The sequence below is a fragment of the Oculina patagonica genome, chromosome 5, assembly GCF_052425735.1.
Source record: "Oculina patagonica isolate OP01 chromosome 5, crgOcupat, whole genome shotgun sequence".
Taxonomy (NCBI): Eukaryota; Metazoa; Cnidaria; class Anthozoa; order Scleractinia; family Oculinidae; genus Oculina; species Oculina patagonica.
This window is the reverse complement of record NC_135762.1, coordinates 21,342,717-21,485,423: the sequence shown is the minus strand read 5'-3', so window position 1 is coordinate 21,485,423 and position 142,707 is coordinate 21,342,717. Positions and strand designations below refer to the sequence as shown.

The following is a 142,707-nucleotide window of genomic DNA, read 5'->3' as shown; positions in this document are numbered from 1 at the left end:
TAAGCACCGTGAAGACACCGTCCTTTCGCAGTTCTAGCAATTCTTCTCGCAGTGTTTATTCAAGTCTTCATTTAATTTCTTCCTAGACCCTTGAGCATGAAAAACGCTTTGGCTATTTGTTTTCTCTCTCTGGCTATAGTTTGTTGGTCCGTCTGGGGTGAAAATGACGAAGATTGCAAGGAGGCTCACGAGCAGCGAGGATTCTGCCTCTTGAACCACAAGTACAAGGAAATTCAGGCCGTCAGTTTGAGCCATTGCTACATGAATTGTGCCAGAGAGAGTTCTTGCCACAGCGTCAATTTTTTTTCTGGTGCGGCAAAGAGGTGTAAAATGAATACGGCTACACAAGCGACTCAACCTGAAGATTTCACAAGCTGCGAGGATTCGACCTACATGGAGAATGTTATGAGGGGTAAGCGATTACAAACATAAAATTGATCCGCTTGAAAGCATGATTTCTTCTTATATGTAAAATACCAATAGATCGTTAAGCGACCAGGGTTGACGAAAATAAAGAGATTAGTTAACTAGGGATATTGTCTTGATGTCACACCAATTTTTTTTTAACTAACATTGCATGAAGTGTATGGGAATTTCTAGGCAGAATTAATACAGTACTTCGAAATATTGGGATGAGGAGGTTTCAAATGATACACTTAACAGAGATGTTAAGTGCGACTTTCTCCAAAAATCAACTAATATCGCCTTTCGTCGGCACAAATTGGAAAAATCGATTTCGCTCATATTTTGCCCATAGATAGGTCCTAGTGAGAAACCAAACGGTCTGCAGTTAGTTTTTCCTAATACAGCTTCCTTTCGAAGAAATATGCAAAAAAAGATTTTGCCCCAATTGGGCTCAAAATCCACTTCCGGTTTGACTGATTTTATTGAAAGTTTGATCGCCTCGCGCGTTATACTGCAGCTGTTTATTGATATTTCAATAATATTTAAAAGGTAATTAGGTCTTTATTGTATGACTGAGCGAAAAATAAAACAAATCGAGATTATTTTTTAGCCTGAAACGGGGATAAATCCAAAGGCAAAATTGGCAAATGAGTAGTTAGCGAAATTATGCAGTAAAACTCTGCCATATTTTTCTATGTGCGATAACTTAAAATATCGTAAAAACAATTTTTATGGATTAACTAGACACTTATCTAATAGGATATCCAAAAAAATCTATGGGGAAAAGGTTTTTAGTTGCCCGCTTTGGCCTTTTTTTATCACTAATTTTGCCGTAAATCAGCTAAAATGTAGACAATTGCGTTACACGGCTTGTCACAATACCCGTAAACAGTTTCACAATTTCTGTATTTTAAATAATCTAATCATTTAAAATACACGAGAAGGAGTATACGTCACATGCCGATTGTAAATGGGTACTTAAAGGAAAACCTTTACTTGCTATATTACCCTATAATGAATATATGTTTAACCTATCATTGAGGTGTTGCTTTTCCTGCGAGCTGGCTGTGCTGTTTACTACTCTTTAGCTGAAATTAAAAACAAGGCAAATGTACCATGTTTTGTCTGCTCTTAAACACTTGAAAGTGTATCTACCTTTAACAAGAAAATTCAGAAGAATTAAAATGGGCTCAGTTATAAGATCTTCATGTACCCATCATGACGGAGAGTGTCACTGGGCGCTCTGCTACACGGGAAATAATTGTCGTTTCTTCTATAATTTATAAGATAATCCTCAAAACAACGAATAGGCATATTAGGTTCACATTGAAAAATGCCCCTACTTTCAGAACGTTCGTTTATCCATGATCATTGTAAGGTATTAGTTTTTAGATCTAGTGTTAGTTTTGTTCTATTACACTGAGTTCGCTGAAAGTTAGTATTTTCAAATATATTTACGTTAAATCGGTAGACGTGTAATTCGGTCTACTGGTGAATCCAGCGGAGACGACCAGTTCTTCATATTTTGTTACAAAACTGACTATTTTGTTCTAAAATCAGTGTCAACTAGACTCCACCTCCCACTCCATTTTAAAGAAACGAAAGGCGAATGCCCACCTCCCCTCCTGCTGTCAGGCCACTGATGGCGGTTTCAGTTGCATGCTTGCAGGGTGGAATTTTAAAATTTTTCAACAACGTACATGTATGTAAATTATGCGATTACTGCTCTTACTTAAATAAACATAATCGTCTCCACCAAATGCTGGTATAACGAATTTGTCAATACTCAAATATTGGATGGAGGGGAGACGACTTATTTGCAAGTTTTCAGTCATAATTATCCATTGAAGGCTTTTTGCGGGTTATCGTTTCCCATCCCTCTTATAGGAAAGCAAATTCAAAAGCCTGCCTTCTTCGCCGCTCCTTTGCCCTGTCCCTTTTGTTCCCCTTCTGCTGCCTATAGGTAATGGTTCCAGTTGCATGAGGGTGATTTTTCAATGTGAAACGTCACTAAATTCTCTAAGCCTGTTTTTAAGGGCTAAGCTTGAAATTTTGCACTAAAAATAGCTGGAGCCGGCTGGGGTTAAGGTAACAACTGTCGAAGATAAGAAAACTGAAAGGAGTAAGGAGAGGAGGGGGCTTATCGCTGAGCCCATAACGAGGGCTGACAAAAACATTTTACATCAAGTGTCACTGGAGCATTTCTCAGAACTTTTTTAAAGGATCCCTGTGCTGTGCCCAAGGGAGATACTCGGGATTTCAAGTGACAGAAATGATGGAAGGGTTTTTTGGGGGTTTGAAATTTTTAATTCTGGGAATTGTTTGTCTAGGAAATTTTTTAAAAGTAGGGATTTTTGGGGGAATAAAAAACAATCTAAACATTCGTGGTGGTGCATTGGTTGTGTAGTTTCGCGAATAAAGTATAAAAAAATGTTTTTTACTGATGATTAATCTTGAACGATGATGTTCCAGTCCTTTGCTTTGCATATAAACTCGAGCGTTCCCCCTGAGTTTCCATTATTTTCTTTGTATTACCATTATTGCACCTTTCTGGACAGAAATTCGGTATGGGATATTTTCAGGGAAAATTTTTTGTCCAGGTAATTTTTTAAAGTGTTTTTGGAAGCCCTCGGGGTTTTTTGGGGGGTTCCATTATCCACGTTACTTGAAATCCCAAGTACCCTTCCCCACCCCCTCGAGGTGCTGTGCATGTCTGTTATGTTTCCATTGTCCAAAATAAAGCAGCTTTACACTTGCTAAGACCATTATGGATTTTCTTTTAGAAAAGGCCTATTATTTACATATTTTCTTATCCTGAATTTCAATTCTTTCATTTGACTCACAACTACTTCCTCCTCGTTATTTAGACGACAAGTGGAGGCAGGTTCTCTGCTGCTATTTTTGACAGCTTCTCTTCTTCGGAAATTGAATACAACAATTTCCCTGCGTGATCTGCACGGGCTGCACATACCTTATGGAAACAGAAGGAAAACTGTCAGACGTATTTGTATGTCGAAATTCCTGCATTCAGACAAGAAGCGAGTGAGATGTCGATATCTATAACTTATCCAACGGGAATCAAATGTCCCGTTCTTTTCATGATTAACTTGAAGAAGGTTTTGTTTACCCCTTAGGCTTCGAACCGATCCTTCGGCATTCGGACATTTTACTTTGACGACTTTATGCTTTGGTATCTCCTGAGGGACCCTACATCTTTAGGTTCCTCTTGTCCAGCCGAGACCATGGGTTTAGCAGTCATTACGTCGACACTTTGAGGAGTGTAAAAAATCGTAGCTCGAGCAAGAATCAACTTTACTTCACCCTCCATATGATGAAACTCCCAGAGTGAATTGTGCTGTGCTATATTTTCAGTGCATGATAATAGCGAGACTTTCTGCGTAGGCTGATTTCTGTCGCTGCGATCAAAGGAGTACTGACTTTAAAAGAACAACAGGCATTCATCTTGTTTAATCCACAAAAAGCGAAGAGTCGTTTTTTACCGATCGATGTGTGGAATTGAATAAGGACTTGTTATCAAAATAAAAATATTTAATTATACAATTTGCAGGTAGCAAAGACACTGGATTTAGGACTGATGCAAATATTGCGTTAAAATCTGGCGCTAATCTTAGGGCCTGTTTACAAGCAGGTAGGGTAACCCTAGTGCTAGTGCTAGCAGGAGGGTCACCCTAGCGCTCCCACATTTCTTCTTTTTTTCATCGACGTGTTTACAAGGCGCTAGGGTTAACGCTCTGCTAGAGATAACTCGCCTACCCGGGACACTTTATTTTGGCTCCAAGAAGCTAAATATGTTTAAAAATACCGACAAAAATAGCGAATTGTGACCAAGAAACATCGTGTTAATTCACAATTTGTCGTATTTTTGCACTGGAACGGAATTATTTTCGAATAACAGCTTCTTACGAAGTTTGTGGTAAAATGTTTGGCGCTGCATATGTGAGGTCATTCCATAACATAAGTATTTATAGTTTCTCCGTCAAACGCGTTCCAACTATAAAAAAAAAATGTGCTTGGGACGTTATTGGGCTTGGAAATTGAATATGATTTTAATGGAACTGATAAACTGCGTAACTAAAACGAAAATTGTTTTTTGCGCTAAGATTATTACCCGTTACAAGGTTAACTGAAGCGTAACCGGTGTAAGTTGACCCGGGTAGTAGGGTTACCCTACCTGCGAATTTTTGCTTGTAAGCCCGGGCTATCTTCTAACCCTCTTGCTAGGGTAACGGCACAAAATACATAGAACTGTGTACATAACTTAGAAAGGCAATGCTATGTTTTATCTGTCTTATACCATAAAATTGTTTAAAATCCTCAGTATTACGTTCAATGTTGATATCTATTGGCCGTATACAATTCTCCCCAATAATTTCTTATGCTTTATAGTTTTCTCCTTAAAAGGACATGAATTGGAAAAAATATCGGCAATTTGAGACAAAAAGGAAACAGCAACACATCAACAAACAACAACGACAACATCATCGCACTCGACGAATACTTATAATTTAATTGTTGCGCTGTTTCCTTCAGATCACGGAAATAAATAAACTAAACAATATTGGCTCGTTATTACGTAAAATAATTGAACTGAGAATGCTTTCCTTTATACGACCGGTTTTTGTGGATGATCGAATGATCAACAGCTTAAAACAACTCTTAACACAGAACTAAACCATCAAGCATGTTGTGATCAAGAGCGTGTAGAGATCACGCAAAGGTTCCAGAAATGGCGAAGGGAAAAAAATCTAATATTGCCTTTACCTTTTTAAATAGTTCACCACATGACTTGTTTCTTTGCATAGGTTGTTTGACGGAATTCTCACAAGAGCGTCAAACATGCATTGAAAACGATAATTTCATACGCTGTTTACTACTTGTGTCACGCAATTGCTGTCACGCAAAACGGCAGATTATCGGCAAAATTAGTGATAAATACAGGCCAAAGCGGGCCGCTAAAAACCTTTTCCCCAGAGATTTTTTTGGACATCCTATTAGATAAGTGTCTAGTTAACCCATAAAAATTGTTTTTACGATATTTTAAGTTATCGCACATAGAAAAAAATGGCAGAGTTTTACTGCATAATTTCGCTGGCTACTCATTTGCAAATTTTGCCTTTGGATTTATCCCCGTTTCAGGCTAAAAATTAATCTTGATTTGTTTTATTTTTCGCTCAGTCATACAATAAAGACCTAATTACATTATAAATAGTATTGAAATATCAAGAAACAGCTGCTGTATAACGCGCGAGGCGATCGAACTTTAAAAAAAATCAGTCAAACCGGAAGTGGATTTTGAGCCCAATTGGGGCGAAATCTTTTTTTACATATTTCTACGAAAGGAAGCTGTATTAGGAAAAACTAACTACGGTCCGTTTGGTTTCTCACCAGGACCTATCTATGGGAAAAATATGAGCGAAATCGCTTATTCCATTTGTTCCGCTGTCTGGTTGATAATTCTAGAAAGTCGCACTTAAAACGCTACGAAGTTGGAAGCATAGGAGGTAAAACGCAGTTTTAAGCTATTTCGTTTTTCGCAACACTGAAACATTTTCACTTTTCTTTTCTTTTGCGACCATAAAACAAAGAAAGACTGGCTATCAAAGTAGTTCCTCGGTTCTGGACTTTTACTTACAAGACCTGTAAAGTAGGCAAGTTGAGAATCGATCTTAAAAAATACTTCTTGACTTTTCGTTTTGACATCATTAATTATTTACATCGTGTAACAATGATAAATTGAAGCGAAACACTGACTTCAGAGAAGTCGAACTAACCAATAAATTATCAATTTAAGTTTGGTACAAACTAAAGAGATAACGTAGTTCTGGATAAAAATTCTTTGGGGAAGGGGGGTGGGAGGAGGAAAAAATTCAACATTTATTTTAACACCTCGTTTCGTAAGCGAACTAGAATTGAAAACCGAGGGAAGATTCCGAGGGAAATACGCTTTCAGCAATATTTGGCATATTACAGTCAAAATAGTCAGTGCGTGCCGCCTAGTATTCCAGAATAGTTTTGATTAACGGAGAACGGATTGCATTATTCGTTTCAAACATTCAAATTCAATTTGAATATTGGAAATCATCCAACCGTAAACACGTGAACACGTGAACCTGTCAAAAATTATCTAATTTGATTGGTTAATTTTTGACAGGTTCACGTGTTCACGTGTTTACGGTTGGATGATTTCCAATATTCAAATTGAATTTGAATGTTTGAAACGAATAATGCAATCCGTTCGCCGTTAAACAAAACTATTCTGGAATACTAGGCGGCACGCACTGACTATTTTGACTGTAAAGTCACAACATAAAAAAGAGGACGAATTAGTCTCACACTGATATATTAATCTATATTAATTTTTAGTGAAAAAAGGTTCCACAAACTGGGCCCCAGGGAGCTCGTGCAAAGATATACGACAAAGCGAAGACGCAGTGGGGGATGGTGAATTCTGGATTGATCCAGATACATCTGGGAACCCGATCAAAGTTTATTGTGACATGACTACCGACAACGGTAAAAAAATTAAGTTATACAAAAGAAAATAACATGGAGGGCATTAACAATGGCCAATTCCCTCTAGGGCTTTCCACAAGTTTCTAGAGATTTCCAAAAAAGTTGCTCGTAATTTCCTAAAAAGTTGCTCGAAAGTTGCTTCAAAATCAAAAAAGTTGCTCGAAAGTTGCTCCAAAATATCCAAAACGTTGCCTTTAAATAAGAACATTATCCAAATATATGCTAATTTCCCTTTGAAGGTAAGATTGCTAAGCATTTTCATGCAATTTTACGACCACTGAAGAACAGTCGTGAAGATACCGATGACGTCATGTTTTACTGACGAGTTTTTAATGCTGAAATGATGAGAAAGTTGAAGCATCCTCTGAACTTTCTCGGTAATCTTAGGGCCTGTTTACATGATTCCGGAATGACTTTCATTCCGGAACGAAACTCGTTCCGGAATGAAATTCGTTCTGCATTTACATGACAGAGTCGACCGGTTCAACCAAAGGCATTTTCACGTGCACGATTTCCGCGCGAGATCAAAACAAGGTGGCGCATGTTTCGCGCGAGATCAAAACAAGATGGCGCATGTTTCGCGCAAACATGTTTTTGTGCCCATAAATGGCCGTATCTGCAGTTTTGACGAGTAATTTGACCATAGAGCTGCTTCTTTGGGCTAAACAGTAAATGCTATTACGTTTTTTCGCTCTGAATTCAAACGGTGGAGTCCGTATGCGGTTCAACAAGTTGCAAGTTCATCTCGGAACGAAATTCGTTCTGTGTTTACATGATACCAGAATGAAATGTCATCCCAGAACGAAACTTTCATTCCGGAATGAAAACCGGAATGAACTCATTCCGGAATGACTTGACTTTCGTCTCGGTATCATGTAAACAGATACAGAGAAATGTATGGGGATGGAATGAACTCGTTCCGGAATGAAAGTCATTCCGGAATCATGTAAACAGGCCCTAAGGCAAATTTCACTAATCTTCGGAAAAGTTCGAAAAATGTTCGGAAACGTTCGTATGGTCTTCGAATAACTCTCGGACAATCTTCGGTCTAGAAATTGCAAAAAGTTGCTCGAAATTGCAAAAAGTTGCTCGAAAGATGAAAAGTTGCTAAACAGTTGCCGACCGGGCCCCCGTTGTTCGAAGGGTAGATAACGCTATCCACCGGATAAATCGCTGTCCAGTGGATAGCGTAGTATGTTTTGTCAACACTTATCCGCTGGATAGTGATTTATCCAGTGGATAGCGTTATCCACCCTTCGAACAACCAGGGCCAGCTCTTGAAAATGATTTTATATTCAATTCAGTGTCCTTGTTTCCTTTGTTCGTTCAGGGGGGTGGACGCTGATCAGACGAGTAAAGCTGACTGACGGCTCAATGATATCTAATGAACAATCGATCCTAGTCACAGACTACAGAGAACAACTTACAAACTACAGCTCGAATTACCACGTGCTTGTGATGAATGGCTTGTTGGACCTCCGAACGGACATGGGCTTCGAACAGATGAGGTTTTATTGTCACAAGAAGAATCCAGGAAAAGTGTTTCACGTTGCAACCAAGAAAAATCCCCTGGGGGAGGCAGTGCTTCAGTACTATACTGGCATTACCACTTCCCCACCCCAGGGGTGCGATTCGTTTTCAACGTTCCCGGATGACAACTCGACCCTTTCTCGTAAATGCGCTGAATGGGGCGACCCTTTTAACTCCGATTTCTGGGGGAAAAACAAAACGTATTCAACAAGTATGTACGTCCGGCTTGTTGTGTGGAAACCGCCCAATAGAAAACCCCACGTTGTAGCCATGTACAATAACGATTATTTCTGCGAAGATAACGTGAAACAAGGATCTCCTGGAGACGAATGGAAAGCATATGTTCGCTGACTTGACGGAACGATTATCTGGCCAGTAGTACCAAAGAATTACATACTGATGACGTTACCCTGCAGACACTCATTTAGCGTTCTGATTGGCTATTGCTCGGTTTTGAATTAACGCGCGCACGTTACAACCAATCAGAGACGATACAATGATCTCTGTAGATTTACGTCATCAGTATGGAATTTTTCGGATCGAATCTCAGAGCTCTCTTGGGCGGGAAAAGAAATGAGAGGAAGCTACTCGTGTAACTTTTTCAGAGAGAGAAATAGATATACTTTTAACAAATATCCTTATCTACTTAATGTGGGGACCGTGGTAACTCCAGTCTTTGGCTTCGGCTTTTACCACTCTCTTAATAGATCTTATTCGTATCCTCGGTATTGGACTGGAACTAGCTTGCAATGGAGGCTAATGCGGGTAATCTTGTCAAATGCAAATGACTTGAAGCTGTTTTTAATGATATTCCCCCGCATGAGCCTCCATTGCAAGCTAGTTCCAGTCCAATACCGAGAATACGAATATGGTCTAGTATGTGGGAGGCTCGGTGGCCTAATGGTTAGTGCGTCTGACTACGGTTTGAGCGGTCTGGGTTCGAGCCCTGGCCGGGTCACCGTGTTGTGTTCTTGGACAAGACACTTCACTCTCATAGTGCCTCTATCCACCCAGGTGTATAAATGGGTACAAGCAAATTTCGTTGCTGGGGTAACCCTTCCATGGACCATCCGTGGGGGGGGGGGGGGATAGAAATACTCCCATCCGCTTAATGCTACAATAACCAGGATAAGCTCCGGCATGATGAGTCATTTGGCTCGACAGAAGGCTTTAACATTAACTTTTGCCTCTTTTGAGTATTCTAGTATTACAACAAGTTCAATTAATGATAGCTCATTTGACGCATATAATCGGATTTTCACCCCGAAGGACGATCGTCGGGTAACGCACAAAGCGACGGTAAGCGATGATAATCGACTGCATCCTGGGGCTGATGCGAAATGGTCTTAAACAAGACATGTCGCTATATTTTGAGTGATTTTTCTTAAGTACAAATTTACTTTTAAACTGAAGGAACTTCAAAATAATAGTTTCCTAAGCTAGACCACAAAAGAAGAAAGCAACAATACCTAAGAAGTGATACAACAAACAGAAAATATACAAAGATGGTTACGACTGAGTAAGATTAAGGCTGATTACGAACTGCAAACTTGGTCCTTTTTTAAGATGCGGCATCCGTAATTTCCACCGCGGTCAAACGACAGAAATATGCAAAAAATAAGAAAAGTACTGCAAAGATAAGGTTTTAATTTTCACAGTTCAAAGTTCGATACATAACCGGTATCCTAAGGGTTTACTAAGTTTTTTGGAGCTTTACTAAAAAAGTTCTACGTGTTTGAAAATAGCGATATGCGGACTTGTCGGCGCCATTTGTCAAAGCACCTCTGGTTCGGATGCGAAACATTTAAAAAGTGAAAACACTGGTTTACCTGAGGGAATGGGATTATGCTTTCACTCGGCAACTATTTTTATCTATCTTTGCTCATAATCACTTCAATTTAAACAAAAAAACGGCGAAATGGAAAGAAAACCTGCCTGAGACGTTTGACCGCGGTGAATCCGTAATTAGACCCTTTCAAAATCAAGTGAAACGTAAAATGATTAGACGCAGTAGAAAAACACAAAAAATGTCAACTGCAGGAGAGAATGATTGGTCAAAACTGTTCAAGATTAAAACTAATTATAAAAACTGATTTTTATTGATTATAAAAACTGAGATTCTCGGTAGGCCTCTTTATTTGTCGCGCTACTGTAAGATTTCATGAAAGAACGAATGAACGAACGAACGAACCGAACGAACGAACGAACGAACGAACAAACGAACGAACGAACGAACGAACGAACGAACGAACAATCGAACGAACGAACGAACAAACGAATGAACGAACGAACGAACAAACGAACGAACGAACAAACGAAAGAACGAACGAACGAACAAACGGGTGAACGAAGGAACGGACGAACGAGAGAACTTAATTAACGTGTCTAAAAGTATCTAGCAGAAGGGGAGCCCTCTGCTAATACTAAGGGAAGACCCCGGGGGGAAGACCTAAGAAAGAAATGTTTTAGACATGGCTTTCATTAGTCTATAAACAAAAGTTTTGCTTTTACCTTTTAGGGTGGGTGCACAAAATTTAAATAGAAAAACGATGAAATTTAAGGTAACAATATATTACACACACAGCGCTAGAAACTAACGACGCCTGCCACGCAGGCTAATGTAACAGTAATCAAGTAAACTAATGAAAAGATACATGGATTGTGATCATCCACATTGCAGTGATCCAGTAACAAAGGAATCCCTTCAAGCTCCCGCACCTGTCACCATGTAATAACGCCTTATTTTGCGAGAACTGCAAAATTTTAAGGGACCATTCATGACCCCTAAAAAAAGGTTAAATAACAGTAAAAGTGAGTCCGCTATGCGAACATGTGTGGACTTTCATTTGAATATTAAAAAGTTGACATTATGAATTAATCAATGAGTTACTGTAGCAGTCAACAACTTCAAGTTTCGAATCGAGTAATTCGAGATAAAAGGCGAAAAAACAAAGAACTTATCAATCAATTTATTTTTTACAAGACTGTTGGAAGAACAAAGTGTTCTATTACTTGTCTTATGTACTACGCTTCAAGAAACACACGTTACCATTGCCACTTGGGATGTCACGCAATTTCAATGAGCGTGGTGTGACCCTTTGTCACGTCGTTCACGACAAGTGCCTTTTTTTTCATGCAAATAAAAACCTAGAATCCTACAAGAACAGCAGTTATTAGACCAAAAGCCTTTCCTTACCGCTAGCAAGATAGGATACTATTTTCATTAAAAGAATAAATGTTGCGTGGAGCACGTGAACTGTCTTGCATCGCTTGTTTACACAACCCTTACTTTTTGTGTAAAGCTTGTGTAAACAACTCATCGAAAAACTTGTTTTCTTTCAATGAGTTCTTTTTTTAACCTTTTTGGAATAACAACGTTTCAATAAGCTTCCACAAATAATTTCTTAGTAGCTTGCGTAGAAAGGCGGAAAAATATATTTTTCTGTTCACGAAATATTCACTTGGAGTCGGTGTTTTGAGAGGCGGCGAAGGACGTTATTTAAACCGACAATTAAATTATTTTGTCGCACGGTTTGGATATATGCATATTCTACGGTTCGATGTTATTTTTATTCTTTTCATGACAATGTTTTAGTTCAGTTCTAAATTCGACATCGGTCTTTTGCTAAATACCGTACTACTTGAGAGAAATGGAGCTGGTGAATTATATCCCGGAGTCCAAGACAAGTAAAACAACATGATCAGCGAACTTGTTTTGATACAACTCGTTGTGCATTCATTGTGTGTGGCAAAGCTGAAAGAAATAAATAACCAGACATTTGATTCGTTTTAATATGCGAATCAAAAGTGCTCAAGCCGCACAGAAAAACAAACAATACGGAAAGTGAGTCAAAACTGTGAAAAAAAGAAACGTGACCTACGACCGCAGTTGTTCAGCTCATTAGATATGCAGATTTCAGCCGTCGCGATTGTTATTTCACTTTTCATCTACGCCACCGCTGCCTTTGAAGTTATTCCTTGATGTATATTTTCCAGCCACCACACGCTCTTCGAAAGATGTGTCAAAAAGGCTTCTAGATTCAAGAATAAAGTGCGACTTACTCGATACTGATCGAATTTCTGGGTTTACTGCCTTGGCTGCCCATCTCACCGAAACTTCGGATTCTCCGATCACTGTCGAAAACTTCCGAAAGCACTAACCCGAGTTATCACGGAAAGTGACCCCCCAATCGGAAAAAACTGCATGACAACAATGTGTAGACTTTAAAGTCCACACAAAAACTGCCATTATTAAAATCTTTTCTTCGCCGGACTTATTCTCACCAATATCAGATTTTTGAACTGGTACCTCGTTGTGGCCAACGTGAACATGAGCCACGCCCAAAACTTGAACGCTCTTTTGACTGAAATATTTCGAAGAGCGTTCCCGTCATTTCAATATAAGCCCCCCAACCCTCCCCTAAAATTCTCGTTTGCCTCTGTGTCAAAGAGTCTTGTAGATATATTAATGACTTCCCTGAAGTCAACAATAGTTCTGGATGGGTTTTAACCGTGATAGCTAAGTTTGTCAGCTCAGCTGAGAAATGACCCGTTTTTTAACTGATATCTGAGATCTAAGATAACAACATTTATTGACAGCTGAAAAATTGGCTGACATTTAAACTGAAAGCTGAGAAATCGGCGAAAATTTAACAGATAACAGAGTTTCAGCAATCCATCCTGACCTCCTTAGCTCTCTGAAACAGTGGTATATTTTTCACCTCGAGCCTGGCCTGGAAAGCATGTTTAAAACGCAATGAACAAAACAATAAGGAATTTCATAAAATTTATTTTCGATATTTTTATTTTCTGCGTGGATCATGTTATCGGGACAAGCTTGATTCTTCCATTGTCCAATTCAACAGCCTCGACTCCAAACTGTCGTAATCTTGATGTGTCAGCGAGTCCTCGAGGATCCATTGATGAAACAATGTTCTGATTTTCTATGTTGTTCTCCAGAAGGTTTCTAATGGCGAAGATGGCCCACTGACAGATATCTGAAAATAAGGTCAAGGTTGATGACAAAAAATTCCTTTTATAACAAAACTGGAAACAGACGAACCAATACCATGCGAGTAAAGTTTCCTTCGATCTTCGTAGAAAAATCGGGAAGAAGTCCCTTAGTTTCCGATTTTCTAGGAAGAGCATTTTATCAGTCAAAGCGGAAAAAACGGGGTGTGCTGAACTTGGATCTTAAGCTTCGTGGCTAAATGCGTTAAGCCTAAGCAAAACACGCTGCGAGTAAATATTACACAAACAGATTGTTTAACTCTCAGAAACTATCAACAGCCTGGGGCCAAACAAGAGAAAACTCTCAATAATTCTGAAGAAAAATTGGAGTTGTTCAACTGAATTTGGTGAAAGCACCCGAGAGTCGCCGAGCGTACTAGTGTCGCCGGGAGTGCACGACAGTGGCCCGAGGAGCGCACGAGAGTCACCGTATAGGAATGTCAGAACAAACACGAACAAGAATTTAAAGTCTTGTCAACTCTCGTCTTCGTTTGACCCAGTCAGTTTAGAAGTGAAATTGTTCTCACAGAAATGTCCAGAAAAGACTATAGTTCCTTCGTCGAACGAATTAATAATTCATCGAAGTTTTTACAGTGACTATTGTTTGTATTCTTATACCTGGTTCGCTTACGAAAAGAAGTTTCTTTACACGTTTATTCGTATTATAAACTTGAAACTAATTCACAGATTTTGGTACTTCACTTGAACAATGCACCCTTAGGGGGCTAAACGAACACTGTGTCGGCGCAAAGGTTTAAAGCAATCTTAAGACACAACAAAACTTGAGTGAGTTGCCTTCGAAAAAATAATAAAAAGTTAACAAAGACTTGATGAGAAACTAAGCGACTCAAACATCTGTTGAACATAACATTGTTTCACGCAGTTAATAAACACCGTGAAGACATACGCCTTTCGCAGTTCTTGCAGTTTTTCTCACAGTGCTTGTTCAATTAAGTCTTCATTTCTTCCTAGGCTCTTGAAAAAGGAAAGCATGAAAAGCGCTTTCGGCGTTCATCTTCTCTCTCTGGCTTTAGTTTGTTTGACTGTCCGTGGTAAAGATGACGAGGATTGCAAGGAAGCTCACGAGCAAAGAGGATTTTGCCTTTTGAACCACAAGTACAAGGAAATTCAGGCCGTAAGTTTGAGCCATTGTTATATGAATTGTGCCAGAGAGAGTTCTTGCCACAGCGTTAATTTTTTTTCTGGTGCGGCAAAGAGGTGTGAAATGAACACGGCTACACAAGCGACTCAAGCTGAAGATTTCACAAGCTGCGAGGATTCGACCTACATGGAAAATGTTATGAGGGTTAAGCGACTACAAACATAAAATTGATCCTCTTGAAAGGATTTCGTCATAAAAATCTCAATCGATGGTTAAGTGACGAATGTTGATGAGAAAAGAGAGAATAGTCAACTGGAGGATTTTGTCCCACAAAAACGTAGATTATTCCGTTTGACTCATGTTTGAAGCAACAACAGGGTAGCATTTTTTCATTTTTCTTTTTCCTTTGCGACCGTAAGACACCAAAAGTTAATTCCTTAGATGACTCTTAGATTTCTGTTTCCAACACAAAGGAAAACTGGCTATCAACAAATTTCCTTGGTTCTGGACTTTTTCTTACAAGACCTGTAAAGTAGGCAAGTTGAGAATCGATCTTAAAAAATACTTCTTGTCTTTTCGTTTTGACATCATTAATTATTTACATCGTGTAACAATGATAAATTGAAGCGAAACACTGACTTCAGAGGAGTCGAACTAACCAATAAATTATCAATTTAAATTTGGTCGGAAAGAAACAAACTAAAGAGGTAACGTAGTTCTGAATGAAAATTCTTTGGGGAAAGGGGGTATGAGAAGGAAAAAATTCAACATTTACATTAACACCTCGCTTTGTACGCGAACTAGAATTGAAAACCGAGGGAATACGCTTTCCTTCAGCAATATTTGGCACATTAAAGTCACAAAGACATAAGAAAGAAAACGAATTAGTCTCACACTGATATATTAATTTTTAGTGAAAAAAGGTTCCACAAACTGGGCCCCAGGAAGCTCGTGCAAAGACATACGACAAAGCGAAGACACGCAGTGGGGGATGGTGAATTCTGGATTGATCCAGATGCATCCGGGAACCCGATCAAAGTTTATTGTGACATGACAACCGACAACGGTAAGACAAATAAGTTATACAGAAGAAAATAATATGCTGGGCAATAACAATGGCCAATTCTCTCTTGGGTTTTCCACAAGTTGCTAGAGATTTCCCAAAAAGTTGCTCCAAGTTGCTTCAATATCGAAAAAGTTGCTGGAAAGTTGCTTCGAAAAATCCAAAACGTTTTCTTTAAATAAGAAAATTCTCCAAATATATGCTAATTTCCCTTTAAAGGTAAGATTGCTAAGTTAATGCTGAAATGATGAGAAAGTTAAAGCATCCTCTAAACTTTCTCGGTAATCTTTGGCAAATTTCGCTTATCTTCGGAAAAGTTCGAAAAATGTTCGGAAACGTTTGTATGGTCTTCGAATAACACCCGGACAATCTTCGGACTAGAAATTGCAAAAAGTTGCTCGAAAGATGAAAAGTTGCCAAACAGTTGCCGACCGGGCCCCAGTTGTTCGAAGGGTAGATAACGCTATCCACTGAATAAATCGCTGTCCACTGGATAGCGTAGTATGTTTTGTCTATCTGCTGGATAGTGATTTACCAAGTCGATAGCGTTATCCACCCTTCGAACAACCGGGGCCAGCTCTTGAAAATGATTTTACATTCAATTCAGTGTCCTTGTTTACTTTGTTTCTTCAGGAGGGTGGACGCTGGTCAGACGAGTAAAGCTGACTGATGGCTCAGTGATATCTAATGAACAAACGACTCAAGTCACAGACTACAGAGAACAACTTACAAACTACGGCTCGAATTACCACGTGCTTAAGATGAATGGCTTGTTGGACCTCAGAACGGACATGGGCTTCGAACAGATGAGGTTTTATTGTCACAAGAAGAATCCAGGAAAAGTGTTTCACGTTGCAACCAAGAAAAATCCCCTGGGGGAGGCGGTGCTTCAGTACTTTACTGGCATTACCACTACCCCACCCCAGGCGTGCGATTCGTTTTCAACGTTCCCGGATGACAACTCGACCCTTTCCCGTAAATGCGCTGAATGGGGCGTCCCTTTTAACTCCGATTTCTGGGGGAAAAACAAAACGTATCCAACAAATATGTACGTCCGGCTTGTTGTGTGGAAACCGCCCGATAGAACACCCGACATTGTAGCCATGTACAATAACGATTATTTCTGCGAAGATAACGTAAAACAAGGATCTCCTGGAGACGAATGGAAAGTATATGTTCGCTGACTTGACGGAACGATTATCTGGACAGTAGTACCAAAGAATTACATACTGATGACGTTACCCTGCAGACACTCATTTAGCGTTCTGATTGGCTGTTGCTCGGTTTTAAATTAACGCACGCACGTTACAACCAATCAGAGACGATACAATGATCTCTGTAGATTTACGTCATCAGTATGGAATTTTTCGGATCGAATCTTGGACAAGACACTTCACTCTCATAGTGCCTCTATCCACCCAGGTGTATAAATGGGTACCAGCAAATTTTGTTGTTGGGGGTAACCCTGCCATGGACCATCCGGGGGGGGGGGGGGGGGGATAGAAATACTCCCATCCGCTTAATGCTACAATAACCAGGATAAGCTCCGGCATGATGAGTCATTTGGCTCGACAGAAGGCTTTAACATTAACTTTTACCTCTTTTGAGTATTCTAAGTATCACAAAAAGTTCAATTAATGATAGCTCATTAACAAGGTTCATACAGCAGTTTGACGCATATAATCGGATTTTCACCCCGAAGGACGATCGTCGGGTAACGCACAAAGCGACGGTAAGCGATGATAATCGACTGCATCCTGAGGCTGATGCGAAATGGTCTTAAACAAGACATGTCGCTATATTTTGAGTGATTTTTCTTAAGTACAAAATTACTTTTAAACTGAAGGAACTTCAAAATAATAGTTTCCTAAGCTAGACCACAAAAGAAGAAAGCAACAATACCTAAGAAGTGATACAACAAACAGACAATATACAAAGATGGTTACGACTGATTAGGAACAGCAAACTTGGTCCTTTTTTAAGATGCGGCATCCGTAATTTCCACCGCGGTCAAACGACAGAAATATGCAAAAAATAAGAAAAGTACTGCAAAGATAAGGTTTTAATTTTCACAGTTCAAAGTTCGATACATAACCGGTATCCTAAGGGTTTACTAAGTTTTTTGGAGCTTTACTAAAAAAGTTCTACGTGTTTGAAAATAGCGATATGCGGACTTGTCGGCGCCATTTGTCAAAGCACCTCTGGTTCGGATGCGAAACATTTAAAAAGTGAAAACACTGATTTACCTGAGGGAATGGGATTATGCTTTCACTCAGCAACTATTTTTATCTATCTTTGCTAGTAATCACTTCAATTTAAACAAAAAAACGGCGAAATGGAAAGAAAACCTGCCTGAGACGTTTGACCGCGGTGAATCCGTAATTAGACCCTTTCAAAATCAAGTGAAACGTAAAATGATTAGACGCAGTAGAAAAACACAAAAAATGTCAACTGCAGGAGAGAATGATTGGTCAAAACTGTTCAAGATTGAAACTAATTATAAAAACTGATTTTTATTGATTTTAAAAACTGAGATTCTCGGTAGGCCTCTTTATTTGTCGCGCTACCGTAAGATTTCATGAACGAATGAACGAACGAACGAACGAACGAACGAACCAAACGAACGAACGAACGAACGAACGAAAGACGAACGAACAAACGAAAGAACGAACGAACGAACGAAAGACGAACGAACAAACGACAGAACGAACGAAAGACGAACGAACGAACAAACGGGTGAACGAACGAACGAACAAACGGACGAACGGACGAACGAACGGACGAACGAAAGAACTTTATTACCGTGTCTAAAAGTATCTAGCAGAAGGAGAACCCTCTGCTTATGGGAAAGACCTAAGTAAGAAATGTTTCAGACTTGGCTTTCATTAGTCTGTAAACAAAAGTTTCGCTTTTACCTTTCAGGGTGGTAAATAGAAAAACGATGAAATTTAAGGTAACAATGTATTACACACACACCTGATGTTAGTAACAGTAATCAATTGAACTAAGTAAAGGATACAAGGATTATGATCATCCACATTGCAGTGATCCAGTAACAAAGGAATCCCTTCAAGCTCTCGCACCTGTCACCATGTATTAACACAAACTGTTAGATATACAGTAAAAACCCCCGTATAAGAACCTAGGTTTTTTCAAGTTAGCCTAAACAGGTTCTTATATAAATGGTATTTAGGGTAAAATTAGGCTAACTAGGTTCTTAATTAGGTTCTTAACTTATGTTCAAGAAATAAAGTAGAATTGTTAAATGATCTGGTCTTTAATGTCCAATAACAGTATTCTTGGAGGCTTCGGTAAGCAAGATACTATACTATTTCTGTTAAAATCAAACCTATACTGTAACCTTCACTGTATATTTTTGAGAAGATTTTTTAATTCTATACTTTTGAGAAGATTATTTTTTTCTTTTTTGAAAATAAGAACCTGTTTTAGAATTTTTTGCCTAAAATGGTTCTTATGTGAAGGGTACTTAAAAATGAAATTTTAGCCTAACAGGTTCTTAAATGTTAGGTTCTTATACGCGGGTTTTTACTGTACTATAAACGCTCTGTCAAAGCCGGTTTACACGTTACGATTTGTCGGCCTGATTTGGCCCAGATTTGATAAGAAAATGAGTGCGCATTTAAAAATCGGCCCGATTTCCTAAAAATCTGTTGCAGTGTCACAGATTTTAGAAATCGGGCCGATTTTCATTCAAACAAAAAGCGGCCGACGAATCGCAGCGTGTAAATTTGCTTGGAAGAAATCGGGCCAACAAATCGTAACGCGTAAACCGGCCTTTAGTTAGCTATAGACCTCTTAAGCTTCGTTCCATTTCAGACCACGTGAAGTTACCCTTGAGAAATATTTTTTTTGAAATTAACATTGAAATGAATTATTAATTTTCAGATAAAAAGGAACATTTCTCTGGAGAAAATCACATGATCTGAAATGGACAATTTACATACGTAGTTAAGGAGGTCTATTGTGCTGTAAGTTGGGCACAGGTAGCCCAAACTTGACGACGCCCGTACTGTTACACATCTAATTACACAATTATTGTCAAAATATAAGGACTTGTATGGGGAGAAACATTGAGTACGGGCGATTTTTAAATAAGAAATAATTTAACTCGCTTCAGCCGTTTGTTTCTTTGTTTCCAGTGAGGTTTCTGGGTCGATTTATGGCCATTAAGGGGGTTTTCAGTTTCTTTGTTCTTCCCTTTAAAGGCCTTTAAAGGGCAAGAATAAATCGACCCAAGAAACTGCCACTGTTTAATACGCTACCCCTCTACTAAGCCCCACCTAAGCCTGCGAGCAGCCTTTGTCACCCCGAGTTTACTATGATCGCTTTGGTTTTTGTCACAATAACGCCGTCTGTCATTTCTGACCAATCAAAATGCAGCGTTCGTAGACGAACGCAGGAAATTGGAAACTCGGTGGCTTTCTGTCATAATGTGTGAAATTTCTGCGAGTTCACGCTTTTTTTGCAAGGTACGGTATTCCAGAACAGCTGGTCACCGACAACGGACCGCAGTTTACGTCTCGCGACTGAAATTCTCAAAAGAATGGGATTTTGATCATCGTACTAGCAGTCCACGTCACAGTCAGTCCAATGGCAAAGCAGAAAGTGCCGTGAAGGAGGCAAAGAAGATCCTCGTGAAGTGTAAGAAGGCTGGTTCTGATGCGTTTCTTGCTCTACTTGACCACAGGAATACACCGCCTGCGGGAATTCAGATCAGCCCGCCTCAGCGACTTCCAAATAGAAGAACATTACCCATGTCTGCTGGTCTACTAAAGCCGTCTGTAGCTAATGAAGATACAACCCGTACCAAGCTTCGCCTGTGCCAGCAACAGCAAGCTTGTTATTACGAAAGAGGCACCCAGGACCTAGATCCTTTGGAGAAGGGTGATCCTGTAAGAGTTAAGCCTTGGCACGTTGGAAAGAAGGAATGACAGAAAGGCGTTGTCAAGAAGCGTTTGGATGAAAGGTCGTACGAAGTGGAGCTTCCCCAAGGAGTTCTTCGGAGAATTAGAGTTCATCTAAGGAGGACCAACGAATCTGCTCCTACAGCAGCCGACACTCAAGATCATGGAGCAGTATAACGAGCCACAGCCACGAGAGCCACAAGATTCTGTGTCTGAAACCCACGAGTTGCCGTCCCAAGCTGCAGCTGAAGCTCCGTCCCAAGGTTCTACTGTAGTTCAGCCGCCCGCTACTCCTGTGGAAGCACCAGAGTTAAGACGATCTCAGCGAGTCCGCCGAGTCCCAAAACACCTTGAGGACTATGTTTTGGCCTGAGTGCCCAAGCATGAACTGTTTGCACTGTTGCTGCATAAGGACTTTACTTTTTTGTTATTTGACGTGTTTATTTTCTTTTTCTGCTATAAAGGAGAGGGTGTCATAATGGCTGCGGTCACATCTACGACGTAACTAAAGTTAAACTATAGTTAGTCTCAAGTTACGTGACGTCATACCGAACTATAGTTAGTGCTTTCGGTCGTCTTTGCGGTCACACCAATGCAGTTAACTATAGTTAGTTCTGATTAGCTTTTGTATAATTTCGAATTTAAATTAGTTCATAACAGCCCTTGTTGTTGATCTGTGTCTAATTGTTGCTCTGTTTTTTTCTATTTTTGCACGGCATCTCGGCGTTGAAGAAAAGAAAATGAAGTAAGGATGCTAAACGCCGAAGAATTCAAGCTTTACTTTTGCTAACATTGGTGATATGTAATGTTTTGGCATATTGTTTTTCATTTTTTTCCCTTCCCTTCATGCTTTGTTTTGCATATTTATGTTCATCTCGCACGTGCGAAAAGAATTGTCGCATTCTGATTGGTTTTTCGTTCGTAAACTTAAGACTAACCCATGAACCTTGCTTGGGCATAACTATAGTTAGTCTGTATTGTTTTGGATCAGCGAGGCGTAAATTTTCTAACTATAGTTACGGTGAACGAAGAGGCGGTCAATTACCAAAATAGCTAATTATAGTTAACGTCGTCTTAACTATACAGTAGTTAGCAGTCGAGATGTGACCGCAGCCAATGTGTGAAATTCCTGCGAGTTCACGCTTTCAAGTAATATATGTAAATTCTAGGTTAATTACTATTCGAGAAAACTTGTGATAGCGTCAGTTGAATTGTTGTACTTACTCGGTTAGGATCTTTAGATTAAAAGGTACTTTCTTTGAGTTGACCTCGAGTTTTTGTGCTGCTATTACACTTTCGCGCACGCTCTCCTTATTAAGGTAACAGGTTATCTCGCCTGAAACCTATTCGCCCGAACTGAACGTTTGTTGGTCTCGGACTGAAAGACTGTTCGCCAGGATTATTCCTAACGCGACTTACAAAGCAATTGGTAAATTATGCGTCTCTTTTCCTATCCCTCTGGCGAGTTGATCGTTGACTAATGCAAGAAGAATTCAATTCATCCTAACAAAATTCGAGTTTGGAGATCGACATCACATTTCGTGTAAAGCCAAAAGAAATACATCACACAAATACCGTTTTCGGTCAAAACATTTGTAGGATGTGGGAAAATGTTGGACTGGGCTTGATTTGCCTGCGAATCACGCTTTCCAAAAAAAATAAAAAAATAAACACAAAAAAACGCCTGATCGCAGGAAAGGGCTTTAAAAATCATACGAGGTCTCGGAGTCTCGGATTTGATTGTTTTTTGGTCGAGGGTCTCGGTTCAAATAAAACAAAAAGAGTTAGGAAATGCGTTCCAAAGTCTTTAAAACAGATCTTTCTTCGAGCGACACAGCCAAAGATGATACGATTCCCACTAAAGGGGGTGAGCGAATCACTTCAAGTATTCCCACACCTTGAGTCTTGACTAAACCGACAAAAAGACAAGTATTAATAATATATATCTATTTCTATTTATGAATGAAAAAGAAACGCTTGTTAAGCTTCAGCGTTCCCTTAAAGCTGATTTCCAGTCCGTACTGCGCAGACTCGGGGTTTGTTTTCGTTTTTGTTTTGAATTCGTTGAAACGTTACACTTCGGTGACAGCCGACATGAAGTTTTTTTGTCCGCCATTACAGTTCGTTTCGTTCAAGAATTTCCGATGAGCTGAAACGTCGGTTTGAAATAGCGTCAAGGTTCCTCTACTCGTTATTATTTGTTCTGCAAGGATATCTGGCGTTAATTATGAAGAAAAAGGTAAGTTTGTCGCGGAATTTTTAGTTTTGCTTGTAAACATTCCTTCGTGTGGGCTCACATAAACATTGCAGCCGAGATTGCGCAGTACGGACTGGAACTCATCTTTAAAGCGAGTTTGGATCAATTGACTTAACTGCGAACATTTCATAGTTAATAATAGCTCCAGTAATTTGAAATTGGAAAACTTGAAACAAACCCAAACGTTGGTACCTTGAAACTATATGATTCTGTTTGCGTGTTTTCCGAACGGTGTACAGCTACAAAAGTATTGTCATGCATCGTAATCCTTCAAAGGAACCAGTCGATCGAGAAAGACGAATCGCCCGAGGAGTTCTTCAGTCCATTGATCAAACCAATAGGGTGCTTAAGCTGGGTGCTTAAATTGCTGAACATTTTGTTGTGTTTTCACACATTGAGAGGTTTGTTTGTCTTTGACAGTCTTCGACAAGGAAAGACTACCTAGACGGTGACAAAGGGTTTATGCGTGACACGTGAAAAGGGCAAAACTTAGTCCGTGACGCGTGAAAATAGGGCAACAATTATACTGTGTCGCGTGAAAATACCTGGAAGAGACATGTGATTTGTGAATTCTGCTGTTAACGTTTCAAGTATATGTGACGCGTAAATTTGGTTAAAGTTTGTGCGTGAAACGGGATCACAACAACCCCTTTGCTGCCCTGTATCTACACAGGTAGCCCAAGCTCCTAAAGGAGCCGTCGACATATGACATTGCGTAATAACGTTGTTATAAGGGTTTGTGTGGGAATATAACGATCGTAAAAAATAATTCAAAATAAAGGGAAAATAGCCGATAAAATCGACTTACCTATCCTCTTCTATGTAAATCTTGTGTTTCTATGCCGTTTGGGAAACCAGCGAACCTAAAACCCACTGAAATCGCTTCAAAACGCCCCCAAACGGCATAGAAACACAAGGTTTACATAGAAGAGGATAGGTAAGACGATTTTATCGGATATTTCCCTTTATTTTGAATTATTTTTTGCGATCGTTATATTCCCATACAAACCCTTATAATAACGTTATTACGCAATGTCATATGTACCGTAGTCTACATGTTGACGGCTCCTTTAGGAGCTTGGGCTACCTGTGGTATCTATTTCGAACTTGCTGCCATTTAGATTCAAGTATTATGTGAGGCTGATATCGTAATAGCTGTCCGATCTCTCCCAATTTTTTAAAATAATTTTAACGTTCGCCTAACGAATAGTAATTCTATTCCATTTATTCAGATAATTATTTGTCTAGGGCACACGGGAGCTAGTTTTGAAAATTGTCCCGTACATGTTATATAAATACACCATCGGTCGTCTTGTCCTTATTAGATGTCTTATTAGAATGTTGATCGATGTTGCGCGCGCAGTGGCGGTGCCAGACCTCGTCAAAAGTGCAGCAGACTAGCTATTATTAAATTGTTTTAGACTTTTTATTGTCAACAAGTTATAAAAATTTCTTTGTTATCAATTAAAAAGTTTTGGGTTTCTACGTCCCCAAACCAAGGTTGAATCACGCGACTCAGTGAGTAGCCGTGACCCATTTATTTGAAACTGCAAAATTGCTTAGCCATTGAAATAAATAATGATATTCCAGCTGGTAATCCATGAGCTAATCGCCCTCAAAATAGACCAGACTGTTATTCGAAGACTGTTCTGTCAGGGAGCCCTGACGAAAGGGAATCGAGGAAATAATTTTTGTCGGCGAAATTCCAAAGGCAGTACTAGATTAAAAAAACAGAAAGGTTGACCGTACGGTGGAGGGATTTAACTTGTATAGTTTCTTCCAATATTTCGTCAGGCACGGCCTGACTTCATCAGGGAATGAACAACTTAGTAAAAATCGTTACAATTTAAACAACCAAGACTAAAGATAATAAGATTACAATTCAAAAATAATCGTTGAAATAGAAACAACGGAAAAACAAAATAACGAATGGCAGGGTTGTATGTGATAACAAGAGGTACGCGACTGGGTTGGTCAGGTGTGGTCTGACTGGGATTGAGTGCTTCGTTGGGTGTTATAGTGTGAACGCGCTGGATTTCGTGTTTGAGGAAAGACATGGTACACTGTCGACGTCGTAACAAACAATTTATAGGAAAAACTAAAAGACGACTTAAACACCGCTTTAACGAACACCGACGACCAGTAGACAGACCCACCCCCACCTCCAGACCAACTGCGGTCTCAGACCATTTTCTTTCCGACGACCATTCGCCTAACGACATAGAACTTATTCCACTAGAACTCATACATCCATCCCGTGACGCTATACGCAAAGCTAGGGAAGCGTATCTTATCGAGAGGGGTCAAACCTTAGAACCTAAGGGCATAAACAGAAGAGAAGAAATTTAATACAGCATATTATGTACTTAGAGTATCACCGTTTGTTATACGTTATCTTGTTATATTATAATCTTATTTTGTTTTTCCGTTGGTTCTATTTCAACGGTTATTTTTGAATTGTAATCTTATTATCTTTAGTCTTGGTTGTTTAAATTGTAACGATTTTTACTAAGTTGTTCATTCCCTGATGAAGTCAGGCCGTGCCTGACGAAATATTGGAAGAAAATATACAATCATACAAGTTATCCCTCCACCGTACGGTCGCCTTCTGTTTTTTAATTTGTTCGTACAGTATTTATACAATTTGCTGATCGTCCACCGGTCCGGTTTTTTGTGTTGTCCGTTGGCCCTTTCTGACTTTCTCAAGTTATAAGTGTTCAGTACACAGGCGGCCCAAGCTCACAATAAGAGGAGTTTATACAGTAATTCATATGTTAATTGTATGCAAAAACGTGACTCTCGCCTTGCACCATATGGAGGTGTTGTGTTACGGCGGGTTGCACTTATGATAACCAAGCTCTCGATGATGAGATTTTACCCTAATGTAAAATTACCCAGATATATGTTGCAATTTTTAAATAAAAATCAATTTTTCCTATCGGGCCGTCTTATTTGATGTTTTTTTCTCGATTCGTGGTGTTTTGGCGATTTTGAAACAACAATTAGCCGATTTATTTGTGCGGTATGCCTGACATGTCTGTGCGCGATAAGGTTGAGAGCTCCGCACGCGAGCGGTGTTTTGTTACATGATGACAGTAAGACAGTTGTGTGCAGTGTAAATTTCTAAATATAAGGATTCCGCACGCGAGCGGTGTTTTGTTACATGATGACCGTTGAGTCGAATTTAAATTTCAAAAATATAAGGATTTGTATGGAACGAAATGAAGGTGGTTAGCAAGCCAAATATATTGAAAAATTTTTCAAAAAGAAATGACTTACCTTGCCTCTACGACGCTGTTGGTGAAGTTTGCGTCCTCCCTGGGCAGTTCGTTGGCGATTTAATGCCATTTTAGCCGATTTTTTTTTCGCGCTGCCTCAGGGAGGACACAAACTTCACCAACAGCGTCGTAGAGGAAGGTAAGTCATTTTTATTGAAAAATTTTCCAACATATTTGGCTTGCTAACCACCTTCGTTTCGTTCCATACAAATCCTTATATTTTTGAAATTTACATTCGACCCAACGGACAACGGTCATCATGTAACAAAACACCGCTCGCGTGCGGAGCCCTTAGCCTTATCGCGCACGAACATGTCAGGCTTACCGCACAAATAAATCGGCTAATTGTCTGTTTACATCAAATAAGACGGCGCGATAGGGAAAATTGATTTTCATTTAAAAATTGCAACATATTTCTGGGTAATTTTAAATTAGAGTAAAATCTCATCATCGAGAGCTTGGCTTTTACATAAACATAAGTGCAACCCGCCGTAACACAACACCTCCATATGGTGCAAGGCGAGAGTCACGTTTTTGCATACAATTAACATATGAATTACTGTATAAACTCCTCTTATTGTGAGCTTGGGCCGCCTGTGTTCAGTACTAGATTCTTCGGTCTTAAAATAGTATGCAAGTCAATTAATACCTGTAGGTATGGATTGGATTTCACAGCACTCTCTCGGATTTTCTAAATCATTTACGTCTCGGTCTCGAATTTTCAAACAAGTCAGCTATCCTTTGTTACTTTGTACTTTGCTCGTGTGTTTACTCCGCCAGAAGGGAATGGCGCATCTCGTTGCTCGCGGTTTCGCCGCTCGCCTATCTATCAGTCTTAGGATCAGTCGCTTTGCCTTGGCGTATTCTCGTCGCACGCTAGTAAAACAAGCAGTCTGTTCGCAGTTTTCAAAACCCCATACGCGCTTGTCTGCCATGGAAGACCTGTCTGTCATGGAAGACTTCAAAATTCGCCTTATTGAGACAGAAGAAGAGTACGAAAGCGTCATAATAAATGCGATGGTCAAGGAAGGCTGGCGGCCGGGTCTAAAAGATGCCGAATGTTTTCTGGTCTGTGATCCAACTGCGGCTTTTGTTGGCGAGTTGAACGGGAAACCTATATGTTGTATCACCCTGACTAAATATGGTGAAAGCTTTGCTTTTGGTGGGTGTTACATCGTGAACAAGGAATACAGAGGAAGGGGATATGGCAGGAAGATTGATGACGCTGCTATAGGACACATGAGGCAGTTCCGCAGCATTGGAGTAATATCAGCGGTGCAGTCGGAAGAAGTGAACAAACGTAAGGGATTTCGCAGTCAGTTTTATGGTGCAACCTTCGTCTTTCACCTTCCAACCGCTATAACCCGCTTCTCTGGAACATCGGAGAGATCTCCTGTGAAAATCAAACGCACTGAAGAAGTGAATCTAGAAGCGCTTTTCGCGTACGACACTGAAGTGTTTGGCTTTGAACGTCACGCGTTCTTATCGAAATGGTTACGCATGACAGGCAGGCACGTACGTGTAGCCATCAACAGTGAAGGTTCTATCGTGGGTTATACAGTTGCCCGACCAATGTTTGTCAAAGAAGAAGGTTACAAGATAGGACCGCTCTTTGCAGATTCCGAGCCAATTGCAGAGAAGTTGTTAAAAGCAGTGTTTGAAGAGCTTCTTCGACAAGAGGAACCTTCTCCATTGGTCTGTATTGACGCCCCTACAAAGAAGGCCACTGAACTGTGCGAAAGGCTTCAAGGAAAGCGATCGTATGAGCTGGTGTATATGGTTATAAATGATCCTCCTGATGTATGTTTTGATAAATGGTTCGGTTACACTTCTACTCAACTTGGTTAAGGTCCCGGGGGGGCCCCCGGGGGGGGGGGTTAAGGTCCGTTTCCACCTCTGGTATACACGCACTTCATCATGTCAACCGTGATTTAGTTCGTTTTTTACAAAAACAGTTTGTTATCTTTGGGTTGACAATGGGAAAAAGTTTGGCCCAGAGCCTAGGGCCGCTCAAAAATGAAAGTCAAATGTATTTATAGTGGTTTACGTAACCTCGTTTCGGGGGGTGCTATGTGGCATGTTGTCACACTGCTTCATTAGCGGGGTGTTGTATTATATATAATCGCATTGTCTCCGTTTATATTTATTCGACTCATACAACCGCTTCTTTGCCCTCTAAATTAAATACCCAATGAACCCATTGACTAAGGTCGAATAGCGTATTCGAGTATTTGCTTATCATATTATTGGCTTGTCAAGTTCCCCTTGTTTTTAAACTTAATTTTGGTTACTATCATGCGCTTTATACATGAGCCTCTGGCTCGGATAGGGAGGGCAACCTCATCCCGCGTTATGACTTTAATAAATTGATTGATTATTGCGGGCCCAAGAGAGGCCCGCAACCCTAATCTTGACAGTGACCAGCGGATTGCGTTTTACGCGTGCGCGCCACGTTAATAGAAAGCGAACCGAAAACGGAAGTTGAAAATTTTGTTCTTCCACTAAGAACGATCGGAATGCGAAAAATGTGTCAATCACGACAGTTTGTCGTAACACCGGAAGAGAAAATCTGTTCTCCAAGAACGATTGTCACATAAGATCTAGGCTTCTGTCACATGGAAGATTGCAAACATTACAATTTGCAGACGTGTTTTACGGGTGTTGCTTTTGCGAAAATTTGCTCTGATTGTATCACGCATAAACCACGGCAAAGCGAATGATTCCAACAACGGTTATTCTCGAGAAATTCGTTATAACACTGACAACATAGTGAGTTTATCGACCGAGGAAAATCACATCTCAATTCACACCGCGTGCTCGACTACAGTTCACTAAACTGTCAATCCGACAAAAAACAACTCTGACTGGTTCGCGGCCGGTTACAGTTAGCGGCAATTAAGCGTGATTTATCATTAATCGCGCCACGTTAATAAAAGGCGAGCACAACATAGCGAGTTTACCGACTGAGAAAAATCACATCTCAATTCACACCGCGTGCTCGATTACACTTCCCAAAACGATAAAAACATGCATTCCTTGCGTGACGCGTTACTCGGGATAATTGTCTTTTGTCCATTTTATCATTTATTTATTGACACTGCCATCTAAAATTACGCACTCTCGTACCAGTACCTTTTCTAAGTGCGTCAAGTCCCGCACTTTCTAACCTGTGGTTACCACTAGTATTAATATTATACTAGCTGATGTTCAGATTTTTGCAAACTTTATACTACATTTATAGTTATTATTCAGTTGCACTGTTAGTTTTCGTAATTCCGCGCATATATTGTTTGTATAATTTATTATTATGTAATTCTTATTAAAGACATAATAAAGAGGGTCGCACACGGCTCGTGTTGACACACCCCTAAATGGTTGCTTATTAAATGATAAATATTTATATTCGGTTGAGCGAATTGGAATATAATTAGATTAACGTTTCTTCACAATATTAAAAGATGAGGATAATGTTTCGATTTTAATCAATTAAGAGTTCGTTCCTTAATTCGTAAAGAAAATGTAAAGTGATAGAATTGCTTCAAAGCAATAGTTCGAAACATATCAAACTTCTCACTATTTTCCCAAGCGCCATTTATTATGATGGTCATTGATGTAAGTAAAGATTTATTCGCTTCTTTTTTTCGTGCACAAAACTCGTGAAAAGAAAAAATAATTAACATGCGAAGTTGCGATTCTCAGACAAGACAAGAACAAGTCTCAGACAAGGAAGAAAAAAGTGGAAGTGAAAGTGAACTGCTGGCAATAAAATAATTGCCTGTCAGAAAGTTGCTCTGATCTGCTTAAAAGCCCTGCCGGCTAATAACTCGCTCGCTTGAAAGCCAACGTGAAACTCAGAAAAGAGAGCAGTGCAAAACCCAAACATGAAAGCCTGCGAGCAGCCCAGCCTCACCCCTTTCATAATTTATAACACATAATTTACGAACAGGAAAACAATTATAATAATTACTTTAAGGTAGCTATATAAAGTTGTTCCCCAAGCCTTCCGATTTCTTGAACCCCCGGATAACTCAAACCAAAGGTAGTTTCCCTTGAATTTGCTTCGATAAGTCAAATAATGCAATTTTACCCCCGATTTTTTTAACCAATTTTCGTTTACCTTGGAGGTGGGAGAAATCGAAATTCAAAAGATTAAGTAGTGGCAGCTTTTTTTCACACTTCAGAAGGATATATAATATAATTTGAACTTCATTCAATTTGCAAATGACAATGGATATTACACATCTAACACATGTTTAGTCTTTTTGAAAATTTTAACTTTAGATTTAACTTCAAAGCACAAAAGATAGCTTGCCTTATTCTGATTGGCTGGGTGCCGGTAACACATATTCCCAATAACTCGCACCAGATCTCTCTGAAAGCCATGACTAGGACTCAGTTCCCCAGAGTCCACACCCTGTGGAATTGAGCTCACATTGCTGAACGTTTCCCTGGCCTCAGGCTTAGCTGTTTCCTTTAATAAACCTGCAAGCGTATTTTTTTAAACCAAAGTTAAGGGACCTTTCCAACTTGCGTAAATACAAGTGCTTACAGCACTGATTCTTGTTTATGTGCTGATGTGCTTGTTTATGTAATGGCCGGCCGACGGACAATGTCCAGTCAAGATGACAATTTGTCCGGACAAAGTTTTGGTTTGCCGGTCATTTTGACCGGTCATGTACTTGGTAACTGATATCATGACGAGAGAAAAAAATAAATTTCTGATACAACAAACATTTCTGATACAAATTTACATTTACAAGGGCCTTAGGAAGCAATCTATTCAAGAAATTGCAGGAAAAACAGTGAAGAAATAGCGGGTCTTTTTATGCCACGAAAGCGAAGACGATCTTTCGAACAGCAGAAACGAATGGTAGTTTAAAATTGCTATTTTCTATATTTTGACTGGTTAGAAACAACACGTGACTGAGCTAAAATCTATCCGAAAATTATTTTGAGCCCTGCCAGACAGATCTGTGTTCAGTGGTCCTCCATGCGCTGTAAATAGCCAAATAGTCAGCCTCCGGCCAGTTTCATTTACAATATTTTGTTATTTATTTACATTGGACACTTAAATACAGTGATTTATTTCTGTATTTTATTTAACCAACCTATGCATGTAACCAGTAATGAGGTTCTTTCTTGCAGGTCAGTCAGGTTTGACTGCAGTCCAGTACTGGCAGAGAGCACGCTTAACAGCCGGGTGACTATCAATACCTGAAACTACACACAGAAAGGCTCCAATTATTTTTACATGGTTTTAACAGCATTTTAAGAAAGTTCTGCTCCAAACAAGTATGTCTTTACATAGTCTCTGGCATTTAGGTCTGCAATGCATGCAGATAGTGCAATGTGTGCAGAACCAAGGGCTATGTATGTGCATCTGGGCAGCTACAGGAATAGCAGACCTAAATGCTAGGGAATCCTAAAGCGTGGTTTTTACAAGTAATGAAGTTGTAATCAGAAGTGCAAAGAATTAGGATCTAGTGAAAATCAAACTGACAGAGACCTAAGCAGAGTTTTGGATTCTGCTTATGACTTTGTCACTTAGAATCTAGTGAAAACAAGATTGTTGAAATTGCAAACAGAAAGGAAGTATACTTGCAGGGCCTGAGAACTGAGAACTAGCATTATGATAGGTTTGTTCTTCTGCTTCTGCTTGTGACTCTGAAGATCTAGTTTTGAGGGAGAGAGTCATATGCGGAACTAGGAGCAAATGAAACAGTCAAGCTTATGACTCCAATTTTTGATTTTCACTCAGACATACATGAAGCACTCTTACAACATTACTATGGTTACAACTCCAACTACCACTCTGTCACCAGTGAAAACCAGCTTAAGTGCAGAGCAGGGGGGATGGTGAGAACACTCACCTCCCACCAATGTGGCCAGGGTTCCTTTCCCGGTCCCGGCGTCATATGTGGTTGAGTTTGTTGTTGGTTCTCATCCTCACTTGGAGGGTTTTTCTCTGGGTTCTCTGACTTTCCTCCTTTCGCAAAAATCAACACTTCTAAATTCCAATTCGATCAGGAACAGTGCACAAAGAGCCGCCCCGTGGAAGTGCCACTGCAAATTCCCATTTATTATTTACCGGTATTTTATTATTTTTATTTTATACTTACAAAGTCATCAGATGACTGATTTAGCTGCTGTAGCCTCTGTGTAATATCTACAGCATGGTTCTCAAACTGTTCAGCCAGGTATCCTAATGAAGTAGCATAAAAATCTTCTCTCCTTTGTTCTCCTCTTGATTTATTACTTGGTTCATCTAAAGCATCTGCAAAACAACAGCACATTTTAATGGACAACGATTCAAACCTTAAGTGAGAAAAAACAGCAGATTGTAATCTTAACAAGCGAGATATACTTCTATCCTAATGAAGGAATGCTTGTCCATCACAGGTTGTACTCATTTTATTTCTGGGCCTGGTTGTTCAAAAGCTTTGTGTAATAAAAAGACAAACTAATTTGGGAAATTCTTGAAGTTGAAAATCATTTTATTCCATCTTTATGATGTCTGATATTGGTGAGAACAGAAGAAAACAAAAATGAATGCAAAAAAAAAAAGATTATTGATACCGAAATAAGCTTGCAATGTTTAATATACGAAATGCTGCACATCAAAGACCTGAAACCTTCACTCAATGTGCAATCGGACTCAATTCGCGTGAAGTTATTTACAGATGACTAATATATTTGCATAACCAACATGCACATTGGAATGAAACTTAATTATTATTCAAAACTCAACTCTTAACAACTTGAACACTTACAAACTTTTTAATCTTGAAAATGATGTTCGATACATCGAAACGTCGATTAATGTTATTACTAATTTTTCTTATTATCTGTACCTAAAATAAAAAAATATAAAAACTTAAACTGAACTTGAAATTGATGTCAATCTTTGATTGTTTATCCTCTTTTGACTTAGTAAGCCCTGGATTTCCTTAGTGTTTCTTTCAGCCCAGCCTAATATTGTATTCTCAACATATCTTAAATAAACTTGTTTCACATGTATCAAAAAAGAACATTGTCACTAGTTGCTGAAACAGCAATGTGGGGTTCATTTTTACTAACCTGTTATTTTGACCTGGAATACGTCCAACAAAATTATCCTACAAAAAATGAAAGAATGTTATAGTGAACATTAATTTGATTGCATAAACAGAGTAAACAAACTGAAGGGTTTCACGAGAAAATACCAATAATGTAAAATAAAAATGAATCAGTATCTGCAAACATGTTTATTTTCATTTGTACTGTCATTATACAAAACAGTACAAATTCAAATGCTTGCAGTTTGCTTTTGCACACATTTTGAGCCACAAAGCAATTCATTTATACCAGATGGCTTCAGTGAATGTGCAGTTCTTTGAACGCATTCAGCGGAAAAATAATTATTAAAGTTTCTAATATTTAGTTAATGTCACCACAATCGAAAGGACACCGTTTATGTGGGAGAAAGGTAGGGGAGATAAGTGTTGTCCTGGACCCAAGAGCTGCCTGCCATGCGCGAGGCAAGTATTCGGGGCTAGTGTCAGCGAGTGGCATATAAGACCGTGAGATGGGTGTCACAGGGCACAGAGGCAGGGTGGCGTGTACCTATGCCAAGCTCCTGGAGGGATGGTAGTGAGTTTCAAATCAAATCTGCTTGACCCTACTTCTGGTAATTTTCAACAGAACAGTTCACAAGATATTCAACACTCTCTAACTTTGGTTTTAATGAATTACTGAAGGTTTCTTGATCTCAAGGTTCCTAATTAGTAAATGTCTCTAAGATAACCCAACAAGGCCGGTCATGGCTGCAGTGTGTCAGTGCAAATTTTACTTACAAGCACATGATCTAAAAAAATCATCACTGACACCTACAGAAAAGATTAATATATAATATGCAGTTCCAGAAAATATCGATACCCTTCCCATGGTAGGTTATTGGAAATTCCAAGGGGATTAGGAGGGTCTCATAAGCCAAAATTTTTAAAGGAAGGTATGGGGCTAAACTGGAATTTCCGGAGGGGTGGGGAAATTCAAACCAAAAAACCTTCTGAGGGAGGGGTTTGGATATTTTCGGGAACAACTCAATTACAATCTTGCATGTCTCAATAATTTTCGACCCAAGAGCATAATTTATTCATGCACAAAGATAAGCATCTTACCTAGCTAGTGGATCAAATTCAATTCCTTGGTACATCTCAGGGAAAAGACCATTACAGATCAAATAATCCAAAATAAAATACCTGAAGAAGAGGAACATAACATGGTGAATTAAAATGAGAAGTATATTGAGGGTAAAATGCAACTCAATGAAGTGCATTTCAAATAAAACAATTGGCTCATCTGTTCCAGCATTAACTTCAGTGAATGTGAGTATCACTACTTTAACTACCAGTATTCTTTCCAAAAAAAAAAAACAAACTAACTCACTCACATAACAGAAGAGTATCACTACTTTAACTGCCGGTAGATGTGATGATAATTTACTACAGGATACCATTCTGCAGCATGTTTGCCAGGTAGTACAGTAAGAACCCTTTTATCTGTTCACCATAGCAGGGGTCATCGGCTTGTGTTTTTGGGTAACTACCTTATTGTTTCTTATTTTCGTGGTAACTTAATTTCGTGAAAATGGAACAGGCATATTTTGTGGGACTTAATTTTTGCGATTTGGCCAAAAATGTGCAATTAACATAAAAAAATTCAATAGAAAACTTTTAAAATTAATTTTCGCGGGTCTTTAATTTTACGATTTTTTGAAAATTGCGAAAATCGCAAAAATTAAGTCCTGCGAAAATAACTAACAATAAGGTAGACACTACACTCTCACAGTGCCTCTTTTAACCCAGGTTTATAAATGAGTACTAGTGAAGTAAATGCTGGGGTAACCCTGTGATGGACTAGCATCCTATCCAGGGAAGAGGAGAAAATCTCGTAGTCCCTAATGCTATTAATAAAGACCAGGGGGGGGTTGTTCAAAAGCCGATTACCACTAACCCAGGATTAAATGTCGACCGATAGGGATTTTTGAATTCCTCTAGTACAAAATTGTTTCTATTGCTTATGTTTTGTGGAGCTTGAGATCCTAGTTAGCGTTAAAACTGGAGGACAGGAAATATAAACAGAAAACTTCACTGAAAAGCTAAACAACTGAAATCATCAAAAAGGATCACGCTAATCAAGGATTAGGTTAATCATGCTTTGAACAACCGCGGCCCCCCCAAAATTATGGGAGAACCCCCCGGGATTAATAGAGACCTGGATATACTCTACTGGTGGTATGGGATATTCTGGCCCCATGTAGAATTTACCACAACCTAATCACCCAAAGGAGGCTTCCATTATAATAGGTGATTATACCTGCCAACTTTTTCTGGGTCAAAGGTGTAAGTTTTTTTCTCCTGAGAGTGCAAGGATTTCCGAAGACAACACGACCATGTCCGATGATTTCCAAAGACGTCTGATGTATTCTAAAAAAATTCCGAACATATTCCGGTTCCAGTCCCAGGACATGTTTTGCTTAACACAACCTCATTCCCAATGCATAATTTCTTGTCAAAACTCTGAGATTTAGAGGAAAGTATCATCATTTACTCATTTTTAACACACAGAGTTTTCCTTTCTCGCATTGGTTTGTGTTCAATGCGGGTCCAGACCTTTAGGGAAGTGGGGGCCTCTAAGAACCTGAGATCTTTTGGCTCAATTTTCAAACAAATTCCATGAGATGATGAGAGATCCTGGGAATTAGGTTGAGAAATTATGTACTAACCCCCATTCAAGCTGTGTCTTGTCTGCACACAAGTGTATAATGTGAGAGATAATCTTGAGTCCATCATGATCACTTACAAGATGTAACCTGGAAAATTTTACATGTAAATAAATTTGCAGGTACAGTATTCGATTTTTAATTTTTTTTTTTTGTTTGTTATATAGATATATATAAAAAAAAAAAATAAAAAAAAAAATATTTATAAAAAAAAAAAAATTACATTTTAAAACCAAAAAGAAAAGAAAAAACCACAAAAAAAAAAAAAAAACACCGTTAGCTCGAGCCCTGGTATTCAGTAGATTTTATCATCATTTTTTTTTACTTTAGTTAGGTAAGGTTAGGTAAGGTAAGGAAACTTTATTTAACCAGGGTGGCCCATTCAGCAATTAGGCTGGTATCCATTGGGGCCCTGGGACAATACAATTATATACAATATAAAATAATGTTAAAAATATAAAAAAAAAATGAACAAATTACATTAATAAGTTATTAGTTTAAATTTTAAGACAAAGCCTACATGGGTATGCAGAAACAAATATTATTTAAACAGATGTTGTACTTGCAAGAGGAGAGGATAAGAGAGGAGGGGAGGAGGGGAGGGGAGGCAAGGAGGAGAGGAGCGGAGTTGCATAGTGCGTGCAACCTCTTTTATCTCTCAGAGCAGTCTTCATTCTTTAAAAGGTTATAATAAGTCAGTTGTTAATAATTACCTGTTGTGTTCATTCAAACAGTTGTAAATAATCATACACAGACAGTCCTGGACACTGTGATTTGTTGATGAAAACACATTCCTGGAAATGATTTTAAAATACACCATCAATCAAAGGTCTCTATGAGACTACGACTATTTTGCTATGGTCTATCTGTTGGCTGTCAATTGTGGTATGGAGTAGTGTTTTGCTAAAGGGTGAAAGACGCTTTTCATGTTGTTTAGGAGTGGAAGTCTTGAAAATAACTTAGCTTACCTGAATACTTTACACTTCCACATCACATTCTAAATTAAAACTGAAACCTAGATGTCAACAACGCGCTGTTTACAAAACTCAACCGCAAATTAAGGAGCCAAAGAAAACCCAATCGAAAACACATTGAATATACTGTAGTTCTCGTGTCGCGTATACGCTTATTCCGGCCTACTAAAGCAAACAAACAGTTCAGCGGTTCAATACATTCTTCATATATACCCACACCCCCGGCCCACACCGAAAAGAAATCCCTAGAATTGAGAACGCGAATAAATGATTATTTACTCGTGTTTAGCGAGACTAACGCAATCGATTGTCGCGAATGTGAAAGACTTGTAAAAGTACAAATTTGCGTTCTTAATCGTTTTAGGTTAAATATTAGCGCTCCTTTAGTGTGTTAGACGCTTGTACCAGTCCAAACTTGCGTTCTTACGTTCTTGGACACATATTAGCGTCGCTTTTAATAGTCTGTGAAAGACTTATACATTGCCTTCAAGTGTTGGCTGACGCTTTGTTCACCCACACCGAAAAGAAATCCCTTGAATTGAGAACGCGAATGATTATTTACTCGTGTTTAGCGTGACTAACGCAATCGATTGTCGCAAAAACAAATCCTTCAGGTTAAATATTAGCGCGACTTATACGTTGCCTTCAAGTGTTGACTGACGCATTGTTCACCCACACCGAAAAGAAATCCCTTGAATTGAGAACGCGAATAAATGATTATTCACTCGTGTTAAGCGTGACCAACGCAATCGATTGTCGCGAAAATATCTGATTTGAGATACTCACGCATAAAAATAATTGTTATATAACTTTTATACATTTGACAAGTCACGTTTTTAACACGAGATACTAATGAGATACTAATGAGATACCCTTTCATCACCCACAGCGGCTAATGGAGTTCAAGTCTAATTTCCGGTCCAAAAATATCGCACGTAGACAAAAACAATTGTTATCATGGCGGGTGTTGAGCGCAGGTTGAGCGGAATGAAGTAGAAAGCGAGTTCTTCTAGGTTTTAGAAAATCTCTCAAGAGTTTTGTTCACAAAACATTTAAAGACGAACAAAGGGAGTGTATTCGACGAATAGTTTGTGAAAGAAAAGATGATTTGGCGGTGCTTCCGATGGGATTCGGTAAGAGCGTGATCTATCACCAGTGGTGTCGAAGAGTATTACATCACACCACCAAAGACGCCAGACGATCGTGCCAGTGACGAAAACTACGACCTTTAAATGACTGACCTGAGCCTTACACAAAATCAGCCTTTGCAGAAATCAAATTTTAAAAACCATCCGATCAGCTCGTAATGTGAGTCTTATGCGTATTTTTCTCGTCTGTTGCCCGATAAAATGTGCGAAACATTCATTTTTCCGTGCTACGGCGGAATTTTAAAATAAATAAATATTATCGCTGAAAAGGGTTTCTTGAAAGTTGGGACAAGCATGTTGCCTCATCCTCGGTGTAAGAAGAACGCGAATAAATGATTATTTACTCGTGTTTAGCGAGACTAACGCAATCGATTGTCGCGAATGTGAAAGACTTGTAAAAGTACAAATTTGCATTCTTAATCGTTTTAGGTTAAATATTAGCGCTCCTTTAGTGTGTTAGACGCTTGTACCAGTCCAAACTTGCGTTCTTACGTTTTTGGTTACATATTAGCGTCGCTTTAGTCTGTGAAAGACTTATACATTGCCTTCAAGTGTTGGCTGACGCTTTGTTCACCCACACCGAAAAGAAATCCCTTGAATTGAGAACGCGAATGATTATTTACTCGTGTTTAGCGTGACTAACGCAATCGATTGTCGCGAAAACAAATCCTTTTGGTTAAATATTAGCGCGACTTATACGTTGCCTTCAAGTGTTGACTGACGCATTGTTCACCCACACCGAAAAGAAATCCCTTGAATTGAGAACGCGAATAAATGATTATTCACTCGTGTTAAGCGTGACTAACGCAATCGATTGTCGCGAAAACAAATCCTTAGTTGTGTCATATCGGATTTGAGATACTCACGCATAAAAATAATTGTTATATAACGTTTATACATGTGACAAGTCACGTTTTTAACACGAGATACTAATGAGATACTAATGAGATACCCTTTCATCACCCACAGCGGCTAATGGAGTTCAAGTCTAATTTCCGGTCCAAAAATATCGCACGTAGACAAAAACAATTGTTATCATGGCGGGTGTTGAGCGCAGGTTGAGCGGAATGAAGTAGAAAGCGAGTTCTTCTAGGTTTTAGAAAATCTCTCAAGAGTTTTGTTCACAAAACATTTAAAGACGAACAAAGGGAGTGTATTCGACGAATAGTTTGTGAAAGAAAAGATAATTTCCGTTCTTAATCATTTTAGGTTAAATATTAGCGCCCGGCTTCAGTGAGTGAGACGCTTGTACTAGCACAACGCTTTAGACTGTGAAACACTGAACCACTCACATTCTCGATTAGTTGTGTCATATCTCATTTGAGATACTCACGCATAAAAATAACTGTTATATAACGTTTATACATGTGACAAGTCACGTTTTTAACACGAGATCGCAATTGTTGACGCAATACTAATGAGAGACCCTTTCATCACCTACAGCGGAATATGTGACAAGTCACGTCTTTAACACGAGATCGGAAGTGTTGACGCAATAATAATAAGAGACCCTTTCATCGCCCACTAAGCGGAAAGAACTCCCTTGAGAAATTAAAACAGTCCCTTGAGAAATTAAAAAAGTCCCTTGAGAGTAGACAAGAATGTTCCAAATTTTGCCCACATCACTCCTAATCTCCTACTTCTGCTTGTAAACAAGCAAAATAGTCGAAAAAAAGCAGGTCAGATAGCTCTCCTCAAAGTCTCACATGAATGGCTTGCTACACCTCAAGAGAACAACAGGAATAACGCCCTGAGCTGCCAAAACAATAGCAACTGCTACCCAAGAGAGCCAATTTATAAGCTTAGGAGAGCTGCAATACTACTGAAAAAAGCACTAGTGAAATTTTTACTTGGTACTTTAAACTTTAAAAATATACCATGTACAGTAATGAGGCAATTCAACTATGACCCACTTTTGACAAATATTCAAGTAAAAGCTGTTTTTGGTTCCAAACTTTTTATACCATTTGTCTCTTATTCATTACCATAATCTAAGACAATAGAAAAATGGTTTATAACCACAACATCGCCACCTGCTTGTTTTAATTTATACTGACAATGTACAACATAACAGGTTGAGTGTACAATTTAATAGTTTTCTCTGTCAAAATGTTAGGCTGACTTGTAATCCAGGTGCAATAACCTATTTGTTAACCAATTAGCTTGTTTTTTATTGTAATGCCATCTTGGTGAATTGCCAGATCCTGAACCTAAACTTCATTTATGCTCTCCCAACTTTCCACTTGTATTTCAATGTCAATTAAAGCAAGCTTATCGAATATTGATTATATTACATGTACTTTAAGGCCTAAGATGTGTAACAAACTTACAGGAAGAATTGTGGAAAGCACTTTTTCCACACAAACTGCTGTGTGGCTTCATTTTTCACCACTGTGTTTCCAAGAAGCTGCAAACTACTTCTTACAACATTATTAACTGCATCGGATCCTAAAGAACACCAGTATTAATGTAATGTTAGTGGACCTTTTAAGCCCTGTGAATCCTGGCCACTGAAAAAAATTCAGTGGCTCAGGTGGGACTCGAACCCACGACCTTCGGGTTGCATGACCACTGCTCTACCATCTGAGCTACAGAGCCACAGATGGGAACAGCGCGTGAGTGAATCTTATATGAACTTACATGTGAACAGGAGTTTCTTGCAACGAACATGTGAAACATGTATTACATGTGAAGAACAAATAAATGCGGATGAACAGTGTTTCGATTCTAGTTTAGAATCATCCTCAGTGTCTCATTTCATTTATTTGTCATGACTGAGGATGATTCTAAACTTTTAAGCCCCAATACCGTATTATTCGATTAAGCACCCTGGGCACTTATTAAATTTTTGGACCTTGAGAGTGGGCGCTAATTCAAAGCTGGGTGCCTATTAAATTTTCACCATTTTTTGCAAGTAGTTAGTTTATTTTGCAACAGAACAATAAATAAAAACAAAACGTGAAGATGCCCCAAAGCAAACTTTAACTCTTCATTGAAAATTTTTGTAAAATACTAGTACTAAGTCAATTTCAATCGCAATTTCAATAATAGTCAATACTCCTCTTTTGCGCTTTTTTATGAGGGAAGTGGGGATTGACGCTTATTCGAGGCTGGGTGCTTATTATCTCTTCCTACCTACAGGGTGGGTGCTTATTCGAGGTGGGCGCTTATTTGAGGTTGGGTGCTTAATTGAATAAATACGGTAACCACATACAAATTCTCTTGACTGATCCCCGTACATTTTCTTATAGCATTGTTGGGAGAATTTGTTAAAAGTTCAAAGCAATCCCCTTTGGTGACCATTTTATTAATTCTCATAGCCTCTTCTCTTGATTTAGTATTGATATTGTGAGGAGAAATTTGATGTTGGTCACTCTTAGAGTCACTGTTAGAGACCGGTCATTATACAGATTTAAGGGGGGAGGGCTGGTGCAAATACGGGAAGGGTCAAAAATTTTAATGCAGCGAAAAAGTAGGGCACATAACAAAGTTATGAATGCATATTAGGGAGCTTTGAGGGATTTGGGGAGGGGGAAGGGGGGTCAGCAAAAAATGTGCTTTAAAAAGGGGAGGGTTAGGAGAATTTGAACATGGCCTCCCTCATTTGCACCACTGAGCCCTTCCCTTCTAAATAATGACTGGTCCCTTAGTGAACATGCTTGGCACACAAGATGCTCAGATGCCTTCCTATTGAGGATTACGGAATATAAAGCTAGAAATTTCTTCTTATGGTAGTTGGAGCCGCACCCTTTGAATACAAAATTATAATAATATTCATGTTGACCTTAATTTACCTTTTTCACTTTCTTGGAACTTTGGTTTTAACAAAATAACAGTGATGTCCATCACATGTTCCAACACACCCGAGGATCTGTAGGTATTAAACAATAGTTCCTTATTAAAATTATTGTTCAACAATTATAACAAAAAGGAACCCTAAAACATTATTTTTATATAATCCTAAGCTTGAAATATGAATAAAATGTCTTTCTTTTAATACTGGTTCAGAGAAGTTTGTTTTTCTCAGGTCAGACTTAAAAATCAGGGCATTCAAATCTTAAACCCAAATGACTTTCAGACCCAAAACTTTGAACCCAAAACTTGAAAAAAAAGGTCCCCCCCAATAGGTGTCTATGCAGACGACATATGCCTTCTTTCCCAAAAACTACAACATATGCAAGCCAAAACCAACAACCTGGCACAGATTGCAGAGACAACCGGCCTCAGGGTGAGCAAAGAGAAAACAAAAGTGATGCGAACCAAAAGCAAGCAGCGGGGCAAAATTAAGTTGAATGGTGAGGATCTGGAAGATGTCGAAAGTTTCACTTATCTAGGCAGTATCATCACAGTCACTGGAGTAACTGAGGAGGATGTGAAGTGCAGAATTGGTAAAGCGAGACTGGCGTTCAACATGCTTAGACCAGTCTGGAATGCCTCCTCGATTTCCACCAAAACCAAGTTGCGCATCTTCACCACTAATGTAAAAGCTACGCTTCTCTATGGCTCAGAGACCTGGAAAGTGACACAAGCTCTATCAAATAAGCTACAAAGCTTTGTCAACAAGTGCCTCAGAAAGATCCTCAAGATTCACTGGCCAGAAAAGATCAGTAACAAAGAACTTTGGAGCAGGACAGGACAAGAGCACATACCAACTGAGATAGCAAGAAGGAAATGGGCTTGGATCGGCCACACACTAAGAAAACCAGGCACTGACACCACCAAGCAGGCCTTAAAGTGGAATCCGCAGGGGAAAAGAAAGGTGGGAAGACCTGCTAAGACCTGGAGAAGATCAACTGAGGAGGAGTTAAAGAAAGCTAACATCAGCTGGAACGCAGCAGAGAAGGCAGCTGCAAATAGAGTTCGGTGGCGAAGCATTGTTGACGCCCTTTGCTCCACCAGTCAGTCAGTCAGTCAATCGGTGTCTAGTAGGCCATGGGCTCGATTCCCATCAGGGACTTCTTTGTCCCACGCTTGTGACATTTGAACACTACATCTTTATCATTTATCACCAAGCTTAAAATTTACCATCTTTATTATTTATCACACACTTGACACTTTGACATTGCTGATCCTAGCAGTATGCAGGACGCGTGTCACATAAGAACCCTAGTAAATGGAGACTAACCTGGGTGTGGCTCAAAAATTTTGCCAACCCCTAAAAGATACCATTTTTCGTGCCTGATTGGTACAGACTGTCAACACAGTATGATTGTGCTTTAATTTCTTCACATGCAACCATAAACGAGACCATGATAGCCTAAAATTTATATTGGCACTCTGCCCTAAGTGAGACCAAAATCTATGATTTACACCCCTAAGCGACACGACAAGCATCCCCGTCTCTTTCATATGGGAGTCTCCACAGGAGAGTCCCCCTCCCACCTGCACCCCCCTCCACAGCCATGTTCTAGTTGTCACAAGTTACTTACTTACTCTCACTTACTTACTTACAACTTGTACTTACATCATACTGTTCTGATTCCTCGGTGTTTCTGCACAGCAGTTTCTCAGGAATCTTAATGCCTCTGTTAAAGCTTTCAAACAAAGAATGTCCTGTTGTTCTTTTCCTTCATCTGTTTGTGCACACAAAGTGCTTTTGCATCTAACGATAACATCTTTCAACTGTAGAACATTTTTCTCTAATACAGAGGATCTATAAAATTGAAATTCGAAAGTCTTCGTTACTTTTGTCAGCTTTATCTCAAGTCTAAATACAATTTCCAACCACGTGCCCTTCATTTCGGATTTTCGAATTCAAATTGTTTTCACTGTAAACTGAAATCACTGAAGCTACCTGTTATTTTGATCCATAGCCCAGGTCTTGAGTTTCTCTAAAGTATTTTTAGCTTCAATCCAGGAGTTTTCGGAGTAATCGAATGTCTCTGCTAAAGATCTCAGCGCGGAAAGTGTTGTATCTTCTTCGTTCTGGTCCGCCATCTTGGAAATTGTTGTGAAAATCCGCTGACAATTCCTAATTCGCCCCAGGTTTTCTCCACCTAGCCTCCCGCGCAGTCGTTCTTAGGGGAGATCGCGTATTTGTTCAAATCTGCGTTTGTTGTAAACTCAATACTAAGTGTCACATAAATACTTTAGTTTAACTTCTAAAAAGACATGTTTATTTCCAAAGGATCTTCATGGCCACTAGTATGTCTGTTCCAGTGTTTCTATCTCTAGAGGTCGTACAGCCATCGTCCCCAGTCGTCTTCATACAGCACGCGGCAAAGATACAGCGGAGGGAGAGATGGGTACCGAGAAAGGGAGCGCAAGGGGTGCTCCCCCACCTCGCGCGCGTACTTCTCCCTTTGCCCCGTGCTATATGAAGACGACTGGGGACGAGTCAGGTGTTACTCGTCTCTTTAGCAGCCGTTGTTTTGGATGTCACGCAAAAAAAAAACGGCAGCGAAGAAGACTTATGTGTTATTGGCATGGAATAAAGTTGGCTCGCCCCAAGGTCCCCCAAGGGTGACCCTACCTGACTCTCTACTCATGCAAACGTTTCGCTGCTATTTATAAGGAAATACAGCTGACACAACTAAAGTTTTCTCACTCAGGAGCCGAGTATGAAGGGTGATCCTCCCATCAGCGACAGCTTTTCTCCATTTTAACAGGTTTTTAAGGAAAACAGGAGCCATAATATAAAAAATATCCCAAAGAGAATCAAAAGAGAAAGAGAGTCATTCAACTTTCCAAAAATATTTATTTACAATCAGAGTTGACGTTTACAAGTGCAACGTAATGGACGAGTTTTTACTCTTTAGTCTTTCCAAGTTTCTATGCCTTTTATTATGCTACAGTCAATCCGTTTTGGAAAACTCTTCAAAACAAGGTAACCATTTATTACATGAAACTTGTAGTCCTTCTTTACACTGTTTGATCCTTAGAAGCTTTTAAATTAAACATCACTTTGATAAGGTCGTTAAACAACTACATTTATAGACTTCATAAGATAGAATATGCACGAAAAATTTTGAAAAAGGACAAAAACAACTATACCGTGAACGTAGGGATTACGCTACAATGCTTTCTTTTTCCCTCCAACGATTAAAAAACAGCATATGGCCATAAAACCTAATCTTTTCTCTGTTTCTTTTAAAAATGAAGAATACTACCGCGTACATGGAAGCGCGTGTTTTGCTAATCACTTTTGACATCACTATTTCAAATAGTCAGCCATGTAAATAAAAGAAGCAATATCACTTTCCATTTGCAAAAAGAACCTTCTTAGACATCGCTTTAGGACTTAGTTTTTCCCCAAAGAATATACTTATGTATTTTGGTTTCTATTTTCTTCAAATTTTCAAAATAATTATAATTCATTTGTATTTTTATATTTCCTTGTACATATAAAAACATTTTATAATGTAGTCAAAATTTACGATTGGGCGACCCTGCCTAAATAAAGTTGACTTGACTTGTATTCGAAAAATCTTTGAACATGCGCCCTTAATTTTCACTCCAATATTTGCTCAAATCTGCGTTTGTTGTAAACTCAATACCAAGTGTCACATAAAAACTTTAATTTAACTTCTAAAAAGACATGTTTATTTGAAAAGGATCTTCATGGCCACTAGTATGTCTGTTCCAGTGTTTCTATCTCTAGAGGTCGTACAGCCATCAGTCGAACTTGTTGAGTTCCCTCAACCTTGAACTCCACATCACATGACTCGGCGGTCTCAGTTTGGTTTCCGCAAGCGCATATCTTCAAAAGGGAGCACGCTGCCCGCCGCAGCACCCTTCTGTAGCATGCGTCACACAAAGGAAACAGCGGAGAGATGGAGGGTGGAACGAAAATCAGCCACTGAATGAAGACGTGCAATTCTTGCGGGTATTGAACCTGGGACAGCAGTAACACAACTGCCACATAGAAAGGAAGCCAACACAGTCCAGTCACGCTAGATTGCAGCAACAATAAACGTGACAGAGAGCGCTGCTGCTGGAGGGCCTTGAACTGAGGCAGAAATCTCGGGCTCTGGAAAACTTTCTTTCTAATTGGAAAGATCGGGGTCTGCCAGGGGATAACAAAAGCCTGATCTCGCGGTGGAGTTGACGCACTTCTAGAGGTCCTAGAGCTGGGTGTCCTCTCGGCGTCCTTTTCCAGGGCACTTGCAGGGTATGTAATCTCGTTCACGTCTTTCCCTGCATCTTCATTCGTCCCATTTGCAGCAAATGGCAGCTGACGCAGCCCCTTTAGGTGCGCTTGCCGGAGAACGTCCAGTAAGACGCTCTCATGCAGACGAGACTGTTGCGAAGATTTCCTGGAGACCAACGGGCTGGCATGAACGGACAGTACACCAGATCGCGCGCCACTAGACCGCCTAGACCAGTATGACCGGTTGGACCTTATTGTAGCTCGTGATTGGTTGGAACTGGAGATAGACGCAACTGTTGTCATCTCAGGATCGTTGATCTTCTCTTCGTATTTATGTCTTTCCCAAAACATCTGCAGTGGGTACAACCGGCGTTGCTTCACTGCTCTGACAGCAAGGAAGATGGTAAGAAAAGAAAGAACAGAAAACGAGCAAACAAGATAAAAGAAAGAATTTTTTGACGGCACGATTTTTGCATTGGTAAGGAAGGTACAGGAGGGCACCAAATGGAGGTCATTGAAAACGCTCCATCCCAGAAGAATTTGGACCCCCAACAGCAAGCCCGCTAGCAAACACATAGCAAGGAAACCGTATCTTCCTCTTTTACTACGGCGTTTCCCGTCTAAAGGAATATGATGTTGAACGTTTTGGCAAAACACAGCAAGAAAGAAAAGAACCAGAAAGCAAGTGATAAGTACCAATGAGCTTAAAAAGCTCAGGCTCTGACAGAGTGTCTTGTTATGTTCCAACCAAGTTGGGCCCATAACAATAGTCACGAGCATGAACCCAGGACCAAGCAGTGAAGCTGTGAAGTCGAGTGCAGCCAAAACTGTTATGTGAGGACATCTGAGGGCTGTACGATAGGACACAAAGGGAACGACAAGGTTTCCACACACGCCTAATAACACGAGCACAATGGCGAGTAGAAGTTGGACAGTACTGGGAATGGCCAACATGATTGGAGCGATGTGCAGTCACGTGATATGGCAGTGAACTTCCTCGGTTTAACGGGTTGTTGTTCTGAGGAATGAAGAAAGAAAACAAGCAATTGACAAAAATGAAGAAAAAAAGGAAAAATTTTCAAGGAAATAATATGATAAAAAAAAACTGTGTCGAGCAAATTCGCTTTTTTCACGATCCCAAAATACACTTTGTTTACCCCCAAAATTTTTGCACTAAAGCATTGTTTTACGATTGTACGTCATCGTAAATCCCAAGAGAAATTGAAAAAATGCTTATGCAAAAATTTTAAGGGGATAAACAAGATCTATTATAGGAACGGTGAAAACAGCGAATTCTTGTTTTAAGCGTAAAATGCAACTCTCTATTCTTGCAAGGCAATCCACTGCACTGAAAAAACTGGCGACTGGTACATTTACCTACAATTCCTAGCGCGCGAAAACGCTGAAAAGGCTCATAAAACGTACGGATACGCTCTAAAAACGCGCCTGGGTTTAACCCCTATAATGGGCGCGTGGAAGAGAGAGTTCAGGGACTGGACTATTATATACGATGACCGCGCGAAAAGAACAGAGAAATAACTCCAGAAGTGAGCGCAAAGAAAACTGCCCAAAATGGTTATTGGCTCATGGTTATTCGTTTTTATCGAGGTCACTGTACGCTTTCTCAACTTACGACCGTTCTCAAAACCGTCGTTTTCATCTTGCAGTGCTGTAAATATTATCATCAAACAGAAATGTATAACTGAAATTTGGTAAATTCGTTTCGACTCGCAGGATATGACAACCTATCGCAACTTATTATACTGAATGCTTCGTTTGTTAGCGCAGTATCATGTTTCGTCGTTTTTGGATCGCTTCGCCTCTAGATCTTTTTCAAGGCAGTAGGAACAGCAAATTTTTTAATCGATTGAAGTTATTCTTCCTCCCTCCGTTCACTGATTTCATTATTTTCAAAACCAGCTGATAAAATGCGTTCAAAGTTTTTCAAGGCATAGTTTCTCTTAATTAATTCTTGGGCTCCATACATTGTGACCATAGGACAAAGTGATGTTAAAATAATTAAATGAAAATCGCAAGTCAAGATATCAGTTCAGTTCTTACAAAATTTGATGTTATTAATCACCACTTAGCAATAAAATCGAATTGTAAGCAAATCTTACCTCTTTACTCCAGTTGATGTAAATCTTTCTTGCTCAAAGGGAAGGGAAATTGAAGCGAACTGCTTTCTGTCCGTCACCGGATAAAAAATCGTTCAGGAACGCACAACTAACTGAACACTATAACAACACGGGAAGTTTCGCTGAGTTTATATGGGACTCAAAAACCATAATTAACAAAAACAGGACTAATTAACAGTGTTAATTAATCGACGCCATTAATTAACTCGTCCTTATTGCCAATGTCAATTAATTCATAACGAAGGAAAACAACATCTATTTTGGTAACTGCAGAGTTAATGACGTCATAGTCTAAGCGGCCTGCATTATGACGTGTTCGCCAAATTTGAGAGAAATGACGAAACGCGTTATGTTAACAAATTTAGACATTGCTATAGAGACATTTGCTGTCTTTTGACTACGAAGTTTGGAGTAACACAGGACAGAACCCTGAAATAATAAAAACATGAATGCTAAACTCCTGCCTTGTGTGAAAATTAATTTAATTAAAGGATGTTATTAATTATGGATCGAGTGAGAATTGTGTGTTGTTGTGAAATCATTGGAGGTATCAATTAAATAATTACAAAATAATTATTGACACAATTAAAACGAATTACTGAGTAATCAACTGAATAGCTCGTTTGTGCTTTCTCTTGTTGCCTGGAATATTAATTGTGTTATGGTGCATTTAAATCTGTTGAAAACAATTATCAACAACATTAGCAACGAATGAGTGAGTAATAAATCACAATCAATTCTGATTAACTAATTTGCTACATTACATTGCAACTAATTACATGAAATTTCAACTGTTTTTCAACTAATTTACCAAATACGATAATAACAAGTAATTACAACATGATACAAATAAATACAATATCCCATAGCCCTCAATAACATTTCTCACTCTTAATTCCTCCATTCCTTTTATCATCATTCACTTTCCTACTTCCAATAATGGCAGTTTTTAAAATTGGGCCATAATATGACGTCATCCTGTTTGAAGCACAATGAAAATGGCAATTCAGTTAATTACTTAGAAATTCGTTTTTTAGAGCAGTTTTCAATTGAGTGTCGTAAAACCAAAACCAAAGTAATTACTCTGGCCAATCACAAAAGACACAGACAATCCAGTGAACCAATCAAAACTCGTAGCAAGTACATGTAACTGGCACAAAGCGCGGGAAAACGTGCGCGAGCGAGTCACGATTGGTTTTGGTTTTACTTCTGATTGGCCGAGAAAGTGGCGCGAAATTTTTAAACCAATCACTAAGCGTAGTAAACGCAAAACCAAAGCAAACGCAAATTACTTTCGACACTCAAGTGAAAACCGCTCTAATCAGGTAAATAATTAGTTTGTAATAGCAGTTTAAATGAGCCATAACATGACGTCATCGTGATTGGTTATTTACCTAAAACACAATAAAAATGACAATTCAGTTAATTACTTAAACATTCGATGTTAATCAGGTCAATAATTAGCTTGTTATAGCAGTTTAAATGAGCCATAACATGACGTCATCGTGTTTGGTTATCAGTGCCTGAAACACAATAGAAACTACAATTCAGTTAATTAATTAAAAATTCCTTTTTTAATCAGGTCAATAATTAGCTTGTAATAGCAGTTTACATTATTGTAATTAGTGACAGCCCCCAAAACAAATCATCAATTAATTGAAATTACTCAGTAATTTGTTTTTAATCATCTTAATAATTAGCTGTTTAAATGGGTCGTGATGTCACAGCATCGTATTTGGTTAATAGAGCGGTTTTCACTTGAGTGTCGAAAGTAAATTGCGTTTGCTTTGGTTTTGCATTGCTACGCTTAGTGATTGGCTTAAAAATCTCGCGCCACTTTCTCAGCCAATCAGAACTAAAATCAAAACCAATCGTCACTCGCTCGCGCACGTTTTCCCGCGCTTCGTGTCGGCTACATGTATTTGCTTCGAGTTTTGATTGGTTCACTGGATTGCCTGTGGCCTTTTTGATTGGCCAGAGTAATTACTATGGTTTTGGTTTTACAACACTCAATTGAAAACTGCTCTATCTTGAATTGCAATTGGAGAGAGCCCGGGTAACTGAAATTACTCATATGTTTGTTTAGTCATGTTAATAATTCGCTTGAAACAAAAATTATTAAATGGGTAATTACTTGTTGTCATCAGTATTTGGATTTATTGACACCACTGATGATATAACTAACACAATTCCCAATCAATCCATAATTGATAAAATCCTTTGATTTAATTTTCGCATAACGCAAAAGGTTAGCAGTAGTGTTATTGTTTCTATCGGGTTATGTCCTGTGTAACTTCTTGGTCAACCAAAAGCCAATCATTTTCTCTATAGCAATGTAACATTTTGCGTTCCGTCAACAGGTCACATGATCATGTGGGCGGCGTTGGCTATGACGTCACTTGTCTTTCAGTTAACGAATTAACTTTGTTTTCCTTCGTTGTGTAAATACGTTTTTAATTACCAATGAGGATAAATTGACAGTGACAATTAGCAGGAGTTAATTAATGGAGTTGATTAAGTGTTACACTGTGAATTAGTCCTGTTTTAGTTAATTATGGTTTTTAAGTGCCATATAAACTCGACGCTACTTTCCTTGCTGTTACAGTGTTTAGTTAGTTGTGCGTTCCTCTTCGATTTTTTTATCCGGCGACGGACTGAAAGCAGTTCGCTTTAATTTCCCATTCCTTGACATCAACTGGAGGAACGAGGTAAGATTTGCTTGCAATGTTATTTCCTTACTAGCCGGTGATTGATAATATCAAATTTTGTTAGAACTGAAACGCTTTCTTGATTTGCAATTTTTATCGATTATTTAACTTCTGGTTTGTGCTATGGTCACATTTTATCGAGTCAGCTAAAAGAAAAAGGATACCTTGAAAAAAAATTCCAGTTCTGTTTATGAGCGCGAATAATGAAATCAGTTAACGGAGGTAGTAAAAAAAAACTTCAACCGATTTAAAATTATCTGCCCCTACTTCCTTGAAAAAGAGGCGAAGCAAACCAAAAACGACGACATAGCATTCAGTATAATAAGTTGTAATAGATTTCCATGTCCTGCGGGTTGGATTAAATCAAACAAATTTCGGCTGAGCGGTAATATCTATATACAGCACTGCAAGATGATTAAAAACGTTTTGAGAACTATCGTGAGTTCAAAAAGTGAACGGAGACCTTGAAAGAAACGGATCCCAAGCTAGGCTGTTTTCTTTTAATGCTCACTTCTAGAGTTCACTCTCGGTTCTTTACGCGCCGGATCAACGATCTGAGAAAATTATGTCGCTGTTAACTGTATTACCACATGCCGATGCCCAGTGAAAGGTACTTGGCCAAAGTTTAAAAACGATTGCGTTTAAACATTATAACCTTTGACATATTTATATTTAATTATTGTAATTAGTTTTATTTTATTTTTTTAAATCAATATGACACAGAAAAATAACACAATATAATTGCCTTGCAAAAAAATACATTTGCATTTACGTGTAAAGGCAAGAACTTTCTCAGCACAGTTTTAATTGGTTTTTTATTCATTCCCCAGAACCAAAACCCGTGAAACCGAGGAAGTTCACTGGCATATCACGTGACTGCCCATCCCTCCAATCATGTTGGCCATTCTCAGTACTGTCCAACTTCCTCTCGCCATTGTGCTCGTGTTATTAGGCGTGTGTGGAAACCTTGTTGTTCCCTTTGTTTCCTATCGTACAGCCCTCAGATGTCCTCACATAACAGTTTTGGCTGCACTCGACTTCACAGCTTCACTGCTTGGTCCTGGGTTCATGCTCGTGACTATTGTTATGGGCCCAACTTGGTTGGAACATAACAAGGCACTCTGTCAGAGCCTGAGCTTTTTAAGCTCCTTGGTACTTATCACTTCCTTTCTGGTTCTTTTCTTTCTTGCTGTATTTTGTCTAAGAGTTCAACATCATATTCCTTTAGCTGGAAAACGGCGTAGTAAAAGAAAAAAATACGGCTTTCTTGTTATGTGTTTTTTTGCGGGTTTGCTGTTGGGTGTCCAAATTCTTCTAGGATGGAACGTTTTTAATGACTTCCATTTGGTGCCCTCTTGTACTTTCCTTACCCATGCAAAACCCCTACCGTTTAAAAATTCTATCTCGGTGTATCTTGTGTGTTCATTCGTTGTTCTTTCTATCCTAACCATCTTCCTTGCTGTCAGAGCAATGAAGCAACGCCGGTTGTACCCAGTGAAGCTCCTTTGGGAAAGACATAAATACGAAGAGAAGATCAACGATCCTGAGATGACAACAGTCGCGTCTATCTCCAGTTCCAACCAATCACATGCTACGATAAGGTCAAACCGGTCATACTGGTCTAGGCGGTCCAGTGGCAGGCTATCTGGTATTTTTTCTGTTGTTGCCAGCCCGTTGGTTTCCAGAAAATCTTCGCGTCGGCATACGCAGGAGAACGTTTTACTTGAAGTTCTCTGGCAAGCGCACCTGAGCGTGCTTCGTCTGCCGTTTGCTGCAAATGGGACGAATGAAGATGCAGGGAAAGACTTGAGCGAGATGACATACCCTGCAAGTGCACTGGAAAAGGACGCCGAAAGTACACCTAGCTCTACGTACTCTAGAAGTGCGTCAAGTCCATCGCAAGATCAGGCTTTTGTTGTCCCCTTGCACACCCCTTGCAACCTACCGATCTTCCCAATAAGAAAGAAAGTTTTTCAGAGCCCGAGTTTTCTGCCTCAGTTCAAGGCCCTCAAGCAGCAGCGCTCACTGTCACGTTTATTGTTGCTGCAATCTTGCGTGACTGGACTGTGTTGGCTTCCTTTCTATGCGGCAGTTGTGTTACTGCTGTCCCAGGTTCAATACCCGCAAGAATTGCACGTCTTCATTCAGTGGCTGATCTTCGTTCCACCCTCCATCTCTCCGCTGTTTCCTTTGTGTGACGCAGGCTATAGACGGGTGCTGCGGCGGGCAGCGTGCTCCGTTTTGAAGACATGCGCATGCAGAAACCAAACTGAAACTGCCAAGTCACGTGATGTGGAGTTCAAGGTTGAGGGAACTCAACAAGTTCGACTGATGGCTGTAAGACCTTTAGAGATAGAAATACTGAAGCAGACATTTTAAGGCCGTTTTAATATTCTGACCATGAAGAGATTTCTTTTTAAACGCATAGTACCTTACTCAACGATGGACCGAAATACAGCAGAGAACTTTGTCAATTCTCTTGAGTAAACATTTTGTTTCGTTTGTTATCCACAGTATTTAAGACCAACCTTGTATGTAAATTTCCTTAGTGTGATGATAGTATAGCTTATACCGAAATATACTGTATTATTTACCAAGTTCTTTATTTGTTTTCTAAATTTATTGGGAACAATGAACCTATTCGGGTTATCTTTCGTCCTTTTTGTACTGAGACTCTCATCAGGTACTGGATTTTAAGAGAATTTTTGTCCGTCAATTGTGCAACTCCACAAAAGCGCTCTAAAATGGCTGTACAGTGATTTTGTAGCCAAGATGCAGCGATTTGAAAGCCTTCCTGCATGCGCAGCTAAAGTAAAGCTGAAGCAGGATGCAGAAATGCTGTGCGGCCCTTTCATGCGCTGGGAAGCGTTTTGCAGCTGTTTGGCAAATCATCAAGACATGGCTGTTAAGTAGCCTGCCTGCAGACGTCTCCTATTTTCTTCCTGCGAAGGCTGCGAGAAATAACCAGTGGCGGATCTAGGGGAGAGGCCCGGGCCCCCACCTTATTTTTAGGTCAAACTGAGGCCCGAAGGGCCGAGAAAATTTATTTTCGACAGAGGGCCCCTCTTATTCCAGGCTCTGGATGATCGGACCCCAGTAGTAATGTACTACACTCTGAGGCAAAAAATTTTTTGCCTTAGAGATTTAGTACATAACTACTATCAGCACTGGATTCCAAAAACTGAAGCCAAATCTGAAACCAAAACTGAAGCCAAATCTGAAAAACTAAATCTGAAAAACTAAATCTGAAGCCAAAGTGAAAAACCTAAACTGAAATCAAATCTCAGAATCAACCCTAGGTCAACCCAAGGTCAAAAAATGGAAACCAAACCTTGAAGCCAAATCTATAAACTAAACCTTGATTAAATGATAAAAATAATCTTTGATTATTTTTGACAATATTTAAAAAAAACTTCTTATACTCTTTTTTAAAAATCTTGCATCTTAGTGCGTTTAATTATTCCTTTTATCAAGTTGGATTCTAGTGCGTTTAAAATGAACGTCTTATATTACATTTTCAATATAATATTTTTGTATTTTTATCAGATTTTTGAACATGTTTTTATGTAGGATCATATTTGATATAATACCGAGATCAGTACAAATGTTAACTAATCTATTTGATTGTTCCTTTTCACTTAATTGTAAGAAAAGTGTATTGTCTTTAATGCAATGTTTTTCTATGATATTCATCATCTCAACGAATTTTTCTTTGATGTAATTTGATGTCATTATAATATTTATTATACATTATTTTTTATATCTCTTTTATAGTGCGTTTAAAACAAACCTCGTTGACATAATGAAAATCAAAACCTAAGATAAACAGATGAGTTTGTCTTTAATATCCATAAGGATATGTTTCTATACAGCTATCCGATATGTATTTTATTGTGCGCTTGTCATATCCAAAGCTGTATACTTTTTCCTCATATTTGTTTACAATTTGTTTATTCTGTCTGGTTATTTTATTTTCATTTACTAATGTGAGTTCTTTGATTTCGTTCTTTACAATTTTAATCATATTTGCGTGATTCAGTATCTGGGAATTTTCATGGTTTAACCTGAAACCTTTAATAACACATTTCTGTTTATTATTTCCATATGTGAAACTGTAATTCTTTGGACCTCCAGAAACGAATGAATTATTTATAGCTTCACCCTCTAATTCATCTGTTAAATCACCTAACATATCACCTGTTTCTATCACCTTACTATTTTGGGATTCGATATACACAATACTATCTGTATCAAAATATAATACCTGTTTATCCAAATAGTCAAGTTTTTCATACAACATTAACCGTGCACTGCTAGTCGTGAAACAGGCTACATAGATATTTGTATTATAGGAATTATCAACAAACTGATCCTTATAAGTGTAACTCATCTGTACCATCTCATCAGTTATGAAATTCATGTTTAAATTACCTAAAGTATCGTCGAGAACTACTTGATAAAATTCATTTATATCAGTTACGTATTTACATTGATTCATGTTATTTCGTTGTCCAAATTTACCCCAAAGTGAGTTCAAGCACATTTTTGCAATAGCTCGTAGACCTGAATTTTCATGTAATTCACCTAATTCAATGTCTAATTTATTTTTGACTTTATTTCTGAACATCATTTCTTCTTTGTCATTTTTAAAATTATATTTTGTTGATTCGAGTTTTAACTTCAGGAATTTTTTTATATAACCTTTGAATAGATCATCGGATGACTTCTCAAAATGCCAAACCTCATATATTTTTATAATTTTATAGCCTTTTTCAATGGCCTTATTGACCTCATCTGTTGTCCATGTGCCTACAAATGCTCGTTCATTTTCACTATGTTGGCATCTTTCTTGTTGTTTTGATTTAGCACATGATATACACAGAGGGAACATTAGCTTTTCAGCCTTTTCACATTTGATTCTCTGAGGTAAAACAGGATGGTATAATTCTCTTGGGGGTAAAATTTTGCATTTTATGAATCCATACCATTTCTTATCGTATTTTTCTGGCGATATAATTTTTTCAGGATGACCTATGGGATATTTTTTGTAGAACTGAACTGATGGATACAGGGAACAAAAATCAACATATTTACCACATTCACCTTCTTTGAATTTATACAGCAGTTTTACAGCATTTGTTCGTCCACCATAGAAAGCATCTCTCGGGTTTAGTGGGGCAATCACTTCTCTATTCCAATCATTTTTATAATATTTTTGGAAACATTTATCATTTTTTAATTTACATTCCCACATTTCAATAAGATTGTAACCAGCAGATGTTATTTTGTTATTTTTAGCTTGTGTTTTATTATACAAAGTGCCCATATCGCATTGATTCTTATTATTGATAACATCAGGTTTGTAACAATCTGGACAACCATGCCAGAAACAACCTTGAAATTCATAAACAGTATTTGTTTCCTTACAAAAACCATCAACTTTTAATTTGTTATTGATGAGTTTTTCACCTCCTGCCAAAGCATGCTGGATCTTAATATTATTTTTCTTGCTTATGTAATCAAGCCATGCAATACTGACTGCACTATGGTTTTCTGTTTGAACAACATTATCAACCACAGCTATGGTATTTTTTGGCATATAATTACCTCTATAAATAGCCATACAAACACCAGCTATTGTGATGTATTTTAATGGATCGATATTTTCTTGATTCATGAAATCTTGCCTGAATTTTAACATACATCTTCTTAATATATCAACATCTGACCTACAGTATTCAATTATTTCTTTTTTGAAATCGAAAACATAATTTTCATTAACACGATCATCATACCATTGTAAAAATTTTTGCCTATCATGTGATTTCATTTGGTTAAATCCATAATGATTTTTGGAAGGCATCTCTCCTATATAGTTTTGATTACAAATTTTGTTGAAAAAATGTGGGAAATAGCCCTTTTTCAGCTCGTCTAAGCCAAACGTTTTTGGAAACGATGATAAGGGTTGCTGAATAAAATTTAAGCTGTCGATTATTTTGATTCTTAATTGTGGAATTTCCATCATCATAATTTTTGCACCATTGTAAATACAGTAAGGTTTAAAACCATTATCAATACACCATTTAAGAATAAAATGAGAATCGTACCCTTTGGAATTGTGAGCCAGAAGTGTGTATCCTTTATATTTTTCATTAAGAATACCATTACAAAAACTATTAATATCATTGAAGATTGTCTCATTTCCGTTGTAATCATGACAGATAGCTAAATTAACTTCATGTGTGCCAGTGTTTTGTGTACATTCGAAATCAAAAAATAAATATTTTTCATTATACGTTTTACATGGGTAACAATAATCTTTTCGAGGTATGTTTTTATTTAATCTGCAAGGGGTTTTGTTATTTTTGATACAATTTCCTCCCTTGCATTTTATTTTTTTCATGAAACATTCATGTTTGTTCTCACAATATTTATTGCAATTATTACACATTTTGAAACCACATTTATGTATTTTTATATATGGTTTTAGTATGATTTGATTGCATTTTAAGCATTTAGCAACACTGTTACATACGGCCTCATCACCATCTTTTATCGATCGATTACGTGTGTGGTTTTTGAAACAGCTGTCACCATGAAATACACGATTGCATTGCTTACATGTAATGTCTTTACCGTTACATTTATCTCCATTTGGGAAATATTTAAAGCAAGAAAGGCATTTTTGGGGGCATTTGTGTTTATCACGTCTTGTATAAGCTTTTTTGCAACTATGACAGTAATATGCTACATTTAGAAAAGCTGTCATTGATTTTATGACATCAAAATGATTCCGTGTTTTGTATAAATAAATTTTGTCAATTCTACCATTATTAGCTGTATATATGATTTCATTAAACTGCTCAGAATCGATAATGTTAATCTCAATATCTAAATGTGATGCAAAGCTATTTACATCTTCTAAAGTATTGCCATACTCGTTAATTTCAACATTTGCATTATTATGAAGTTCTTTTGCTTGAATTTCTTGTAGTTTTCGGCTTTTATTGAACCCATCTTTCAACTGAGTTGTGGTGTAATTTTCAGGATGTAGATTAGCATAAGCTGTTACAATGGCCCTTGCTAAACATATTGTGTCATTATTTTTTATTGTGATAATGCATTGCTTTCTATTCACTGTTTGTTTTGATAAATATAACCGTCCTTTTCCTGCCGGTATTTTAACAGATTGAATAATTATTTTGCAATTTTCTAAATCTATTTCTTTATACTCCAACGTATTGATTACATCTGAAAGTTGATTTAACTTGAAATCAGAAACTTTTAACAATTTTGTTGAGATAGGGTGATCTAATTCATCATTTGAAATTATCAATCTGAATCTATCATTTCCTTTTAACTGCCTTTTCTTTATTGTCATTTCAACCATTTTTTCAAAGACACTGAAAACATCATTTTTATTGTTTATAACATTTTTTCGGACATTTATTTTAAATTCGTTGGTATAAGCATTGAATTTTTTATTTGCTGTATTTCCGATTTCGGTTATTTTGAATAGAGGCTGGTCATTGGATGTTGTATCAAAAATGCTGTCATCGAAATTAAATTCATTTGAGAGCTTATTTTTTGACTGCTTAATCTGTATTAATTTTTTGTGCTTTCGTTTGATTTGATCTTCAATATTTTTATTATGAGTTTTTCTAATTGAATCTTCCATTTGACTGAGTTGTGCATCACGTATTATACTATCGTTTTTGTCCCGTATAGCCTTATCCAAAGTCTTATCGTTTCGATATTTATGTACTTTGTTAATCACTGCTTGTCTAGTACTCTTTTTCACCAAATTCATCCATGAAAAACCCATTTTTTTAGCATCAGCTAGGTAATCATTGGATAATTGTTTGATAAAGCTTATTGTTTTAGTTTTTGGTTTGGGTTTGGGTTTGTTTGTTGGTTTCTTTATTGGTTCAACTATTGGTTTGTTTTGGGGTTTTGGTTTGGTTACGAGTTTGTGTTCAGCCTTTGTCATGCTATCAATCAACACTAAATTACCAATACTGTTATTATTTTTGTCACCATTTTCATTTACAACGACTTTATCATCAGGAATCTCATTATAAAATGTCCTAAATACGAAATCTTTAACTAATATCTTTTTCTTGAGATCATAAGGGTTATCATAGTCTTTTTCTGCGATATATAAATAAGGATATCCATCTTTATCAATAGCCGGTTTAACTACTTTCATTTTTGGAATATTGAGTATATCTCCATCCGAAGTAGCACCAAGAGTGTTATCAACACTATTTATAAAAAATTGTTTATCATTATGATTAATGGTATTTTGTTCCATATTATAATTAGAGATATTATTTTTAATAGCGTTTTTAGATGTGAGTACTGATGAGATCACATCTTGAGTTTTTAGCGGGTTTTTAAAATTTTTTTTTCCATTTTCATATTTATAGTAAATTAATTTTTCTTTAAGTGTTTTTATAGTAAAATAATTTTTTTGATTTTTCATTTTTTTAAATAACTAGATATATTATATATTTAGTCATTGTAAAAGTGTATGATGTGTTGATTATATGTATCATTCTTCATCGATTATTTCAAAACTATCATCATCTCGTAGACCGGCTAATATACTATTTGTGATGTGTTTTTTTGTCTTTATATGCATCCATTTTGATGCTAAATTACTGTTATAATCACAAATATCGCATTTCCAAGATTTTGAAAGCATATATTGGGTTTTGCTTTTTTTAATAGCGTTTTTTTTGTCAGTATCGTTAAAATATTTTTGTTTTCTTCCCATTATTATAGTATAATAATATTTCTTTATATCATTAACTATAAATATTTTTGATGCGTTTAATGCCCAGTGATTTTATAAAAAATGCCAAATTTTAGACCCAAAGGAAGTATCAAAAAGAGCAAAAAATACGAATAAAGTATATCATATATATTAATAACCAGTAATAAAATATTATTGGTTGTTATAATACAACGAAAGTCAGTACTAAATACTGCGAAAATCGATATGCCATCTAATACATATCTACTCAATATATGTTAGATAATTATAGCCTTATGTAGTTTTATAGTGCGTTTAGATATAAACAGATAATTATTTTCTTTAATATATATATAGAATGACTGATATAACATTAAATATCAAACACCTTTTAGAATCTGATCAAAGCTCGAATGATATAGCCTTCATTAATAAAATGTATTGTATTCAGAGCATCCTTAAAACAAATATTTGTATTATTAAAATGCTATCTTCAGACATATCAAATGAAGACAAAAATCATGTACGTTTAAAGTGTATACCTGAAGACCAGAAACGACGACGGGGAAGGCCTCGTAAGGATCAACATTAAATACATAATTATTCAGTTTACGGTTTTAGCCATAAGTTATAAATGATTAATGAGTACAATGTTTTTAATGACGTGATTTCTATTGACCAATCATATTTCAACAAATTTTACTCAAAAAGTTTACTCAAAAGTTTACATAAAAGTTTACACAAAAGTTTACTCAAAAGTTTACTCAAAAAGTTTATTCTGAAATTTACTGCCAAAACAGCTGTTCCGTGAAGTTATGTGTGTTATATATATAATGCCTTGTAATTCTGAAATCCACTATGATTTAAAAATTTTAAAAGAACCTATATGCCATTTATGCGATCAACTATTGATAGAAGGTAACAAGGATGCTGAGCCATGCTGTAGTAAGCAGGATATGTCAAATCAAAACGGTATAAATGTTTGTATTAATTGCGGTTTGGTTCATGGTTCTATTTATTACAATGAGTTCATTGATTTTTATGCAAATATGGATAAAATACGCCGAAAATCGGTATATCATCGGAAGTATCACGTTGAGAATGTTTTAAACGATTTATGTATTAAAAATAGGGTACAATTGACTAGTGATCAAAGGAATCGAATTTATAAAGTGTTTGATATTATCGAATCCGGCGCTATTCCTGTTGTAAACAAAGGTAGAAAAAGACTTATATCAACCAAATTCATAATTAAACAGCTTTTTTTGATGATGAATCTACCTTGTGAATTTATCAAAATTAGCAAAAGCAAGAAAACGTTAGCCTATTATCGATTGTATTGGAATGAGATTTTGTCATTAAATTTTGGCGAAATAAATCGGATCATCCAATAAATTTCTTATCATATTTTCGTAGGTACTTGTCGATTATCGGACAGGTATCCGTCACATAATCGTCAATGTTCTTCATTGAAATTATGACGCTAGACGGATTGTAATCACCGCATCTCATCGTGTTTTTAATTGAGTTGAGTAAATGCTGGTAGCTCTGATATGCATATGTACTATTTTGAATTTTTAAATCGAGATTTTGATGATGCATCCAGCCTTGTATTAAAAGCGCTATTGTACTAATTGCAACCAAACTAACACCTCCTGTAGCAATACTTGATGAAATGGAGCCGGATGCAAAGAGAATAGACAATGAATTCCCTAATAATTTCCATTTTTTGAAACGTTTAACAGCCTGCTTATAAGCCCAACATTTTCGATGATATGTTTGATAATAAGCTTTCAATTCTATAATTTGTTCTTCAGTCAGTTCGCTTGATATATGGTTCCATGTAAATATGCATTTTCGATGTTTAGTCATATATATTAGTTATATATGATTTTTTTGCTTTATCATTTTGTTATTTTACCATTGCGCTTGTTCTTTATTGTGTAATACAGCTTCCTTATGTTTTGAATTAATCTATCAATAGAATCAATAATATTGCTAACCAATTTCACTGTTTTCATATAAGTGAATTAGATAAAATCGTTGGAGTTAGATAATTTATTCAAAGAATACATCGTATGTTTTATCTAAAAATTGAATTTTATGATAGATGGGCCCATTTATCGGGTATGTATTTTTACTAAAACCGATTCTTTGTATATAGTAACCTGAAGAAATTTGAAGGCTAGATGCATTCAGCGTATACCCCGAGAAAATTTTATCGAGACTAATGCCGTTATTACAAATACCTATTCTAAATTGATTACCTATTTTAGTATACCAGAGATTCAAATATTTACCTATATAACCAGCTCTAATTTGCTCATAAGATACATCTAAATCATAATCGAGTGATAACTTATTAGACTCTACTTTCACCCATGGATAGGAAAAACTACTAACATTGTCGAAGTTAATTTTAATTCTTTCAGCGGATTTATAGTCATATTTAAATACCATATATATAGTCCAGTCATCGGATTCAGTGACATTTTCATTTAAATTAATTTCGAAACCACTCATAAAGCCCTTTTTTGGATCAAAATCTGATAACAATTTTGTGGGATTAAAGACAAGATTGCCATTTAATCCAGACACTACAGCACCGTTACTATCTGACATGATGAATTCAGATGGATCTGTTAGATCATAAAAATACTCGAAAATTTTATGGTAATAGCTGATGTTTCTTTTTTTATCCATTTTTAATTCAAGATCAGACTTCAAATTGTCCCGAAAATTTTTTAACTGTTCAAAATTAACAGCTTGGTCATTAGTAGTAGCTGGTTTAATACCATAAATAGCCTTTGTTTTCATATCAATCGATGCATTGAAAGCTATTCTATCATTTTCAACATAATATAGCTGATCGTATATCCTAGGATCAACGTTACTCTGATAACCTTTTATTCCATAAATCACGATATATGTTTGTAATTTTGGGACATATGCGTTCCCTGATTTCATCTTTAAAACGATATCAACATAGAGATAATTATTAGGATGTTGCTGATATTTATTAATTTGTGCTATTGTTCGACTATATCCATCATAAACTCGCGTAGTTGATTTGTCGATGTTGTCGATTGATGATACAATATCGATATCTAGACTATCATGATCTATTTCAGCTGGAAAAAATAGCTCGAAAACCATTGTGTATCGATTGATTGGTAAACTATATACATTGATACCTAATCTGCTTGAGTAGTATCCTTTATTGCTGTCAAGTACCAGCTTACTGTCTACAACTTTCGTATTGATCTTATGGTATGAATTCGGATGATCGATTAAACTGCCTAACTTTATATCATCTTCCTCGCTTAATTGATTGATACTATCGGCCATTATATGGGCAAACGTGTTTTCTTGGCCAACGGAAGTTATATGACTGCTATCAACATGATCAAGCATATATTTTTTGTTTACAGCGTCTGTATCATTGGTTGGGTTTTTTAGATGGGTTATATTATACCCACCCATATGGAGATTTGCCTGCATCATGTTACTACCGTGAATATCAAGCTTGCTTTGAATTTTTTGAGTCAAAACGCGTCCTACGACCTTCTTTAAAAAACTGTTATCAACGTACGATTTGTCTGCTTTGTTTTGAAGGCTTTGAGCTAAGACACCTCCTGATTTCTTCGTTAAATATGTATTATCAGCGTACGATTTGTCAGCCTTAGTAGCAAGTTTGGTATCAATTTCAGTCCTTACTTTGTTATCCTCAACACTAACATAGCCTACGTTTGGTACAGATCGATCGTTATATAAACTTGGATAATACACTTCGGTATTTTGCAATGAAAGGCCGGCACAATCAAACACTGTTTCATTTCTGTTCTTTTTAAGGAAGAATTGGTTAAGATATCGTTTATTTACGGCCGTCTCGAGATCCCTTGAATAATTTTCAATTGAATCATCAATCGCAACGTCATCAGGCGTTTTTAGCCCTATTACTCTCTTTTTATTCAAATTGAAATTACCTTCAGGCGTAACATCAAAGCCGACTCCTGGGTCACCCTTTTCACCTCGAGGGCCTTTAATTGGTGTAATATTAGTGTTATTTGATTGTAATAAACCGTTTGAGTAACTCATATTATATCAATCAGTTATATTATATTATATTTTTTCATTGAAATTCTTAGTTACGAATTTTCGTGGCTTATCAATATATAAAAAGCTAAATGGGTCTGCAGTTGCTTTGAGATAGTCGTTTTTACTGATTCCAAGTTCTCTGCAAATCATTCCTTGTTCATTATTAGATGGGAATTCGAAAATACAGTGATGAGTACAATTTAATCTGATTGTTTTATCGGTATTATAATAGCTTTGAGATAAATAAATGCAACTGCAATTTTTATTTCTTGAATTTGTAAAATAGTTGCGTATTTCGCTATCATTTTTTGATCCCGTATTGAGATAATCGTCAAAGATGACTAGTTTTTGGCCTTCATCTGATATTTTATCAAGCGGTATTATTTTATCATTACTTGCTTCAATAACAGAATAACCAGCCTCTTGTCTAATGGGTTCAAAGGTATTGAAAAGATGTTGATATTTCGATTGCTGAAGATTTTTCCCATAAAGATATATTTTATCATAAAACAAAAGCCGGTATATCATATCAAGTAAAAGGTTGGTTTTACCCCCACCCGAGGGAGAAGAAATCAACATCCGGAAACATTGATTTGGCATGAAATCGTATAGTTGTCTAAAGTTTGAGGCCATATCGTCTTCAGTGTCATAATTCGGTATTCTCATTATATTATATGGGTATATTATTTTCAGTTCAACAAGGTGTTAAACACGGTGTTCAACAAGGTGTTAAACGCTATGTTAAATGTTGATTTTTATATTCAATTTTCATTTTTTATGTAACGTAATAATATAAAATAAAATGAGTTTACTTAGATGGAAAGAGCTTGCAAAGAGTAAATCTGATTTGGGCGATAAAATCAATTATGTTAAAAATGCAATCACACAAAATAATATCGGTCAGCAGACAAGCCAAGAGTCATTTTCGAAGGTATTCAAACCAGTGACAAGTAAATTAGATGATGTAATTAAAAGTAATTTGCAGATAGCAAAAGTACCCAAAAATCGTGTCAAAAAGGCGATGAGAGGTGAAATGGAAGCTCCAGATTACTATCCTGAAGTTGATCCTTTTGAGGATATGGACGTAGATAATTTATTTGATGAGCCTGTAATGCCACAAAATGAAAAACAGATTGTACCGAAACCACCAACATATGAAGAATCTTTAAAAGATCTTTTAGAAGGAAATAAGGAGATTTATGTTGATCCCCAATATTTTCCTGAATATGAAGATGAATTACCTCCTGAATACGATGAGGATGAAATTGATTATGCTTTAGATGCTGATGATGAAGTAAGTGAAATACTAGAAGACGTTGGTATCGACGATTATGATGTAGTGCAAATGAAATTAGATCAGCCTGAAATGACACCAAAGAAAACCAAGAACTATCTTAATAAGATTTTAGAGAAAGCCAAATATAAACGGAGACAATTGAAAGGTTTCAAGGCGAATGTTACTAAAGAATATAATAGGGGAACTATATCTGAAGCGGAAAGACAGATTAAAAATAAGAGAATAAGCAATGCAAGAGTTGCATTAAATGACTACATCAATCATTACGAAAGTAAAGCCAAAACGATAAAAGGTTCTGGTATTCGAAAAAATCAGAAAGGTGGAAATGTTATATTTTTTAACGATGTAAAACAGCTTCTCAAAAAATTGGAATTGATCATCGGTTCAATAAACGCAGGAAACACATCAGTTAAAATGCGAAATATGGGAGTCGCTATATTAGACACACTTTTAAAAAGGTCTACTATAAATAAACAACAATATAAACAGATATATAATCTGTACTTTAAAGTCTAATTTATGTAACTGTATTATATATATGGATCGTGAGTTAGTATTATCATCATATAGTGTTAAAAATCAAGGGAATAACACTCCTCAAAATTTTACAACTAAATTCAACAGGCCTATAACATTGGATAGCAATTACCAATATATGATAGGTCTCAATCGTATTATTAACATGTCATTTACATGGTTTAATGTAAATCCCTCATATGGTAATCAGCTGATTAAATATAGTTCAGATAATGGGAATAAATTTGAAGACATAACTTTCCCTGCAGGTGTTTGGAATTATTCTGAATTTGATGAATATATTAAAGAGATTACTAAGACGGGGGATGATGATAACCCTATATATCCCATCTCTATTGATTTTGATTCAACAACATTCCGAGTCACAATCACTTTATCTCAAAATTATCAACTTGATTTGACGCATAGCAATTTCAACGACCTTATAGGGTTTGATAAAAAGGTATTAAAGGATGCGGTTAATATTGGTCCAAGAGTCCCAAATCTAAGCCAAGATACCGATATATTAAATGTACATTGCGATCTAGTCAATACTTCTTTAGTCGATGGCGAAGAGTCGGATATCATTTATACTTTTTCGACCAGCGTACTACAGCCGAGTTATTCGTTTACAATCGAGCCTCGTAGGGTCACATATAACCCGGTTAATAAGCAACAGATAAGTAGCATTCGAATATACATCACAGATGGGAAGAGACGGTTAATTAACCTGAATGGAGCGGATACGTCTTTTTCATTAATTTTGAAAAGGATAGAATAATATAACATAATAGTATATAATGAAACCATATGAATTCAAGAGGTTTTACCATCCAAAATTTGGTAAATTTGTATATAAGCACAAAGGGTCAGGGATTATCGTTGATAACATTTTCAAACCGATGAAGAGTGTTATGTCGTCTGTTGTTAAAAAAATTGTCAAGCCCTTAGGTAAGAAGGCAATAAAATCAGGTATTTCTCATGCAGGTGATAAACTGGGTAAAAGGGCATCAGAAAAAGCCGGAGACCTTATAATGGAAAGGCTAAGGAATATGAGGAAGGGAAATGCTGGGCAAAAGTCACTATCCCCAATCTTACAGAAAGTAAATGCCTCACCTGTCAGACACCAACAGAAAAATGAAAGTACTGATATGATCATTAATAGATTAATATCAGGATCAGGTGTAAAAAGAAGGCGTTGAGTAAAATGAATAAAATGATTAAAAAAATTGGTACATAATTGCAAAATTATGTAACATAATAATATATGTCTTTCAGAACAAGCGAATACTTACAGAGGTCCGAGTTGGTTCGATTTCAACTCGATGATGTTATTCGAGTCCCAGCTAACGGTCAGCACCAACTTAAAAACGGCTATAAGTTCACGATTAACGATAGAAGTTCATTCTACGATTGGTATAATGCGTATTTCGAGGTGCAATTTCAGGTGCAAATGTTAGCTGATGGAGCAACCACGGGGGCAAATCGTATCACAGTTATTAATGGAGCACATTCATTGATTGCCCACATGATGATTAAATCAGCAGGAAAAATCGTTTATGATACCGATAATCTCCATAAAGTTACTTTCGTTAAGAACCTCCTCGAATATAGTGACGATTTTAGTCGCTCAGTAGCAAAAAATAGTCTTTGGTATCTAGATACCGACCATAGGATAGCAAATGCTAATCAGAATGCAGGGTTTGAGGCTAGACGACTTTTGACGACAGGTCTCAATGATGTCAATGTTGTTATACCTCTAAATCGTTACAGTTTCTTTGAAGAGCTTGAAGGTCGAATGTTACTCCCAATGCAACTCCAGTTCAATATACAGTTACAGAATGACGCCGAATTACTTAAAAAGGCCAATGATGTAGATGATGGACGAGTGGTCCTTAATAGATTCCTTCTATGGGTCCCAAAATTGACTCCAAAGGACAGCCTATATGATAAGTTTGTTAGTTCCTTCTTGGTAAAGAACACTTGGACGTATATGCGCGAAATGTATGAGGTTTCCGCACCAACGAATAGCAGTGGATTCTTCCAGATCTCATCCAGTATTGATAATGTTAAGGCTATCTTTGTATATCTACAACGAGCTAAATCAAACAATGCAGATGAAAATCCCTATGAATTTGATACCTACAATATCAATCTTGACCGTGGGAATGGTAGTTATTTGACAACATGCCGATTGGAATACGGCAACGGAGTGTTTTATCCTGAGACCGAATATGATAGTGAGTCCAAAGTTAGGATCTTCAATGATTTGATGTCTTATGGTATGAGAAAGAATGATTACAACAGCGGTACACAACTCAACTTGGCAAATTACAACTCTCTCTATCCTATTATCTTTTTTGATTTATCATATCAAGCAGAGCGAGTAACTAGAGACCCAAAGCAGTTGATCTTCAGATATAAACTAAACGCTAATAGTGCTGGAGATAGTCCTTTCAACGTCCATGCCATCGTTCTTTATGATGAGACAATCGTCATTGACAAGGTGGGGAATGAGCTGGTTATTGTATAAATCAATCAATTGAATATTATGTATAAACCATTCTATTTTGTATACGTTTTATAAACAAGAAATTATATAACATATAATATATATACAAGTAATGACAACTTATCACTCTCATAAAGTGAATCTGTCAGAAGGACAGCGAAGGAAGCTTTTGACTGCTTATAGAAATAAAAGTGAGATCACTATTCGCTTAAGCAATTCAGATATGACTGGCAATGACAGTTTAATGCTAACTCAACGACAAATCAATAAATTGAATAAGGCTAAGAAGTTAGGTGTTGGATCTGATTTAAACATCTCGAAGACACAAATTCGAAAGGTCATTAGGATCGGTCATGGGGCACCGCGAATTGGTTTTCCAATGATTGGAATTAGTGCTCCGAAAACGAAAACAAGATCAAGAAGGTCAACAACTAACAAATCAACAACTGATAACACTTCAAAGAAGGATGGTGGAAATATTAGACTACCAAGTAAGAAAGATGTATTAGCTTACACACCGCCACCATTCATTGGTTCTTGGGATGAATATGATAAATTTCTTAGAACAGGTGGATTGGTGCTTCCAAAAAAAAAGATCTTAAAACCGAAAAGAAAGTAAGAAAGCCAACATTCCATAAGAATATACCAATGAGTAATTTTGATTTAATAAACTGGTGTTTATATTTGAATATACCGATAAAAAATGTACTAATGAGAGACGAGACTGTGCCACATAATCACAAATTAGGAATATTCATTTACAATCTCCAACCGTCATATCTGAGTGGAAGTCATTGGGTTGCAACTTATGTAAAAGATAAGGTAATCAATTATTTTGATAGTTTTGGTATGCCTCCATTTCAAAAAATAGTCGATCACGCAAAAAAGAAGAATTTAACATTGCTACATCAAAACAATCAGATACAGAATATAAATACAACCACATGCGGATACTTCTGTTTATACTTTTTGAATGAGATGAACCATGGGAATACGTATTCTAATTTGTTGGAAGTGTTTGACATATATGACACAATGAAGAATGAGAAATTCATTCAAAATTATTTCAGAAATATATAACTTATATATATAATGGTTAAATCGTATTGCGTAAAGCAGAAAAAACAGACAGAATGCGTACCAGAAAGTGAAAAATATGTTCAAACCAAAAATGGGCGACTTATGATGAGATGCATTTGCTCTGAATGTAAAAGCGTTAAAACCCGTTTTGTAAGCAATAAAAAAAAGACACAAGGTCGGGGAGTTGGCCAAATCATCAACAAAAAGATCGGCGATAAGATTCCGATGTTTCAACAGGCTCAAGATATTGCATCCTTCATTATAGGTGCTACTGGAGGTGATAAAAAATTGTTTGATAAATACTGGAGTGGTGAAATTGCTAAAGGGGCTTTCAACAATAAAAATGGATTATTTTCAAAAAAGTTCTGGACATCCCCAAGTGAGCATCAAGATCCGTCATGCTCTGGAACCGTTTGGGATAAGAAATCTAAAAAATGGCGAAACACATACTGCGATTAAATATCTAATGTATATATATATATGTGTAAGTCATACTGTGTTTCATGTAAAAAGAATACTGAGTCAATGAATTCTAAAAAGGTCAAAGCAAAGAATGGCCGTCTTATGGAAAAATCAAATTGTTATATTTGCGGTAAAAAGAAGAGTAAATTCATAAAAGGTGGGGCTCTTGCACGTTATAAACCCCCTTCTACTGTTGATAAAATAGCCTATGTAGCATCAAATTTCGTAACTCCATCACCTAGCTTTGCTTCAATGGCAAGACTTTTAGCAGGGCAAGCTCTCAAAGGTGTAAAAGACAATGTTGATTACTATAAAAAGGGTAAGGGTCTTGATATTCAAAAACACTTATCAAAACTTGGAGAACTACACATGAGAACACCTACAGGAAAAAAGTACAATTATTGTGGACCTGGAACTAAATTAGAAAAAAGATTAGCATCTAACGATCCTAAATATAGAGATCCAATAAACAATCTAGATAGCATATGCCAACAGCATGATATTGATTACAGTAATTCAAAATCACTAGCTGATAAACATAAGGCAGATGATCTTATGCTTAAGAGAATATCAAAAATACCATTTAAAGACCGTCCATGGGGAACAACAGGGGTACAAGCTTTAATCGCTAGTAAAAGAAAAATCGGATTGGGTATAAAAAAAAAAAAGCCAAAAAACGTAAAAAGCCGTCGGGTGAAGAAAACTGGCAAGAAAAATTAGCTGATGAATTACACACGCAAATAAAGAGGAACTTTACTCGACGGCGTGTTATTGTGAATCATATTGACGAAATATGGTGTTCGGATTTGGTTGAAATGCAACAGTTCAGTAAATGGAACAAAGGCTACAGATATCTTCTCATGGTACTGGATGTTTTTAGTAAATATGGTTGGATAGTGCCTTTGAAAGATAAAAAAGGTGAAACAGTAACTCAAGCATTCAAAACAATATTCAAAGAGGGGCGTAAACCACAATATCTTTGGACTGATAAAGGGAAAGAGTATTACAATAAAAATATGAAGGAGCTTTTGGAAAAGAATGGTATAACACTATACTCCACCGAGAACGAAGAGAAGAGTAGTGTTTGTGAACGATGGAACAGGACAATTAAAACCCGAATGTGGAAGCAGTTTACCGTACAAGGCAATACTATGTATGTTGATATGTTGCCCAAATTAGTGAAGCAGTATAATAATACCAAACACTCAAGCATTAAAATGACACCCGTAGAAGCATCGAGGAAAAAGAATGAAGGCTTAGTATATTTCAATTTATACGGTGATATGAAAACATCAAAACAGAAACCGAAATTCAAAATAGGTGATAAGGTTCGAATATCGAAGTATAAAAGAAATATTTTCGATAAAGGGTACACGCCAAACTGGACCGAAGAAATTTTTACAATCGATAAGATACAATACACTAATCCTATTACTTTCAAATTGAAAGATCTCAATAATGAAGACATACAAGGAAGCTTTTATGAACCTGAACTGTTAAAAGCAAAACAGGATGTATTCAGAATTGATAAAGTGGTCCGTAGAGATTATAAGAAGAAACAAGCTTTAGTTAAGTGGAAAGGATACAGCGATGACTTCAACAGTTGGATTACAATCAAGGATTTGAAAGATATATAAACGCACTATAAAAATTTTTATAAAAGGTATAAGAGATTTTTTTATTTTGATCCTAAGGTTGACCAAGGGTTGGTTTTTCAGGCTTGCTTTTCAGTTTTGATTCCATTTTGATTTTCAGTTTGGCTTCGAGGTTTGGTTTCATTTTTGATTCTATTTTTGATTTCGGCATATTTTCAAATGCTTAGATTTCAATACTGAGAATAAACTTTTTGAGTAAAATAAATTTTATCAAAAAAATTTATAATAAAGTTTGTTTGAATATGATTGGTTGGTGAAAAATCATCCAACTGTTAGCTGACCTTGGGAAGAATCATCAAGAAGGATTCATCTATTGTATTTCAGAGTGATTAAGCAAATATTATGAAACCATAGCAACAATAAGTTCAGCAGATGTTTTTACTATAATAGCTCAGCTTGAATTTTCATTTTGAATTTTTTGTATAATAGCTCAGCTTGATTTTCAGTTTTGTTTTTTATTATAAGAACTCAGCTTGATCCTGAGATTTGATTTCCATTTTTTTGATTTTCATTATGTCAACGAGGTTTGTTTTAAACGCACTAAGATGCAAGATTTTTAAAAAAGAGTATAAGAAGTTTTTTTTAAATATTGTCAAAAATAATCAAAGATTATTTTTATCATTTAATCAAGGTTTAGTTTATAGATTTGGCTTCAAGGTTTGGTTTCCATTTTTTGACCTTGGGTTGACCTAGGGTTGATTCTGAGATTTGATTTCAGTTTAGGTTTTTCACTTTGGCTTCAGATTTAGTTTTTCAGATTTAGTTTTTCAGATTTGGCTTCAGTTTTGGTTTCAGATTTGGCTTCAGTTTTTGGAATCCAGTGCTGATAGTAGTTATGTACTAAATCTCTAAGGCAAAAAATTTTTTGCCTCAGAGTGTAGTACATTACTACTGACCCCCACTTACCTGAAGGTCTGGATCCGCCACTGATAACTCTAATTTAAGATTTGACTCATGACTCATTGACTCATTTGACTCCGGCTACGTGTATTTGTTTTGAGTTTTGTTTCGTTCACTTGATTGTTTTTGTTTTTTGTGATTTGCCAGAGTGATTACTTTGATTTCGGTCTTACGACTTTCGCTCGCGATCGCTCTATTGACACGATTAAAAACGAAAAACCGGGTAATTACAATGAAGTGATTAACTGATTTGGTTTGGGAAATAAATTCGAGGTATAGGGAAAGACTAATAAAATTGGCACAGTTTATTTACAGAAAAAAGCTAAATATTTACCAAATGATCTTTTGATCATGTACATTCAAATCCACATCCTTGATTGTGCAATAGCACCATCACACAGTTACTGAAAGAGTTGTGGCTTGCTGTACCGTGTAAAAAAAGAGCAAGAAATAAGCTTGTCCAGAAGTGCAAATATTTATAGTCCCTTTCTATGTCATTTTGACGCTGTTTCTAAGGGTGCGTTTTCTATTTATAATTCTGTAATGAGAATGACCAGAGTGTGAAATTCGCGCGTTTTTCTATACCGCCTTCCTATTCTGGAATGGATAGAACGCCATTCCATCTATTCTACTCCCGGGGGACAATGAACAGAATGTCGTGAATGGAAATCCAAGATGGCGGATGACATAGCCCGTGATTCGAGCGATGTGTCTCCTCTCCATAGTAAATAGCACTACTAGAACATTCGGCAAACCTATTACAGTCTCCATACATTCTTCCTCCTCTTTATTAAGTAGAAAGATTGCTGCGATAATGGCTGCAAGACTGCAATGGCAGCCTCTTTGTTGGCCGCCATATTTGTTACGCTATATAACCTCGACTACATGGCCTTTTTTAATGGTAGGCAATCTGAATTATTCCTAGCATTCTGTACCAACCATTCTTATTCCAGAATTGTGGGTAAAAGTCGCACCCTTACTGAGGTATTAGTTAACCTGGTTGCATCAGTGCAAACGCCGTCACGTAACTTCTTATCCATCTGGCCCCGGTTGCTCGAAAGCTAGATAGCGCTATCCACCGGATAAATCACTGTCCAGTAGATAACGTAGTATGTTTTGCTAACACTTATTGCTGGATAGTGATTTATACGGTGGATGGTGTTTTCCAGCTTTCGAACAGTTTCAGCCTGATCATGTCGGTTGTTTCAGTGTAAATCACCGGCCGCTATGTTTGATTGCAGGGAAGCAATACGTGCAGAGGACAACAGTTCCCTGTTTGAGAAGTTTTCTTTATGGGTGACTGACTGTAGGAAAATTTCTTGGTGGAAAATTCCCTTATTTACCCTCAGGCGGTTTATGCTATTCTTGATGGAAAAAGGCATAAGTAACGAGAAAAATGAAATGGTCTCTAAAGTCAGAATTCTTTTATTGAACATAAAACAAACGAACGATAATAACCCTTATGCATGGTTTGTAGATTAATAATTTTTTATCGACTGCATTAACACTGAAGTACGATTAAATTCGCTAGTTTGGAATCCTTTGCTAATAGCGAGTTACTTAAATTTTCCATTGTCTTTCCTATTAACATTATTCTCTCCTGCTCCCTCCTCGTCCTCCTCCTCTTTTCTTCTTCTTCTTCTTCTTCTGAGAATATTACATGGTAAATCTTCTCGTTCTCTTTCTCACCCAATGGTATATCGTCTCGTTTTTTTCTTAACCAACGATTCGTTTATCTCGTACGGCGTCGAATAGGCACGTGGGCGTGGTTGATCGCGCGTGTCCTGTCCTGTGGCGGCTGGACTCGTCTCCTCCTGCAGTTGAAACCGGTTAAACTTGTCAAAGATGATTGGCAAGAAAGGTGTAATAAGCAAGACTCCAGACACAGAACAGATGCTGCCCGCTATCTTGCCGCCTGCAAAACAACAGTCAGCCAATCAAAACAAGGAATAGATGACAGGAAGTGAGTCGACAGTCGTTGTTTACGTCATGCACGTCACCGGTGTTAAGTGGCATCACACAGTGGTCCAGCGCAATGTGCGCGCGCTTTTCCCGCCAAAAGTGGCGCTTATTAAAACGTCTCAAATTCCTGAGATCCTCCACTTTCAATCCAAAAGGTAACACAACTGACTATTAAAAAGATAGCAACGATTATCGTTTTCTTTTGTCTTCAAACAAGCCTTTTTCTTCGCGAAAATTAGGCATGTTTGATAATCGTTGCTATGGTAACCTCTGTCGCTAAGAAACTAGAGAAATTAAACTATGGTCATATGTGTTCATAACGGTGTAGTTTGGCAAAAACCGAAGATTAAAACTTCTTAATAATAGTAGAAAAAAAAGTAAACTTCTTTACTACTTGAAGTTTATCCCGGTTTCTGTAGCATTAAGCGGCTAGGAGTAATTATACTCTTTCCCTGGATGGCTAATTCATCGCATGGTTACCCCCCAGCAGTAAATACGCCGGTACCCATTTTATACACCTGGGTGGAGAGAGGCACTACGAGAGTAAAGTGTCTTGCCATAGAACACAACGCAATTCCCGGGGAATTGCGCAGGGGAATTATTCCCCTGCCAGGGCTCGAACCAGGACCGCTCGAACCGGAGTCCGGCGCACTAACCATAAGGCCATAGCACATCACCTTCAAGACCTCTAAAGCGATAATGTAAATTAAGGTTTTCAGCTTACCAAGTGTTCTCGGCACCAGGTCCCCATATCCGACTGTAGTGATTGTCACTATTGCCCACCAACAAGCCACAGGAATGCTGTCGAACTTAGTCCCCTCGTCCCACTGTTCGCAGTAATAAGTCGTGCTACCAAACAGAACAGTTCCAATTATGTTAAGAAAGCACATGGTCCACAGATCGCTTATGCTCGCTCTGACGGTTTTTCCAAGCACTTTCATTGTTGAAATGTACCGGGAGATTTTGAGGACTCTGAAAACCCTTGACAACCGAAGCACGCGCAAAATGTACAGCGGCGTTCCGAGGGAGCTGGAAGAAATAAACAGTGAGATGTAGAATGGAACAATTGCGATCAAATCGATGACGTTTAACGGCCGAAGAAAAAACTTGCGTTTTTCTGCAGAAACTAAGAAGCGTACGAGAAGCTCAAACGTAAACCAGGCGATGCAGGAAGCTTCCAATATCGAAATAATCTTGGCCGTTTGGGGCGATATGAAGCTTTCCTCATCAGTGGAATTCCTTGCAGAGATCGATGTAAAATTCGATGACGGGGTCACGGATTTTGAGCTCCTGAAAGCAGGAAGTGTATCAATAAAGAGGATTATAGCAGAGCAGATGATAACGAGTAAAGAGAACAGGTTTACTACTCTAGCAATGGCACTTGAATCGGGAATCTCATAGATCTTCCATACTTCCTTTTGGCATTTCCTTGCAGGAGCAACCTGTTTCTTTTTCAAGGCAGTAGGAACAGCTAATTTGGTCTTCTTGATATCCTCGCTGATGTACTGGTATACTCCATAAAAGTACAATTCATCCGCCAGCAGCTGTTCCGGGAAGTTTTCATCGGGAAGCACTAGCCCTCCTTTTGACTGGTAAAAATTGTAGACACTTTCAAACGCTGTACGATTCCTGTCGAAGAACAATTCACCTCGTATGCAATCGTAGAAAAAAGCTCGTTTCTTTCGATGTGCCAGTAAGCTATCAGGAAACTGGGATAATAATCGCACTGTAAAGAAATATTTCTTCCCACTAACGTTCACTGTGATTCCATTTGAACGATCGCTTGCCTTTCTGCTTTTGCTACGGTATGGTTGAATAACCGCCTGCTTTGAGTGCTCTCCGAGGCGGTGAAATAAATTGGGTTGAGTAAGACTTCGACTTCGCTGCCTCGTTTTCGACGCAGTTTTCCTTAATCGTTGTCCGTGTAAATGTAGCATGATGATTTCTCAACGAGAGTAGACGGATGAGATACAGCTGTATCGAGTCCACGGACTGATCAACATGCAAAGTTCATCTTTGTAAGTTGTTGTCAATTTTAATAGAAGTATACGTACAGCGGGGAGTATTATTAGTCACGGGACACCGACTTCCAAAGATAACTGATTTTGACATGTTATATCTATCGATGATCAAGTATTGTCTCAAAGAGGTAAAGATTGCGACGGCAAAATTTTCTCCCAGGCGGAAAAGATTTCATCAGACATGGCCGGTTTATCTAATGCTTGCGTGTCGGGGCCAAGCAATGCAAAGCTGCAAATAAAGTAATTAATTAAGAATCGTGAACTCAGTTTCCAGCCGATTTTGAAAATGGCCACTAGCCGTGAGCTCATATGTTACTAACATGTGCTAAGTGTTTCCGTAAACAAAGTATTTGAAGTTGGTATTATTATTATTGTTAGTTTTATTATTATTGGCTTATACTTCTAACACATTAACGCGCTGTTTACAAAACAGACGATTTCGTCTAATAACGCATAAGCTGTTGACCCAACAAAAGAGACCGCCTTGAGTTAGCCATGAAACCCTGTGATAGGAACAGTCATTAACTGAAATGTTTTCAACCGAATACAAGATTTTAGTTTAATTAACTACAAAGTTGTTAACCACAAAACACAACCTTTTGATAAACTTGTTATCTCGCCACGTGTAAGTAACCTTTTAACCCATGTGTTTTCTATCAAGTTCTCAAGTCTGTTGCTTAATACAGAACAATCTTAGCTGACAACTGGTGTTCCGTGTTTCAAGGGCCATATTTATTCCTTGTGTCTAACAACCTTTTATTAAATCCTTATGAAAATTAAGTGTTTTGATTTCAAGTGGCCAAAACATGTTAATGTGTTTAGAGAACATTGGACCCTTTGATCTGTTGATGTCTTGCAGTGATAAAATGACGAAATTCATGTGCGGAATGCTTCGCTGACTGCCACCCCACATTTGATTGTAATTGTGTTCTAAATTTATCGTTAATCAAAGCGTTCTTGGCATAGATTGATTGCACTTAAAACAAAGTACATTTTTGTCACGAAAATTTTATTCTCGTGGCCTTCAAATGAATTAATCGCGAAGCAAACAGGTTTTATAAATTAAAGAAGACCTTTTCAGTGAGCTCAATTGGTTTCTAGTAGACTGTTTCTTTGCCTAGCCTTCGTGAAGCCGTAATCATAATGATAATTTTCCTGCCGATAATGCGCTTTGTTTTAAGTGGAAACGAATCAATCAGTTATGACAACCCACTTAGCGTTGTTATTTATAGTTTTTAAAACAAAAGAGGTACGGAAGAAAGTAAAAGCGAAGACTACACGCAGCTCCACGCAACTCCACGCAGCTACTGACCACACGCGAGCGGACACGCGAGCGCCACGCACGAATCTTTGTACAACCACTGGCCTCACCTTGCAAAGAAACGCACAAAATGGCGACCGCAATTTTTCACAAATGGTCGACGAGGGCTATCATTTAGCTTTTATGATCTGAGTAGGGAAAGCAAAATAAACCATTTCCGCGCCCATTAAAAGTTCTTATGTTACCAAATTTAGACATGTCTAAAATATGATTCATTACGGGTTTTGCGACAAACACAGTTGATCGAATGTGACAACTTGTTTGTTGGCAAAATTTATCTATATGCCGAAACATGATAAATTGAGTAAAAACCTAACTCGGTATTTACATTTAATACTTAAACAAATTTATCACAAACAAAGAATAGCACAAAATAAAAAGGAACAGAAACTTTACTTTTTAAAATAAATTTAAAAAATATATGACATTATTTCAAGAAATCAATAAACGCAGATCGCCGAGGTTTATTCGTACAAATTCGTTTATTTATCGTCAACGAAGGCTTTCTATTGCTCAAGGCAAATAATCATTATCTCGTTTAGTTTTCAGTCCAAAAAGTTTGGAATATTCTCCTTCATCGATTGCCGTACCGACATTTCTTTTAATGTTAGTTCCGAGAATGGCACCTACCACTTTATTACCCGTTTTTTTTTCGTATAAATTGCAAATGGCATTCCACTTTTACAAAACCGAACCATAGAATATTCGTGAGAGATTTTTATTTTTGCAATCAGGGTTTAAGTAGATTTCTCATTTATTCAAATCGGCCCGCACACTTTAAGACTTATTTGTGTTGTATCTAGTAACAGATATCTAATGAAGCTTCTTATCTTATCTACTGGTTTTGTATATGATAAGATAAGTATTCGCTTTTACTTCGATAAATAATTGTACAATGAGCCACCTGTTATGACGTCACAAATTGTCTAAAGTGAAGGAGAGCAGGTATTCTTGTTAGCAGCAAAAACGCGGAATTTTTGCACGGTTCCTCGACTGTTTTTCCTGTTTATGCTTTAATTTGCATTTAACGATGGAGACAAATTCACTTCTTCTCAGCGGAATCATAACTGGGCTACTCGTAACGGCATTTGGAGATCAAGGTAGTATGCGAATTTCTTGTTGCGAAGTAGTATTTTAATATCTATACAACAATACAAAGATTGATACTTATGTCTGACAGCTCTCAAGGCCAACTCGACACCATTAAGATCGTCTTTTCTATCAAGTGGCTGTACCTTGTTGTAGTTATAGTTCTTAGCCACTTTTTCCTTTGTAAGAAAGCTGGCTTCCTCCTTCTCTTTAAATCAACATCGGCCTCATTCTGTCAGAGCTGTATTCTGAAAATTTTATTTTTCTTAAGCCTGCTAGATCATGCTCATTTCCCTCGCAATCCAGCGACATGGTCGTTTCTTAGCGTTTCTTTCTCTTGGAAATGTTTACCTCTTTCTCACATTTGGTACCATAGGTCTGTCCCGTCCTAGCAAGGGGGCTGAAATGGAACTGAGACAAGTCCTATTCGCAAACTACAGCAAGAACCAGCGTCCTTCGACACCTGTGAGCATTTCGCTTAACTTGGTAGTTTTAAACATTGACGAAGTGGTAAGTGTTACAGGTGATAGTATTGACCTGAGAAAAAATCTATTACAGTCTCATTTAACAGATAAATTTCCATGATTATACGGATTTACCCCCCTGGGGTTCTATACTTTTTTGCTTTGATGCCTTCTTTCCACCATCCGCTTTTCAATTCAAGAACTTTTGAAAACCTATCTTAAAGAAGGGATTTTACTTTCTCGGCAAACAAATTTCTCACGCCGAAGAAGTGTTTTTCATCTTTAATCACAGGATTCCCTCCGGGTGGTTAAGTTGTGCACTTTTCAATTTATCAGTCTTGAAATATTTTATTTATTAGCAGCTTTATTTATAATTCTTAGCAACAAAACAACTCAGCAAGCAACACGGAACTTATTTTACATATTTTAAACACAGGATCCAAAAAAGGAAGAAATTGGTCTGAAAGTTTGGTTTCGAATGGTAAGTAAAGTGTTAAAATCAATTCAAGTCATTTAAATGTCAAACTTTGCAGAGCTATAATCTTTCTACTTTTTCAACATAACAAGGCTAATGATGTTACAAGCTCGAGATCTCCATTTGATCAAATTTTGTTTTGAGAAGGAGCATTGAAAAAACAAATAGAAGCTACACATTTATGACTCATATCTTTTAACTCTCTCGTTAGTACTGGACAGACAACCGGCTGCAATGGAACTCGTCAGACTACAAAATTAACTCTCTAACCTTGGATTTTGAAGAGATCTGGACACCAGACATGACTCTTTACTCAGCGTGAGTATAATCGGGGGCCGTCACGTGACCTGAAGTCACTTAGAGACCTGAATTGTCTGTGTCCTTTGTGATTGGCCAGAGTAGTTACTTTGGTTTTGGCTTTACGACACTCGCTCGTAAATACGTAATATTAAACGCATTAGTTGTGTTCCTGTACAGCAATCTCGAAGCAATAGAATAAAGTCCTATTATGATAATTTGAAGAAAAGAGCCTAAAGACGTATAGAAATTGTGGTCCAGTTTTGTTCGAAGTTACTATGCAAGTGTACTGAAGCTATAAACGGGTGATAAAATTATTTATGTGATCAGTGTCATCAGGAACTTTTGATCTCATTTGAAAAAGTTAGGCTGATTTTTTCAAGTTCTGCCCTTGTGGCCTGGAAAACAGCTAAAAAACTTACAACGACTCCCATCTCCCTTCCTTCAACACAATTATTTGCTTTATATCTTCACCTTGATGTTCTAGATGCATTTCGTGTACTTGCAAGAGAACTTTGCCAATTTGAGCACTTTTACTGAAAAGTAGACAAAACCCCGTAACAGTGTTCCTTTAACGGGCTCCACTGTACGTTCCTTTTCCAGAGTCGGCACGGTAAGAGACTTTGGTATCTCAAACCTGGATGGCTTAAAGATGAGCCTCATTGTCTACAGCGACGGTCTCGTCTTCTTCTCTCAGCCCACAACCATCCATAGCGCATGCGCTTTGAACATTGCCGACTTCCCCTTTGATGACCAGACTTGTCATTTGACGTTTGGCTCTTGGACAATGGATTATACACTTCTGAAGCTTGGCCTCAGAAATGGCGGGATTGATTTAACGTACTTCATCAAAAACAACATGTGGGATCTACTTGAAATATCTCCAGCAGAGCGTGAGCAGAAGTATTTTTCTCATGATAATGAACTGTCCACTGTGGTGTATACCATAGTGATAAGACGAAGAGCTCTGTTTTATGTCATCAACTACATCGCTCCACCGGTGGCCATCTCTTTCCTGTCGCTGTTGCTGTTCCTTATCCCACCTGAAGTAGGAAAGCGAATGGGTAAGGGTTGCTATCCAATTTAGCTTAAAGTAATGTACAGCTATCAATTTCAATCTTTAGTAGAGCAATTTGTTCAGGAAAGATATATCTTACGCGGACGTGGTTGGAAGAAAAATCCATTGTTGCTAGCTCTGGCGCCGGCACTGTGCGTCGGTAAAACAGTGCAAGTTTTGAAATAGACACTGTACAATTTCGATAGTTAAAGGCCCCTTCTTATATTTTTTCGAAAGGCTGTTTTGGTTGGCTGGTTTTCGGAGGAGAGGGATAGGGGTACTTGTAATAAGATGAGATAATAACTTTCTTTTGAATAAAGGCATATATCTGGGAGGACTTATTATGGAGAGAGTTTTTGACTTGAGGAACTTATAGTTGGGAGACCTTTTTAGTGGAACGTTACAGTATTACCGTATTTTCTCGATTAAACGCCCCCGACGTTTATTTCAAACTTGGCCTCGCGGACCCGATGTTTATTTGACTCCTGCAGTTTATTCGAGCCCAGTGTTCAATGTTCAAACATATATCTTGCTTATATCTCTCTTAGTTCCTTGATCTTGCTAATATACCTACAGCTTATTATACCTCAAATAAATACCTGAGGGTCCTATTTTCAACTTCACCTTGTAGACCCAGCGTTTATTCGCTACCCGGCGTTTAATCGAGAAAATACGCATAGGATTATCATTACTGTGAACAAAAGGAAGAGACAGTGTTAGATTCTTGGGTTGATTTCATTTATCGCGCACAAACAGCTTTCTTGAATGTATTGCTTTCAGAGGCTGGTATAAACCTCCTTCTGTGCTTGTCCGTGTATCTTCTGCTGGTGAACTCGAAAATGCCTAAAACATCAACAGCCTTCCCTCTGTTAACAAAGTTCTACGGCTGCGCCATCATCATCCTCGTGTTGGCCATGTGCTGTACGTGTTTGGTGTACGCGCTGTACTTCATGAATTCATCCGGCCTGGAAATACACCATGCATACTTTTTTCTTGGTCTCAAGGTACGAACCACGTATAAAAAGCCTTTTTGGAGACTATTAGATCAACAGACTGGCGCTTATTTCAGTTTCTCGTAGAATAAAGCGTCCACAAGCAAATTGGTACTTTTCTTTGATGGTGGTTAGTCCTTCGCAGATCATTTTGCAACATTTTTGGGTTGCCCTGACATTTCAATTCAACTCAGAAGGCACTATGAGAAAAGCGCCTTGCTTAAGAACACAACACAAACACCCCAGTTAATGATTGAATTGCCGTCCAGGAAACCAACTAACTATCACATTACAGCTTTCACAGAGTGCATTCAATCAGTGATAAATCAGCAATATCAGTTGTTTTGTTCTGGCATTCGCCCAACCATACGGGGGAGCGAGGGCTTCAAGGAATGATTTGTAGACGTAGAGAAGTCACGTTTAAAATGATTCCAAAACAACCCCCCTAAAATACAGATATGACACATTATGCTATAACTGATCAGACTTTAGTATTTAAATTAATCAAATGTATTGTTTTGTCTTACAGAATTTTATCCTTCGGTGGTTGCAACCACTGCTCTTTACCAATCCCTGTAGACGCTCAAATCCAAACCCCAAACGGAGGCGATCAAAGGTCCACCCTGCAGATACAGGTGCGCAAATGGACATGTTTAAATTATTATTAAGGCGGTTTCCTCTGAGTATTCAAGCCATCAAGGCAAAAATAAAGTTACCAAAAAAAACTCATAGTATGGTCACAGTTTTAACACAGTTAAGAAGAACCTATCGAAATTTTAGTTCTCAAGCTGACCCCGCGAGAGAAAAACGAATTGGAAGTTCTCCATATTTTAGTTAAAATGGAAGTTTCAGGTCGGTTCAAAACCAAACAACACGCGTTTTAAGCCTTTCTTACCGAGGTTTGGCATTGAATTTCTCAAGACTGATGCTTTAGAATTTAATAGCGGGGTCACTTGGAGAAATGAATTGTAGTGAGATGTTTCAAACGGTATACCGGCAAAATGTTACTGTGCTATGAGTAGATGTTTGGTAACTAATTTTTGATCTTATTGCTCGAACCTTGAGCGGAACTTGTCTTAATTTCTATTCCTGTTGACATAGAGCTTTATAGAAAGGTGTAACGTCTGGGTGAAGTTTTTGCTGTAGAAGACTTGCAACGATAATTACTGAATTCACAGAAAAATCTGATCGTATAATCTGTATGAATCAATCAGGATACGAAGTAAAACCTTTAATAGTGAGTGGCTTTAAATTAATTTTGTGTTTTCAATTGATGGTTTAAAAAGGAAGTCTGTTCTTAGGTTTACGAACTTTTCACAAGACGTCATTATCGCGTTAAATTGGTTTGAAACTTTACAATCTTTTATACTTAATAAGGCGGCATTAGAGCAGTTTTCAATTGAGTGTCTTAAAACCAAAAGAACACAGGTCACAAAGTACACAAAGTAAGCCAGTGAGCCGATCAAAACTCGATGCAAATACATCACGATCGCAAACACGAAGCGCGGGAAAACGTGCGCGAGCGAGTCACGGTTGGTTCTGGTTTAAGTTCTGATTGACTAAGAAAGTGGCGCGAGATTTTTAAGCCAATCACTAAGCGTAGCAATGCAAAACCAAAGCAAACGAAAATTACTTTGGACACTCAAGTGAAAACCGCTCTATTAGCCCCACATAATTTACGTAGAGCAAATCTGCTTGTTTCTTAAAATTTCACGCTGTGATTTTAATTAAGGTTACTTTTTTAACCCTCTGGCAGATTCAAATCTGAAGGAGGTAGAAACGGAAAAGGACAGCCAAATCCAAGTCGATGATCAACAACCCAGTACAAGTCGAGAACCACCCCAGATTATTACCAGTGGTATCGGTGACTCACTCCCCCGGATTTCAACAACAAGTCAAGAAGATCAGGAGGGACACCTAAAGCTGGCTAAAACTGGTTCTTCATTTGAGTTAAGCAGTAGCATGTCTAGCTTTGCCTCGTTTAAATCAGACGAAAACGTTGTTGCAGCCATGTACAATGTTACAAGTCCAGCTGAAAATGAAAACAATGCAGGCGCTCCAGAGGAGGGCAAAAAAGTGACCTTTGCCTGCGACAATGATGATGAGTTTATGACAGTACTCAAGCGAAGAGCGACCTCGATGAATAGCAGTAGGCCAGCGGTAAAGCGAACAGAGCATACTCTGATTTGTTCAGCAGGATCATCTTGGTTCACTCAGTCGTCATGGGATGAATCACTGGCTGAGGAGAATGGTAACGAGTGCGGCGAAGACGTTTCAAGCCAATTAAATGACGAAATTAATCAGCCGATGGGACCGAACTCTGACACGGACAAAAATGATTCTGACATAGGTAAGATGAGATTGATATCAGACCCCACGATTTTAAAATCATGATAATTAAAGCTTAAAATAGACAACGAACTGATCGTTGGTCGCATGATTCGGTGGTCGATCGGTCGGTCGGTCGGTCGGTCGGTCGGTCAGGCAGGCAGCCAGTTAGTCAGTCAGTCAGTCAGTCAGTCAGTCAGTCAGTCATTTAGACACTCAGTCAGTCAGGCAGATAGGCAGGCAGGCAGCTAGCCAGTAAGTCAGCCAGTCAGCCTGTCTGTCTTTCTGTCTGTCTGACAGTCAGTCAGCTGGCCAGCCAGCCAGGCAGACGATTGGTCGTTCTGTCAGTCAGTCAGCCAGCCAGCTAGTCAGACAGTCAGTCAGTAAGTCAGTCAGTCAGTCAGTCAGCCCGCCAGTCAGTCAGTCAGTCAGTCAGTCAGTCAGTCAGTCGGTCGGTCAGTCAGTCAGTCAGCCAGCCAGCTAGTCAGACAGTCAGTCAGTAAGTCAGTCAGTAAGCCAGCCAGCCAGCCAGACAGCCAGCCAGTCAGTCGGTCAGTCAGCCAGCCAGCTAGTCAGACAGTCAGTCAGTAAGTCAGTCAGTCAGTCAGTCAGTCAGTCAGCCAGCCAGCCAGTCAGTCAGTCAGTCGGTCGGTCGGTCGGTCAGTCAGTCAGTCAGCCAGCCAGCTAGTCAGACAGTCAGCCAGTAAGTCAGTCAGTAAGCCAGCCAGCTAGCCAGACAGCCAGCCAACCAGTCAGTCAGTCAGTCAGTCAGTCAGTCAGTCAGTCAGTCAGTCAGTCAGTCAGTCAGTCAGTCAGCCAGCCAGCTAGTCAGAAAGTCAGTCAGTAAGTCAGTCAGTAAGCCCGCCAGACAGACCGACAGACAGCCAGACAGCCAGCCAGCCAGCCAGCCAGCCAGCCGCCAGCCAGCCAGTCAGTCTGCCAGTCAGTCAGTCAGTCAGTCAGTCAGTCAGTCAGTCATTCAGCCAGCCAGCCAGCCAGCCAGCCAGTCAGTCAGTCAGTCAGTCAGTCAGCCAGCCAGCCAGCCAGCCAGCCAGTCAGTCAGTCAGTCAGTCAGTCAGTCAGTCAGTCAGTCAGTCAGTCAGTCAGTCAGTCAGTCAGTCAGTCGGTGGGTCGGTCAGTCAATCGGTTGGTCAGTCAGTCGGTCAGCCAGGCGGTCGGTCATCCAGTGCCTCACGTATCTTCCATCTCAAACTATGCGCCTTTTTTATTGCAGAGGACCAAGCCGCTGTTACAGACGGTTTTGTCGAACTTTCTCGATTTTGTGATAGAGAAAACACAAAGATGGGGAACACAGAACAATGGAAACGAGCCGCTATGGTTTTGGACAGAATGTTTATAATCGTGTTATTCACAAGCATTGTGGTATCATTTTTTACTTGTTTGCTGCTTGCTCCACGAGTCAGGCATTATTTTATTCCTTAATTTTACACATATATTGTTTCCCAGACCAAATATTTTATCTTGTATACTATCACTGTACATACCTAAAGCGTACCGGTAAATACGTCGTAACCGCTACTTATACTAGCGGTTGTTGAAGTAACACAGAAAGTGTTTTTTGCAGTATTTACTTATAAACAGGTATGGCATGGCGACCAAACCTTTAAACAATATATCATACAGTAACATATTAAAACGTACCGAGGAAAGAGCCCTAAACGAAGAACTTCACAAAAAACAATAACAACAAAAACAGAGCCAGCATTTTCAAATTCTAAGGGTAGATTATTCCATAAGAAGGCCTCTATAATAAAACTCTGTTAATTTGGGTGCGGCTAAGGCAAGGCGAGGTTACCTTTTGCGTTTCTCTTGTATTCTGTGCGGCGGGGAGTGAAAGTTGTTGTAAATACGCTGAGGCAAGTTTGTGCATCGTTTTATAAACATCATTGTGATACATGAAATGCTTTTTGTTCCTGGCGACGTCTACATATCCTGTCCCTTTTGGGATTGGCTGAAACCAAAAGCGTATTGAATCAGTTGAAGTTTTTGAAGTCATTTAATTTACTAATGGATAAACGGATAAATTATTGCAAAAAAGAGAGAGAAAAAAAACCAATGCACGTAAACTTCGTTTGCACAGGCGATTTCCGCGGCGATTTCAATTCGCACGTGTAAACTGGCGGCGATTTCATAGCGATTTTATGGCCAATTTTTGCCAGGCGACTTTACGAGCTTTTTGCAGCGGTTAGCGCAGCGCACATGCGATGCTTACATGAATCACGAAAGCACCATAATTCCAATTGTGTTACTTTGTTGCAATTAGAAAGGCTAACATCGTAACAGACGTAGAGGCAACTCAAATAGCTGAGTATTGGTACCGACTGTTTTCTTTGTCGCCCCCAAATAACGTCGACAGCTAAAAATCCGGTTAAGGATCTCAGCAAGTTTTCTTGTTTTCTTTGAAACTCCAAGACTTTTTTAAAGTCGCGATAATGTTTTTCGTTACTCTTCAACTGAAAATCGCCAGTAAATCGCGTCTTACTTCGAGCATGCTAGCAAAAGCGATTCACTATAACTGAAATAACCATGAAATGGCCGCTTATTTACACGTGTGAATTTGAATCGGGCATAAAATCGCCGCAAATAGTTAAAATCGCCGGTGACTCGCGCGTGATTGCATGTGCAGAAAGAAAGAATGACGAAACAACCAAAATGGAAATCGTCACAAATGAACTAGAGAACAAATTTGACGGATGAATTCAAAGATGGGATGCGAAAGGTCTGTCATTCGCATTTTGGTTTGTCTCTTTATTCCTTATGCCATAATGGTTTCGAGAAATGCGGTGATGGCTTTGGTGAGGAAAATTTCCACTTACTCTCAATGCAATTAAAAAAAAAGAATGATATTTAAACCAACAGCTTAAGCACTCGGATTTATCTCTTTCGTTTTAATTCTTGTTTCCTTTTTGTTTTTGTTTTTGCTGTTGGTGATTTTAACTGTGTTGTTCCTACGTCACTTTCAGAACTATTGCTGTTCTTTTTTTCTAGTGTATTAAAAAAAAAATTGTAAATAATATAAGATAACATAAACTCTTGAGTAAACCAAGAGAAAATTATTTTCTCTTGAGTAAACTTATTGACGCAATTTTATAATGTATTTATACAGAGACATTTGCAACTGAAGATGATATAAGGATGTCAAAACATGCTTTATATAGTTAAAACTGTTGTTTTCTTTTTGAAAATTGAGTGATATTTACTGAGACAGCACAGCGGCTGAGAAGCAAACGGATCCACATTTATAGAGAACATTAAATGGAGGATTCAGTGTCTGGTATGCACTGTTCGTAAACTTTTAATTATCTTTTTAAAAAACACCCTAAAAAAAGAAAAAAAAAAAAAAACACCATTTAGAAACAAAAGTAAGATTAATTTTTTTTTTAAAGATTTTAATGTCCTCGGGTATGAAGCTCCATAATTTCTGTGCGACAACCGAATAGGCTCTGCCACCATTTTGCAGAAGATCCTTGTAAAATATTTCAACGAACATTTTCTCGTTCCCAGTTAATTTTGCTTCCGGCATATGTTTCGCGACAATGGTTTCTTGTTTAGCCAGTTCTTTAAATGTTCCAATCAACTTGTGCCACGTCATCATGACGTCATAACAAAACATCATGTTACCTAGTAACCTCTCTGACCAATAGAATCATTGCTTTGATGGTGAGAAAATAATCAACCTATGTTGAAAGAAAGCAGCAACAAACATTCCTTGAAATTTGGTTAAAGTACCAGTTCATCTTTAATTTTCAGACAAGGAGAGAATATCATCCTTTCAGTTTTAGCGGTGAAAGAAAGCTGGTTAAGTTATTGATGGTTTGCACTTCTACTTGAAAAAAGCCCATTTCGACATATTTGATTTCTTCTCGGCTCTGCCTCTGGCTCTGTCCTACGTAACTGGAGACGTTAAAACAGACCTGGTAAACACCGGTAAGTACTGTTATGATACCTGGGTTACCTACCATAAGTTGTAATTTTTATCCACGCTTCAGTTTTCAACTTTCCTCCAAAGCTACTTCCGAAGAAATATTCTCATTAAGTAAATATACTACGAGTTGTTATGTTTTTTTTTTCAGTTTTAGTGATAGAAGTAGCATTTGTGAAATTCGCAATTCGCCGCTTTACTTTAGTAAATCGTAAATCGCTTACTAGTTATTTTCTACCGAGGCTAAAATAAGTTGTAAAGCGAAACTCAAAATTTCTGTTAGGGGCTACAGTTTAAATGAACATTTATTTTTTTTTTATAAAAAGAACATTCTGGTACAACGTTTAACATGCGGTTCCCGACCAGATTGTCACCTTAAGGATACTATGATAAGCGACAACTAAATTTAGCAATTTAGCTTAAGTTAGCGATTAGCGATTTTAAGTTAGCGATTTCTTCGATTCTTGACTGATCCGGGGACAACTTCTACGCGGTTGATTTCAACGTCCCTAAATGAGCGATTTTTCTTTACATCGCTAGGTTTATGTTCGCTAAAATAGTGACCTTAAGGTAACTCCGCATAATTTTTTTTCAAAAGGTTTTTCTCCGAGGAGTTGCTGATCTACATATAAAAGCAAATTTTATTTCGCTGTCCAGCAGTTAAGTTGCCGAATGATGTTTCTAAGGTATTTTTTAACGTTAACAGCGATCAAGATCTATTTTCTACATAGAACATCAAACATTATAAAGCAGACAGGTCAGGTGAATTAAAAACACATCAATAAAGAGATCTTAAGTAGCCTGCAAAACAGCTTTTTTTTTTAACCTCTACCTTGCTTTCGCATACTATAATGGTATTACAAGACATTTTCTTTCAAAAATTACTGCTAATGAGAAATACCGAATATTTCGAGTTTGGCAAAATGCTGAAAGGGATAAAAAGATCCTTTTTCTTTGTTTCTACAAGCATGGGCATTTATCAGGCTTTTTTTTGTTGTCGTAGCTGAATGCCATGTGCTTAATCAAAATTACTGCTAATGAATTACTGCTAATGAAATACCGAATATTTCGAGTTTGGGAAAATGCTTAAAGGGATAAAAAGATACTATTTTTTTGTTTTTACAAGCATGGGCATTTATCAGGCTTTTTTTGTTGTTGTAACCGAATGCCATATGCTAAATCAGCTTGAAGTTACTTAACTTGAATGCGCAGTTTAAAAAGGGTACACAACAAATTGTGTATATAAAGAAAACAATCAAGTAATTACGTACAATTAATCTGATATGTTGAGTATCTGTTATAGTTTTAATTTTTTTCCTTGCTATAAATTTTGAAAAAAAGAAAAACATCTTGTTGGGCATTCCATTTCGCCGCCTTTTTATTTTTTTCACTTCAATTACTGAAATTGATTAACGTTTTGGAATTAGAAACTTTTTTGAAAGAATGAGTTCTCTCTTTTGTTAACTGATGGAAGTAGAAAGTTAAAGGACCTTAAAGGGAATTCTCGTGAGCGGTAATTTGTACAAGCGTCTTTGGCTACAGATTGCTAGGATACAAATGGATTTCAACTTGAAAAATCACGGCTAATTTTTTCACGTTGTTTCCGCACGTCTTCAAAAACTCAATATTTATAGCCAAAGTTTGATTTCTATCCGCAAATTCAGGTTATATCTACTTCCTTAGTTCCTTTTGATGTTCAAAGATAATGTCTTCATGGGTTAAGTTGCCTACCACTAATTTCAAAACAGTTTAGTCCAAAAATATTTGAAATCCCGGTGTCGTAGCTCCTTTAAACATCCACCTTCCCGACCCACAAGTCGAACTAAACTCAGCGCTGCGTGCACCGAGAAAGCCACTTTTCGAAGAAAAATAATGAAGGGCCTGCTAACTGCTCGCGAAAGCCGACCCTAGACAAACTAGTACATTGTTTCGTTGCCAAACAGTTACCCTCGGGAATAACCTAAATCGAACAAACCAAGCTGCATGCAAACTAGTTTGACCACTATCGCTGATGATGATCTTATGGACTAAAACCTTTAAAAAATACATTTCTTAGCCTATATAACACATAAACTTAGCGAATTTAAAAGTTCACAAGAAAATGAAAGTTTGTCTTAATAAAAGAGTTATTTTTGACTAATCTGTTGACCAAAAAGTTCTTTCCGTCTGAAGCAGACGGAACTGGAGCCGAACCTCTAAGACTAACACCAAAGGGGCAGGAAAGAGTGTCCGTATTTAATACGGAGGTAGAGTTTATATGAATTTTTGTCTCTTTCTCGAGGGGTCAGCATCTTCCGGAACTTTTTTGGGTTTCAGTTCAAATTTTGTTGTTGAACTATTGTTTGTATACTTCAACGTTATTGGTTCGTTTGCGAAAAAGTCACCATCCTTTGTTGACAATTTTTCTTCCTAGTTGCCTAGCTCGAGTAGTCGCACAGTCACACAATACCTAAATAACTTAACGCACAATTATTGAATAGTGGCTGACATATTTCTTCTCTTTTCTGCTTTATTATTCTTTAGATCCCCATCCATTTAATCGAAGGAACAGACTCCACATCACGCGACTTCTCAACGATCCAGTCATGATTGCTGTTCTCAGTATTATCCAACTTCTTCTCGCCATTGTGCTCGTGTTATTAGGCGTGTGTGGAAACCTTGTCGTTCCCTTTATTTCCTATCGTACAGCCCTCAGATGTCCTCGCATAACAGTTTTGGCTGCACTCGACTTCACAGCTTCACTGCTTGGTCCTGGGTTCATGCTCGTTACTATTGTTATGGGCCCAACTTGGTTGGAACATAACAAGACGCTCTGTCAGAGCCTCAGCTTTTTAAGCTCCTGGATAACAATCACTTCCTTTCTGGTTCTTTTCTTCTTTGCTGTGTTTTGTCAAAAATTGCGACATGAAATTTATTTAGATCAGAGACGCCAGGCTAACAGAAGAGAACTTGTTTTTCTTGCTGTGTGTTTGTTAACAGGTTTGCTATTGGGCGCTCTGCCTCTTCTGGGCTGGAGCGTTTATAATGGCCTCCCTATATTGCATTCTTGCATCTCACATAACGATGTTTCAACCTTCTCAAACTATTCTATCTTTTATCTTGCGTGTTCCTTCACTATTCTATCGATCACCATCTTTCTCGCTGTCAGAGCAATGAAGAGGCGTCGATTTTATCCACTGCAGCTGTTCTGGGAACGACATAAATTTGAAACGAAGATTAATGACCCCGAGATGACAACAACTGCTTCATCAAACACCACGTCGACCAAGTCGTACCCGTCCAGGCGGTCAAGTGTGGCGTCTGGCAGACGCTCTGGTGTCATATCTGCTTGTAACAGCCCCATGTTAACCAGGAAAGCCTCCCAGTGGCAGCGCTCACTCCGAGGAGCTTCACTACTGTTGGAGATTATTGCCCGCGAAAGGACACTAACTACACTTGATAGGCAACCGGGAAACGTAAGTGAGCCTAGCGCAGCACCGGAAGCGCCTGAGCACACGACTTCAAGTGCCGCTTCCGGGATGACCGAGCATGAAGTCCCAGGGGAACCTTTTGTTATTTCCTCAAGAGTTCCTTATAGATATCCCTTGTTAAGGAAGAAGAAGAATATTTTCGAGGGTCCACGTTGTCTGCCTCCATTCAAAGGTCTCCAGCAACAGCGCTCTTTGTCTCGTCTATTGTGTCTAAGGTGTTGCGTGATAGCATCTTGCTGGCTGCCTCTTTATGTTTTACTTGTGTTACAAATTTGCTCCGTTAACTACCCACAGCAAGCACACGTCTTCATAACATGGCTGATCTTCGCACAATCCTCCATCTCTTCGCTGTTACCATTGCGTGACGCAAGCTACAGGTTAGCTTTGCGCCGGGCAGCGTATTCCTGTTTCAAGACATGCGCAGCGAAGAATAAAAAGCATGTGGACTTGTCTAAGTCATGTGATGTGGAATCCAGGATTGAGGGAAGCGAACAAGTTCGACTGAGAGATGTGATTCCTCTTGATGTGCAAAGACTGTGATGAAGGCGAACATTATGCTATTGATGCTGGTTGATTGACTGATTGGCTAATTTTGGCTCAGGGTAATTTTGGCCCAAATATTGGGCCAAAATAAATTTATAACATCAGTCCTTAGCTGTTTGATCAGCCCTGCATTTCAAGTTTGATTAACTAATTGTTTAATTGATGGTTTAGTGACTGCTTGACTGATTATTGCGCTCAATGTGATGAATATTTGACATGTTCAGTTTTTTCCACTTGTCAAGGTCGAAGGCAGAATAACCACCGCTTAATCTATAACTGTGGTCATTTTGCCATTTACGTTTTTATATAGTGAATAGTTAAAAAACTAATTACATCTTTTGTAAAGTTAAGAGCAATTTTCGACAGAGTATCGAAAGTAATCGGGAATTGCTTTGGTCTTGCTTCACTACGCTCTGTGATTGGTTTCAAAATCCCGCGCTACTCTCTAAATCAATCAGCCAATCGTGATTTGCTGGCGAACCTTTTCCCGCGCTTCGCGCCGGCTACAGTTTGTTTCGAGTTTTGATTGGTTCACTGGATTGTCTATGTCCTTTATGATTGGCCAGATTAGACCGATTACTTTAGTTTTGGTTTTATGGCATTCAAATAAAAGCGCCGCTCTATTAAACATCGATTGACAAAAACAATATTCGCACACATTCTTTTTATATTTCAGGAAGTTACGGTTTTGTTTCAGAAAATTCTAGATATAAATGCCTGTATATATGTAGAGCCACTTTTTAGAACAACGATTAAATTTTCTAATATGAAACACTTTGGCTCAAAGGAACTTAGCATGTCTGATGGCATTATTCAAGTTAACGTTCTATATTTCTCCCTAGGTAAGGAAATTCTTAAGAAAATATTTTAATACTCAGCATTTAAGGAGACGAAATATATACTTAAGAAAAGGAATGACGGCGAGCTCACAAAGAATAGTTGCTTAAGCTTGTAAGCGAGTAAGAAGAGAGAAAATACATTTGTAGTCAAAATTTGATCTGATTTGTGTCTTGCTGGTTGATCAGTTAACAGGAAGCCCTTTAGTTGACTGTACGCGAGGTTCTGCCCGAAAGGGGTGCCCTGTTAGGTTTATAACAGATAGTTATTTAGGAAGGTACATAAAAGGGCAGGGAGTTCCCAGTAACGAGTTGGGGTACAGAAAAGGGTAGGAAAAATTGTCATTTAGGTGTTAAAGGGGCAATTCAAAATATCTTGAACAAACGCGCTGAACGGTTGATTTATAAAATATTTTTGAGTAGCCTTAGGCGAGGGGGCAGCGCCCAGCTGCTTACGTTAGCGAATTTTCGAAGCAAGCCGCGTGGTGCATTCGAGCCTTGCCGGGATGTTTGTGTTACGTTCTTGGACAAGACACCTTACTCTCACAGGGTTTCTCACCCAGGGAAATAAATGGGTACCTGTGAATTGTAAGGGATATTGTACCTCAAATACCTAGGGATAACATGCGATGGACTAGCATCCCATCCAGGAGAGGGGGACATAAAAAGTTTTGCAAACCTATTCTAAGGGGACAGACCATGAACGTAATGACGCTCTTGAAAATATCTAATTGCCGTAACCGTTCATCAGTAGAATGCCTAAAATGCGTGCAATTCCACAATTGGTTTTGTAAACCAATTTCCTTGGACAAGACGTTGCTTTCGTCTTTCTCTGTAGCCTTCTCTTTTTCTGATGCTTTTCAAGCAACCAATGACAACAACAACAACAAAGAGACAATGAAGCCTTTATTTGTCATGAATGAAACAAGACGACTACCTGATACAGTGGAATCTCAATAAAACAAACCCTGTTTTAACGAAGCCCCCGGTATAACAAACGATATTCTTCAGCCCGGCCAAAGTCACTAACAGTAAAATGTATTGAACAGAACCTCGGTATAACGAACACATTTCCCACAGTTCTTTGACACTTCGTTTTAAAAAAATCGGGGTTTAACTTTACAGACCTCAAAGTACATTTTCTCGTCTTTCACTCTATATTGACATGCAATTAAGTTAATCTTTAAAAATGAAAGCTAGAAGAAGTAAAATAACGCGTTATCGATTAACATCCATTGAGGTCGGCTGCTGTGAACTAATTTCCTGCACACCAGTCCTTCGATTAAGACTTTTTTTGTCGAGTTTTAAACTTAGCCAGTCTAGAAGGAAAAAAAACGTTCTTAAAACATGTCACATGACCATATTAAATCTCCATCTTCAGGTCTTACGTTCAGCCTTAATTGTATGAATGTCGTAGCCAGATTCCAATCTGCACAGAGCGCAAAAAGTCCTCCCGATCATAATGATTTTTTTATTGTCTTTGTTAGTACCATAAAAATTTCAAATTAAGCCTCCCGGAAGGCCCTCCAACCTCCCCCCCCCCCCAAACATAGGACCCTAAATTTCAGATAAAAAATATTTCTGATTATAAGCCCCTATTGTAGAGCTCTTGAATTGTTTTGTATTTTACGTTTAAAGATAATGCTCAGAGACCCGTAATGTTTGTTTAACGATCGACTGTAGAGGTGGATTCCACTGACGCGTAACTTTTTACGTGCGTATACGTGCGTGAAAATATTTAGAGACAATCTATGAACCACTTGCGTAAACGTGTACGCAAGTCGTTCATACATTGTTTCTTTTTTTTACACGCACGTAAACGCACGTGAAAAAATACGCATCAGTGGAAATCCACCTCAGGACTTGTTTTGGGTTTCATATCGTTACATTTAGGGAGTTTTACCATGTGGTATTCTTGTATGCACCAAAAATTTTTTAGACACATAATAGCGTCTAAACAAGGAACGAAGGGGGGTTTTTTTTTTTTTCCCGCCCGGGGGGAAAAAATAAGAAAAATTAAATTTTAAAAAAAAAATAAATATTTTTTTTTTTTATATTTTTTTTTTTTTTTATATTTTTTTTTTTTTTTTTTTTCTTTTTTTTTATTTTATATATTTTATTTTTTTATTTTTTTATATATTTTTTTTATTTTATATATTTTTATTTTTTTTTTTTTTTTTTATAATTTTTCGTTTACCCACACATTTTAACTGGAGCGCTTGCGCTCCTAGGTGTCGCGTGGGTAAATAAAGTATTGTTGTTGTTATTGTTGTTGAGGAACGTCAGTTGTGTAAATATAAGTTCAGAGCTCATTTCTGAATTCTTAAATATTTACTCTCGATGGCGTGCAATCTCGTTTTCAGGCTCTTTTCTTGTGTTTTTTAACAGACTTACCTTAATAAGGAATGCCAATGTAAGTCGTCACTATCTACTCGAGGACGATGTTACTGTGAATTTGACGGCCGTTCAGCGGCATGGTGTTGCGAAAGTTATTGCACATGCGCCCAGCATTTGGACCCTGCACATGCGCCTTGCTGCTCTTCAGATTTCGGAACGCCAGAATCTGTATCCAAGAGAAGAAAAAAAAAATTACCGTTTTGATATCTCTGAAACAGTTTAAACCTTTAGAAAGATTAAAAAATTACCAAAACATTACTAGCATTATTCTTATAAAATAATGCTTTTTGCGTCAGTAAAAGGCTCTAAAATGCTATGGCTAGCATAACGTTCAATAGGCTCCATCTAGAACTCTTGTAAAGGTTGTGCCATAGACTATTTCACTTACTTCTTTCTCTGATATTTGCGGATGATTATTCATGACAAACCATGTAACAGATTCATAGCATCCGGGAGTTGTAAGCGATCCCTTGTACTTGTAAAACCTGTCAGCGACATCCGGGGAAACGAGAAGTGGCGCCAAGTCCTCGATGTGAATTGCTGCGCTCTGTGTAACCACGTGATTACTGTCTGTTTCAAGGATAAGGAAAATTAATAGTATTGACAATATAATGAATGCTAATGTTATCGTTAGAAAACGTTTTCGTTTGGTTTAGCTTGATAAGGTTCTTTAACGTATCTCCTCTTCGAATTAACAAATGGAAGAAGGATGAAGGAGACAAGGCCAACAGCTTAACGTCACCGTACAATGACGCGACCATCTGAACTGAGAGTAGATATTAAACAAAACGAGCATGATCTAACCAGTTTTTTAAATTAAAGACCCTGGTTAGTGGTCCGGCCGGGGTTTGAACTCTGGCCTCCCTGGCTCTGCAAACCTGTGGAACCTGCAGTTACCAACTGAGCTTACCGAACGGCAGTTTAAGTATGATTGTACTTGTTTCCATATTAATTTCTAACTACAATGCATATGAATGATACCAGAACACGATAGCTGACTTACTTTCATCAACAATGTTGTTTAGGAGTTGCGCAATCTTTTCCAGTGCAATGTTTGGTGGATTTGTGCTGCTGTTTGCCATGGGAAGCTAGGAAAAAAACACAACGAGGTTCATGAGATTGCCTAGTCGTATTACATATCATCTTGATCTGAAGTGTTGTTTTTGTGCCTTGGTTGCCTGAGCTGTTGTTTAATAGCCAAAACTTATCAACCCCATTCACACCAGAGCAAAAACTTTCTATTAGGCACGCTTTCGTTTAAACATGAAGCTGCTTTCAAACGATTCCGCATTTTATAAAGAATAAAGAAAAAAAAAAAACATCAATTAAAAATTAAAAAAACAAAAACAAAAGAAAAAGAAAAAAAGTGAAGAACGTGATTTTCCTTGATGTTCTTACATGCTTAATTTGATAATTGCTTCATACTTATCAAATGACACTGTGAAATGCTAAAACACTTAATAAGCGTACCTCATACAACACAGCTACAACAGCCAGCCCGTCTTCTCCTTGCGCGGCTAACTCGTACGACTGATAATTTGTGTTGTCCCAAAACACCATGTGCAACTACAACAGAATGGTAACGAGCAGGGGTTAGATTAAAAGGAATAACACATGGTGCAGCATTTTATGGATGTTAGGACGAATGAAATTGCTTTAATAGAATACAAGAAGTCATTACGGAGGAGAAAGGAATTTCAGACGGGGCCCGTTTTTCGAAGGTCCCGAAAAGTTTTCGTACCCGGAAAGCCATAGCAAAGTCTCAAACCTTATGATTACAGAGCTCACTTTTAGTCACATATTTTTAATATGAACAGAGGTTCCCTTCATACAAAGTTTCAGGCCTATACACTTCTCTGTTTTTAAAATACAGAGAACTAAAACTGGCTTTACAGGCCCGAAAACTTTCCGGGACTTTCGAGAAACGGGCTCCCCTGGACTTGTTCGCGCCAAATATTTATTACAATTCGTTGTTATGGCAACAAAAGCGTCCAGTTGCGCAGGTGTTGCGGGAACGATCACTGTTAAAAGCGTGGTCACTAAGCAAACTGTGAATGTGAGTCCAAAACATTGCATCTGAGACACGTTTGTTATTGGACTGCTATTGTTAGCTCGTCGTTTTGCAATGCACTTGCTTTACGTAAAGGAAACTCAGTGCTAGTTGCAGAAATGCATAAGATTAGTGATTTAATACTGGTTTTACCTCAATCGGATACGTGTTTCCATCAATTGTATGCTCAGATCCAACCGTGTCATTGCACCCGAAGTGAAAATGAAATTGCTTGAGGTAGTAGTTTTCTTGCAGTAGACCGCCGGCCAGCTTCACTGTCAACTCCTCTCCGAGAAAAAACGTCGGCGCGTATCCATTGTTCCTAAGCTCGCCTGTGATTGGTTTATTTCCAGCCACAGTAAGCCTCAGGTTAGGTGGGTTTGTAGGATCCTTCTGCATAACCTGGTCAGTCACGATATCTATTGGTGATTGTTTACGACCATTACAAGACCAGTTACCGTTCAAGGTTTCCCACTCGTCTGGACCTTGAAAAAATATAGAAAGCAATGAACAGGATATAAGTGTCGTGAAACTAAAACCAAAGTAATCAATCAGGCCATGGCCAATCACAAAGGACACAGACAATCCAGTGAACCAATCAAAACTCGAAGCAAATACCTGTATCCGGTACGAAGCGCGGGAAAGAGAGTGAGTCACGATTGCTAATGGCTCTACTTCAAATTGGTTGAGAAAGTGGCGTAAGTTTTTTAAACCAATCACAATCGCTAAACGTAGTAATGCCAAACCAAAGCAAACGGGAGATATTTTCGACACTCAAGTGAAAATGCTCTAAATAAGTTGTAAAAACCAAAACCAATCGCGACCCAACATTTTTGCCCGGCTTCATTTATTTAAGGTTCTTTAACCATTACTGTTCTATATTCATACTAAGTGCCGCAATTGATTACCTTTAGCACCAGGTATCTGTCTATCATAAGTCCATGGTGTGCCACCAAGCTCAGCTGTTAACATAAAAAGATTTGTAAATTATAGCGAGACTTGTCCTGTTTGCTAGTTTCCTCGCTACCACTTTTTAGTTTTTTTTTCCGACAGTTTGAGGACTTTAGTGAAAAATCCTAGAGGGAGATTTGAGGGTGATGACAAGTCCGAGAAATGTAATAGATATTTAGTCTGGAATATAAGTTGTTGCTATTCCTAATAAAGCGCAGACGACACAAAGATCCCGGACTTATCAAGCCCTACGCACTAGCCGCAATATACAGGCCATGTTAATTTTTCAGTAAACCACTACGTATCTAGAATTTGTATTTTTATATTATTAGTCCTTTATAAACTACGTTTATTTTAAAAGAGCCAATGGTGGTCTCGTGTCTCGCTCCGAAATGTAGTGGGCAACCCCTAGTTTTAGCCATTCTTGCCTATATTTGCTTGAATTTGGGCAAGCTCTAAAGCGTGATTTGACATACAGTACAATTGTATGCATGGATGCACTTTCTTCTCAAACCCGGCTGGACAGTTCTTTAAAAATCACTCCCCCATTATCCACTCGTGCAACATTTCCTTTTGTCCTTTCCTAACCTAAAAGCAGAAAGATTCTTTCAACAGGTGAAAAACTCGGGACTGCTTGTGCCGTGGTCTGGACTTTTTAGTTAATTTCCTACCAAACCTGCGATTTCACTCGAGCGAAATATTCCCTTTAACGATACATGATAAGATTATGTTTACTGTTACTTGTAACTTACTGGCCTTTACAACTTCCGTTCTGAAGTTAAACACCAACACTGAAAAAGAAAGAGAAGTAATAAGAAATATTTTTGATGACAATCATTTTCTTCAGTTGCGCGTGTCAAAACCATTTAAACATTTGCTGTGTTTGAGATTCTTGCAGGTGATTTGATTTTCCAGCATTTTTTTTTTTAAGAGGATGAGTTTACCTGGTAGGAAAACAGTCCTTAAAAGGAGATAGGAGATCTGATGATAAACTCAAATACTTTGTCGCGCGCTGATAATCATTATCATGAAACAAGAAGGTCGCAGTTGAATAAGTGACATGTACGCACTTGTAGCGATAAACGAACCACAAAACACTTTAATTTGAAAGAAAACGTGTAATAATGTTTACCACAACCAACTCTTCACACAAAATAAGTTACTTGCAAGAAATCTCGGACGTTTAATTTTAAGACACATTTTATTTTATTTTGGACAAAATTTCAAACACTGCGGGAACACAGCTAAAGTGAGTCTGCGCCTACAGAACACAAATTTGACTGGAACAACATCTGTGAAAATGTTAGTTTTACTGCAGTGCACCCTCAAGGTTAAATAGAAACACCGCCTTAAAAATAACAAACATTCTATCGAGTCGTCACGTATCTCAAGCAGTGTCTCAACTTGAGTTTCCGCCTTAAAAGAAACAAGAAGCTTTGGACTTTTCTAATGATCTGCGACAAGATCTTTAAAAGGATCGTCTCAGTCAGTGTTTCTTATTTCTTTGACAGCCTCCACTATTCCTGCTATCTCAAAACCATTTTGACCCTTCCATATCACATCAGGTTTGTTTTGGAGGTGTACAAACCAACAAGATAGTGGGCGTGAATCGGCATTTATCTACATTATGTCTTCCGGCATAAAAACAACAAAAACCTTTCCAGTGATAAAAAGATGACGAATAAAACATAATCCAAGTTCTAGTTCTATCATGTACATTGTCCTTGAATACCGTGTGATAGCGTCGCCCATGAAAGTATGTTCTTAAAACTTTTGCATGTACTGCAAAAAAATTCGGACGCTTAAAAATTTCGGACGGTTTTATTTTCGTCCGAAATTTTTTGCATGTAGCATTTTAATGAGTGACAAAGCTAACTGAATACTATATTATTTTACAAACTTTGACCGTTTACCATTGAAGTGTTATTAATAAATTACTGTGTGAAATGCCTACAGAGATCTTTTGTCGTACAGACAAAACAGATGTACTAGAGTCGATACTAGAGGCCTGTTGGGGTATTGGAAAACGGGAAATTTAAGAATTAAATTGGGATATCGGATATTTAGGGAAAAAGGTAAAATTTGGGTAAATTATAAATTTAGGTCATGAGATATCCCGGGTGGGGTATGCAAACAGACAAGGGTTAAAGGATGTTTTGAGAAAAAAGCAGTGCGATATTCGTCTTCCATAACAAGGTCTTACTTCAAAATAATTAATTTGACGGAGCAAATGATTTTAAACCAGAATATCTTGTGTTAGCATTACACCAAACGCGTACAAGTGCGAACAAACAATAGAACAAACAAATATACAAGTAAATAATTACCTCACCTGTAAACATTAGTGAGAACGTAAAGCTCCTTTTAAAATGCATCTCAGCTTTGCCTCAATTATAAGATAACACGAATAAAAGCGATTCTTTAAGCACAAATCTTCCAACCTTATTTTTGTGTGAGAAGAAAAGGTCAGATGAGAATTTCCACTTGGATAACTCTCAAATGCAATGATCATCAATGATTGACAACATGAACTAATTGAAGGTTTAATCGTGCTCGTGCCACAAGCTTGCTAAAACCAACATTTAAACTTCCTCGCAAACATTTTCTTTATTTAATTAGGGATACGCAAATAACATCAGCAAAAGTCCGCGCTGACAGAACATGTTTTTAATTTTAAAATGTCTTTTTTTCTTTTTCTGTCATTTTTTCGTAAACCTAATCTCTTGACATTTGGCTAGTACCTGCCGTTCAGCCGTCAAATTGAACCAAGGGTCACAAGTCCTTCCATTTCATTTCGATTCAATGCTTTAACGGCATGTCCCGCCTTACGACCTGCGGACCACCTCGTCAATACGACGACCACGTTAAAACGATATACAACACGATTTCAGTGGCCCGTTAACGTTCGCATGAACATGGTTTTACTTTGTTGAGTTTTGTTTTGACGGCGAATAATTTGCTTGCAATAAACACGATAGCACAATTTGAGACGCAAAAAACGTTTTCGAAGACCCGCCCACCGCAATTTCCTCATGAGAAAGACTGGGCACGATAATGCGTGGGGAAACCCAACCGTCACCCAACCTCGTCCCCGGGGTCTTCTCCGTTTTCAAAATGGTCTTGTCGATCCGCCATTTTGAAAACGGGGAAGACCCTGGGAACGAGGTTGATGGGAAACCAAGTCATTCACAAGTCATTCACTCAGTCAGTGCATATTTGTTAGCTACCGTACTTGATGATATTTGTGGTACGAAAGTTTGCGAAATGAAAGTGAGAGGAGAGGGGTTTGTTGGTCTAAAAGGCTTAGGAGAGAGTTTAATTTGAAGATTGGGAATTTTCTCGTATGGGCCTGGAGGAAATGAATTTTAATTTAGAAGGCATCGCATTGTTGATAACAAAACAAAACACACAGGGGTTAAAGATGATTTCCAGTCCGTACTGCGCAATCTCCGCCTGCAATGTTTGTGAGTCTCACAAACAGAAGAATGTTTACTAGCAAAAATAAAAATTCCGGGACAAAACTTACCTTTTTCTTCATTATTAACGCCAGATATCCTTGCAAAACAATAATAACGAGTAAAAGAAGCTCGACGGCATTTCAAACGGACGTTTTAGCTCATCGTGAATTCTTGAACGAAACGATCCGTAATGGCGAACTAAAAAACTTCATGTACGCTATCACCGAAGTGTAACGTTTCAACAAATTCAAAACAAAAATGATAACAAACCCTGAGTCTGCGCAGTACGGACTGGAAATCATCTTAAAGTATAGGGCTAATGTGCAGCAAGGCTGAAAAAGAAAGCAAAAAACAAAACAGATCGGGCAAAGTGCTTGTTTATTTACACAATGAGACAGTGTCCTTTTGAAAAAAATTACACCTATTGAATTGCAATCATATCGCAAATCATGTGGCAAATGTCATGATTTGATCAGGTGAAGCACCTAATTGTTTATTTATGCAATCAGATACTGGTGTTTTTTTAAATTAACACTAAAATTTCAATACAAATTACAATACATAATTCACGTTACAGTACATAATTTATTTACATTACTTTTGACGTTACATCATAGTTACCATGGTTACATACTTATACTTGCATATCAGACAAGAGGGGCACATAACATAATTGAATGCAAATACTGAAAATACAAATGAAAATGATTGTGTTGCTGACATTTCCTAATAACCAGAGTTGTCTATTATCTGGATACGGGGATCATTCTCATCCCCGTAGCCAAAGCCCTTTTCTTTTCTCTTAGCCAGTGGGGTCTTGGCAAAAGAAACAAAGGGCACAGGGGACGTAGGATTTTTTAATTCAATTTTTTTTATTGGCTGTTTGAAAACAAAGAAATCTTGAATGAAGTGAAAAATGCCATTACTCCCTTACACAGTATATAGAAACACCAAGACTGCATACATAAAGACCAAAAGTCCAAGAATCTAAGACTGGAAATCTTTCATTTCCAGAGCACTTTGTTTCTGATGCCAAGGCCCAATGGCTAAGACTGAGAAGCAAAAATAGCCTGCGAACAGGCTCTCAAGTGCGACAGGGTGAGCGAAAGGGAGCGAAATGAGCCGAGCGTGGACTGAGGGGGGGGGGGGGGGTGGGCCAGAGCATTTGGGAAAGTGGTGGCTCAAACATTTGTGACCCACCCCTTCCTTCTGGCTCAAAACTGACTTACCCACCCCTGATAGGGGGTTGAAAATTACATGACCCACCCCCTTTGCTCAAAAAATTCATTATTAAGGGACCAATCATTTCTTTATCAACTGTAAGAGGTTGAAGGTTTTTGATTTGACATCAACTTTTAAAGTGTGATTCCCTACAAACAACACCCTAATTTTCCCTGATGGACACTGCTGTTCCGCTGTTCCGTGTGCTTCTTTTCCCGTTTCTTAGCACACCAAAGAAGGATGGATTTCTCACTTCCTGTACAAGTCTTTTGTAAGGGCCTGTTTACATGATTCCGGAATGACTTTCATTCCCGAACGAAACTCGTTCCGGAATGAAATTCGTTCTGCATTTACATGACAGAGTCGACCGGTTCAACCAAAGGCATTTTCACGTGCACGATTTCCGCGCGAGATCAAAACAAGGTGGCGCATGTTTCGCGCGAGATCAAAACAAGATGGCGCATGTTTCGCGCAAACATGTTTTTGTGCCCATTAATGGCCGTATCTGCAGTTTTGACGAGTAATTTGACCATAGAGCTGCTTCTTTGGGCTAAACAGTAAATGCTATTACGTTTTTTCGTTCTGAATTCAAACGGTGGAGTCCGTATGCGGTTCAACCAGTTGCAAGTTCATCTCGGAACGAAATTCGTTCTGTGTTTACATGATACCAGAATGAAATGTCATCCCAGAACGAAACTTTCATTCCGGAATGAAAACCGGAATGAACTCATTCCGGAATGACTTGACTTTTGTCTCGGTATCATGTAAACAGATACAGAGAAATGTATGGGGATGGAATGAACTCGTTCAATGAAAGTCATTCCGGAATTATGTAAACAGGCCCTAAGTTTTCAACATATTTGTGTGTTAAAGTGCTACTACGATCAAATTTTCGATTTCCATATTTTTACATTTTGATTGGAGGTGTGAAGTAAGATGGCGGAGTGAACGTGTTGTTGGTTGCTCCAGTTTTTGCGTCTAATTTTACATGTCCGCTAAGAGAAAAATTCGCTCACCACTGCAGACTGAGGTCTCTACTTCACCTGCTGATAAGAAAACGAGAAATTACTCGGAAGACAGCACCAGTTCGTGTGATATTGTACTCAACGCTCTTGACATGGCCGAGAACGTGACTGAGAAGCTGGATTGTATTATGAAGAGCCTTGAAAAGCTTTCCCTTATCGAAAGTCGTTTGGATAGCATGGCTTCTACGATGGCGAATATCGAGTCCACTCTCAGCAGGCTTGACGCCGATGTAACGGTACTTAAAGACGATGCGGAGAAGAGAGATAAAAAGATTAGCGAAGTCGAAACATCGATTAATTATACGGAGGAGGATGTCGCCGATCTGCAGAAGGACTTGCACGATCACAAAGCCCAGCTTGATAAGTGTAAGAAAGATCTTCTGTACTTGGAAGCATACAGTAGAAGAGAAAATGTTAAAATTTTTGGAGTTCCTGAGAATACAACCGATGAGAGCGCTTCTGAGCCCGAAGACACCAAAAACATCGTTTTCAACTTCCTAGAAAATGAGCTACAAATTGAGAATCCACGTGGCAAATATGAATTTCAGAGAGTTCATCGCTTGGGCAAACCAAATAGCACCTTATCAAGACCTATTATCATACGGTTTCTAAGGTATACCGATAAGGAAGACGTCATGAGAGCTGCCCGAATAAAATTAAAGGACAAGGACTTTTTTATGTACGACGACATACCAAAAGATCTCTACGACCTTCGTAAACAACAACAGAAAAAGTTCAAGCAGGCGCGGGACAAAGGCTTTAGAGTACACTTTAGCAAGGCCCACCCAGATCAACTGTTCGTGAACGGAAAATTTCTGCCACCTGACCAACCCTTGGAATGAACATGTGTCTTCTATAACTGACTATATTTATTTTTCTACTGGAAACTTTAATGCGCTATTTACTAAAGCTTGGAACTCTTACTACAGTGACACTAATTTAAATTCAGCTACTACATTATAATTTCTATGTCCAATCTGACACCCTGCCAAATTATGTAAATCTAAGTGGTGTTACTTTTGAATTTATCTATGTGTTGAATATGTAAATCTTAGCGGTACCTTTTGTTGATGGAGTTGAATTCCGTAACTCCTGGAGCAACACCTGGAGGGTAGGCATGCCCATACAACTAGTTTTGGGGCGGTTGGTAAGTACAGATATGCTTTTATGTTCTTTTGTTTTCTCTGATTTTTTTGACTTTTTCATTCACGCCTTTTTCAGTAGTATGCTTGTCTATTTGTATGTGTGTAATTTCTCCAGATGCTTAATTTTTCTTGAAATACCCATTAACTCCTTTTCATGGCTTTCACTCGTTTATTGTTTTATGGCCTGCCCTTCAATGGATCCAATTGAGATTCATGGCTAATTACAATTTTAACCTATTGTCTCTAAATGCTCGAGGGATTCGCGACAATTTCAAAAGAAAATCTATTTTTACATGGGCCAAACAGCACAATGCCGATATAGTTTTTTTACAAGAAACCTACAGTACTCCAGAAATTGAAAATGAATGGAAATTTCAGTGGCAAGGTAAAATGATGTTTGCTCACGGTACCAATCATGGCAGAGGCGTGTTAATTCTATTCAATAGCGAGCTTCATTTCGAAATTAAAGGTGAGCATATTGACACCGAAGGCAGATATATCGTTGTCGAAGCAACCATCCAAGATTCTCCATTCCTGTTGGTGAATTTATATGCACCCACTAAAAGTCGCGAGCAATGTAAATTTTTCGACGACGTTAAATCCGTGTTGGATGAGCTGGATGTAGATCCAGACTGCCAGATCATTATCGGAGGCGATTTCAATACCCACCTGAATCCCACGCTGGACAATCTCGGGGGTAGAATTGAGACGAAACCTTCGGTGCGAAAGATTGAAGAACTAATGACGGCTTATGATCTAATTGATATTTGGCGCATACACCACCCCGATAAAAAGAACTTTACATGGACTCAGAAAAGGCCGTTTATTAGGCGACGGCTGGACTACTGGCTCATAAGTAGAGCAACTCAAGACGATGTATCTAAAACTGAGATTATTCCTGCTATCAAGTCAGACCACTCAGCAGTTACTCTGCTTCTTAACAGTCTGGACAAACAACCTCATGGTCCGTCCTACTGGAGATTCAACTCAAGTTTATTAGAAGATTCCTCCTACGTTGAACGTATCACCTTAAAATATTCTGAATGGCTTGAGGAATTTAAAGAAGTTGTTGACAAACGAGTTCTGTGGGACTTAGTTAAATATAGGATTAGAGCTTTTACTATCAAATACAGCAAAGAAAAAGCGAAAGAGCGCAGAGAACGCCTGGCTGAAGCGGAAAAGAAGGTAAAGAAACACGAATCGATCTGTAACAACGACCCCTCACAAAACAATGTAAACGACCTTGAAGCTGCAAAACACGAATATGAGCTTCTCCATGACTATGTCGTGCGCGGCTACATTGTGCGGTCTAGAATCAATTGGTACGAGAACGGCGAGAAAAACTCAAAATACTTTTTGAATTTGGAAAAAACTAGGTGTGGTAAAACTGCTGTAAGGCGACTTTATGATTCCACCGGAAAAATTACAGTCAATCCTAAATCTATAATAAACGAGCTTAGAGACTTTTATCAAAACCTATATAGCAACCATGACTCCGAAGAAGGCGAAGAATTTGCTTTTGACTTTTTAGAAAATCCGAACATACCCACGTTAAATGACAATTCGTCGATGAGTTGTGAAGGACTGCTTACGCGCGCTGAATGTTTTGAAGCGCTAAATAAATTTCCTAATGGCAAGACCCCTGGAAATGACGGACTCACAGCTGAATTCTATAAAACTTTCTGGTATTTATTAGGTCAGCAGCTCACTGACTCCCTGAACTATTCCTTTGAGCACGGCGAACTATCCACCTCACAAAAGCAAGCCATTATTAAATTAATAGACAAAAAAGACAGAGATAGAAGGTACATCAAAAATTGGAGGCCAATTTCTCTTCTTAACGTGGATATGAAAATTGCTTCAAAAGCCCTCGCTCTACGCTTAGAGAAAATTTTACCAGAGATCATACAGGCTGACCAATATGCTTATGTCAGAGGAAGAACGATCTTTGATGCTATCCGCACCATTGAAGATATCATGGAGTACACTAAGATTCAACAGCTGTCTGGTCTAATGGTTGCCTTTGATTTCGAGAAAGCTTTTGAAATTATAATAACAATATGTATTGAAACTCACGTGAAAAGCAACAAAAACTTTGGGCTTGTTTTTCGTGCAATTTTCTATGCTGATTGTTATTCTAATTTCAACCCGTGAGGTATTTTAGCCTTTGACGTCATTTTCTCCCTATTCGCAACCAAGCCTTGGAACAAGGTTCATTAATGGCGGCCGTAAATTCTCTGGAATAAATGTTATAATACAACGACTTCTGATGTTCGTAATGGTTTGAAATTTGGCAAGGTGAGTAAGAAAGTCTAATTGTTCACGACAATGTAAAAATATGAAGATCAAAATTTGATCATAGTAGCACTTTAAGTCCATGTGAAAATTTAGACACAAACATGCAAAAATTTAAACAGTAAGTAATATTAATTTATAAAAAAATATTGAAGGGTTAATATTTTTATACAGAAATTGATAACAGAAACTGCAACCACTGTCTATTATTCACAAGCAACACGGATTGAAATACTCCTACACTACTGAGATGGGTTTATATTTGTTAGGTAAATAAAAACTGCACTGTAGTCCGGCGGCTTAGCTCCTGAATTGTGCGATTTTTGATACAAGCACCAAACTTTGCAGGATTACAAGCATTCTCATACTAATCAATTCTTGATATAGTGCCAACACCAATTTCCTATTTTCAGCTAGTAAACAGCAATGAAATTTTCAGCCGAGAGGCCCCCCTGCCCCTTCCCCACAAAGTATTTCTTCTTGTACTTTTATAAACCTTTTATTGTGAATTTTTATTCATAAATACAGATATGAATGCTTTTAATTAGGCTTACAACTGTTATTTTTTACCATCTGTTTGATACCAATAATTAAATAGGAAATTATTGCATGGGAAAAGATTTTTCGTTCCCCGCCCTCTGCTCCCTCGCGTCTTTCGTTTTGCGCTAGCGTCCAGGTCTCTCGATGGGTGAACCGTTCGCTAACAGAAGAAAAATAGGAAAATATAGGGCTGCGAACAGTCTAAATTACAGCATTTCATTCTAAATTTTGTACTTGCGACTTGGTATCACTACCTGGCATAATAGTATTTGTCTATAAACCAGGACAAACAAATATTTTACGAAATTTCATTGATTTTAACCCTATCCGGACCGGGAGGGGCGGAAAGTGCCCGCGCTGACTTTAAACGCTTATAACTTTGTCAAGATTCAACCAAACGCTACCAAACTTTGCGAATTTATCTAAAATTTATCTGGAAATACTTTAGTAGGATAAGTTGTTGTGTCAGGAACTTGACGTCACCATGACAACGGTATTTTGACAGGCATGTTTTCCCAATTTTGTAATTTTCATGTTTCTTTTAATAAAAAATAATTTTAATGCAATTATTTTTATCCTTTTACGGTTTTTAAGAACAGTTTTATTGATTTTGAGTACTTTGCAGTAATTTTGGGCGGTTTTATGACGTTTTGGAAAAAAAATCGAAATCCAAGATGGCGGATCCAAGATGGCGGCTGTTTTAACATTATGATTTAATTGTCACGTGATGTGACGTCATCTTTCCACGTGACGTATACCAAACGATAGGTGTTTGGACATACTATATATTCCCTAAGTTTCATTGTGATTGCTTAAATATTCTGGACGTTACGGAGGTCTGAAAAGATCCAAAAAAGCCCGGTCTGAATAGGGTTAATAAATTAAGGTTTCCATGGAAACCAGTGTTTTTCGGGCTTGGCACTATATCTGAAAAAATTTCTGTTGGTGACCACTTTCATTGTGCCAAGTTTCATGCTTGTATCAAAAAGTGCACAATTCAACTAAAATTTCGAGCTAAGCCGCCGGACTATGTAGTTGATATCAATGTTAGGAGAAAAAAGCCAAAGATAAGGGAGTATTCTGGGCGGGTGTGTGCTGTGCGTTTTTTTAAACCTTTACCGTTTCTCAGACCAAATATGCGATATTCCCTGCCATACTTCAGACCTGACCCAAAATTCGATACTCTGTTTATAACCAGCCCTACATTTACACAGAAACTGCTTCGGTTTCCATGAAAATTTGAGAAAGTCTTTAAATTTTAGGTGTTCCATGCACTCCTTAACAGTTCCTCAAGTTAATTCAGAATGATGCGAATAACAATTACAAAAACAGTTTCTTCTGACCAGAGTGCACAAACCATATCCTATTTCAGACCAAAATGGCTTAGAAGGCATACCCATTGGGGCACACTTACCTATATAGCTTCCACAAGGGATTAACCCCTTCCCTTGCTATTTTCAACTATTTAGTGCGAAGGGATTGTCATGGGAAATAAAATCAATCCTCGAATTTGTCGTTTTCGTTGGTCGTTGACAATTCGTGTGATTTTGGGATTTTCCTGAAAAAATGAAACCAATGCAATAAAATATAACCGACAAAAGGCTTCCTTTACAAAATGCATTCTTGGGTGGAAATACTTGTTATAATTGTTACTATAAGTTTGTCCTACAAAATCAAAATACAAACAAGTGAGCGCAAAAAACTGAGTACACGGTAACAGTTGATTAAAACCTGCTTCCTTACTAGGGTCTCACTACGTTCATATGTATTTTCACTTAAAAATTTACCTTCTTACTACGTCCAGTCAAGCCGTACAGTCTGCTTTACACAGCAGTGTTGTTTTAGAGGTAATTAAGACGTGAAACCTTTAGAGGAGCTTCGAAACGAAAAACAAAGTGACAGATTATTTCTGTTTCCATCAAAACAATTATTATGTCACAAATTGTTTGCGCTCGATGAAAACATTTTTAAGGTAGCCATTCAAGCTGCTCACAGCAAAACTAACAATACTAACTAACTAGCAGTAGATATTCTTTTCCTTAAGTCTACAAACGTTTGATCATTGACAACTCCTGAAAGAAAACCAGACGCAGCGACCGATAACTTTTAACGAATGTTTCTTTAATATGTATTTTTTTTGCAGAACCGTTCCGATTTTTTTCCTTGTTCCTTTCCTTTTCGTTTTTCTCTGCTTTCTTATTCTCTCTACCTTCTACGCTGTCCATCTCTTCTTCTGGCCTGAAACATTTTGATCTTTATCAATGGAAAAGCCTGATCAAGTCTAGACTGTCCACAGCCCTCTATTTTTTCGTTTTTTTTTTTCGATTAATGAGCGCGGTGAAAACGGCGAGAGAACTGGACGCGAGCGCAAAACGGAAGAAGCAAGGCTCGCTCTTCGCGCTCGCTTCGCTCGCCGATTCTCTCGCGTTGTGTAAAATAGAGCTCTCGCGTTGTGTAAAATAGAGAGGCTGTGGACAGTCTAGATCAAGTCTTTTTCGATTAGCTCTGTCAGAATGCAGTTTGACGTCACAAGTGGTTGAATGGCCATTCCTCCAAATCCCGGACAAATCCGGGCTTAGCATAATAATAAGCGAAATAGTAAAAAGTGGTAAAGTGGGCTTAAACAAGGTGTATAATGGGTAAAAACTTCACAGTTAATTGAACAGCCTACCGTTAGCCTCCCATTAACCCATGTTAAAAAATCTATTGGTAATAAAATACATGCCTAATTTCATTTTTCAAACCACTCCCGAACCAATTGGACCTACCACTTATTTTTTAAAGTACAAGGTGGATATTACGAAATGTTTGCGCTAAACGTAATCAATAGCTGTAGCTTACATTTCACTGGTCACGGAAGAAAAAGATATTCGAGAAATTTCGGTTTCCAGCCAGCGCATATAATTGCAAAACCAGCTCATATTTATTTTAAAGGAAGCTAGTTAAGGCAGCTCTTCTTTTTACTGGGTTTGGAATTACAGGTGAGTTCAGGATGAACGTAATGAGTAAGCTATGATCCTCTGGGTATGATTGTTTTAACCGTCAGTTTCTATGAAAGCGCGCAGCCTCAAAATAATGTTCAGAAACATCAGGTGAGGAATATACCATATACAAATTTTAACGAAAATGGCTCGTCGGAGAGGGCACATTTCATGGATTACAGGTAGATTGTGTATTATCGTCAAAACCGCTGAAATTTTCCAGTTAAAAATGAGAATAATTTCCATAACCCCAGAGCAGTTTCGCATCTTTGTTTTAAATTTTGAATATTTATAAACTAAGCAAAACGTACACCAACCTATTTACATTACAATATCGATCGAAGGCCAAACATCGACTGAAAAGAGTGTTAAACAATTACTACTATTTTAATATCAATCATCTCTAAAAAGTCACCATTCATAACCTTACTTTACAATAGCTATTTTTTAAAAGGAGCCTGTTACACGGTCTGGAATCTATTCAAATTAATAACTGAAATTTGAAACAAAGAACTGAAACCACCATTACTAGTAGCCTGCGAGCAGGCTCTATCTTCCGGGGTATAAAATGCGAAAGCGGCGAAGCTGCGACTTCGCTTCGCTCGCCAAAAGTCGCGGCCTTGACGCCGGGTCTTCACGCTGGCCCCTTGCCCCCGAAGAGAGCGCCTGCTCCCCCCCCACTCCGTAGGCTGGGTTTATAAACAGTAATTTACCGTGTACTCTATCTTTTCACTTTAAATGCCTCTAAGATTAACTATTTCCATTTTTTCTTATAATCAAAACGACAACCTGAAGTTTAAGCAGTGCAGACAGCGAACCCTGCAGCGAACAGTTTTTTTTTACTTCATGATGAAAAATGATTTGCGTCACGTGACTCCAAAAACGAACGCTACAGATTTACCAATACACGAAGTGTCTGCCGTATAGCAGACATATGTTTCTAACGCCGATTACTACGCTGAAGGCAACTGCTGGACTTTCTCAAAGTCCTTCGACGCGCGGTTTCGCTTCGCGACGCTTTTTAGAGGGCGACTTGGTGCAAGTCTAGGCAACTGCTTCTATGTAAAACTAATATTTAAACGTCTTTTGATGCCATTCTAAAGCATAAGAAAACGAAATTTCATCGTTTTTTTCGCTTTCGCATGCGGATAAAAGGTTATTATAAAAGGTTGCGAACGGATAAAAGGTTATGAAATTCGGCTGGATTCAAGTTTAATTTTCTATCTGTTCTATACAGAGCCAAATAAAATGTGGGAATTAAATCATACCGTATTTCTTTCGTTGCCATGGGTAAATGGCTACATTCAGGTTACTTTTCGTTTCACTCATCTGCCGGTCTCAGTATTTCCAGCTAATTACCTACTCGATTACTAGATCCCATGTTTGTAAAGAAATCACAAGTTGTCACTCACGATAAACCTTGTTTTGTGATAGAAAAGTGGCAAGGAGACCAGATGACGTCCATTACGGAATCAGGGGATAATTCTGAGGTTGCGATATCCCGGATGGAAACCATACCTCTGATCTCAACACAAACAGCAAAGCAAAGCCGCTGTCAGAAGTTCAATTCGTATCTTAGCAACCTTGCCTGCTTTTCGTTCTTCCTTCTACTCCTGTGGCAGTTTATAGGGTCGGTGCTGTACTTCATGCGAGCTTATCACTGCTGCTTAAAGGAAAGACACGCTACATTTAGATGTACAAACTTCACAGAGATACCTTATTCCCAAGAATTGGAGCTGGCTTGGCTGGCATCTCAAGAGATTAGCGTTGCAATACTAATATTTTCCCTGAACAAGGTTCCTGGATTTCTGGGGTACTCTGTTATATTCAAGAAATCGGTCCGTTTGCCCGCGTTTTGGAGCCTTTTGATGCTGAATGTAATATATGTCATCGGGTTTGGGATTATTATGTACTTAAATTTTCACGAAGTTTCTTCTCTGCAGATATGCCTGATAATTGTGTTTTGTTTGTACGGAATAGCATTGCTTGGAATGGTCTGCGTGTTAAACTTTACCCCTGTAAATCAAGTTAAGAATTCAAGTGGATTTCTTGTGTTTATGCTTTTCAAACTAACAATAGTGGCCCTTTTCGTGCAGGTCTTTATTATTTTCATGGTTGGCACTGTTCAGTTTGCTTTTAAAGTAACAGGATTGGATGAAGTGGGGACCTCAGCTGATTTTGTGACGCTTTTCAGAAAACTTCGAGAATTTCCGCAAGTTGTATTTTACTACAAAATAGCGGCTTTCATCTGGCGTAAGCTGTTCTTGGATAACAGGAATGTCTTGAGTCACTGTCAACTTTTAAAGTTGAGGAATGATCTTTTAAAGTTGGTGTAAACCAGCCTCCTCCCCAGGCGCTTCGTTCTTTGCGCGCTGCAATAAAAGGTGAACGAAGGCGAGCGCGAAGCGCCAGCGACTGCTAACGAGCGAAGCGCGGGGCACCACGGGAAGGAGAAACACGAGGAGCGAAATTCGTTCTTCCGTTCGCCTTCCCTTCCTGCCTTGCCCACCCGTTTCAAAAAGAGAGAGGCCTCTGGGTACGAGGCAGGGTGTGACTGCAAGACAGCCTCTTACAGTCTAGCGATGAAAGTAACTACATTTTCAGAAATTCGCTTTTGAAAGTGCAAAAGAACATTCCTTGTGCTTGTTCAATCTTCGTTTTAGCCTTAAAATGTAGCTACAACATTCCTCTTCAAAAATACGCGCGTAGGTTGTTAGATTTTTACTTCTTGAAATCTGAGAAGCAAGTTTTATCAAAGCTACTGGGCCGATTTTGGCCCTTTAATTTCTTCTCTTTTTGGAGGCGCGGTCCGGTTCAAATTTGCAGCTTCGCTAATTGTGCATAATTAATTATGTCCATGCATAATGCCCTATGGGAAGTTTGTTTGAGATTTACTTTCTTACAAAAGCCTTTGAGGGGATAGAAATATTGTTTAACATGGGGATGTTTTGCAGGTTATTGCAAACTTCGCTTAGCAACCTACATCAACAACCCAATACGCCAAGAAAGGGTTTACCGTGTAAAATATATACCACTAACAGTGAGAATACAATGTTTTGAAATTTTATGTTACAGTTTTTGACCTATGTGTAAACTCTCGTTGATTTTATCGATTCGACTAAAATATCTGAAAGCCCAAATAACAATAAAACTAAGTCATAAGATAAGCCATAGTAACTATGTCTTTTTTATTAGTCTGAGACGGCAATTTCTGGGAAATAATAATAAGTATCAACTAAGTAACTAAGTAGCATGTCATCGTTCAGTATTTTAAGCTTAAGTGGCGAACTATATTGACCCTATATTGTATTATATTTATGTTAGTGTTTGTTTAACCAATAAAAATGAGTTTAAAAAAATAAAAAATAAAATTATTTACTTAGGGGCACTTTTCCGGTCATTTTGTGTTACTGCATAGGTAGCCAAGTCGTTTGGCACAAGCTATGTATTTAGGTCGTATAGGCTGCCAGTTGCAAGGAGTTTTACAATGACTCACTGCATGCTGAGTGCACAAACGAATTTCACTGATCAGTTTGTCGTCCTGTATTTTCAGTTTAAACGCGCTTTTTCTTTCTTCGCAAAACAAGTTCAGGAGGGATAAAGTAGTTTTGTTTTATCCCAAGGGAGGAGAAAGCATTTTAAAGTGGCGGAGTGATTGTCGGAAAACTTGAATTGAACCCCTATATAAAGGAGACCACGGCCTTGTGCGCCTACTGGCGCGATGAGAATTGATGATGATGATGATTAAGGAGACCAATCTGGGTATGGCTCCAGCTTTATTTGACCTCTTTAAATCCTTTAAGCTCCAAAATCAACATACAATTTCTCTTGACTGATCTCATACATTTGCTTATAATATAAGTTGGGAGAATTTGTTTAAAGATCAAAGCAATTTCCTTTTGTTGGTCATTTTATAAATTCTGGTAACCTTGTCTCTTGATTAAATATTGGTAATGTGAGGAGAAATCTGAAGTTGGTCACTCTTGGGACTTAAAGGATGAAAGATACTTTATAAAAACACTGATAGACAAACAAGACCTATAGTTATTTTATTTGTCCGCGTGCAGCCATATTTGGAGGGTAGAAACATTCGCAGTCCTTCCTGGAAACCCTGAGTGTAACCAAAACCCATAATTTTCACCTCTTAAAGGAGATGACAAGCATCCCTGATCCTTTCACATCGGAGTCCCCCCCCCCTCCCACTCCCCCACGAATAAAAGTGTAAATTAGAGGGATCGAAAATACTTTGTTATTTACAGTGACTGAAATAAACTACAAAAAATATACTGCAACCTTGGCTGTAGATGTGTTCTCGCTGTTGTTTTACTGCATTATCAAATAATTTCTATTGAAAGAAAATCATTTAGTGTATTCAAAATTATTGGCGCGGGACTTTAAGCTACGTTTTAACTATTTCAAGTAGTCTAATAAATTGTTCACGGAATTATCTCAAGGTAAGAGACTTCGTCCTCAGAGCAGTCTGGTTTTTCAGTGTTTTCCTGGTCACTTTCAATCATACCAGCTTGCTCGTCGTAATCAGTTGGTAACGCATGATATTCACGCGATGAACGTTTGCTTCCATCGCCTTGATAAGATTTGACGTCCACATACGACCCCTCGAATTTTTCTTCAGTCTCATTGTCCTGCCCGCTTTTATTCAGCGGATACTTGCCTTTGAACTCTCTGCTATCCTTTCTTCTTATGGCTAAACGTCTAGGGATGGGGAGATCTCCAGGCTTTGTGTACAGCGCCACGCATTGAGCTGAGTTTTCATTGTCTTTTGCTTGCGTAAACGTGTGGAATTTTGGATCTTCGTGGTTATTAGGCTCTTCAAAATGTACGCGCGTGTGATTAGCACCTCGGAGGTTATTTGCCTTTCCTTCCTGGTTTAGTATGGATCTTGTCTGCACGTCATAGTGAATGGCATTTACAGTGATGTCGCCGTTTTGTTTACGTGGTCTTTGTTTCAAGCGCCAAAGAAGGAAGCCGATGACGCAAATCAGGACCGCAATCACGCAAGCCAGCGGAATTACCGCAATAGTCCAATGGATAAATCCGGAAGGAGGTTGAACTAGAATCAAACAAACAATAAACTTTATTAGTATTTTATTATTCTCGCAACTATCAAATGGTCTACATTTTGTTTGTCCTATGAAATGTCGCCAGACCAATAACAAAATTTCGTACCTTAAACAGAGTGGAAAATTAAAGACGATTTTTTAATAGGCGACGTTAGCAAACAAAGAGTTACCGTGCTTGTTGTGAAAAGTAGAACTTAGGCTAACTTTGCACAGTAATTGCGGTAACAGAAAAAACAATAACATTCAGTCAGAGCGCGTTAGGTCTGGAGCTTGTGTGACAGTAAATTGTGTGACAATTCAAGTTAATCACGTTAATTTGCTAGGGTAACATTCATTTCCATGGGCTTAACTGCCAAAGGTCAAGTGGTTAGAAAAATTCTCGAAGGATTATCTCGGCAAACGACTCGTTTAGAATGTCTGACCATCAATGCCATTAGGCACCGGCGTTAAGGCCCTCTTACAAAGGGTTCTTTTTCTTTTCAAAGAATCATTGACGGTTTCTGACACTTTCTATAGAAGGAAGAGTGAACTGTTTGTTGAAAGCGCAAAAAAATATTTTTATGGGGGCCTCAATGGTAGGAATAAATCTGATAATTTTCCTGGATAATAAGTAAGAAAGAGATCGGTTTTTAAAGTACTTTCATTCCAAGCATAGTTCAAAAATTATCTTGTGGTTTCGCGTTTTGATTATTGATATCTTTTGTTTGTTTAACGGCCTAACGCCTTTTTAATTTGTGGAATTTCATTTTAATCACTTCAAGTCTACTTCCCCAAAAAAAAGAAATGTATCCTTTTAGCGGACAAGGAGTACTGCCTGCTCGCCATAATTAATACATTGGTTAAAATGTTAAGTCATGTAATGTTTTTTTTTTGCTGAATTCAAAATCCAACACAAAGTTTTCTTAGAATAAAATAAAATACTCTGCATTCTTAGTTGTTGTGACACTGCATGACTCAGTATAAGTCGCAAATTAGTTTTTCTGCGAAATTATAACAGTCCCGTTATCTGTTTTGGCAGTGTGTTGAATACAGGCGTCTATCTTTGATGGGACAAGAGCCTTCTTACGTGCAATCGTTGATGTGTTGTAAATACACCAGCATTAAATTGATTAGTTTTGTTTGTGTCCGTCTATTTTTTTTCGCCAGCTATGCTGCCAGCTAAACAGGCTTTTCGTATCGAAGGTCCGAATGCATATTTGAAAACGTAGACAATCCCCATGATATAATTGTCATTACAGATATTATGTTTTAATAATTAACCTGTCTAATACCAGTTGGCCGAGTTGGCGAAAAACAAACGACATTAAGCAGGATAAAATAGCTTCTTACGATCACAGTGTCCCATATTTCTTACCTTTTTCAACCATGATGACTGTTTTACTGGATTTAGTAGCTCGTGTTAAAGCTCTTCTTTCAGTCGTTATGGGGTTTCTTCTCTGAGGTTGTGGTGTCGAACTGCTCAGCGTGTTTGATGTTGATGTAGTTGTTTTAAATTCCGCTGTTATTTTCTCTGGACCCTTGCAGAGTAAGCTACTTCTCGGGCAATCTGTGGAAAAAGTTAAAGAATGAATTAAATTTATAGGCGCGGTGTTAAAAATTCCACAGGGTTTGGTTCGGTATTATGATCTTCCCCTGTTACGCCTGTCTCCCTTTTTTCCGAGTGTGATTTCTCCTTCGACATTTCTTTTTCCTACTTTTCAAAATAGATTTTTAAAAATAGCTGTGCTTTATTAAATATCGAGCAAAAAGGATTGATTCTAAGGTTTTTATTTGTTCGAAAGGAGTCTGGAATCAACCGAGGGTAGCTGCATTGTTTTTTACACGAGGTGATTTAACAACAACCCATGAAAGATTTAGTTTTTATTAACGTTGTATAGATCCACTTGTTTGCGAACTTGAGCAATTGAACGTTAACAAATCGCAAAACTCTTAGTTCAATAATTAAGCGTGGACCGAATTGAAGTGGACAGAATTTGCTGCAAGTAAAAGAATTCGTAAAAACCTTGAAATAACATGTAAAGTCTAAATTCTTTTTTCAACGGAACTCCTCGTTATTTCCTTTTCTTGGACATTTTTCCGAGTCATATTTTTTAAGCCCGGATAGAAAAGTTGGGTTGGGCTGGGCGTGGGCTTAACGCCCCGTAACAAATGCAGCAACAACAACGCGGTAAAAACAAACAAACAAACAAACAACACAGTTCGGAATTAACAGTAGACATGAGAGGCCACTAACTGTTTTAAATGCAAATGGCCACACGAAGCACGAAGATCTATGCTGTTTTTCCATACTGAATCTTTCGTAGTAGACAAGAGATACACGTGTTTGGGCTCACTTGAAATGCAAATAAGACAATTTGACATGCAAGGCTAGCACTGAACTGATCTCGAAAGTAATTCGCGTATGCTTTGTTTTTTTTTATTACTACGCTTAGTGATTGGCTTAAAAAAACTCTTGTCACTTTCTTAACCAATCAGAAGTAAACCAAAACCAATCCCGATTTCCTAATACTCTTTTTCCCGCCCTTTGTTACATGTAAGGGGAGCAGGGTTGGCGCAGTGGTGAGAGCGCTCCGGTTTTCCTCCTTTCGCAAAAACCAACACTTCCAAATTCCAATTCAATCTGGAATCAGTGGGATCAAGAAGAGCCACTTTGTGGAAGATTCCACTTGAAATTCTCATTATTATTCCCATTATTATTTTTATGTATTTGCTTCAAGTTTTGATTGGTTCACTGGGTTGCCTGTGTCCTTTGTGAATGGCCACAGCATATTACCTTGGCTTTGGTTTTACGACACTTTCAGTTGAAACCGCTCTAGTACTTATACTTTACACTTATTTATTTCATACATACTGAGATTTACAGTTAGAATTGATCTGTTGAAAACACGGTTCGGAAATTCTCGCAGCCAATGACAACGGCGAAACGACTTTCTCACACGTGAGAAACCCGTTTCGTCCAATCAGAAAGCGGCTGTCAAAACGCATCAACATTTTCAATGAACGTGGTAGCTTTGTCGATGGCGCTAGCTTTTTCACTGTTTGAAAGTTATCGCTTGCAGGGTTTTTGGCCTTTCGCAGTATATTTTTGGACGGTTTAAAACGTTCTCATTTAACAACTATGGCTGAATCTTCTGGCAATAGCTTTAAACCATTAAGTAAACCCATCGAAGAATATATTACAGAGCAGGAAAACAAAAACACTCGAGCAAAAACGCAGCGGGTCGAGTGAGCGGGATGTGAAGCTGCTTTCTACATTTCTGCTGGAGAAAAACGAACAATGAAAAATTGAAGAAATCCAACCAGAAGAGCTCAGCCGTTACCTTAGTGAATTCATTCTTAGTGTGAAAAGAAAAGATGGCCAAGACTATGAACCATCGAGCCTTCGAGGGTTGTTCTCAAGTTTTAACCGGTATTTATAAAGAGAACGCAAATACTCAGCGAGTATTATCGAAGACACTGTGTTTGATCAAGCAAGAAAATGTCTGGAAGCTCGCAGCAAACAACTGAAAAATGAAGGCAAAGGGAACAAACCCAACGCAGCCGAAGCTTTGACTGATGTGGAGGAAAACGTTCTTTTCGAGAAGAATTTACTGGGAATCTCAAATGCCGAAGCTTTGCTAATCACAGTCTGGCTTTTCAATTCGGTGCATTTTGGTTTGAGAGGCTGTGAAGAACATGGGCAGATGACTTGGGGCGACGTGGAACTTCACATGGAAGCCGACGGAACTGAATACCTAGAGTATCCTGAACGTCAAGCGAAAACTAAAACGTGAGCTGAACTTCGAAATGTCAGAGCTGTTAAACTGAAGGCCTTCGCAACACCAAACGGTCCACCCAAAAGAATCCAGTTGCCGTTTACAAAATTTATTCCGAAAAAGACTGACGCGATGAATAAACCTGTGCGCCATTGCCTGGAGCAAGTGTATTTAGCGGAGCCGTGTTTAATGGAGGACACTTTAACATTTCTATAAACACAGTAAGTCAGTCGCCTAATGCGTACTCAGCAACAAGAAACACACCTCAAGCGTGTTAAACGATTTTAATTCTTCATGAATACCCTCCCTTCATACACAACGTAGTCTTAGTTCTATTTCTGTTCTTTTTGTCTTTTGGTTTTGTTTCTTTCGTTTTCTTTTTTCTTTGCTACCGGGTCTTTATCGCGTGGTTTGTATTTTAAATAAAAAATAAGTGCTGATGATCTTTCCCTCCGCTCTTCTTTCTGTCAACCTCTGCGTAAAACCTACCGCACTTTCCTAGTAATCTATATTTTATACTTACCTACCAGCTGGATTCTCGCAAATAATCCGGCGAGAATATCTCCCCGCACTCCTTTAAAAAGTCCTTTAGTACCCGGGGATAGTCTCTGGCCTCACCCGTAAGGGGCACCATGTTGAGGCTGCCCTGACTGCCAGCGATCAAAGGTCAGCGGATTTCCACTCACCCAAGTCCAGTTTCCCGCCACCGTGGCGTTGAAGCGCAAGCCGATGTGCCAGTCATTGTTGAACATGTTTGTCAGGTTTTGCAGTATCTTTGTGACCTGAACTCACGTTCGGTTTCCATAGAGACGAGGTCTCCTCCGATGTATTGGCAGGACTGTCTGGCTGCGGTCCATGTGAGGCCGTCCGCGTGAAATGAGTAACATGAACAGTTCATGGGCGCCACTAAAAATTCATTATCAAAACGAATGTTAGATTGACCGTGAAAGAAAATTAAGTTTATACTCAGAATATATATATATTTGCAGATTGTCGGAAACTGGTACTAGTGTAGCAGCTCTAGTAAGCTTGTAACTCTACTGGTCCTCTAGTGTAGCAGTTGCTATTGTTTTTGGGGCTCGGAGCATGTTCCTGTGTGTCTGAGCTAGAGGGTAACGAGCGCTACTTTTGTGCCTTCTCAAAAATCTTCATTAAGTGCATACAATCTGTATGCCGGAAAGAGTTCTCGGTTCAAAAAAGTTATCGGTTCGGGCTGTAATTTACCTGAAATCTTTCACAGCTGGACATACTTGAGTATCAAGACCTGAGCGGTCCTGAGCAAGTCAACTCTTGATAATTCGTTAATCTCTTCCTTCCTCTTTTCAAAAACAACTTAAAGCTATCTGTAACTACCTTTAGACCTGTATACTGAATGCTTTAGATGTAATTCGTTCCTCGCCCCATCTTTGAAACGTTTTTCTATTTATTTTGCCCTCATGTTGCTTTTCTTGGGTATTTGGCGTGGTAAAATTTGAGATGGTTTACATTAGAGTTCGACTTTAAAATTTCATTTTTAGGCGTTTTATTTGTATGGGCACACAGACTCTCAAGTCCATCTTCGATTTTTTTCCGTCTTCTTCTCTGACTGCTCTCTCCTTTTTCCTTTCTGGCCTAAGGTCTCTAATCTTTATCCGCTCGTCTTTTTAGAGATACCTTTTTGTTGGAGGTGGACTAGTATTCTCTTTTCCAATAGAGGTTACGAAATCTAACCTGTCTCCGTCACCCTGTTTTTCTGGTCGGCGGTGACTGTTCGAGTGGGGCATAGGCTAATAGCTCCACTTATACGGCGCGGAATAAAGTAATAAATAGATTAAATAACGCGATTTTTTATTTTTCCTCTTTTTTCATTTTTATTCTTCTTCTTAGGGCATTATTCATTAAAAGCTTATATTCTTCTCTCGAGGTGTCATAAATTTATTTTTCTTTTTTATTTTAAATTCTCCCGAGCTTAGCTATTATAAACATATTTGGCCTGTTTATATTAGGTGTAGAACTTTATATATTCTAAAATCCCTACTATTAAAAATTTTATTTTTTATTTTTTTTTTATTTGGAAGATTTTAATTTTATTTAACTAAATAATTATTATTATTTATTCGGTTCCCCTTCGGCCTTCTAAAAGTCGTACGTCGCTTTCGTTTTTTTTAACTAACCTTTATATCTACCCAATCACGGGCGGGCTATATACAAGCTTTTTATTTTTCCTACTTCTTACTTGCGCGTGAGCAAACACGAAACGCAACTTTTTCTTTCTTCCCTTATTTTATCCGCACGTTGAGAATTGTGCTTTTCACACGTTTTAAATTTTTTTTCTTTTCTTCTGTGTTCTTAATTTAACTTTCATAACGGGGTCACGGGCTTGATTTATTATCGCACCAGCCCTTTAATTTCTATTTATTTCTTCCTTTCCTTCTCTAAAAAAACCTCTTTACTGCCTTCTATTTTTAATCATTTATTATTTTTGATTATTTATACAGGGTATATATTATACAGTTGCGTGACCACAATACGTTTTTCTCACCTTGTACCGCGTGACGAGATCACTTCTTTTATCTTTCTCTTGGTTATCAACTGCTTGCGCTGGGGCTATCCTTTTTCTTTTCACCCTTCCCCTTTTTTTTTTTTCTCCTCCCTTATCTTATCCTGCCACTACTTTTTTTGTCTTTTTCTTTTATCTCTTTTACGCCTTAACTGAACTTTCTACACGCTTCTTTTCCGTTGTCTTATTATTATTAACTAATACTGGGGAGCTGGAGTCCCGATATATACGGAATCTCCTTTTCTTTCCCATCTCTCTTATTTCCCCTTTTTTTCTTATTTTTTTATTTTCTCTCCTAAAACTTTTATTTAGAGTATTACTCACTCTGTTGGGTTTCCTTAGGACTGCCGGTTTTCCTCCTCGTCATTTGGCGCGTGGAGTTCAATATTGACTCTGACGATTCTCTTACTTTGGCTTCCTAAACTCAATTGCACTCTCTTGGACTTTTTACTTATCTTCGGGCTTATTATATTCTTGTTTATTTTTTTTTGTTTCCTTTTCTTTTCACTACTGGAGGACTGTATTTCCATTTTTTATTTATTTCTTTTATCTTGATTTTAATCTTCCTTTTATTTCGAACCCTTTACATGGATTATAGGCTGAAAGTGCCTGCCAGTACTATAACAATTCTGTACTTTCTTTTATTAAAAAGTTGCAATAAAAGCAATACTATAGTGAATATTTTTAAATATATATTTATTTATTTTTTTGTATTACTTTTTATTGACATTTATTTATTAATTAGAAACGTGATGTGTATATTTTTGGAAAAATACTCGCTAAAGACGGACTTATTTTCTTGGAGGGGGGGGGGGAGAAATTTCCTTGCAAACTTTTTTTTTTTAGTTTATCACCCCTGCAAACATTTTTTTCGATTCTTATATTTTTTGATTCGTTTTTCAATTTTTTTTCTTTCCGCCTGTTTTTCTTTTTTTCCCCCCCTCCTTTCCGTCCCTAATCCCATTCGGGGATACGCTATCCCTGGATCCCTTCCGGTGGATAATGATTTCTGTTTAGGTAGCGATATCCGGCCCATTTTCGGTGGATCGCTATCCATAGGTATATCGGTCGTAGTGTATATGTTTTTTCTTCCACTGGCGATATCGGGTGGAGCGTTCCTCTGGCCTGGTAAATGATACTCTAACTGACGTTTTCTTATATCGGGTGTTTACTGTAATTTGCGTGCTCAGGCTTATTCATCTATATCAAAGGGAAAGAAATGATATGTACAAAGCTGTACAGTTTCTTACGGACGTATATTCCTGCGGTCCACACATCTTTTGCTTTCAGGAAGCGTTTTTCCTCTCTGTCCGTTTTTTATTTTTTCGGTTCCCTTTTCTCGTCTCGTCGTCTCATCCACTGGGGGGCCTCGGAGCTGACGGCTATGGATGGAATTCACTACAATAAAATGGGATGATGGGATTTGGCATACTACTTGTATGGTTTGGGCAATTCTGGGACATGTTCCTCCCCACCTTCAGACGCTCACTGAGTATAGACACAGCCTAAGGTTACACTTATTGCGTTATAGAATTTGGTGCTTAACCCGCTGATATCGAATGTTGCTCGTCGCTATAATGAAATGGTGCTGAGGTATTCACGTTATCTGTGATATAACGTCAACACTCACTTAGTTCAAAAAAAGCTATACATAAATGTTAAAGTGTATTTTTGTTATGTCTGACTGATTAGACAATCGTTTGGTTTCGTTCTTTGATCGGATAGGTCTATATCTCACTGTGCAGTCTAGGTGTCAATCCTGGAAGTAAAAAAAATGTCAGTAGTAGTATTGAAAAAGTAGAGTTACGTCTTTTTAGTGACAAACGTGTTTCAAGTAATTTCTAACTGAAAAAAGTCTCCTTCTCTTTCTTTTTTCTTATTTTAAAGAGTAGATGCATGAGCTTCCCGCTCGTCAAGGGTTTCGCGTTAAAGAGAGTTGCGCTGAATTTTAGAGCGTCTTTTCCCCGGTACCATTTCATAATCACTAGTTGATCACGCTTTACGTTATTACTTTTATAAATAGGATAACGCGAGAGAGCGATTGCCTCACAGTACTCAGTACAGAACACTCAAACTTTCCTTAGCTTGTCTACACTTTCTCGCAACTTAGTTCCCCTCTCTCGAATAACATACCTTTTTATTTCTTTTTTCCTTGCCACCATTTCCTAGCAACTTCTCGTTCCGCATGTTTAACGCCGGCTACTGTAAAAAGGAAAAAAACAATAACAATAACCAAATGCATCCACTAATAGTTGCCGTTGTTTATATACTTGAACCATTATGGTTCTCATTGAGATTCATATACGAAGCAAAGTATACATATACCCACCAGCTGGATTCTCGCAAATAAATCCGGCGAGAATATCTCCCCGCACTCCTTTAAAAAGTCCTTTAGTACCCGGGGAATAGTCTCTGGCCATCACCACGTAAGGGGCACCATGTTGAGGCTGCCCTGGCTGCCAGCGATCAAAGGTCAGCGGCTTTCCACTCAACCAAGTCCAGTTTCCCGCCACCGTGGCGTTCAAGTGCAAGCCGATGTGCCAATCATTGTTGAACAAGTTTGTCAGGTTTTGCACGTGATCTTTGATGAACTGCAACTCACGTTCGGTTTCCATAGAGACGAGGTCTCCTCCGATGTATTGGCAGGACTGTCTGGCTGCGGTCCATGTGAGGCCGTCCGCGTGAAATGAGTAACATGAACAGTTCATGGGCGCCACTGAAAATTCATTGTCAAAACGAATGTTAAATTGACCGATGAAAGCAAAATTAAGTTTATACTCCAGAATATAGTATATATTTGCAGATTGTCGGAAACTGGTACTAGTGTAGCAGCTCTAGTAAGCTTGTAACTCTACTGGTCCTCTAGTGTAGCAGTTGCTATTATTTTTGGGGCTCGAGGCATTGTTCCTGGTGTTTGTTCCATCTCGGTTCAAGACAAAGTTATGCTGCGTTTTCGGGCTGTAATGAATTTCACCTGGAAAATATACTGAAATTCCACAGCTGGACAATACTTGAAGATATCAAGGACCTGAGCGGTCCTGAGCAAGTCAACTCTTGATATCGTTAACTCAGTCTTCCTTGCCTCTTTTCAAAAACAACTTAAAAGCCATATCTGTAACTACCATTAGACCTGTATACTGAATGCTTTAGATGTAATTCGTTCCTCGCCCCATCTTTGAAACGTTTTTCTATTCATATTTTTGCCCTCATGATTGCTTTTCTTGGGTATTTGGCGTGGTATAAAATTAAGAAAACTATTGAGATGGTTTACATTTGAGTCCGACTGTTAAAAAGCTTTTGAAATATGTTAAGAATTAATGGAATATTAAGCGTGACATTTCCAATTGCAAAATGTAAACAAGAATGTCATCAGCAATAAAACCAAATTGGATTAACCGGATTAGTCGCCGTTTATTATGATATGATCATTTACATGTACCGGAAGGGCTGTGACGAAACGAGGACTCTCGAAACGTCCATCTTTCCGCGACAATGATAATCTTTTGTTTGATCACGAAGAGTCTAGTCTAGAAACATGCTCTGTAAACTGTGGCTCTCATCCTTTGTAATAGATGCACAACAACTTACACTCATTCAAGTGGCTTAAAGAGGTCCAAAGAATCCTTACAAGACTTTAATTAAAAACAGGTCCGCTAACAGTCTTTTTAGAAACTACCTTATTATGGGAAATTAACGCTTTTTTTAAATAAGTGGTATTTGAAATTAACGCGACGTTATAAACTAACGAGAATTGAAGAAAAAATACTTTCCAATAAAGGAAATTAACGCGAAAGAGGTGGTAACATTTCAAAATGAAGGAAAATAACGCGACGAACGCAAAGAAAAGAAATCTGGTTGAGTCAACAGGAACAAGTTTTTTCAACACTGCGTTTAATCCGAAACGTAGAGGTTAAGCGAAGGAATCTGACCGCCTCGAGTGTTCTTCACAGTTTCAGTGCTACCGGCAGATTTTCACCCTGATGAAATAATGCTTTTTCGTAGGAGTCAAGAACGGCTGGACTGTATCGAGAAATTGGGGCCAAAAAATGATGTAAGGCCATGGAAATTAACGCTCCACTTAATTAACGGCGCGGAAGTTAACGTTAACAACAATTAACGCGACTTAAATTAACGCGAATTTTTTAATTTCGCGTTAATTTCATGAAGCGCCGTTTATTTCCTATAATAAGGTAATAGCTTTGTTCACTTTTAGCAATATCCTAGTTCAAGCCTGGTATAAGCCATGTAGGTTGTAGACCGACTTAACATTGTATATGACCAGTAAAGACAAGTATATGACCACAAGAAAGCTTAGATAAACTTCCGCAGTTTCGGTTTCGACGTCTAGAGTGTGTCATGCGCACACGTGCAAGTTGCGGAAGTTGTGTCAAATCAGAACTTTTCCAATATTTTCTTATATGGATTGAGGAATTTGTAAAATGTCTGCCCGCAGCTGTAGCTATAATAAAACACAATAGTTTGGCCTGTTTAGAGGATAGATTGATAGGTAGATAGGAACTTTATTTAAGTATCAAGACCTCATAGCCTGGGAAAATCCCATACTAATTTGGGAACAGAAAGTAAATGCATAGAAAAATAATAGTGTCTAATATTAATCTAAGATCTAATAATCTAATAGTCTAGTAATTCTGATAACGGAAGATTTTGAAATACATTTCAGAATAAATATCAACGCTAAAAGTACATGAAGTCTAGTAATTAAATTAAAATATAAATAAATTATAATGAGCAGAAGGTACAACCCTTGCGGCCATCATCCATCAGCAAAGATACGTACGTCGCATTTACGCATCTTGTTTTTAACTGAAACTTTATGATACTGACACCGACAAAACCGCACGGGCGGGCTAATATACGGAAAGAGCTATTTTTAGTATTTCGTTTCCTACTATACTTACTTGGTGCGTGAAGCAAAACACGGAAACGCAAGCTTTTTCTTTCTATTAATTATACAACCTGGTATTTTATGCCGCAAACGTTGAGCAAATTAATAAATTGTGCTTTTCACGACGTCAATGTATCAGAATTTTGAACTACATTTCTTGCAGTGAATAGTCTTAATTTACACTTTCAGTAACGAGGGTCACGGGCTTGATTTAAATATGAATCGCACCCAGACCTCGTTTTAATCACTTTCCATTAAAAATTTATTTCTTGCCTTTCCATTCTCCAAAAAGAACAAAAAACCGCTCTTGAATAGGAAAGACACACGAGTGCCCCATCGAATACTTATTTGAATTACCGACAGAAATAGATTAACTCTACAAATCTTAATGTTATAAACTGAAGAATAAAAGTGATATTATTTATACCAGGGTAATAAATAAGCTTATACAGGTATGTGCGTGACCACGAACAATTGAAACGTTTTTCTCACCTTCTATCGCGAATGAAAGACCGAGAACAAATCCAAGCAGAAACGTTGTGTCCATTATGCCTCTGTGTGATATGAATGCTTTCAGTTTCAAGTTCTTGTGAATGTCATTCATTTAAAGCATGGACCAGTATTTTTGTGCCAACACTTTCGAGTACTTTCGAGATTCCATATCCGGTTCGTTTGTAGGCGTTGGTTAAAAGGTCAAAATTTTTACACGTATATATAAGGCTTGGCGCTGGAGCCAGTGATCCTTGAAAGATCAAAATAATATCATGTGTCTTGTGGTCACACCGCTGTCACACCCTTGATATTTTGTACGTAAGGACAATGTTCACTCCTCGGCCTTACATGCTGTGACAAGTATCCTCCGCCACATCGGTATTTACTTTGTGTTTGTGGTAACCATGCTTTTGTGATCTTTTATGCTCTTATTAAGGGAATGCGCCTTAACTGAACTTTGAATTATCTCCTACAGTTACGTTACTAGTCACGCACGATTGTATTAAACTACTAACGTCAGTTAAGCTCAGCGCTATGAATCACACTTACTGCAAGCATAGAGTATATAGTGACAAAAATGTTAGTTTTCAACTGGAACGATACTGAGGCGGAGCATTGGAGGGAGTCAGACATGCCGATATAAGACATATAACGAAGATATAACGGAAACTCGTTTTCCTGTCGTGCGGAAAATGATCACGACATTTTGAAGTTTCTCCATTTCCGTGTACAGATTTCCCACACATACTGGATATGCTCTCGAAACAGTATATTCGCCCACGGCTTGGAACTGCATCCGTCTATCCATAAAGAAATAAAACTTGTTTCTAGTTTAGATTCGCAGCTTCTGTTTGAATTTTTTGTATGGTTTTGATTATTTTGGACTCTATTTTGTCACGTTAACAAATTTTTAACAGTATTAATTTATGCAAGGAAGGAAATTTTATCATATTTTGATGTGTGTCACCTCCGTTCAAGAATAATTTCCGTAATAAATTCGCAAAAGTGCTCGCCTTGAATTTTGTTACGTTCTTGAAACGGTAGCATGATATTTCCCTGTTACATAAACAGAAACTTTTAAACTTTAATCGACAAGTGAAGAGTTTATTTTACCGTCAACTCAAGTGGCTGGGGTTGTGCAACCTGTAAGGGAATTAGGTACTGAGCCCGCGCTAAACTGCGCACAGTCGGTTCCTCCAAAATGCGTCATTATCGGGCGCGTGGAGTTCCAGGGATTTATTGTGTACTGAAACTGGACGATTATTTCTAGAAGACGACTCTGTACTTGTGGCTTCCTAGGGAACTCGAAAAAAATAATTGGAGCGAAATACCTGAACAGCTCTTGTAAAAGTTGCAATGGTACCTGTTTTTCAGTAATGCGAAGCATCTAGATTATGGCTGTATCAAACTTGCACGGGCTTAGAATTGTCACTAGTTCTTATGGCATATTTAAAACCTTTCTATTTTATTCCTGTATTCCAGAATTCACTTACTACTACTTATGATACACTTAAAAAGCTGGAAAACAGAGGAACTTATAAATTACGCGTACATCATTCCACAAATTAAACAGTTTCTTCCTCAGTAGTTAGGTTATTTATTTTCAAATGATATTGTATCTTGATTTTATTATCACGGTCATTCGCTTGTTATGGTATACAGTAAACACCCGCATTTAAGAACAAGTGGATTAAAAACATCAGGCTGAAAGTTGGCCATGGCCAGTAAAGCACCATATACTAAAAACCAATTCAGCCTGATAAATCAAACATGTTCTTTTATTAAAAGAAACAGGTTGCCAGAATAAGAAAGCAATACTATAGTAAGCAAAGTTATATTTTAAAATAATAGTATTTATTTATTTTTTTGTAATTTACTTTTTAGTGTGACATAAAACATTGTATGTTAATTAAACATCTAGAAACGTGAATGTGTAATATTTTTGGAAAAAAATACTCGCTAAAGGACGGACCATTATTTTCTTGGAGGGGGGGGGGATGAAAAATTTTCCTCTGCAAACTTTTTTTTTTAGTTTATGCACCCCTGCAAACATTTTTTTCGAAATTCTTACTATTTTTTGATATACATATCGTTTTTGCAAACAATTTGTTTTGTCTTTCCAGGCCCTGCAAACAATTTTTTTCAATATTTTTCATCCCCCCCCTCCAAAAAAGTAATGGTCCGTCCCTAAGCAAATTGGCCCAGTTGTTCGAAGGGCGGATAACGCTATCCACTGGATAAATCACCTATCCGTTTGATAAATGATAACAAAACATACTACGCTGTTTAGTGGATAGCGATTTATCCGGCCCAGTTGTTCAAAGGGTGGATAACGCTATCCATAGGATAAATCACTATCGGTGGATAGTGTAGTATGTTTTGTTAATTCTTATCCACTGGATAGCGATTTATCGGGTGGATAGCGTTATCCGCTCTTTGAGCAACTGGGCCCTGGTAAATAAGAAATTGATTACTCTAACTGACCGAAATCAGTTTCTTATATGCGGATGTTTACTGTAATTTGCGTTTCATGCGTTGCTCAGGCTTAATTCATCATATAACAATAAGAAAAGGGAAAAAAAGAAAATGATATGTACAAAGCTGTACAGTGTTCTTAACGAAGACGTACATATAAACGCTGTTGCGGTCACACAAGCAATCTTTTGCTTTCACAGGAAAAGTTGTCGCCGTTTTTTGCCTCTTCTTTCCACATGAAGAAGAGTTGTTTCGCGTTTGTTGTTAAGAAGTTTAATTGGCGGATTTTATGATAGTTCGAGAAAACCTTAACAAAATTAACTCTTTCATTTCATTATAGCGGTATGAAGATATTCCCCTTGCAAAACAATCTGGTTCTCGATGGCTCAAAAAGATGAATTGCAGATGACGTCATCTACTGAGGAGGGGCCATATAAAGGGGTAAAATTGAACTGGGACTTGGGCAAATTTTCAGTGGGAAAATGGGAATTGGTTCACTGGGACCGAGAATCAAAAACAAAAAAATGGGATCGAGACTGGGATTTGGGCAATACATAGACTTGTAAATGGAATTTGGTGCAAAATTTCAGTGGGGACATGATACCCCCTCCCCCCTTCAGGACGCTCACTGAGCTGTCATAGGACACAGCCTAAAAAGGTTACACTTATTGCGTTATAGAATTTGGTGCTTAACCCGCTGATAATCGAAACGTTGCTCGAATCGCTACTAAAAAATGACTACAGTTATGGTGCTGAGGTATTCACGTTATCTGTGATATAACGTCAACACTCACTTAGTTCAAATAAAAAGCTATACAGTAAATGTTACAAAAAGTGTATATGTTGTTATGTCTTGACTGATTAGACCGATCGTTTGGTTTCGTTCTTTGATCGAGATAGGTTCTCTTTATCTCAAGTTATCTGTATCAGATTCCTTTAAGGTGTCAAATCCTGGAAAAGTAAAAAAAAATGTCAGTTTTAAAGTTGTCAGAATAACTATTTGAAAACCAGAAAGTAGAGTTTACGTCTATGTTAGATGACCAAATGTGTATTTTGTCACAGAAACAAGTATATTTCTAGACTGAAAAACAGTCTCCTTCTCTATTCGTTTTTGTCTTATTTTTAAGAGTAGATGCATGAGCTTCCGCGCTCGTCAAAGGTTTCGCGTTAAAAAGAGAGTCGCGCTGAATTTTAAGAGCGTCTTTTATCCCACCATATGTCATACAACTCTTTCGAAACAGTAATTGATCACGTTTTATAAAAGTCGAAAATCAGTGAAACAACGCGAGAGAGCGATTTGCCTCACAGTACAATCACAGTACAGAACACTCATACTTTCCTTAGCTTGTCTAGTACGCTTTCATCAGCCAACTTTGTTCCCAGGCTCTCTCGAATAACATACCTGTTTATTTCTTTCTTCCCTGCCACCATTTCCTAGCAACTTCTCGTTCCGCGGATTTAACGCCAGCTACTGTAGAAAGGAAAAAAAGTAATAACAATAACCAAATGCATCCGCTTATAGGTGCCGTTGTTTATATACTAGAGCCATTATGGTTCTCATTGAGATTCATATACGAAGCAAAGAAAAGGCGGATTAAGGCCACTGTGCCTCTTACGAGTCTCACGACGAGCAAATATGATCTTCAACTGACCTGCGTACACGGCATTCCTCCACCGCCCGCCACAAGACTCGAACTCGTTGTCAGTGAATTCCACTGTTTCATCTGGCTTTCTGCATTTTATATTACAATCTATATCGTCAGCTCGTCCATACTTGTCATAGGTGTTTCCACAGAAGCAAAGATCGCCATTTTGAAAACCGGCATACAGAAATCCTTTGTCTCCGCATTGATCAATACAATCTTGTTTTGTAGAAAATTGCTCCACTTGATATCCTAATGCACGAGCGTTTATTAGGCGAAAGTCATCGTCCAACGTTTTGTCGTCTTTGTAACAACCAATCATGTCTGCAAGAGATCAACACAAAGACATTGCAGAGCCAAGCAGTTGGAACTTATGCCTGTTTCCATACAGTGTCCATAGACGAATAAGCCAGTAGGAGTATTTCTGGCACTAATCCATCCTAACTGACCTTATTCCCCCATCCCCAACAATAAGTTTAGTTCTCTCTGTCCGTTAAACACCAGAGCCCGGTTGCATGAAGCAACTTAAGCTGGATTTTCTGCAACCATTTCCTGTGTTCCCGAAGGTCTTATTGCACACTATATTATGGATAAATCAACAGAAAGTGGATCGAAGAGTATGGGAAACACAATGCCGTTGCGGAAAAATCCTTTGAAACACAGAGAATAGTTGCACAAAATCTTACTTAATCTTGAGTTGCTTTCTGCAAACGGGCCCTGCTGTCGAATAAAAGCCCCTCAAGCGTTGATTCAAAATTCAGTCAAACCTTCTTAATACTGACACCAAAGGGGCAGAGAAGAACGTCCGTTTAACGGAGGTAGAGTTTATATGAATTTTAATCTCTTTTAGACCAAGTGATCTGTCCGTAATAGGGAGGTGTCCATATTACGAAGGCGTTTTCAAGGAGAGGTTCGAATTTTTACTGATAACATGCTATAGGCACAACGGAAAAATACATCATATCTGCCAAATGACGAATAGAAAAACCTTGCTTGTACATAATTGCAACGGGGCTCAGGTAACTCCACAACTTAACAGGCCGGATCAACCAGGCCAAGAGGCGTTTAGTTGTGAAAATACAGCATGCCGCGATCGAGCTACCCAAACAGTTTTGGTTCCCGTCTATACACCTGTACCAGACCATGCCGAAGCTTCATCTTTCAATTTTGTTTCTTCGACCCCAGGCCATCCCTTCCGACTTAAAGAAAAGAGAGCCTGGGGAAGAAGTCAAAATTTTTATAGTGGTTATAAAATATTTTTCACGGCATTTTTCCTTGGCGCAAAAGCATTGACCAAGAAAGAAATTTGCTAGAAATCTATTTGCTTATCAAATAGATATACATTTATAAACTTTTATGCCTCGAAACAATAACTAGACAGGAGGTAGACAACTGAGGCAACCGTTAAAAAGGTAAAACACAAAATCAACTGATCAGTAAAATACGTCTTTTACTCCAAATGTGTTAAATGCATTTCAAATGTTACCTGGGTTCGTGTCCACTTCCTCTGTGTAGGAGTATGTTAAACCTGGTGAAAAACAAAAACGGTACCTGTTTAATGGCGATGAAACCTTTCAACGGATGAGTGGATTGAACACCTTCCCTTCTGGAATTACACGCCAATTACTAGCTTCACAAGGCGTTTTAGACACTCAAATACCTTAGAAATACATTCAACAGTCTGTTTTTATTTCTCAAGGGTTCTGTCTTTTCTTGCGGAAATATAATTTACTTTTCTTTAAAAGGGTAAACATCAGGTACTACAAGTTGAAGTTAATTTTCAAAACTGACCGATTACTGAATGTTGCGTGAAGGTTTTATTTCGTGATCAAAAAGCAACATTTAGGCGCTTGGTGAACTCCTCCTCATTATTATCAAACTTTTAAATCTAAATCATTGAATGTAGTAGAGAACGTAGAATCGTTAATTAGAAATCTAAGATTACGCACCAATTAAAGCAAAGACTCCAAGAACCAAGCCTGTAAAATAAAACAGAACTCGTGAAAAATCTGGTTCGCAAATTAACAGTGAATATAACGTTGTTTTTAAAAAGAGCTTACCTGAAATTCTTGGCAAAGGCATTCTGATTCCTACGGTTTCCCCGCCGAGAAAATTCGACTTTTCCCGTCGAGAATACGGCCCCTGCTCGCCTCGATACACAATTAATGAGTACGGGTAAATGACGTTATGTCCACCAATTACAGCAAAGCAAGATTCAACCTATTGTTGGGTTGGTGTTTAACTTGGGGCGCTTGTTTATGACCTAACTCCGCAACATATAGAGTACGCGAAAGGGAGGAAATTTTAAGAAGCGGTGAGTTGAAGATGGTTAGCTTCGCTAGTTCGACTTTCATTGTCTAAAGTCACGAGCCGTGAAAATTGCCGTGAAAATGTAGAGTATCCTCTTCAAAACAAGAAAAAGTGAAGTTTCAAGGGTCAGTGCATCTAAACAAGAACTGAGCTTTGTTGAAATATGTGAACACTAAACACTTGTTAGAAAATAAACATGAGTTGCAGGTTGAAAAGTAAAGTGTTTTTATTCGCGCGCGAAAAAATTTAGTTCGTTTGCAGAAAGCTCAAAAAGAAATCTTTATATTATTATCACTTTTCAGAGCTTTATTCCTTTTTTAGAGGAAATAATTTTAGATCATTTCAAAGCTACATTTTGGTGGTAACGGGTAGACCTGTGTACCTGCAAAGCTTGACACCAAAAGATAAACTAAGATTTTGTTGTGACAGTTTTTGTTGAGTAAGAATAACAACATACCTTTCTAAAGATGTGTTTTTAATTTCGGGAATATAAATGTTAACACTTTACCACTGACAGTAATTAAGGTGCTTTTTTGCCAATGTTTCCAATGTCTGTCAAAGTTCCGTGTAGAAACATGGCGATTGTTGTATTCTAAGTAACTTCCATGTTAGAGCGATTTTCGATTGAGTCTCGTAAAACCAAAACCCAATTTATCACTCTGGCCAATCACAAAGGAGACAGACGTTCCAGTGAACCAATCAAAACTCGAAGTAATTAAAAATGTAGCCGGTACGAAGAGCGGAAAACGTGTGTGAGCGAATCACGATTGACTTTGATTTTACTTCTGATTGGTCGAGAATTTGACCAACGCGAATTTGAATATTACTTTCGACCCTCAAGTGAAAATTGCTCCAACTTTTCAATTGCGCATTTGCAATTTATTTTGAAGAAAGATGTCATGTCATTTTTAAAAGCTGAGGTTTCGAGAGTCAGCCTGAGTTAGCCCATTGCACCTGCGATCGGCTTACGCTCGAAACATCAGCTTTTCAAAATTCGCTACGGCGGTTTATCAACTACCAGTTGATAATCATCTAAGTATAATCGGAAAAGTTATGTCCTTTTTAGTGCAGAATGCACTATTGTGATGGTTTGGTGGGTTGGCGACTGGTAAACCCCTAAACCACTAAGCCACTAAACCACTAAACCGCTAACGCGGTGTAAACTTTTAATCATCAATTAATTAATTAATATCAATTAATTAATTATTTCTGTAAAGGGGGAGGGGATGGAGAGCACCTGGCCGTATGCCCGATGTAAAACGGGGAGTATATTAACGATACTTACATTTGAAGAACTCAAGGTATATATTGTTTCAGAATGCACTATGCTCTCCTTGTGGCACAAGTCTTTCTGGAACAAATTACTTTGTGCTAAACGCATGCGCAGATCAGTCTACATCACGAACATTGCGTGTTTCTTCTGCAAAAGGATTCATGTAGACTCCGTGGCGCCAAGTTAAAACCACAAATTAATTGTATTAAACACTAAGGCGTCCGTAGCAGATCATGTGAAATAATTCTTAATATGGTAACGCTGTTTTATTAGAAAAGGTGATCTAGCATCTCATAATTAATTGATAATATCTGTGTTATAATCAATGTCGCCTTGTTTGCAGAAAATAAATCACGTTACCATATCATCATGTTACATCCGTTTTCGACAAAAACAAAAGTAGTATCTCGTATGCTGTTTCAATATCAAACTGAAATTTAAGCTACCGGAAATTAAAATAACAGGGACGTGTTTAGAAATTTTGTATTAAAGCCTAACGTGGTGTGCTTTTCAATGCGGTAAAATTCCTGTAGAATCCGTGGCGTTAACTTAATTAGACTTAAAAGGCATCACAGCGATCTGCGAGAAAAACAACAGTATCATGTTACATCCGTCACTTCCCTTTCTTTCATTTGTTCTCCATCAGTTGAACTAACCTCCGTTTTATTTTGTAAAACCTCTGCCTCTTTAGTGTTTGAACATGCTTTCGCGACGGTTCCGACATTTCTTGAAATAAATCTTCACACTACTTGCTTCTCGGCTTCATGCTTGAGCGAGCGTGTGACGTGTTCACCAGACCGTGGCGAGAGCATGATCTGGCGCACGAAATGCTTTAGCGACAATTTCGGGGAAAAAGCCGTAATTTTTAGCGACAATTTCGGGGGGGGGGGGGGAAGTCGCAATTTCGACATTTTATGCTTTGTAATTAATAGTTTGTGCTCTGCTCGTGCACTGTTAGCTACTGTTCTGAAAATTGGTAATTTTTTTAGGTCTTTTTCTAAATGCTGAAGGGGTCAATGTGGTATGATTCTTGTAGAATCCGTGGCGTTAATTTAATTAGAATTAAACGCATCATAGCAGTCTAAGAGAAAAACAAAGGTATCATGTTACAAACATTTGCACGAAAAGCACAAATATCACGTTTGCTGCTTCAATACTGAACTGAAAGGTGAATTCATTTGACTTATTCTCAAGCGAAATTAGCCTGGAAAGTTATTATCATGCTGTCCATATTGCATTCTGCACTGTCCTTTGAGTCTTTGAGTTCTTTAGAGCTACAACTAAATATAAGCCCATGGGTATATTTTCGCGAGGGCTTATTTTGGAAGAATTTTTGCGTTTGAGATTTGTTGGGCTTTTTTTGGAGGGTGAAGGGGATAGCTAAGCATCCACTGATCTTCCTAAGACCTCCTTCATATAAAACGTCTTTAAAATCTTCAAACCTCCTGATATGTCATGGCTCTACCCGCATTACAAACGTGCGGTGGCATATTTAGATAGCATAAAACGTTAAATAGTTAACAGGAGGACGGTGCTAATACGGAAACACATTTTGAAATGCATGACTAGTAACAGTACGGGATTAGAATTAGGACAGTAATCTTCTACAGGGAGACCTGAGCTGCAATCCGTTCTCTGGTAAAAGGACCCCACCTATCCCGTTATAGTACCTCTATACACCCCGGAGTAGTCGGTATGGGTGAATTTTCAGAATAACTCTAACAAAACATTTTAAATAACTGGTGTACGAAAAACCATAAGTCGACATAAGCCTCGTTTGATGGAGCAGCTTTCTTGTGAACAAGATACAAGTTTATTATGTTAAGTAAAAAAATTGTGATGGAAACGGATAAAGGATGTTTGAAAATTAGATTCTATATTACAAAGGCTAGAGGATGAAAGTTCATTCAAGTTATCTTCGATTTCTCTACTATATTTGTGGTTTTTTTTTTGTGTGTGGAATGAGTCTCAATCTTTAGTCTTGTGCGGATCCATTCTCAAAAGACCTGTCGTCTGCAGGGTAATTAAACGGCGGATAGTACCCATGACGCATTTGGTAGTCACTCAACAAGAACCATGCCACTTCGTTTGGCTTTGCGCACGTTAACCATCGCACAAAAATTGTTTTCCACCTTGTTCTAGCCGGGCCGCTCAAATACCGACCAATCGGCAAGCCATCGTTCCCGCTAAAATGAGCATTCAAACAGTCCCGGATGTTGGCCAGGCACGGGTTGCCACCAATGTAAATGACTTTTGAGTCTTGAGTGATTTCATAGACTCCTGGTAAGCGAGTCGACTCGTATCGGTCGTTGATGTCAAAGCTTCGCAGAGCCGTTGTCAACGGACGGGCGTTTAAGCGTTCTCGGTAAAATTTCATGCTTTTTAAGTCTTCTTCAGTGGCCGCGTAGTCGTATGCATCAACACAGGCCATCCCTTGCCTAAAAGAAAAGAAGAAGAAATTTAATGAAAATCAACGTTAATATATTCACTGGTCATATAAAGTGAAACTATATTTCATAATTATATACTATAGTATTAAGAAATGACTCCTTAGCCTGCTGAGTTTCAAACATATGCTGCAAAAAACTGGAAGTTTAAAAATACTTACTTTTTTACTCGTGTGGTAATAGTTTTATCGTGCTTTTTTCCACTGTGCTTTTAAGTTCCTTTCTTGTTTCCTGCTACGCAAATGTTCTACTAAAGAAACTTTCTGACAGTTGGCAGTAGTACGCGATTCAAATTCCAGTTGCCGAAGCTGGAAGTTTGCGCGCGTACGTGCGCGCGCTAAGCAAATAAAGACAAAATATTGCGAGATGTAGAATCATTGTTTTCCAACATTTTTCGTGGGTGCGCACAAGCGTGCAAAGTCGAAATGAATTTTTTCGCTTTACGTAAAAAAATTGCTTTGGCAACAAATGTTGTGCGTGCGCGCTTAAAGGACCCTGTTGTAAATTGTGTTTTGGAAGTCTGTTCAATTACCTTTAGCAGTTTCACAGTGATCCTTTCGTTTAGTTAGCTCCGCGCAAACAAACTACTGTTGTAAACAAAATCAAATGCGTGGATGACTCGGGTCCTTTAAGGAGGAACACTCTTTCCGCCAGAATGCATTCTCATTTTCGGGGCCGTGAGGCTATAACCAGATGTGTACTGAAAAGTTTGTAAATATCTTTTCATCGAGATGTTTTATGGTTAAGGTAGTAAATAAGGTTGTTTTTATGCATATAAACTGGCCTTCAGTTTCATTTCATTCAGTTGAATGCAATGAAAAGTGACCACGTACCAAGGCCCGTATGTTTTTTGGTTTAACGCATAACGCCTCAAATTGTGCTGGTTATTAGCCGAATTCAATTTTCAGGTCAGCTCAGTTTCAGTTTCTCAACATTTATTGTTTAAAAACAGTCATAACTCACATTTAAAAGCAGATTGTCGAGTAGTAGTATACAATTAAAAACGTAACTAATTTCTTCGTTACAGACTAAGATTTACAAAGTAACACACAACTTTGTAAAAAGGTTCTTTGAAAATAATTTACCAACAGTACTTTGTAATAAAGTCCTTTTGTAAATAACTCAACAGCAATGTTGTGAAAAAAGTCTTTCCGTAAATAACTCAACAACAACCACAACAACACTGTTGTGTTATCAAGTCCTTTCTAAGTAGCTTAACAGCAAGTAAAAAAGTATTTTGTAAACCGGCCCATTTCAATCAATCTTTTCTGCTTTTTTCTTTCTTCCAAACACTTCAACCTTTTTCCTCTTTCCAGTAAACATTCCTTGCCAGGCCTTTATCATGCAAATCAAAACGACAGCCACGAATATGATCAAACCGATCCATTCTCCATTTAGAATCAGAGTAAGAACAATTACAAAAAATGCGAGAGGCAGCAGAAAATTGAACATGAACCCAAATTTTGCATTAGCGGTTGTGGTGACTGCAATTTTGTCGACATAATAGTTTCTAGATGTTTGCAAGAAATACAGCAACTTAACCGTTTCGTCGAGATCTTGAAGGTCTACATTCACTTCTGACTCCGGTGAGAGCATCCTTAAAACTTGGCGTACTCGCGTCGCAATCTCTTTGATGTAGAATGTTTTCCTGGTTTCTTGTTTTTCGATGAAATCCAACACAGATTTCTCTATCGATGCCGACCCATGTTTTTGCAGAATACAAGCCTGCTCGTACGACTTGATGACTTCGGAAGTCAACCTGGCGATAGCAAAGTTGAGTTCTTTTCGGAGCTGGTTCACTTGATATTTCCTGACTTCCATAATGTTGTCTTGGATCTCATCCGCTATGTGGTCGGGAAGTTTTAGTGGAGGTGGTGGTGGAGGCGTTGGAATCACGTGTTCGTCATCTCGCTCCCTGATTGGTGGCTTCTCGCTATCTTCATCCGACTCGCTGCTCACCAGATCTTTCTCGTCATCTTCCGAATCAGTGGTAGTTTTATCTTCACTTGTCTGTGAGGTGGTCGTGTTAGATTCTTTCTGAACTTGCTCAATATCTTCCGTCTCTAGGAAAGTTTCTTCTTCTTCTGTCTGTGAGCTGCTTGTGCTCGATTCGCTGTTCAGGAGATCTTCCTCGACGTCTTCCTCTGACTTGCAGAGCGTTTCATCTTCATTTACCTGCGAACTGCTTGTATTTGATTCGCTGTTTACGAGGTCTTTCTCGACAGCGCTCGTCTGGAAGTTCATCTCGTCTTCGTCTATCTTAGAACTGTCGAGTTTGGCGCTTTCTTGCAAAGCCTTTGCTGCTTCAAGCACTTTCTTTGCAACGTTTTCGGCATCTTTCACAGCCTGCTCCTGCATAGCCAGCAGCAGTTTTGTGTATTTCATTTGTCACACAATTGCAATAAAGCATCGGATCGGAGCTAGCGAAAGCTTGAAGAGCTAACTCCCGTGAAGCCTTTGGTAATGACTTCAGTTTCTCTTCCAAGATTTTTTGTCCAGAGTTGCCATCTTTGCTTCCGTCTTGCTTCTTTCTTTGACTCTCTTCTCTAACAACTGCAAAGGCTTTATCTTTCACTTTAACGACTCTTTCAGCGATTTTTACTGCTATAGTCTGCGCAAGTTTTGTGAGCTTTGTGACGAGATCTTTGCAGTATTCTTCAATGTTTCCACTTTCTACAGCTTTTTTAACGTCCTTGTCAATTTTGTAACTTTTAAGAAGCGAAAAGTTTTCTTTAAGGAGTAAAGTCTTAATCTGCTCTAAATTCAATTCACGCTTTCCTTTCCAGCGAACTTGCATGGGTAACTGACCGATAGTCGAAGTTTCCGGTGAACTCAGCAAACTCGCTTCTTGCTGGTTTTCACTTTTTGCGTCTATCTCACCCTGTTTCGTTGTTTGCGCCATTTCATCAAGTTCACAACTTTCAGTCTTAGAAAATCCGTCGACATCTGGGTTACTTGGTGGGGCGTCTAGAGACATTGCACTTTGAGGGTGTGAATTTGTCGCGAGTTTTTTCCTTGTCAAGCCTTGAAAAAACAATAATATTCTCACTGCAAGAAAGTGTTTAAAATATCCCCGTTAGCAACAGAATAAAATATTACGTGATTCCATTTGATTGTGACCGTTATAACAACAATGACGTAATTTGTTCGAAATCGAACGCTGTATGACAAGTTTCCAATACGCCATGCGCGCGCGAGTTATAGGAAGAGTGTGTGTGTTTTTTATTTTTTTTTATTATTCCCCGCGCGCAATTTGGTTCTGTATAAGGCCAAGGGAACCTGAGATGATAAAAACATAAAATATATAAAGCTTACAACAAAAAAACTCTTTTTTAATGCATCCAGCTTCTTTGAATGACATTTTTAGTTTCAAAGAATAGCCTTGAAATTTGTTTTGACTGTTTTAGAGAAATCAATCTGTCAAAGCAGATTTTGACAGGGAAAATTTTATAAAAGTGTTTGGTAGTTTTTTTCCTGATTTTATCCTCTGGCCATCTTGAATGGACGCCCACGACGTTTTGATTTCCTGTACAGTCTTTTTTTTTCAGTTCCATCACGTCTTTTCAGTCTTCAGTTGTGAAGTAAGGATTTTACTTCAAGAAGTTGTCTGATCATAAGACAGGACATTAATACCAGGATAATAAGCGCTAAAAGGTCAGACCAATCCCCAATAAATGCCACAGCTAAACCAAACGCAACCATAACGCAAACAATAATAGCAAAGGCTGCTGTAATAAAATGTAAATAATTTCAGATTTTCTCCAGAACTGATTTCCTTGATTTCTTCTTCGTTAGGGTCCTTCAGGTCTTGGCACATCAAAGAATGCAAACTCTCAGCAGTTTCACTGATATCCTTCAAATCTTGTTCGTAGAATTTGAAACTAGCTGCATTTGCGTCGAGCTGTTTGATCAATTCTTTGATAAGGAACATCTTTCTTGCTTCACGTCTAAGGAAAAACGTTAAAAATGACTTGTCTATTTCCTGTCTTTGTTGTTGTTTTAGTGCAAGTGCATTCTGAAAAGAATAGGAAATTGCAGAGACTAAATTATTGACGACAATTTTTAATTGTTTACTGTCCTTTTCCACCTTTCGTTGCGTATGTTTTTCGTTCTTTTCAGCCCCGTTGCCATTCCTGTTGTTTAGAACGGGCGGCGATGAAGACCACAATAAATTTTTCTTAAAATCCTGCGATTTCATGTCCCTGTCCCCACGTTCAAGTCGGGAGTACATTTTATCCATTCTCTCCGCCTCCGCAGAGCGCTCCTCTTCAGATGATACCTCAAATTTCCGATTCTTTAAACACGATGCGATGTTAGCTTCGTCAGTTTTTTCCGGCATTTTATGGTTTCTCAGCAATGGTCTTGTTCCCACGGAGTGTTTTGTTGTTCTGCCCTGGAAATTGAACGCGCGAAATTGTGTTGAAGGTACACTCTCATCGGTGTAACGCTCTAAAAAGTCATCCTCCAAGATTCTCCTTGATACGTTCTTGCTGCTAATTTTTTCGCGCCCGGTAGAGCATAAGTTAAGTTGATCAGTCCGTCCTTTGAAATTCCTTGATTTATGAAGAAAGTCTTCCTTTAGTACTTCGCTCAAAGTCGGTTCGTTCGCTGCAGTTTGTTCCGACGCTTGCATTAAAATAGCGCGCTGAGAAACAACATTGCCATCGAAGTCAACAACCTTTTCTTCGTGTATATGATCGTTCTTCCTTCCTATAAAAACCATGTT

At 38.2% G+C, this 142,707-nt stretch overlaps 12 protein-coding genes across 18 annotated transcripts in view; 6 read left to right on the top strand and 6 right to left on the bottom strand.

The window, feature by feature from the left end:
* LOC144653267 (ataxin-10-like) overlaps positions 1-43,949 on the bottom strand; it is a 45,296-nt gene extending 1,347 nt beyond the window's left edge. Inside the window, exons 1-13 of one of the 2 annotated variants that reach the window (XM_078513220.1) lie at positions 43,781-43,949; positions 43,451-43,639; positions 41,781-41,857; positions 40,317-40,434; positions 36,578-36,658; positions 35,868-35,954; positions 34,261-34,341; positions 33,182-33,219; positions 32,224-32,378; positions 31,213-31,324; positions 30,417-30,586; positions 18,664-18,727; positions 13,241-13,466 (exon numbers count right to left, since the gene is read on the bottom strand). In XM_078513220.1, coding sequence (XP_078369346.1) covers positions 13,288-13,466; positions 18,664-18,727; positions 30,417-30,586; positions 31,213-31,324; positions 32,224-32,378; positions 33,182-33,219; positions 34,261-34,341; positions 35,868-35,954; positions 36,578-36,658; positions 40,317-40,434; positions 41,781-41,857; positions 43,451-43,639; positions 43,781-43,923 — 1,494 coding nt within the window. In that variant the 5' untranslated portion in view covers positions 43,924-43,949 and the 3' untranslated portion in view covers positions 13,241-13,287. Of the gene's footprint in view, positions 1-11,123; positions 11,188-13,240; positions 13,467-18,663; positions 18,728-30,416; positions 30,587-31,212; positions 31,325-32,223; positions 32,379-33,181; positions 33,220-34,260; positions 34,342-35,867; positions 35,955-36,577; positions 36,659-40,316; positions 40,435-41,780; positions 41,858-43,450; positions 43,640-43,780 lie in introns of those variants that run through there. The other variant, XM_078513219.1, reaches the window with a different exon arrangement.
* LOC144653268 (uncharacterized) lies at positions 21-11,137 on the top strand. Of its 2 annotated transcripts, XM_078513222.1 has the most exons (3): positions 33-412; positions 6,790-6,939; positions 8,270-11,137. In XM_078513222.1, exons 1-3 carry the CDS (start codon positions 97-99, stop codon positions 8,818-8,820), a joined length of 1,017 nt encoding a protein of 338 aa, XP_078369348.1. In that variant the 5' UTR covers positions 33-96; the 3' UTR covers positions 8,821-11,137. The 2 variants fall into 2 exon arrangements, with proteins under 2 accessions (XP_078369349.1, XP_078369348.1); XM_078513223.1 differs by lacking the exon at positions 6,790-6,939 and having other exon boundaries at positions 21-412.
* On the top strand, positions 15,344-17,079 carry LOC144653270 (uncharacterized). The gene is made up of 2 exons (XM_078513225.1): positions 15,344-15,647; positions 16,278-17,079. Exons 1-2 carry the CDS (start codon positions 15,632-15,634, stop codon positions 16,826-16,828), a joined length of 567 nt encoding a protein of 188 aa, XP_078369351.1. The 5' UTR covers positions 15,344-15,631; the 3' UTR covers positions 16,829-17,079.
* On the top strand, positions 26,746-29,463 carry LOC144653251 (holothin acyltransferase-like). Its single transcript, XM_078513201.1, has one exon. The coding sequence runs from the start codon at positions 26,762-26,764 to the stop codon at positions 27,950-27,952; it is 1,191 nt and encodes a 396-aa protein (XP_078369327.1). The 5' UTR covers positions 26,746-26,761; the 3' UTR covers positions 27,953-29,463.
* Positions 43,950-45,553: 1,604 nt separating the features above from the next.
* LOC144655062 (uncharacterized) lies at positions 45,554-47,007 on the bottom strand. Its single transcript, XM_078515283.1, has one exon. It carries the CDS (start codon positions 46,853-46,855, stop codon positions 45,554-45,556), a length of 1,302 nt encoding a protein of 433 aa, XP_078371409.1. The 5' UTR covers positions 46,856-47,007.
* Positions 47,008-73,618: 26,611 nt separating this feature from the next.
* LOC144654641 (potassium voltage-gated channel subfamily A member 3-like) lies at positions 73,619-76,366 on the bottom strand. The gene is made up of 2 exons (XM_078514838.1): positions 74,886-76,366; positions 73,619-74,114 (listed from the first exon to the last, which is right to left on the bottom strand). The coding sequence occupies exons 1-2, from the start codon at positions 76,096-76,098 to the stop codon at positions 73,885-73,887; spliced, it is 1,443 nt and encodes a 480-aa protein (XP_078370964.1). The 5' UTR covers positions 76,099-76,366; the 3' UTR covers positions 73,619-73,884.
* Positions 76,367-78,484: 2,118 nt separating this feature from the next.
* Positions 78,485-86,282, top strand: LOC144653249 (uncharacterized). Its single transcript, XM_078513195.1, has 9 exons — positions 78,485-78,603; positions 78,969-79,102; positions 79,493-79,537; positions 79,743-79,849; positions 80,432-80,892; positions 81,666-81,889; positions 82,407-82,512; positions 83,634-84,227; positions 85,440-86,282. Exons 1-9 carry the CDS (start codon positions 78,534-78,536, stop codon positions 85,646-85,648), a joined length of 1,950 nt encoding a protein of 649 aa, XP_078369321.1. The 5' UTR covers positions 78,485-78,533; the 3' UTR covers positions 85,649-86,282.
* Positions 86,283-86,818: 536 nt separating this feature from the next.
* On the top strand, positions 86,819-93,152 carry LOC144653250 (uncharacterized). 4 transcript variants are annotated; one of them, XM_078513199.1, is made up of 4 exons: positions 86,819-87,500; positions 87,977-88,153; positions 88,747-88,834; positions 90,672-93,152. In XM_078513199.1, exon 4 carries the CDS (start codon positions 90,734-90,736, stop codon positions 92,156-92,158), a length of 1,425 nt encoding a protein of 474 aa, XP_078369325.1. In that variant the 5' UTR covers positions 86,819-87,500; positions 87,977-88,153; positions 88,747-88,834; positions 90,672-90,733; the 3' UTR covers positions 92,159-93,152. The 4 variants fall into 4 exon arrangements, with proteins under 4 accessions (XP_078369325.1, XP_078369326.1, XP_078369324.1 ...); XM_078513200.1 differs by lacking the exon at positions 88,747-88,834 and having other exon boundaries at positions 86,819-86,945; XM_078513198.1 differs by lacking the exon at positions 88,747-88,834 and having other exon boundaries at positions 86,819-87,021.
* A 733-nt stretch (positions 93,153-93,885) lies between these two features.
* LOC144654640 (carbonic anhydrase 1-like) lies at positions 93,886-100,923 on the bottom strand. The gene is made up of 9 exons (XM_078514837.1): positions 100,728-100,923; positions 99,148-99,186; positions 98,353-98,406; positions 97,598-97,929; positions 96,865-96,960; positions 96,398-96,482; positions 95,783-95,964; positions 95,392-95,560; positions 93,886-94,316 (listed from the first exon to the last, which is right to left on the bottom strand). Exons 1-8 carry the CDS (start codon positions 100,768-100,770, stop codon positions 95,426-95,428), a joined length of 966 nt encoding a protein of 321 aa, XP_078370963.1. The 5' UTR covers positions 100,771-100,923; the 3' UTR covers positions 93,886-94,316; positions 95,392-95,425.
* A 10,078-nt stretch (positions 100,924-111,001) lies between these two features.
* On the top strand, positions 111,002-114,194 carry LOC144653240 (uncharacterized). Its single transcript, XM_078513190.1, has 2 exons — positions 111,002-111,060; positions 112,495-114,194. The coding sequence occupies exon 2, from the start codon at positions 112,515-112,517 to the stop codon at positions 113,394-113,396; it is 882 nt and encodes a 293-aa protein (XP_078369316.1). The 5' UTR covers positions 111,002-111,060; positions 112,495-112,514; the 3' UTR covers positions 113,397-114,194.
* A 604-nt stretch (positions 114,195-114,798) lies between these two features.
* On the bottom strand, positions 114,799-127,965 carry LOC144653234 (uncharacterized). The gene is made up of 4 exons (XM_078513182.1): positions 127,834-127,965; positions 124,765-125,151; positions 117,496-117,687; positions 114,799-116,131 (listed from the first exon to the last, which is right to left on the bottom strand). Exons 1-4 carry the CDS (start codon positions 127,943-127,945, stop codon positions 115,497-115,499), a joined length of 1,326 nt encoding a protein of 441 aa, XP_078369308.1. The 5' UTR covers positions 127,946-127,965; the 3' UTR covers positions 114,799-115,496.
* A 1,441-nt stretch (positions 127,966-129,406) lies between these two features.
* Positions 129,407-134,110, bottom strand: LOC144653243 (xylosyltransferase oxt-like). 2 transcript variants are annotated; one of them, XR_013570709.1, is made up of 7 exons: positions 134,012-134,110; positions 133,901-133,930; positions 133,438-133,479; positions 131,961-132,275; positions 131,711-131,779; positions 131,091-131,259; positions 129,407-130,972 (listed from the first exon to the last, which is right to left on the bottom strand). XR_013570709.1 is itself a non-coding variant. In XM_078513193.1 (6 exons), the coding sequence occupies exons 1-5, from the start codon at positions 134,031-134,033 to the stop codon at positions 131,715-131,717; spliced, it is 474 nt and encodes a 157-aa protein (XP_078369319.1). In that variant the 5' UTR covers positions 134,034-134,110; the 3' UTR covers positions 129,407-131,259; positions 131,711-131,714. The 2 variants fall into 2 exon arrangements, 1 of the variants encoding a protein (XP_078369319.1); XM_078513193.1 differs by having other exon boundaries at positions 129,407-131,259.
* Between the last annotated feature and the right edge of the window lie 8,597 nt (positions 134,111-142,707).

Bases quoted from the DNA above. Each gene is read 5' to 3' on its own strand.
- LOC144653268 (XM_078513222.1), top strand. From the start codon at position 97: ATGAAAAACGCTTTGGCTATTTGTTTTCTCTCTCTGGCTATAGTTTGT. The intron at 413-6,789 runs GTAAGCGATTAC...ATTAATTTTTAG, and splicing joins CATGGAGAATGTTATGAGGG to TGAAAAAAGGTTCCACAAAC. The intron at 6,940-8,269 runs GTAAAAAAATTA...TTGTTCGTTCAG, and splicing joins TGACATGACTACCGACAACG to GGGGGTGGACGCTGATCAGA.
- LOC144653251 (XM_078513201.1), top strand. From the start codon at position 26,762: ATGGATTGGATTTCACAGCACTCTCTCGGATTTTCTAAATCATTTACG.
- LOC144655062 (XM_078515283.1), bottom strand. From the start codon at position 46,855: ATGCTCGTGACTATTGTTATGGGCCCAACTTGGTTGGAACATAACAAG.
- LOC144654641 (XM_078514838.1), bottom strand. From the start codon at position 76,098: ATGCTACATTTACACGGACAACGATTAAGGAAAACTGCGTCGAAAACG. The intron at 74,115-74,885 runs GTAAGCTGAAAA...GTTGTTTTGCAG, and splicing joins CCTGGTGCCGAGAACACTTG to GCGGCAAGATAGCGGGCAGC.
- LOC144653249 (XM_078513195.1), top strand. From the start codon at position 78,534: ATGGAGACAAATTCACTTCTTCTCAGCGGAATCATAACTGGGCTACTC. The intron at 78,604-78,968 runs GTAGTATGCGAA...TTGGTACCATAG, and splicing joins AACGGCATTTGGAGATCAAG to GTCTGTCCCGTCCTAGCAAG. The intron at 84,228-85,439 runs GTAAGATGAGAT...TTTTTATTGCAG, and splicing joins CAAAAATGATTCTGACATAG to AGGACCAAGCCGCTGTTACA.
- LOC144653250 (XM_078513200.1), top strand. From the start codon at position 90,734: ATGATTGCTGTTCTCAGTATTATCCAACTTCTTCTCGCCATTGTGCTC.
- LOC144654640 (XM_078514837.1), bottom strand. From the start codon at position 100,770: ATGCATTTTAAAAGGAGCTTTACGTTCTCACTAATGTTTACAG. The intron at 99,187-100,727 runs GTGAGGTAATTA...TTTCTTTTTCAG, and splicing joins GTTCTCACTAATGTTTACAG to TGTTGGTGTTTAACTTCAGA. The intron at 95,561-95,782 runs GTAAGTGAAATA...TCTTGGATACAG, and splicing joins CGCAAATATCAGAGAAAGAA to ATTCTGGCGTTCCGAAATCT.
- LOC144653240 (XM_078513190.1), top strand. From the start codon at position 112,515: ATGACGTCCATTACGGAATCAGGGGATAATTCTGAGGTTGCGATATCC.
- LOC144653234 (XM_078513182.1), bottom strand. From the start codon at position 127,945: ATGAATGACATTCACAAGAACTTGAAACTGAAAGCATTCATATCACAC. The intron at 125,152-127,833 runs GTGAGAAAAACG...ATGAATTTTCAG, and splicing joins TCTTTCATTCGCGATAGAAG to TGGCGCCCATGAACTGTTCA. The intron at 116,132-117,495 runs GTAAGAAATATG...GTTTGATTCTAG, and splicing joins AGTCATCATGGTTGAAAAAG to TTCAACCTCCTTCCGGATTT.
- LOC144653243 (XM_078513193.1), bottom strand. From the start codon at position 134,033: ATGCCTTTGCCAAGAATTTCAG. The intron at 133,931-134,011 runs GTAAGCTCTTTT...TTTATTTTACAG, and splicing joins GCCTTTGCCAAGAATTTCAG to GCTTGGTTCTTGGAGTCTTT. The intron at 131,780-131,960 runs GTCAGTTGAAGA...TCCTTTCTACAG, and splicing joins GAGGAATGCCGTGTACGCAG to TAGCTGGCGTTAAATCCGCG.